Source organism: Nicotiana tabacum, chromosome 14, assembly GCF_000715075.1.
Source record: "Nicotiana tabacum cultivar K326 chromosome 14, ASM71507v2, whole genome shotgun sequence".
NCBI lineage: Eukaryota > Viridiplantae > Streptophyta > Magnoliopsida > Solanales > Solanaceae > Nicotiana > Nicotiana tabacum.
In genome coordinates, this window is record NC_134093.1 from 91,057,769 (window position 1) to 91,201,947 (window position 144,179).

The window sequence follows — 144,179 nt, forward strand, 5'->3', positions numbered from 1 at the left end:
GAAATGGTAAATGATCAATATGGACTTTGTGGTGGGACTACCTCGCACGCCTCGCAAGTTCGACTCGATTTGGGTGATTGTGGACCGACTCACGAAATCAGCACACTTCTTACCTGTTAAGGCTACCGACACATCGGAACAGTATGCTTAGTTGTACATCAAGGAAATAGTCATATTGCATGGCACTCCAGTTTCATTAAGGTTTGAGTACTCAAGTGAATCTTAGTACATTCTTTCATCCACATACAGACGAGCAGGCAGAGAGGACCATTCAAACACTCGAGGATATGTTACGTGCTTGTGTTCTTGACTTCAAGGGTAGCTAGGATGATCACTTGCCACTCATAGAATTTGCCAACAACAACAGTTACCATGCTAGCATTCAGATGGCACTGTTCGAGGCTCTATATGGTAGGAGATGTAGGTCTCTCATTGGGTGGTTCGAGATTGGGGAAGTGGATTTGATAGGACCAGACCTCGTACATCAGGTTAATATCATTAAGGAACGGTTAAAAATTGCTCAGAGTCGTCAAAAGTCTTATTCAGATAAGCGTCGTAGGGATTTGGAGTTCAAAGATGATACTTGGGTATTCTTGAAGGTTTCCCCCATGAAGAGTATAATGCGGCTTGGGAAGAAAGGGAAATTGAGTCTGAGGTATGTTGGACTGTATAGAATCATTCAAAGGATTGGCCAGGTGTCTTATAGGCTTGAACTAAATCTAGAGATGTCTGTAGTGCACCCGGCGTTTCATGTATCCATGTTGAAGAAGGTGGTAGGAGAACCGTCGCTTATTGTTCTGATTGAGACTATTGAGGTTAATGAATAATTGGCTTACAAAGATATTCCAGTTTTCATTCTTGATAGGCAAATCCGAAAGCTAAGAAATAAGGAGATTGCCTCCGTGAAAGTGCTTTGGCAAAACCAACAGGTTGAAGGGGCCACCTGGGAGGCCGGGGAAGAGATTCAGAAGAAGTACCCTCATTTGTTTGAATAACTATGTAATTCTTTCTATGAAATTGCTTTCTATGAACTATGTTTCCCTTGCACAGTTTATGTTAAGGATGTTCCTTTTGGTAATATGAGATGTATAATGTCATGGTCGATGTTGTTTTCATGTTGTGTTACATCGTTGTGTTGTATTTATGTTGTTAGGACTGGTTTCTGGGATTCTCTAACATGTGGATAGGCCCAGTTATAGGGAAACTCTGCCAATATTTCTGGACATTTGGGGAGTTAGTCAAATTTGGAACTGCTGGTGTATGAATTAAGAGCTGAGTCACTTTGGATGTCGATAGTGGATTTTGACCCACATTCAAGGAAGAATGATCCTAACCAGGGGAGGATGTAAGGAACCGTAAAAGGTTTACCTAGAACCCGGGGTTTGGTGGTGCCGAGGAAGTTAATGCATTTAAGGATTATGGAAATTCTTCAAGGCTGGCAAGCTCGCCACGGTACGGACTTTTTGGGTTGTACTATACGTCGGGGAGTTAGAGGAAACATTTTCCAGAATATAGCATTTATGCGGTCCGCTATGCGATCACAGAGTCACTTCGTTGATCGCATATCGGCCTCAAATTGCAACAAAACCATAGCAAAATTTTGAAGGATATTTTTTGGTCAACTACGCGACCGCATAATCCTTTCGCGGGCCGCACAATTTGTTGATGATTGAGCATGAAGAATTCCAGTGGGGGACTTTTGCGGTGCGTTATGTGACCGTATAACTGGTCTGCGTACCGCAGACCCGACCCTAGCAGCCCAGTTGTTTTATGGTGATTTTGCGATCCCTTATGCGAACCGCATACCTATTTTGCGGTTAACTCTGGGACCGCAGTGTTGGGTTCAAAGGGTCCCTTTTTCTATTTTTATAACCCGACCCTATTTTAAGAAATAGACTTAAGGGACCATTTTTTAAGAGGAATTTTGATATTTTAAGAGAGAGGGAAGGAACTAGAGAGTGGGGAGGAACTAGAGAGAGAAAGAGGAGCTCCAACACCTTCCACTTCAATTCCTTGCTCAAGCCTTGGGGAATTCACAAGGAAAGCTTGCAAATTGTCTACTAAAGAGGTAAGATTCTAGCCCTAGCTTCCCATTTCAAATTTGGGGAAAAGATAGGTAATGGGGAAAATGTCCAAATTGTCAACAAGTAAAGGCCAAACATCAAAGGCCCGTTGGGTTGGCACAGAACATAGAAACTACGATATGGAAATGGGAAATGGTAAATGATCAATATGGACTTTGTGGTGGGACTACCTCGCACGCCTCGCAAGTTCGACTCGATTTGGGTGATTGTGGACCGACTCACGAAATCAGCACACTTCTTACCTGTTAAGGCTACCGACACATCGGAACAGTATGCTTAGTTGTACATCAAGGAAATAGTCATATTGCATGGCACTCCAGTTTCTATTTTCTCATATCAAGGGGCACAATTCACAGCTAAGTTTTGGAAGAAATTTCAGCAAGATTTAGGTACTCAAGTTGAATCTTGTTACAGCCTTTCATCCATAGACAGATGGGAAGGCAGAGAGGATCATATAGATGCTTGAGGATATGTTGCGTGCTTGTGTTCTTGACTTCAAGGTAGCTGGTATGATCACTTGTCGCTCATTGAATTTGCCTACAACAACAGTTACCATGCTAGCATTCAGATGGCACCATTCCAGGCTCTATATGGTAGGAGATGTGGGTCTCCCATTGGGTGGTTCTAGATTAAGGTAGTGGTGTTGATAGAACCAAACCTCATGCATCAGGCTATGAAGAAGGTTAAGATCATTAAGGAACGGTTGCAAATTGCTTAGAGTCGTCAGAAGTCTTATTCGGATGTGCGTCATAGGGATTTGGAGTTCGAAGAGGTTGATTGGGTATTCTTGAAGGTTTCCCCCATGAAGGGTATAATGCGGTTTGGGAAGAAAGGAAAATTGAGTTTGAGGTATGTCGGACCGTACAGAATCATTCAGAGGATTGGTCAGGTGGCATACAGACTTGAACTACCTCCATAGATCCCTTCAGTTCACTTGGTGTTTCATGTATCCATGTTGAAGAAGGAGGTAGGAGACTTCTCGCTTATTCTTCTGGTTGAGACTATTGAGGTTAATGAAGAATTGACTTATGAAGAGATTCCAGTTGCTATTCTTGATATGCAAGTCTGAAAGCTAAGAAATAAGGAGATTGCCTCCATGAAAGTGCTATGGCGAAATCAGCAGGTTGAAGAGGCCACCTGGGAGGCCGAGGAAGAGATTAATAAGAAGTACCCTCATTTGTTTAAATAAGGCAGAATAGTGAAAGACCCCTCTGAACTTGACGCTTTTTGGCGAGTGTACACCTTAACTATTCGTGGTCCTAAATACCCCCTTCAACTTTATTTTTTGAAATTTATTAACTCCTTAATGCGCTACATGGCAAAGAAAGTAACTTCAAATGAGTTTGGGCGCGTGAAAGTGCCATTTAATTGCCACATCAGTCTATAATTACCATTTTTGTTAATTGTTATTCTATCTCAAACTATAAAAATGATGAAATGACTTCTTTTTTTAATTCCAATCCCTATATCACTATCATCATTCCTAATTCCATTCATCTTCATTATTCTCATCATATTCTCATATTCATTTTGTGGTATAACATCTTCTTCTTGCTTTAGCAAAATAATAAATTTCTCCGTAAACTTACAGTATAAATTACGCTTAATATGCCTTGTAAATACCTCAAAAACTGGGTATACTTTCGGAGAACATTACCCGGGGTAATGGTGTTAATTCCTACATGTGGGACACATTTGGACAGTGATTGAGACCCATTTGGGTTGGGTTTGCCGGTTTCTTCCACTAGAGTTATACTTAAAATTGATTTGAGTTAGATTTTTCCATCGGAGTCTTCTCCGAATTATTCCGCCAGAGTTATATTTAAAACTTATTTGAGTTAGATTTGAGTTTTTGCTGATTCTTCCACTAGAGTTGTAGTTGTATTTAAAACTGATTTGAGTTCAATTGAAAGGACCCATTTGATTCTTCCACCGGATTCTTCGTCGGATTTAAGTTGTATTGTCGCAGAAATGGCATAAAAGCCTTGATCTTTTTTTAGAGTTTTAAATTTTAAATAAATAAAAAATAATTAATTTTGCCACTGTGTACAGCCACGTCAGATGAAAATTTCATATGGATCGCGCGTGGATGCACAATGCTAAGGTCCAAAACGTAGGGAGTCAATAACTTTCAAAAAACAAAGTTGAAGGGGGTATTTAGGACCTCGAATAGTTAAGGTGTACACTCGCTAAAAAGCGTCAAGTTCAGGGGGGTCTTTAACTATACTACCTTTAAATAACTATGTAATTCTTTCTATGAAATTGCTTTCTATGAACTATGTTTCCCTTGCACAGTTTATGTTAAGGATGTTCCTTTTGGTAATATGAGATTTATGATGTCAAGGTCGATATTGTTTTCATATTCTGTTACATCGTTGTGTTGTGGTTATGTTGTTAGGACTGGTTTCTGGGATTCTCTAACGGATGGATAGGCCCAGTTATAGGGAAAACTCTGCCGAAATTTTTGGAAATTTGGAGACTTAGTCAAATTTGGAACTACAAGTGTGTGAATTAAGAGCTTAGTCGCTTTGGATGTCGATAGTGGATTTTGACCCACATTTGAGGATGAATGATCCTAAGCGGGGGAGGATGAAAGGACACATAAAATTTTACCTAAAACCCCGGGTTTCGTGTTGCCGAGGTAGGCTAATGTGTTTGAGGATTATGGAAATTCATCGCGGCTCGCAAGCTCTTCGTGGTACGGACTTTTTGGGTTGTACAATATGTCGGGGAGTTGAAGGAAAATTTTTGCAAAACATGGTATTTTTGCGGTCCACTATGCGATCGCAGAGTCACTTCGCAGACCGTAGATCGGCCGCATAATGCAACAGAACCAGAGCTAAATTTTGATGGATATTTTGCAGTCAACTATGCGACCGCATAATCATTTCGTGGGCCGCACAATTCATCACAGATTGAGCATGAAGAATTCCGGAGGGGGACTTTTGCGGTGCATTATGCGACCGCATAACTGGTCTGCGGACCGCAGACCTAACCCGAGCAGCCCAGTTTTGGAGGCTGATTTTGCGGTCCCTTATGCGGACCGCATACCTATTTGGCAGTCAACTGTGCGACCGCAGAGTTTAGTTCGGAGGGTTATTTTTTTATTTTTATAACCCGACCCTATTTTAATAAATAGACTTAAGCGACCGTTTTTGAAGGGGAATTCTGATATTTTAAGAGAGAGGGGAGGAACTAGAAAGAGAAATAGAAGCTCCAACACCTTCCACTTAAATTCCTTGCTCAAGCCTTGGGGAATTCACAAGGAAAGCTTGCAAATTGTCTACTAAAGAGGTAAGATTTTATCCCTAGCTTCCCATTTCGAATTTGGGGTAGAAGATAGGTAATGGGAAAAATAGTTTTAAGAAGAAGAGTTGGTTAATGATGCATGCATATGCCAATAGATATGGCAGGGAGGTTGTGGAACATATATGGGTGACCTATTTAAGTGGGGATAGCTTTCGGGGTGAAGGATCATCACCATAGGACCCTATAGTCCAATATGCACACCTAGTGTTTGATGAAATGCTTAAATGAGCTGAACCCATGAATATCTCCCTAATAATGGTTCATTTTTTTATGTATCTAAATATATTAAAGTTTCTAGTATTTCCACAATATTATAGTAGTTTAAGGAAAACTCAAGCGAAGTATGGGGGCAAAACTCCTCCCTCGGAATCGAATCCCGCAATGTTCTCATAAGTTTGAAGTATGATGGGCCGAACTCTTACTTCTCATGTTTCTGAGTTATTCCTTAAAAATTTGACTATTCTAAATAAGCTTGTGTTGAAATATATATGCTAAATTTCTATGCCTAATGCTCCTATCATATCGTGTACTCCTTCGGAAATGTATTCAAACGTGACCAATGTGTCAGAATATTATGATTTCAATCATGTTTCAATAGCAACTTATTATGCTAAATTGTGAAATAAAACTCAATGTGCTTAAGACTCTTATTGCTCATATGTGTACTTAAAGTCTTGATTAAAAATGTCTTGTTGTTGATAGTCCATGATGAAGTCTGAAAGTGAAAGGAGTGTGTATGAAATATGAAACACGGCCGACGTGCCGAGAACGAAATTACACTTGTGGCCACTAGCGCCAATAAAATGAAACGATGTGTGAAATATTATGATATGAGCTGTAACTCTTTTGTATAATAAATGTTTTGGGAGTATTGTTTAGTCACCGAGGAATGGTAGGTTGAAATAATCCTGAAACTACATGTGTCAGTGTTTGAGTGATTGAGAGGTAAATCCTCGTATTTATGTGTTGAGATTATCCCCCTTAAATGGGAAGACATTGATGTGTTGAGATTGTTTCCCCTAATTGGGATGAGATGATTGCTAGCGAAAAGTGATGTCGATCCACATGGCATTGTGGTGAGACGGCTTAACCGATCGGGCTGATATCAGACACCATGCCACGCCCATGGTGGTGTTGTGATTGGATGTCTTGGGGTGAGATGGCTTAGACGACCAGGCCGAGATCGGACTCCGTGCTAATAACACAGTGGTATATTGGTGCTAAAGATCTCCCAACTTAGAAATATTGGAATTTACTTGAAAACTTATCTTGCTCCTAACTTGATGTTTTGGTATTGTTTGAGGCTCTCATTGATCCCATATTTCTTCCTCATTTTACTATTACTCGTTCTATTGAGAGGGTGTTTAGTCTTACATACTAGTACTATTCCATATGTACTAACGTCCCTTTTTTCAGGGGCACTGCATCGTCAATGGATGCAGGTGGTTCCACAGCAGGCGACATTTATCAATGATAGCGGTACACCCTCTTCCCAGTTGACTTGATGAGCCCCATTTTATTTCGGGGTCGTGTATCTTTTGTTCCTCTTGTATTATATTTTGAGGTATAGTCAGGACCTTGTTGCAGGCACCATCATAGTACTCTTTTGTTTCTGTTAGAGGTTCTGTAGACAGAGTGTGGGTTATATATTGGTGTTGGGAAAGTCAAATTAAAAGATGTTGTAATTGTATCACAATTTTTCACTTCTATACTATAAATGTTTAACGTAACATTTTGGGGACTTATAAATGACGTGACTAATGGTAATGGACTGGTGTTGTTCACATGACCTTCTCATTGTTTAATTAATGAAATATATCTTCTCTCTATTCATGGGTGAGTTTGGGTAGAAAGCATTGTACAGGCTTGCTTGACTAGGGTATCTCGGTTGAGCATCGGTCGCATTCCCCGAGGTCGGGGCGTGACAAGCTTGGTATGAGAGCCTGAGGTTTCAAAGTGTCCTAGGATGTCTCGGAGCCGTGTATAGTAGAGTCCTTCTTATCGGTGTGTTGTCGAACACATCTATAATTAGGAGGCTACTTGGGCATTCAGGAATGTCACCCTTCTTTGATGATCAAGATTATGCGGTAGAGCTAATTGTATGACTGTTCCTCCTTTAACTCGTGCATTGTTCTAATTTCCAGTATATGGCGCCTAGGAAGAAGGCAAGAACTGACCAAAGAGCCAATGCCACCCCAGGAGTAGTAGTTGATCCAATACCTGATGATGCGGGTAAGCACCCGAGGGGTAGGGCTATTCCCCCAACTATCACACCGCCTGATTCTACGTTTCCCGCTCACACTGCACCAATTACTACACCTACTAAGGGTGCAATGATTCCTCATCCAACTTATATTCCTGTCCCACCTCCCTCCCCAGTGTCCGGTCCCAGTGTTTCTGATGGGGACCTTAGGGGAGCCATACATATGTTGCCTCAAATAGTGGCCTCCTAGGCCCAGAGATTGAATATTGTACCTACTTCTTCCAGCCAGTAGGGGATTCTTCTAGCTCCAGGGTGAACAGATTTCTACAGTTGGATCCTCCAGTGTTCATGGGCATTGATCCCTAGGAGGATCCTCAGAACTTAATTGATGAGATGCACAAGACTCTTCGAGTTATGCGTGTTACTGAGACGTAGGCAGTAGAGTTGGCCTCCTACCGCCTGAAAGAGGTGGCCTATTCTTGGTTTGAGATGTGAGAGGAGTCCCGTGAGGAGGGGAGCCCTCCGACGAGGTGGAGAGAGTTTGCTGATGCCTTCAATGACCATTTCTTGCCTACCGAGACTAAGGCAGCCCATGTCGCTGAGTTTGAGAGCTTGAAGCAAGGTAGCATGAGTGAGTGGGAGTACCATATGAGATTCGCGCTCTTGTCCAAGTATGTTATTTATATGTTTCCCACTATAGAGGCAAGAGTGCACCGATTTGTGCAGGGACTCAACCCCTTGGTTATTAATGAGGTCTCTACAACTACCTTGAATTCTGAATAGAGCGAGAGGGTAGCAATAGGTCCCGGTCTGCGGGAAACTTTGGTTTTTCTTCTGGTGGTGTTGGTGGTGGTATATCAGCATTTAGGGGAGGGTCATCAGGGCCATCCCAGTCCTTTGCTCAATCTTCTGTTAGTGCATAACCATTAGGGCCCAGTCAGCAGCAGTGGAGCCGTTTTAGGCCCAGTCCGGGAAACAGGGGATCCTACCAATAGGATCGGCCTAGAGGGAGATTCTAGCAGCAGGGGATGCCTCATTCCCTAGGTGTGGGAAGATGCACATGCTTCATGCACCAGCCCATATGCTACGGATACGGTATTAGGGGTCACATTCAGAGGGATTGTCGTTCATCCCTCCAGAGTGTAGGCAGGGGTACGACACAGCCAGCTAGTTCTGCAGTCACTTCATCTGCAGCACCTCCTCCAACTCGAGGCACTCCAGCACCCGCAGGGCATGGTGCAGCTAGGGGTGGTGCATAGAGTTTGGGAGGACCCATCCGGAATAGCTTTACGAGCCGTTCTCTGTATCTACTTCGGTTAGTGAATTTATTGTGGTAAGTTTATAGGGATTGTGTTGTCACAGTGCATGGTCGAGATACCATGGCCGATCTCATTGAATTGGTGATGGTTGATTTTAATGTCATAATGGGGATGGACTGGTTTTATTCATGTTTTGCCAAGCTTAATTTTTGAACCAGAACCGTTAGGTTTGAATTTCCAAATTAGCCAGTTATTGAATGGAAGGGGGATGATGTGGTGCCAAATGGTGGGTTTATTTCTTACCTTAAGGCCACAGAGATGATCCACAAGGGTGTATTTACCATTTGGTCCGGGTTACAGACACCGATGCTAAGGCACCTACACTTGAGTCTGTGCCAGTTGTGAATGAATTTCCTGAAGTCTTTCTTAACGAGCTCCTTGGGATTCCACTAGACATGGAGATTGATTTTGGGTTATGATGTCAGGAACGCAGCCTATATCTATTCCACCCTATAGAATGACACTGGCAAAATTGAAAGAACTAAAGGAGAAATTGAAGGATTTGTTAAAGAAGGGTTTTATCCGGCCGAGTGTGTCACCTTGGGGCGAACTAGTTCTCTATGTAAGAAAGAAAGATGGATCACTGAGAATGAGTATTGACTATCGGCAGCTCAACAAAGTCACGATCAAGAATAAGTATCCATTGCCAAGGATAGATGACTTGTTTAACCAATTGTAAGGTACTAAGTACTTTCCAAAATTGATTTAAGATCCGGGTATCTCTAATTGAAGATCAGGGAGCAAGATATTCCGAAAACAGCTTTCAGAACCCGGTATGGGTACTTTGAATTTTTGGTGATGTCTTTCGGGCTAACAAATGCCCCGGAAGCTTTCATGGATCTTATGAATCGAGTCTTCAAACCTTTTCTCGACTCCTTTGTGATAGTACTCTTTGACGATATTCTTGTATATTCATGAAGTCGAGAGGACCATGCCGATCATCTCAGGGTAGTTCTGCAGACTTTATATCAGCATAAGTTGTATGCGAAGTTTTCGAAGTGTGAATTTTGGCTTGAATCTGTCACATTCTTGGGTCATGTCGTCTCCAGTGAGGGAATTAAGGTTGATCATCAGAAGATCGCAGCTGTGAAGAATTGGCCTAGACCCACAACTCCAACAGAGATTCGCAGTTTCTTGGGCTTAGCTGGATATTACAGGAAATTTGTGGAGGGGTTCTCTACTCTCTCCTCTCCATTGACTAAACTAACGTAGACGGCGGTTAAATTCCAGTGTTCAGAAGCTTGTGAAAAGAGCTTCCAAGAGTTGAAGACAAGATTGACTACGGCCCCGGTGTTGACCTTACCGTAGGGTACGAATAGCTTTGTGGTATATTGTGATGCTTCGAGAATCAAACTTGGGTGTGTATTGATGCAACATGGCAAGGTGATCGCTTATGCTTCTAGGAAACTCAAGAATCATGAGAAGAACTATCCAACACAAGACTTAGAGCTTGCGGCGGTGGTCTTTGCATTGAAGATTTGGTGTCATTATTTGTATGGGGTCCATGTGGATATTTTCACGGACCATAAGAGCCTTCAATATATTTTCAAACAGAAGAAATTGAATATGAGGCAGAGAAGATGGCTTGAATTACTCATGGACTATGACATCGATATCTTATATCATCCGGGGAAGGCTAATGTTGTGGCGGATGGACTTAGTCATAAATCTATGGGTAGTTTAGCTCACTTGGAGGCATATCAAAGGCCGTTGGCCAGGGAATTTCATCAGTTGGCTAGTCTGGGAATTCGTACTGCAGACTCTAGTGAAGGAAGGGTAATTATGCAAAACAGGGTTGAATCCTTGCTTGTTGTGGAAGTCAAGGAGAAGTAGTACGACAACCCATTGTTGGTACAGTTGAAGGAGGGGATTCATAAACATAAGACCATGGATTTTTCTCTAAGCATGGATGATGGTACGCTAAGGTACCAAGGGCGATTATGTGTTCCTAATATATATGGTCTCCGGGAAAGGATCATGACTGAGGCTCCCCATTCTAGGTATTTTGTGCACCCATGCTCTACAAAGATGTGCCATGATTTTAAGGAAGATTACTGGTGGGAATTATATGAAGAGAAATGTAGCGGACTTTGTGGCAAGATGTCCAAATTGTCAACAAGTAAAGGTTGAACATCAAAGGCCTGGTGGTTTGGCACAGAACATAGAAATTCCGATATGGAAATGGGAAATGATCAATATTTACTTTGTGATGGGACTACCTCGCACGCCTCACAAGTTCAACTCGATTTGGGTGATTGTGGACCGACTCACAAAATCAGCACACTTCTTACCTGTTAAGGCTACCGACACAGTGGAACAATATGCTCCGTTGTATATCAAGGAAATAGTCAGATTGCATGGAACTCTAGTTTCTATTATCTCATATCGAGGGGCACAGTTCACAACTAAGTTTTGGAATAAATTTCAGTAAGGTTTGGTTACTCAGGTGAATCTTAGTACATCCTTTCATCCACAGACAGACGGGCAGGCAAAGTGGACCATTTAGATGCTTGAGGATATGTTGTGCGCTTGTGTTCTTAACTTCAAGGGTAGCTGGGATGATCACTTGTCGCTCATATAATTTGCCTACAACAATAGTTACCATGTTATCATTCAGATGGCACCGTTCGAGGCTCTATATGGTAAGAGATGTATGTCTCCCATTGGGTGGTTCGAGATTGGGGAAGCAGAGTTGATAGGACCAGACCTCGTGCATCAGGCTATGGAGAAGGTTAAGATCATTAAAGAACGGTTGAAAATTGCTCAGAGTCATTAGAAGTCTTATTCGGATGTGCGTCGTAGGGATTTGGAGTACAAAGAAGATGATTGGGCATTCTTAAAGGTTTCCCCCATTAAGGGTATAAGGCGGTTTGGGAAGAAAGGGAAATTGAGTCCGAGGTATGTCGGACCATACAGAATCATTCAGAGGATTGATCAGGTGGCTTACAGGCTTGAACTACCTCCAGAGATGTCTTTAGTGCACCCGGGTGTTTCATGTACCCATGTTGAATAAGGTGGTAGGAAACCCAACGCTTATTATTCCGGTTGAGACTATTGAGGTTAATGAAGAATTGACTTACGAAGAGATTCCAGTTTCCATTCTTGATAGGCATGTCTGAAAGCTGAGAAATAAGAAGATTGCCTTCGTGAAAGTGTTATGGAGAAACCAACAGGATGAAGAGGCAACCTAGGAGGTCGTGGAAGAGATTAAGAAAATGTACCCTCATTTGTTTGAATAACTATGTAATTCATTCTGTGAAATTGCTTTTTGTGAACTGTGTTTCCCTTGCACAGTTTATGTTAAGGATGTTCCTTTTGGTAATATGAGATTTATGATGTCATGGTCGATATTGTTTTCATGTTGTGTTACATCGTTGTGTTGTGGTTATGTTGTTAGAACTGGTTTCTAGGATTCTCTAACATGTGGATAGGCCCAGTTATAGGGGAAACTCTGCTGATATTTTTGGAAATTTGGGGAGTTAGTCAAATTTGGAACTGCTGGTGTATGAATTAAGAGTTAAGTCGCTTTGGAGGCCGATAGTGGATTTTGACCCTCTTTCGAGGATGAACGATCCTAACCAGGGGAGGATGTAATGCCCCGTAAAAATTTACCAAGAACCCGGGGTTTCGTCATGTCGAGGAAGGCTAATGTGTTTGAGGATTGTGAAAATTCCTCGCGGCTCGCAGAGCTCGCCGCGGTACGGACTTTTTAGGTTGTATTGTACGTCGGGGAGTTGGAGGAAAATATTTGCCGAACATGGCATTTCTGTGGTCCACTATGTGATTGTAGAGTTACTTCGCGCATCGCATATTGGCCGCAAATTGCAACAGAACCAGAGTCAAATTTTGAAGGATATTTTGCGGTCAACTATGTGACCGCATAATCATTTCATGGGCCGCACAATTCATTGCAGATAGAGCATGAAGAATTCCATAGAGGGACTTTTGAGGTGCGTTATGCGACTGCATAACTAGTAGCGGACCGCAGACCTGACCCGAGAAGCCCAGTTTTGGAGGGTGATTTTGCGGTCCTTTATGCGGATCGCATACCAGTTATGCGGTTAACTCTGCGACCACAAAGTTGAGTTCGGAGGGTACATTTTTCTATTTCTATAACCCGACCCTATCTTAATAAATAGACTTTAGGGACCGTATTTGAAGGGGAATTCTCATATTTTAAGAGATAGGGGAGGAACTAGAGAGAGAAAGAGGAGCTTCAACACCTTCCACTTCAATTCCTTTCTCAAGCCTTGGGTAATTCACAAGGAAACCTTGCAAATTGTCTACTAAAGAGGTAATATTCCAGCCCTAGTTTCCCATTTACGATTTGGGGCAGAAGATAGGTAATGGGGAAAATGGTTGAGAATAAGAGTTGGTTAATGATGCATGTGCCAATAAATATGGTAGGGAGGTTGTGGAACATATATGGGTGACTTATTGAAATGGGGATTGCTTGTGGGGTGAAGTAACATCATGTTTCAATCATGTATTCAAACGTGACCTTCGAAAATGTATTCAAACGTGACCAATGTGTCGGAATATTATGATTTCAATCATGTTTCAATTACAACTTATTATGCTAAATTGTGAAATAAAACTCAATGTGCTTAAGACTCTTATTTCTCATATGGGTACTAAAAGTCTTGATTAGAAATGCCTTGTTGTTGATAGTCCATTATGAAGTCTGAAAGTGAAAGGAGTGTGTATGAAATATGAAACACGGCAGACGTGCCTAGAACGAAATTACACTTGTGGCCACTAGTGCCAATGAAATGAAAAGATGTGTAAAAGATGATGAAATGAGATGTAACTCTTTTTTATAATAAATATTTTGGGAGTATCGTTTAGTTACTGAAGAAGGGTAGGTTGAAATAACCTATCCCTAAAACTACACGTCTCGGTATAGGAATGATTAATAGGTAAATCCACAGTATTGATGTGTTGAGATTATCCCCCTTAATTGGGATGTGATAGATGTGTTGTGATTGCTTCCCCTAATTGGGATGAGATGATTTCTAGCGAAAAGTGAGGTCAATCCACATGGCATTGTGGTGAGACGGCTTAGCCGATCGGGCTGAGATTAAATGTCATGCCATGCACATGGTGGTGTTGTGATTGGATGTCTCGGGGTGAGATGTCTTAGTCGATCGGGCCGAGATCGGACTCCGTGCTAATAACACGATGGTATATCAGTGCTAAAGATCTCCCAACTTAGAAATATTGGAATTTACTTGAAAACTTATCTTGCTCCTAACTTGATGTTTTGGTATTGTTTGAGTCTCTCATTGATCCCATATTTCTTCCTCATTTTACAATTACTCATTCTATCGAGAGGGTGTTTAGTCTTACATACTAGTACTATTCCATATGTACTAATGTCCCTTTTGCTGGGGGAGTTGCATTTTCAATGGATGCAGATGGTTCCACAAGAGGCAGCATTGATCAGTGATAGCGGTACACCCTCTTCCCAGCTGACTTAGTGAGCCCCACTTCATTTCGGGGTCGTGCATCTTTTGTTCCTCATGTATTATGTTTTGAGGTATAGCCGAGGCCTTGTTGCCGACACCATCATAGTATTCTTTTGTTTCTGTTTGAGGCTCCGTAGACAAAGTGTGGTTTGTATATTGGTGTTGGGAAATTAAAATTAAAAGATGTTGTAATTGTATCACATGTTTCCACTTCTATACTATAAATGTGTAATGTAACATTTTGGGAACTTATAAATGACGTGAATAATGGTAATGGACTGTTGCTGTTCACATGACCTTCTCATTGTTTAGTTAATGAAATATATCTTCTCATTGTTCACCCATGAAATATATTCATGGGTGAGTTTGGATAGAAGGCATTGTACATGCTTGCTTGACTGGGGTATCTCGGTTGAGCGCCGGTTGCGCTCCCCGAGGTCGGGGCGTGACACTGGATTACAACCTCACTTTGCCCACACGTTCAAATTAACTAAATAAACCTATCCTGAGACCTAGAACACCAATCGGAACACAATAATACCAAAGTCAACTCTCGATTAAACCTATGAACTTTTCAAAACCTTCAAACTACAGACTTTCGGCAAATAAAGCCAAAACCTTCTAGGAACCTCTGAACCGAAATTCGGACATAAGCCTAAGTCTAAAATAACCATATGAACCTATTGGAACCATCAAATCACCAAGCTGGGGCTGTTTACTGAAAATTCAACCTTGGTCAACTCTAGTAACGTAAGCTTCCAAAATGAGATTAAGTGTCTTATATCACTCCCAAACCTTCCTAAAACCAAACCAACTATCCCACAAGTCACAAAACAATAAACAAACTGACATGCAGCATCAAATAGGGGAATATGGCTTAATTACACAAAACAACCAGTGGGTCATTACATTTTCCCCCTTTTTAACAAACGTTTGTCCTCGAACTGGATTCAAATCACACCTAGAATGCGAAAAAGATGAGGTTATATGCTCTTCATATCATGCTCGGTCTTCTAAATCACTTTCTCAACTGGTTGACCTCTCCATTGATCCTTCACTAATGCAATATCTTTCGACCTAAACTTTCGAACCTGCTTATCCAAAATGGCCATGGGCTCTTTTTCATAAGCCAGATTCTTATCCAACTGCACTGAACTGAAATCCAACACATGTGACAGATCTTTATAAAACTTTCGAAGCATGGAAACATGAAATACCGTATGAACTCCCGGCAAGCTGGGTGGAAAAGCAAGTCTATAATCCACCTCACCAACTCTCTCCAAAATCTCAAATTGACCAATATACCGAGGGCTCAACTTTCCCTTCTTCCCAAATCTAATCATGTATTTCATAGGAAAAACTCTAAGAAGATCCTTCTCACTCTCCAAAAATGCAATATCGCAATCCTTCCTATCAGCATAAATCTTTTGCCTAGACTGCATTATACGAAGATGCTCATAAATCAACTTCACCTTCTCCAAAGCATCACGAACCAAATTTGTGCCCAATAACCTAGACTCATTGGGCTCAAACTAACCAACCGGAGACCCTCCAATATAATGCCTCATACGGAGCCATATGGATACTAGTCTGGTAGCTGTTATTGTAAGAAAACTCCTCTAAGGGTAGAAACTTATCCCATTGGCCTCTGAAATCAATAACACAGGCCCTCAGCATATCCTCCAAGATATGAATGTCCCGCTCAGATTGCCTATCCGTCTGAGGATGAAATGCGGTGCTCAACTCCACATGTGTGCCCAACTCATCCTGAACTACTCTCCAAAAGTGCGATGTAAACTGGGTGCCCTAGATCTGATACGATAGAAACAGGCACATCATGCAAGCGGACAATCTCTCTGATATAGATCTGAGTTAACTTCTCTAAAATTTAAGAATTCATGACCGGAACGAAGTACGCGAACTTGATCAGTTTATCCACAATGACCCAAACAACATCAAATCTCCTCAAAATTTATGGCAATCTAATCACAAAATCCATAGTAATTTGCTCCCATTTCCACTCGAGAATAGCTAATCTCTAAGTCAACGACGTAATTTCTTATGTTCATACTTGACCTACTGACAATTCAAACACCATGAAACATGCCCAACAATGTCTTTCTTCATCCTCCACCACCAACAGTATTATCTCAAGTCACAATACATCTTCGTAGCACCTAGGTGAATAGAAACCGCGAACTTGAGCCTCTTCAAGAATCAACTCCCTCAAACCATCCACATTAAGAACACAAATCCGTCCCTGAAGTCGCAATGCACAATGATCACCAATAGTCACCTCCTTAGCACAACCTCGAACCACTGTGTCCTTAAAGACGGGCAAATGAGGGACATTATACTGGCGAGTATTAGTGTGCTCAAATAAGGACAACTGCGCAATAACACAAGGACTCTACTTGGCTCAGAAATATCCAATCTCACCAATCAATTGGCCAATGCTTAAACATCCATAGCTAAAGGCCTCTCTCCAACTAGAATGAATGCCAAACTTCCCATACTCTCCGCCTTCCTACTCAAGGCATCTGCTACCACATTTCCCTTCCCCAAATGGTACAAGTGAGTGATATCATAATCCTTTAACAACTCCAACCACCTCCACTGCCTCAAATTCAAATTATTTTACTTGAACAAATGGTGAAGACTCCATTGATCAGTGTAAACCTTACAAGACACTCCATATAAGTAATGCTTCCAAATCTTGAGGACCTGCACAATTATTGCTAACTTTAAATCGTGAACCGGATAATTCTTCTTATAGGGCTTTAACGGGCGCGACGTATATGCAATCACCCTACTCTCGTGCATCAGCACGCAACCAAGGTCAACACGCGAAGCATTAGAATAGACAGTATATATCCCCGATCCTGAGAGTAATACCAACACTAGGGTCAGGGGTCGTGGTTGGGGGTTGTGGTCGAGATTAGGATCAGGTCAGATTGGGGTGGAGAGTTATTTTGGGGTTGGGGGTCAAGGTCAAGGTCAAAAGGGTCAGGTCAAATATCGAGGTTGGTCAAAGATGGAGGTTGAGTGTTAGAGTCAAGGTTAAGAAGGTCGAGGGTCGAAGTTGAGGATCGGGGTAGGGGTTAGAGTCGGGTTAGGCCGAGATATGAAATATGAAGGATAATAGGTTGAGGTCAGGGTCGGGTTGAGTTATGTCAAAGGTTTGGTGTCGGGGTCGATCGGGTCATGATCTAGTATTAGGTTCATGGTCGAGGTAGATTAGGGGTCGGGGTCGAGAAGATAAAGGGTCAAGTTTGGGGTTGAGGGATCAAGGATAGGGGTTGAAAGGGTCGAGGGTCAGACTCTTTGAGGATCAATGGTGGGAGTCACAGTCTAGTCAGGTCAGGAGTCGATATAGGAAGGACTGAGGGGTCGAGGTAGGGGTTGATTCGGGTTGGGTATTGGTGGTCAAGGGTGGGCTTTGACGCCGGGTCATATTGAAGGGGCAGAAGGGTCAAGGTTGCGGGCATGGGTTGAGGGAGAGGTTAGGTCAATGGTTAGGGTCGATAGGGTCAGGTGTCAAGGTCGAGGTCAGATATTGGGGTCAAGCGAGTCGAGGATTAGGTGTCGAGGTTGGGGCTGAGTTAGGTGGAGGGTTAGGCTTGTGAGGGTCAAGAGTTGGGGTCGAAGGTTAGGGGTGCTCGTTAGAGTCGAGTCAGGTAGGGGTTAGGGGTCAGGATGTGGGTCGAGGTAGAGGTCATGTCAAGGGTCATGGTCGAGAAGGTTAGTTCTCAGGGTCGGGGTCGAGCGTTGGGGTCAAGAGGGTCAAGGATCGGGTATCGGGGCTGGGGTCGAGTTAGGACGAGGGTTAGTATTGTGAAGGTCAAGGATCGGGGTAGAGGTTGCGGGCCGGGATCAGGGACCGATAGTAAAGGTTGGAGTTGGGTCAGGTTGGGGATCGGGTTCGAGTCGGGTGTGATGTGGAGGATCAGGGTCAAAAGAGTTGGGGATCTAGTGTCGGGATCGGGTCAGGTTGGTTGTCGGCATTGGAGTTGAGGGGGTCGATATTAGAATATAGGTTAAGGTCGGGTCGAATCGGGGGTTGAAGTAGTTCGAAAGGAGGATCGGTGTCGAGGGTCGAGGTAGGAGCAGTGGTCGAGGTTGAGGGTGGTGGGATGGTGTGGGGGGGTTTGGCAGTGCATGCGGTTGATGGGGTATGTGGTAGTGGGGGTCTTTGGTTGGCCAAGAGGCCGAGGTGGAGGTAAGGGTAGGGAGTCTGGGTTATAGGGGTGGTAAGGTTGGCGGGGTGAGGGGATGCGGGATTGTGGAGGGTTGAAAACATTGTTGGAGAGTTCCAAAAAATGTTTTCCCTTACTAGGAAAATCATTTTCTTCTAATTAGGGAAAAATGAGTTCTTAAGAAAAATATTTTAGAAAATATTTAAGCCAATATTTTCTTCCATACTAAACACACCAAGAGTCTTGAAAAAGTAGAACCTTTAACTAACCCTTTAATGTTCGTAGGAGGCGCCAATCAAGTTTGTCGCGCAAGTGAGTTCCAAATATATATATATATATATATATATATATATATATATATATATATATATATATATATATATATATATATAACCCTAAACCTTGGATTAGAGTAATTGGTGTACGAATGAATCTCTCAAAAAATATAGTTAGAATTTGCTACTAACTGAGGAGCAAAAGATAATGCAATCTTTTATTATAACATCAAAATTTATTCTTGACCCATTTTTATAAGAAAAATTGACAAATATAAACATTTCATGTTGGCACTTACTGACGGAACGTTCATTAATAGATATGATATTCATGTCAGGCTTGAAATGCTAATCTCATTAATCCACAGCAGGCACCGTGCCATTCGAATACTGGAAACACCTTTCTTTGTTGTTCCAAATAAAGAAAAACAATGCACAAAATGTTAAACGCGAGGAGGGAAGTGGCTAATGGTGAGCGAAAAGCTCCAAAATAAAAAAACGTAGGGCTTGAAAGGAAAAGCGAGTGGTGAAGCGCACATTTTACAGAGATTAAAAAGAAAACCACGGATATAAGAACTTAACACTATAATTATCAAATTTCAGTTAAGCTAACTATTTACTGCATCCAATACACAGTAATACTAATATTAATCCAATTCATCAAAGTTGAGATTCAAAAAATCATTCGCATCACGTCAGGATTACTTTGAGCGTTGTTGTTTGAAGCGCATAGCGTTGCCAATAAAGCAATAATCCTTCGCTTCACATTTCTTCAAACGACGAAGCAATGACTTTTAATAGCACTAGAGGCTAAATAGAAAATACAGCGTGTTCTCTAATCTTTACAAGAAAGAGAAGAAATGCACAAAGAAGGGAACCGAAATGTCACATTAATGAACAACAAACACTGTGTAGGCACAAGAATGAAGTTTTATGACACAAGTAAACAGAGCCGCTTAAATCCAAACAAATATTTTCTTTTTTCAAATTTGGTCTATGATTTTCTTTATTTCCAAATCTTGTCTATGTAACTCAAACTACTTCTGTACAGAAACATGAATAAGAGGAAAACATGTTATCTACCATACCAGCCTTGTGGCGGCCGGCATTCCCCATTATTCATCAACTTGTCCAACACCACATTCAAATCAACTGACTGTCCATTCTCTGTCAATCTCCGCACCGTTGCTCTTACTTGGTCTCTTGAAAATCCCATATTTGTCACTTTATCAACTACATCATCAATAGGAACTCTAGTGCCAGTACGAGGAGAACTAGACCCACTACCAACTACAGAAGCGGTAGGTAGTGCTTGAGGTAATATTCTTGCTGTGGGGAGTTGCGGATAACCACTTCCACCACTCTGGCCCATTGCGGTCGAAAGAAGTGGCTGCGATTTCAAAGGGGAGTCACTGCCATGCTGGACAGGGGAACCGCTATAAGGATAAGATTCACCCGGGCCAGTGGATGGACCAGAAAATCCAGAAACCTGTCTGCCATATGGGGGCTCAAATATATTAGAGTGAGCTGCGTAAAACTGCTGGGACGCAGGGGCTCCACTTGCTGGATTTGAGGGAGGTTGACTGGTATTTGGTAGTGGATAATTCTGCGATGCTATATGATGTCTCTCCTCAGGATGACGGCTCAATGGAGGTTGAGGTTGTGAGTGATTAACAGATGTATAAGGCGGATGCCCTTGAAGAGGTGGAGATGGCTGCGAGTACGGTGGTGAAGGCGAAGGCTGATACCCTTGATGTGGATGTGGTGGGATAGAGGTCTGTGGCTGCTGCGGTGCCAGCAGCTGGTACTGCTGACTAGAGTTTCCTGGTGCTCGACCAATCGGTGGGAAATAAGTTTCATTTTGAGTGCCAGAAGAAATTGGGTTCTGGGCCAACTGGTTCTGAAGCTGAACTTGAGATAGCGAATTCTGTTGCGGAGGGGATGGAGGAGCATTAGGTGGAGGAAGAGTGAAAGGCGGTTGAGCAAGCGCTAAAACAGGGGGAAATTGTTGGTGAGACAGAACAGGAGCAGATGACCTAGGTTGTGCTGAGTCCACGTGTGTAGTATTGTGGGTGTCTACTTCCTGCTCAAGCTTTGGAACTTGAAATCTTGCAAGCTGTAGTTGAGTATCCATTATATCCTGTTTATTCTTTATGACCTGTACACCATCTTGCACCTACATGAAATTTGTGTAACTAGAAGATAACATAGCTCATAATGATGATACAAAAAGAAAAAGGAAACAGGTAAAATTTTGTCTTCTTCTTTTTTAGCCCTTTTAGTAAATATTTCATTATTTTTATTCTTTTTATCGGTTAAGTTTTCAATCTACTTTGAAACAGATATAAAAGCAAGTTAATAATTCATCAAGCAATCACCAAACGAACCTTATGATAAGTTTCATTCGACATGCCATCGGAATGATTCTTCCCTTCCATAATAGGGAACACACAGAATATCCTCTCTTTCAACTTCAGCAAATAAAAAAAGTTCCAGCAAGTCCAACAGTTCTTGATAACATTGATCCATTTCCAAATTATGATATCTCCATTTTTAAATTTGAAGTGATACGCCACGGTCAGCCTAGAATATAAATAGCATAGTATTGTCTACGCAGCAGACACTAATACATAATATCAAAACTCAAGAACAAAAACCATCATACTATAGCAAATTGATAACAATTGTCAGAACATCTGTATAGCTCAAATCTAGAATTACTTTTGACACAACAACAACAACAACCCAGTATAATCCCACGAGTGGGGTCTGGGGAGGATAGTGTGTACGCAGACCTTACCCCTACCCTGGGGCAGAGAGCCTGTTTCCGATAGACGCTCGGCTCCCTCCCTCCAAGAACTCCCCACCTTGCTCTTGGGGTGACTCGAACTCACAACCTCTTGGTTGGAAGTGGAGGGTGCTCACCACGCAACCCACGAGTGGGGTCTGACACATTGCTTAATAATAGCATTCTCTCCTTGCATGGCTTTGAATTGTACCAATATTCTCCCACACCTACATGCTGAAACGCCTTAGATAGAGAGACGTAAAAGCTTAAAACCACAAGAAACTGCCCAAAACTTATTCAGCAGACATAAGAGTATATTTATGCAAAGGGTATTGCTCTCGGAGAAAGATATTAAAAAATAGATGAGCCAGTAATACAAGAGGCAAAATGCAATATTCCTAAGATTCGTGTAAAAATGGGCAAGAATCCAGAAAAAATAAATATATAAATAAAAGAAGCTCATATATAATCAACAAAGGATAAAACAATGCAGCCTACACTTACCCAGCTCATAGAGCAGTTTAGTCAAAACATATAGAAGAAGTTATATGAAAGATGATACCGCTCTGAAAATACTTTCCACCAGTTTCAGTTTTCCGTCAGTGCTCCCATGGTTGGTATCAACAGAAAGCTTGAGGTCATCAAGAGAAGTTTCAATCTGGCGATTTCGAGTTTCTACTTGTGATAGTCGAGCACTCACGCTCTCTATTGCAAGTAGAAGACTATCAGCGTACTTTTTCACTGTATGATCAATTTCAAATAACAAAGATGAATCAACAGTTTTCAGATCTTTATCCACAATGAGTTTGGCCGGTGCAAGTGAGTCAAGAGAACCATAATTCTGCATTGAATTACGTTAATTACAATACAAGATACATATCATTGACAGAACTTATGCATAGTTCCATAAACTGGCCCAATAAAGCAAGTAGATATCCAACCAGATTCAGCAGAACATAAAAGAGAAGTGAAATGAGAAAGAGATTAAAAAAGAACGATACTGCCTCATAAGGTCCTCAAGCAATTAGAGCACATACGATACCAGGAGTATCGTGGGCATGTACATGTCCTTTTCTTGCTGATGCTTTTTAATTTAAGAATCTTTATCATAGCAACAGATATTTGGATAACTACAAGTTGACCATTCTTGCTCATAAAACACGCCAAGCAAAAGATTGTTTTTATATGATATACTACTAGCTCACTTGGTGCATCATCTAGATGTGCCAGAAGCCCAGAACCCACCTTGCTTGGAAGTTGGAACTGAAGCAATTATTGTTGTTGTGACAGTAGCCCTAAAACAACAAAAAGGTCAGTGACCACATAATGGTCAAGTGGTTCACAACAAGCTAAATTAATACGGTTCAATAACCAAAACCATTCAGACAGAGCTATAACAACAAACTTCAATACCAATTCTCATAGGCAAAGTCAAAAATTTCCGCACTACAACACTAATGAACTACAAAGGACGCAACAAATAGAGAAATATCTAAGCTCCACACCAACACAACTAGAAATCAAAACTAGTCATCAACCAAAGCCCATACAAGAGAATCAAACAGAGCAAGTGTTCATTGCATTGTCAAAGACAGATTCAGGATTTTAAGCTAGTGGGTGCAGAATAATAGTGTGCCTACACTGCTACTGAAAATATAGTACATTATAAGTTAGAGTTTAAATTCTATACATTGACGATGTAAAGAATACTTGCAAAATCAGGTCTTTTATTAGGTAATTACATGTAAATCTCCTGATAAGTATTAATTGGTAATCTCGTAAAAATGACAACTAACTAGTTATCCAAGGTTAAAAATCATTGATAGTGTAAAATCACTGTCTGTGTAAAGAATGTTTTACACTATAGGATATTTATAGGAAGGCTCCTTAAAATGTGGATTTGTAATCTTATAAAATAAGGCAAGACAGGTTACTTGATACAACAGGTAAAGAGGTAAAGATGGCCAGATGGTGAAAAAATTCCTTACACTAACTATGTATATATTTCCACTCTAATTGGTAATTTGGTAAAATGATAACTAAACTACTATCACATGTTAAAATTTACTGATTTTATACTATCAGGGCATAACTTAAATCCGTATAAGAAAATAATTGTAATATTCTTAAAAATACAGAATACTACTGGAGAAGGAGCGATTACTCTGATGCTAGCAGTTTTGCTTTTAAATTCAGCAGAATTCCAAGCCCTAGCTCCAGTAGTATGACCCGAATCAATATTAGATTTTGGCGGCGATGATCCAGTTGGGCGAATCGGGTGGGATTCGTAACTCGGAACAATACTTTCCCCCTTTGTACCGCCGCTAATGTCCTGGTGAGGGTTCATGAGGTTGATGAAGTCATTGTTGCTCTGTGAATTTGTTAGATCCATGATCTGCTTGTCCATATACTGCGATGTATTCATCGATGGTGTAGTGTACATATGTAAGCTTTGCTTTGTTCTTGTGATTTTGGATTACTTGCGCTTAAAACTATAAAGTTTGTTTTATCTTCTTCTTTTTTTTGGTTCTTTTGCTCCCTTTTTTGACGCTCGGTTCACTGTTGCTTCTTAGGTGTGCCAAGCATTAGGCCTACACAGAAACCCTTAAAGGGCATCTACACAGAAACACAGAAACATGTGATGACCCAAAAGCTCGTCTTATGTTTTAGAATTCGAATCTGAGCTCTTAAGCCTTATAAATCTCATTTTTGTCCTTCTCGATTTGCGTGCGCAGTCCAGGCAGGTTTTCGGAAAGCGTTTGCGTTGAAAACTAATAAAAATAAAAAAAATTACCTAAAAAGTTGATTTTTGTTGACTTCGGTCAACATTTTTGGTAAACGGGCCTGGAACTGTGCTTTGACGGTCCCGGTAGGTCCGTATCGAATTATGGGACATGGGCGTATGCCCGAAATTGAATTCGGAGGTCCCTAGCTTGAGTTATGAATTTTTGATGAAAATTAAAAGTCTGAAAATTATTTGTTTTTAAGAATTGATTGATATTTGGCATTGTTAGTATCGGGTCCGCATTTTGGTTCCGGAGCCCGGTACAGGTTCATTATGATATTTAAGACTTGTCTGTGAAATTTGGTGAGAAACGGAGTTGATTTGACGTGATTCGGACGTCCAATTGAGAAGATATGAATTTTAAAGTGTTCTTTAGAATTTCATTTGATTTGGTGTTAAATTCGTAGTTCTAGGTATTTTTTTGGCGATTTAATCGCGCGAGCAAGTTCGTATGATGTTTTTAGACTTGTGTGCATGTTTGGTTTGGATTCCCGAGGGCTCGGGTGAGTTTCGGATAGGCCACGGGATGTTTTGAACTTATAAATTTTGCTGGTATAAATGAACCTATTGCAGGCCTCTGATCTCGCAATTGCGAGATCAGGCATCGCAAATGCGAACATAACAGGGTCCGCAATTGCGAGGCTTTCATCGCAAATGCGATCAGAAGCCTGGGCCAGCAGTTCTCGCATTTGCGAGGTTACCTTCGCAATTGTGAAGGGAATCTGGGAAGGGCAGGTTCGCAAATGTGAATATTTACTCGCATTTGCGAGGTTCAGTGGTCGCAAATGCGACACTTTCCTCGCATTTGCGAAGGCATGGGGATTGTGAAGGGCATCGCAATTGCGATTGTTCCTTCGCAATTGCGAGCTTCGCATTTGCAAAGCTCATGTCGCAATTGCGACACCTGCAGCTGAGTAAAAGGGGTTTAGACGGGATTTTTTATTTATTCTTCATATTTTCAAAACCCTAAACCTTAGGAGGCGATTTTCCAAACACCAAATCTTCCCCAAATCATAGGTAAGTGATTCCTAACTCTTTTCTTTCAATCTTTTACATCTTATAACAAGATTTCAACCTAGAATCTAGAATTTTTATGGTGAAATTATGATTTTTGGGTAGAACTTAGGAATTTCGAAATTTAAGGATTTAGACTCCAATTTGAGGTCGGATTCCAAAACTAATTGTATATCTGGACTCGTCTCGGAATGGGTGTTCGGATTTCGTAAGTTTTTCCGAGATTTGAGACGTGGGTCCCACTGTCGAATATTTTAATGAATTTCGGATTTTATCCGAAAAATTAGTAAATTCATATGGAAGTAATTTCTATGATTCGTATTGAGTATATTGAATTGTTTGTGAATAGATTTGAAGCTTTCAGAGACAAATTTAAAAGGAAAAGTTGTGGTTGAGTAATTGATTGGAATTTGCAAAGCGAGGTAAGTATCGCGGTTAACCTTGACTTGAGGGAATAGAACCCTTAAATTAATTGTTATGTGAATTGCATGTGAACGACGTATAGACGAGGTGACGAGTGTCTATACGTCGTCAAATTAATTGTTTGCCTTATTACTTGAAAAATCATAAATTATTTTAAATCATGAATTAATTATTATAATAACTATTTCTCTCCTATTCTTTGTCAAATATTAATTCTTGAATTTCTGCATTAATTGTTACATGCTATTTGAATTATGTGTCTTAATTGTTATTTGACATTTAGCATATTAAATATTAAATTGCCTATTTTCTCTCTGATTTCTATTATAATTTGCTATTTGCCTTTGTTTGTTTCGTAATTAAATCATAATTATTGTATGCTTGTTGTCTTATAATTTTACTTTAATTATTGCATTTATTGGGAAAATTCTTCTATAAGAATTGGTAAATGAATATGTTGGAGAAGCGGGTTGCACGCCGCAACGGGATTGATTATAATGAATATATTGGAGGATCGGGTTGCACGCCGCAACAGAATTAATTGTAATGAATATATTGGAGGATCGGGTTGCATGCCGCTACAGACTTATTAAAAGTCCATATTGGAGGATCGGGTTGCACGCCGCAACAGACTTATTAAAAGTCCATATTGGAGGATCGGGTTGTACGCCGCAACAGACTTATTTAAAAGTCGACATACATATTTATATATTGGAAACAGATTTATGAAAAGTCAATATTGGAGGATCGGGTTGCACGCCGCAACAGACTTGATTAAAATAAATATATTGTGAGAGCGGGTTGCACGCTGCAACAGAATTGAATGTGAATATATTGTGAGAGCGGGTTGCACGCTGCAACAGAACCGAATGTGAATATATTGTGAGAGCAGGTTGCACGCTATAACAGAATTGAATGTGAATATATTGTGAGAGTGGGTTGCACGCTGCAACATAATTGATGGAAATGATAATTGGTTATAACTGCTGAGTTGGCTTCAATCATTATAAATGAGTTACCTGATTTATTTCTATTATTGTTGTTGTTACTAATATTGCATACAGGTTAATGTAAGTGACCCGCCTTAGCCTCGTCACTACTTCATCGAGGTTAGGCTCAGCACTTACCAGTACATGGGGTCGGTTGTACTGATACTACACTCTGCACTTCTTGTGCAGATTTCAGAGTTGGTCCCAGCGGCATACCATAGACTTGCTCGGATTTCAGCTACTAGGAGGAGACTTGAGGTATAACTGCATGGCGTCCGCAGTTCTGAAGTCCCCATCTATTTTACTTTAGCTGTGTGTTTATTTCCAGACAACTTCATTTTATTCAGATATTTATTTGTATTATTCTAGAAGCTCGTGCACTTGTGATACCAATTCTGGGATGGTATTTAGACACCGCTGTTTTTATGGATTATTCACTATATTTCAAACTTTGCTTCCGCATTTGTTTCTTTGATTATTAATAATTTAAAAATTATTTAAAAATTGGTTGATATTATTCTAACGTTGGCTTGCCTAGCAAGTGAAATGTTAGGCGTCATCACGGTCCGAAGGTGGGAATTTCGGATCGTGACAGTTGGTATCAGAGCACTTGGTTACATAGGTCTCACGAGTCACGAGCAAGCTTAGTAGAGTCTGAAGGATCGATACGGAGACGTCTGTACTTATCTCTCACATACTATGAAGTTTAGGAACAATACCACCTCTTTCATTCCTTATCGTGTGGCATTGATTTTGCTTGAAACCTATATCTCACATTCCTTTGTATCTACTCGTGTATGACATTGCGCACTCGGTATCAGTTGTGCGTCGACGGTTCGTGATGCCGCAGATGAACTACGAGGGAGCTAGAGATGCTCAAATATTGCCTCAACGTGTGATTCCGACTGAAGATGCAGACGTATAAAGAGATCACCTAGTGAATAATGTGGGGGGTGCAACGTACCTTGGCATCTGGTTGATTTATACGAGTTGTGAAGGTTAATATTGTGGACCATCAGACGTGGTGAACTATGACTTCATGCCGAGTGGGGGAGTCCACTATCAATGAATGGATTGCGAGTCATTTGTTATATCAGTTTTGGCCTGAAATGTATATATGTGGTACTGAAAGGTTCTCTCAAAATTTACATGTGTTTAAGGCCTGAGATCTTATAGAGAATAAGGTTGGGACTTGCGGTATGTCCGCCTCCGTAATAATCTTATACTTCAGTACCAAAGGAGTTAAAGAAATAACATTAAATTTACAGAAGGTCTACTCAGCATGGACGTCACGGTTGCGGATTTTGGGGTGCTTCGGAGGAAGTACAGTGGTTGACGAGATTGTGGACTAAGAATTGTCTGTATGGAGCTCTAGTTTTGTGATCATTGTATATAAATAGGGATAAAGTTTACCCCAAAGAAGAATCGAAGAGTATGTTAAAAAATGGGTCAACTCAACAGTATTGAGTCAGCATAACAAAAGAAGAAATTGGCCTTGGGAGAGATAATTCTCCACAGGTGTCTGTGGCAAGCCTATGAAGAGGGCAGACCAGCCAATACAACACCGCCCACTTGGCTCGGTTCTCAGAAATACTTTTGAAAGAGTTTGTTTCCCGGACTCTCCGTAATTCATGGTGCATAGGGTTTGAACGATTGCGTCAGGTCACCATGACAGTGTCATAATGTGCCATCAGGTTCAATAAGTTAGCCCGTCATATTCCTACTTTGCTTCCTACAGCCAGAGAGCGAGTCCACAGACTCATTAAAGGACTTAATTATGATCGTAAAATTTTGTATGACTCGGGAGCTACAGACTGATACTTCATTTCCACTGGTGGTAGAAATTGCCAAGATATTAGAACGTGTTAGGGGTAAGGAAAAAAAGGAAACTAAGGAGACCAAGACGTCTCGAGGTTCTGGGGGATTTAGTGGATTCTACTCTGCGAGTATAAATCATTATGGCGGGGGCTCGGGTAGTCGGCCAGCCCAGTTCGCACATCGGATTAATCGAGGTGCTCCAGTAAGTTCTTTTAATGCACCACTGACATGAGTTTCCTACAATGGTTATCCCAGTTATCTGGCACAGACTCAATATGAGCAGCCAAAACCACAAAGTTATGAATACGGCGATACTAGGCACATCATGATAAAATTGTCCCAAACTTGGGAGAGGCATATTTCATCAAAGCACTCAGGCTACGTGCCCCATTACAGTTACTACACCACTCACACGATCAGTTAAGGGTGGAGGACAGGCGGGTAGAAGGCGTCCTAGAGGTGGAGACCCAGACGTTGTTATATTTGTTTTATGGTATGGTGGAGGTCGTTACATCAGATAGTGTCATTATAGGTACGACCTCGATTTAAAATAAAGGAATATTTTCCTTAACTTGATTCGGTTCTGAGTATCAAGACGAGTCTTCCTATTGTGCTCCACTAATGAGTGAGCTTCGTAATTCTATAATCTACTTATGTGTTTAATTATGTTGGGAGGTTTTATGGAGATAACTACACCTATCATTCCATGATGGACTCTAATAAGAGTTGTGAGCTAAATGTGGCTTTCTGGTCTTATTTCGGTATGTTTTGATGTATTTTCGGGTAATTAATTACAAATTGTGAATTATATGCCCTACCGGTGTGGGGTTCATTATGTGTTGTGATTTTGTTTAACGAAAGTTATTTAAAAGGAGAAAATGGAAAGTTTCGATTGGCAAGATGTGCATATTACTTGTGATTCAGAACTGAGGCCGAGGTCCTCGTATTTTAAAATAAATTGATATATTTAAACCGGGCTATGAGCTGCGGTGGAAGTTATATAAGGACGAGATCCTTGTGATAAAAATTCTTGTGTTTAAATTCTCCCTTGTGAAAATTAAATTTGTACTATAGTACTAATAGGGAGTCATGCCTGCTAGGCTTATTTGAAACTTTTTTGTATGAAATTCTCTGTGCATACTTGCCAAATTCGTGTTGTAATATTGAGTTGTAACCTACGAGGTAGGTGCCCGCCCAGGTGGCGTTAAATGTGACTCGTTAATTCGGGTAAATAATTATGAGGTCTTCATGCCTCGCATCTCGTTATTAGTATTGTGAAGGTTTGAAACGAGATTTTTGTTAACATGAAGTTAATTGACGATTCTGTAATTGATTATGAATAACTATTAAGACTAGATTGACCCAGAAGGGTGCCCCATTTAGATGGTCAGACGAGTATGAGTTGAGCTTTCAGAAGCTCAAGACCGCTTTGACTACGGCGCCAGTGTTGGTATTACCCACATGTTCAGGATCGTATGCGGTATATTATGACGCATCTCACATTGGGCTTGGTGCAGTATTAATGCAAGATGGCAAGGTAATTGCATATGTGTCGCGGCAGTTGAAAGTTCACGAGAAGAATTATTCTGTTCATGACTTAGAATTGGCAGGCATTGTTTATGCGCTGAAGATTTGGAGGCATTACCTCTACGGTGTCTCGTGTGAGGTATTTACTGATCATCGTAGCCTTCAGTATCTGTTCAAATAAAAAATCTTAATTTGAGGCAGAGAAGATGGTTGGAGTTTTTGAAAGACTATGATATCACCATTTTGTATCACTCCGGAAAGGCCAATGTGGTGGCTGATGCTTTGAGTAGAAAGGCTGTGAGTATGGGCAGTCTTGCGTATATTCCGGTTGGTGAGAGGCCATTAGTTGCAAATGTTCAGACTTTGGCTAATCAATTTGTGAGGTTAGATATTTCAGAACCCAGTCGGGTTCTAGCTTGCACAGTCGCTGGACTTCTTTATATGAGCGCATCAGAGAAAGGTAGTATGATGATCCTCATTTACTTGTCCTTAAGGACACGGTGCGGCACGGTGATGCCAAACAGGTTGCTGTGGGGGAAGATGGAGTTTTGCGAATGCAAGGTCGTATTTGTGTGCCTAATGTAGATGGGCTTCGTGAATTAATTCTTGAAGAAGCACACAGTTCCAGGTATTCTATTCATTCAGGTACCGCCAAAATATATCAAGATTTGCTGCAACATTATTGGTGGAGGAGAATGAAAAAGGATATAGTTGCATATGTAGCTCGGTGTCTGAATTGTCAGCAAGTTAAGTGCGAGCATCAGAGACCTGGTGGTTTACTTCAGAAGTTAGAAATTCCTGAGTGGAAGTGGGAGCGTATCACTATGGATTTTGTTGTTGGGCTCCCACGGACTCAGAGAAAATTTGACATAGTTTGGGTCATTGTGGACAGGTTGACCAAGTTAGCACATTTCATTCTAGTGGTAGTTACCTATTCTTCAGAGAGGTTAGCTGAAATTTACATTCGTGAGATTGTCCGCCTTCACGGGGTGCCCGTGTCTATTATTTCAGATCGAGGTACGCAGTTTACCTCACATTTCTGGAGGGTTGTACAGCATGAGTTAGGCACGCGGGTGGAGTTGAGTACAACATTTCATCCACAGACAGACGGACAATCAGAGCGCACTATTCAGATATTGGAAGATATGCTCCGCGCTTGTGTTATAGACTTTGGAGGTTCTTGGGATCATTTCTTGCCACTTGCGGAGTTTGCTTATAATAATAGCTACCAGTCGAGCATTCAGATGGCTCTATATGAGGCATTATACGGAAGGCGATACCGATCGCCAGTTTGTTGGTTTGAACCGGGAGAGGCTCAGTTGTTGGGTACCGATTTGGTACAGGATGCCTTGGATAAGGTCAAGATTATTCAGGATCGACTTCGCACAGCTCAGTATAGGCAAAAGAGTTATGCCGATCGTAAATTTCGTGATATTGCATTCGTGGTTGGAGAAAGAATATTGCTCTGGGTTTCACCTAGGAAAGGTGTAATGAGGTTCGGAAAGAAGGGCAAGTTGATCCCTAGGTATATCGGACCTTTTGAAATTCTTAAAGGGGTGGTGAAGTAGCCTACAGGCTTGCATTACCACCTAGTTTATCAGCGGTTTATCCGGTGTTCCATGTGTCTATGCTCCGGAAATATCATGGTGATCCATCCCATGTGTTAAATTTCAGCTTTGTCCAGTTGGACAAGGATTTGACTTACGAGGAGGAGCAGGTGGCAATTCTATGCCGGCAAGTTCGCTAGTTGAGATCAAAGAGTTACCCTTCAGTTCGAGTGCAATGGAGAGGTCAGCCTATTGAGACGGCTACTTGGGAGTCCGAGTCCGATATGCAGAGTAGATATCCCCACCTTTTTACCATCCCATGTACTTTTCTATGTCCGTTCGAGGATAAACGATTGTTTTAGAGGTGGAGAATGTGATGACCCAAAAGGTCATCTTATATTTTAGAACTCGAATCTGAGCTCTTAAGCCTTACAAATCTTATTTTTACCCTCCTCGATTTACGTGCGTAGTCCGGGCAGGTTTCCGGAAAGTGTTAACGTTGAAAACTAATGAAAATAAGAATTTTTTCCTTAAAAGTTAATTTTTGTTCACTTCGGTCAACATGTTTTGGTAAACGGGCCTGGATCCGTGCTTTGATGGTCTCGGTAGGTCCGTATCGAATTATGGGACATGGGCGTATGCCCGAAATTGAATTCGGAGGTCCCTAGCTTGAGTTATGAATTTTTGATAAAAATTAAAAGTCTGGAAATTATTTATTTTTAAGAATTGATTGATATTTGGCATTGTTAGTATCGGGTCCGTATTTTGGTTTCGGAGCCCGGTACAGGTTCATTATGATATTTAAGACTTGTCTGTGAAATTTGGTGAGAAACGGAGTTGATTTGACGTGATTCAGACGTCCAATTGAGAAGATATGAATTTTAAAGTGTTCTTTAGAATTTTATTTGATTTGGTGTTAAATTCGTAGTTTTAGATATTGTTTTGGCGATTTGATCTCGCGAGCAAGTTCGTATGATATTTTTAGACTTATGTGCATGTTTGGTTTGGAGCCCCGAGGGCTCGGGTGAGCTTCGGATAGGCCACGGGATGTTTTGAACTTATAAATTTTGCTGGTATAAATGAACCTATTGCAGGCCTCTGATCTCGCAATTGCGAGATCAGGCATCGCAAATGCGAACATAACAGGGTCCGCAATTGCGAGGCTTTCATCACAAATGTGATCAGAAGCCTGGGCCAGCAGTTCTCGCATTTGCGAGGTTACCTTCGCAATTGCAAAGGGAGTCTGGGAAGGGTAGGTTCGCAAATGCAAACATTTACTCGCATTTGCGCGGTTCAGTGGTCGCAAATATGATACTTTCCTCGCATTTGCGAAGGCAGCGGGATTGTGAAGGGCATCGCAATTACGATTGTTCCTTCGCAATTGCGAGCTTCGCATTTGCAAAGCTCAGGTAGCAATTGCGACACCTGCAGCTGAGTAAAAGGGGATTAGACGGGATTTTTCATTTATTCTTCATATTTTCAAAACCTTAAACCTTAAGAGGCGATTTTCCAAATACCAAATCTTTCCCAAATCATAGGTAAGTGATTCCTAACTCTTTTATTTCAATCTTTTACATCTTATAACAAGATTTCAACCTAAAATCTAGAATTTTTATGGTGAAATTAGGATTTTTGGGTAGAACTTAGGAATTTCGAAATTTGAGGATTTAGACCTCAATTTGAGGTCGGATTCCAAAACTAATTGTATATCCGGACTCATCTCGGAATGGGTGTTCAAATTTCGTAAGTTTTTCCGAGATTTGAGACTTGGGTCCCACTGCCGAATATTTTAATAAATTTTGGATTTTATCCGAAAAATTAGTAAATTCATATGGAAGTAATTCCTATAATTCGTATTGAGTATATTGAATTGTTTGTGAATAGATTTGAAGCTTTCAGAGATAAATTTAAAAGGAAAAGTTGTGGTTGAGTAATTGATTGGAATTTACAAAGCGAGGTAAGTGTCGCGGTTAACCTTGACTTGAGGGAATATAGCCTTTAAATTAATTGTAATGTGAATTGCAATTGAACGACGTATAAGCGAGGTGACGAATGTCTATACGTTGTCAAATTAATTGTTTGCCTTATTACTTGAAAAATTATAAATTATTTTAAATCATGAATTAATTATTATAATAATTATTTCTCTCCTATTCTTTGTCAAATATTAATACTTGAAATTCTTGCATTAATTGTTACATGCTATTTGAATTATGTGTCTTAATTGTTATTTGACATTTAGCATATTAAATATTAAATTACCTATTTTCTCTTTGATTTCTATAATAATTTACTATTTGCCTTTGTATGTTTCGTAATTAAATCATAACTATTGTATGCTTGTTGTCTTATAATTTTATATTAATTGTTGTATTTATTGGGGAAATTCTTCTATAAGAATTGGTAAATGAATATGTTGGAGGAGCGGGTTGCACGCCGCAACAGGATTGATTATAATGAATATATTAGAGTATCGGGTTGCACGCCGCAATAGAATTAATTATAGTGAATATATTGGAGGATCGGGTTAGACGTCGCAACAGACTTATTAAAAGTCCATATTGGAGGATCGGGTTGCACGCCGTAACAGACTTATTAAAACTCCATATTGGAGGATCGGGTTGCACGTCGCAACAGACTTATTAAAAGTCCATATTGGATGATCGGGTTGCATGCCGCAACAGACTTATTTAAAAGTCGACATATATATATATATATATATATATATATATATATATATATATATATATATATATATATATATATATGTATGTTATATTGTGAGAGCGGGTTGCACGCTGCAACAGAACTGAATATGAATATATTGTGAGAGCGGGTTGCACGCTGCAACAGAACCGAATGTGAATATATTGTGAGAGCGGGTTTCACTACTTCGTCGAGGTTAGGATCAGCACTTACCAGTACATGTGGTCGGTTGTACTGATACTACACTCTGCACTTCTTGTGCAGATTTCAGAGTTAGTCCCAGCGGCGTGCCATAGACTTGCTCGGATTTAAGCTACTCGGAGACGACGTGAGGTATAACTGTATGGCGTCCGCAGTTCTGAAGTCCCCGTCTATTTTACTTTAGCTGTGTGTTTATTTCCAGACAGCTTCATTTTATTCAGACCTTTATTTGTATTATTTTAGAAGCTCGTGCACTTGTGATACCAATTCTAGGATGGTATTTAGATACAATTATTTTTATGGATTATTCACTATATTTCAAATTTTGCTTCCGCATTTGTTTCTTTGATTATTAATAATTTAAAAATTATTTAAAAATTAGTTAATATTATTCTAACGTTGGCTTGCCTAGTAAGTGAAATGTTAGGCGCCATCACGGTCCGAAGGTGGGAATTTCGGGTCGTGACAAAACCATTCCCTCATTTTTTTTCCCCTAAAAGAGAATATTCTTTTTTATATTTTCTCTCTCTTCTATATTATATTATTGTTTTTTATTTCAATTTTATTTTTTAATTTCCATTAAACAAATTCCATCTTTTATTTTCATTAATTTGTAGTTTCCATTAAAACAATTTCATAAAATTTTAAATAATATAATTTGTAAGCAATTATTATAGATTAACTAATAATTCAAATAAAAGTGAAATCATTGCAATACAAGATTAATTAAATACATATTACATAACGATAAAATTCATTCGAAATACTACATAAATATTCAACTTCAACCTCTAGTATTCTCCCATAAATAATTTATTAATGCATTACGAAGTGCAAAATGAGCATCTTTGTCCTTAATTCTTCTATGTCGAGCTAAAAATTCTTGAAATCGTTGATTTTTATCTACTTCCATTTCTACTGTTGGAGGTGGACCTTCCAAATCATCTTGAATTGATGCAATAAGATTACGCTCATTCTCGATTATCATGTTGTGCAATATAATACATGTAGTCATTATATCATGTAGCACTTCTTTTTGCCAAAAACGTGACGGTCCTGCAACAATTGCAAAACGTTGTTGCAAAACTCCGAATGCACGTTCAACATCTTTTCGACATGATTCTTGTTTCATCGCAAAATATTTCTTCTTTGCCGAATGTGGCTCACGAATAATTTGTATAAGGGTTGACCATTTTGGATATATACCGTCAGCTAAATAATAACCCATATTATATTCTTGTCCTTGAATAACATAATGGGCGGGAGGAGCAGTACCTGCAGCAAGATCAGAAAATAAATGTGATGACTCTAAAATATTAATGTCATTATTGGTGCCGGGCATACTAAAATATGCATGCCATATCAAAAGGTCATGATCAGCCACAACTTCAAGAATAATTGTTGGGGATCTACTACGACCTGCATATTGTCTAGCCCATGCTGTTGGACAATTTTTCCATTTCAATGCATGCAGTCTAGACTGCCTAGCATTCCTGGAAAGCCACGTTGTTCACCGATGTGCAGAAGCCTTGCAACATCGTTAGGTGTTGGTGATCTCAAATACTGCTCGCCAAAAACCTCTATGACAGCTCGGCAAAATCTCTTCAGGCTCTCAATTGCAGTCGACTCTCCAATTTTCACATATTCATCAGTGGCATCCGCTGGCAAACCGTATGCCAGCATTCTAAACATGACTGTAATTTTTTGTAGAGTAGATAATCCAAATCTACCCATGACATCGGCGCGTTGTACAAAGTACATATCATGAATTTAACTTCATCAACTATTCGGAGGAACAAATTACGGGACATCTGATATCTACGACGAAACTGGCAATCATTATAGTGTGGATTTTTTGAAAAATAATCCAGAAATAAATTATTATCAGCACCTTCACGATCTCGATTGATTACCACATGACCAGGAACAGAGCCAACTCTGATAGCATCATTATTTTGATCGTGCAAACACTGCAATACATAATTGTTCATCTGGAGAGAAAAATCGATGATGGTTATATGAAGATAGTCGAATCACAAAATAATCAAATTGTTGAGGCAATGAATAGTGCAACTGAGAGACAAAAAGAAACAAATGACATTGAAAGAGAAAAAGTAAGACTAAAAGAATTGAAATATGATCCTAAAATTATGTCCATGGATGTTGATTCTATTTTGGATCCAGTTCGTCGTGAATATTTCCGGCAAGAACAACAACAAATAATGTATAAAAGAAGTCAACAACCACAACAGTCACAACCACAATAATCATCTGCTACATTCACTCAGTACTATAATAATTTTTGTGTACCTGAAAACGACATGTCTCGCTACTAAATTATTATGCTATTTAACGTAGTTTCAATTTTAATGTATTTTAATTTAATGTATTTTCAATTTTAATGTATTTCTAATTTTAATGTATTTTCAATTTTAATGTATTTCAATTTTAGCAACACCAAATATTTTATATTTGCACCTTTTATTTTTTTTATGATGGTTATATCTTTTTCATACAATTATAACTCATAATAAAATTAACTACCAAATTTACATAAAAAAATAGATGCACGATAATTAATTTTTCAAAATTATATGTCAAAGTTAAGATGAAAAATTAATTAGGTAAATATATTATATAAACATAATTAAGTATATATAAAAAGATAAATTAAAAGACTAATTAATAAAAATAATAATATTTTAATGGGAAATAGTAAATGGGGAGATGAATAGTGTGTCCCCAAATTTGGGGAGACGTTATTTACTCCCCATTTTGGGGATAAAAACGGGGGAGGGTTGGAGTGAAATTTTCCCATTTTGGGGACAAGGTTGGAGTTTCTCTAAGAAATGAAAACTTCAGTTCTTTTTCATTTTAGCATTTACGAATCAGAGTTATTGAATACTTCCTCCATTTTAAATTAGACAAGATAAGATACTTTCTTTTTTAGTCTGTTCCAAAATAAATGACACATTTTTAAATTTGAAAATAATTCAACTTTAAACTCTTTATTTTACCAATTTTACTCTTAATGAGAAGCTTTTATAATCGCACAAATGTCATGGCCCCACAAAGTTTTTACCCCTTAAACTTTTAAGACCACAAGTTTCAAAAGTCTTATTATTTTTTCTTAAATTCCGTGCCGAGTCAAACTAACTCATCTAAATTAAAATGGAGGGAGTATCTCTGAAGATCAAAGGTACTACTTTGAACTTATCCCGACTATTAGGGACCATTATTATTATTTTTTAGTTATTCATACCCTTATTGTTAGCAAATTATCTTATTTTTTTCTATTGATTTTGACAAAACTCCATATCGAATGGACAGAAAATACTTCGAGAAAAATATCCTTAAAGTTACTCTATTAGTCAAAATTAAAAAAAGTATAAAAATTAAAGTCATTGGATTATATTCTAGTCATTTTAAGTAACATGATAAATGTGGTGTATAATTAGTCCGAAAATAATTATGTTCTAGTCATTTAAGTAACATGATAATTGTTGTGTATAGTTAGTTAGATTTTCTCCAAGAATCTTATTTCCATAATCCAGTTATATCATTCTATTTAAACATGACAGATTAACATCACCATCAAATCAATTTCTCAGATAGAAAACAAGAAGAAGTTTGAAATACAAATTACACAAGAAATGGAAAAAACAGCAAACATGAAGCTGGGCTTGGGAATTGCAATCATATTGATGATGTGTTTTGCTGCAGAAGGGGAAACTGATGTACAAAGATGCATTCATTAATGCCAGGCAAAGTGTGGCAATGATCAAGAATGTTTCAATGACTGTATAAATCACTGTGTTGTACCTGTGAATGGGCAATATCAAATTTACTATTGTAAGATTGGCTGTGCTTTGGGTAAGTGTTCTAAATTTGATGTAAATGACAAGCAAAGAGAGACTTGTTTGGAGGAGTGTTCCAACAAGGATTGTTATTTCAAAAATTAGTCATCTATATATTGTTGGAAATATGCGCTAAAAGAACATAGTTTATCCTCATTTATATTGTTTTAGCATTTATTTTTATTATATCAATCAAATGAGTAAACTGATTAACTGCTTTTTGACTGAGACATCAAGAACATTACCACAGAAGAGTGATATTGACTCAAATATTTGATAGATGTTGAATTGATATATCTATTGTTGCTTAACAGAGATAGCAGTTCTATGTTGGTAAAAATACAGTTGCATTTGAAAAAATAAAATTTTAAAAATATAAAAAGTCTTCAAGTTTACATTTTAAATATTAGAAACTGAAAAGTAATATTGTGGAGTGTATAAAAATATTTACACAATAATTTAGAAGTGTATAAGTACATATAAGTATGTGTGAATACTTAAAACGGAAAAGGGCCAAAACTGCTCCTGAAGTATCGAAATTGATACAAAAATGGCCTTCGTCCACCTATTTGAATAAAAATGCCCCTACCGTTATTTTTTTGGCTCAACATTACCCTTATTACTAACAGAAAATTCTGGGGAAAAAAATATATTTAATTAATATCCACGTGTCACCGTTCCATTGGCCTAACTTAAACTTCAACAAAAATATAACTAAACTCACCCTTAACCCGTCCGAATATTGACCCGCTCCGATTTCTCTCTCTCTCTCTCTCTCTCTCTCTCTCTCTCTCTCTCTCTCTCTCTCTCTCTCTCTCTCTATATATATATATATATATATATATATATATATATATATATATATATATATATATATATATATATATATATCCCGCCTTGTTGCTACTTGGGCGGAATTCCGCCGGAAATAGAAACGTACACAGTAGCCTATCTCATTTGCAAATTATGAATAGAAAATTCTTTTTTTACTAGACTTAACACAATAATCTAATCGAAAAAATTGAATTCATGATAACAATCAAAATAAGAAAATAAATACTGAAGAAATTATCTAAAAAAAATTGTTAACTATTATTAGTACATCATATGAACCCAATGTGTATGAAATGTGATAATTGCACAATACCCGTTACACGGAGTAGAAAAGCTTAGATATTAATTGAATAAATAGTGAAATAAATAAAAATAGAAATACACATCACTTAAACAATGAAAAAATTGAAAAACAAATCCTCAAATTTTCACAAAGGAATGACAAAAAATAGTGAAGTAACCCCCCACAAATTTCAAATAAAGAAAATTATAAAATAAAGAATACCCCTTGCATAAACAAAAAGAATCTAAACTTTTTGCATTAAGAAGAATATGACAATTCCTTCCATCTTCCATAAAAATAATTCTAATAGAGAACTCAATTTTGAGTTTGCCTCATGAATAATAGTAGACATACACTCGTAAGTAAATGCTCACTAAAATGAAATAGCGAAGAGAGAGAGAGAGAGAGAGAGAGAGAGAGAGAGAGAGAGAGAGAGAGAGAGTTATGTTTTAAAATTGGGGCGGGTCAATATCTGGGCGGGTTATGGGTTGGGGTTTATGTTAGACCAATGGGACGGTGACACGTGAATATTATTTATTTATTTTTAATGAATTTTCTGTTGGTAATAAGGGTAATGTTGAGCCAAAAAAATAACAGTATGGATATTTTTATTCAAATAGGTGGACGGAGGACAATTTTGTATCAATTCCAATACTTCAGGAGTAATTCTGGCCCTTTTCCGTACTTAAAAATATCAATTTTGGAGGTTGACAAAGTTGAAGGAGTTCAGGGCTTAAGCAACGTTTCTTTATGCTGCATAAGAGAAGTTTTGTGAAGGAAAAAGGAATTGATCGACAGGATTCTTGCCCAAGGTTATCACTATAGCGCTAAGTTTTGTCATTGCAGCCATGAGCCGAAACAAGAAGCTTCAGTTTTCAGGCCTCGTTGTGAGGCCTACTATGTCATCATGCCATAGAGGTGTCATTTACCCTAATTAACTAGCATATATGAAAGACCCAAGATCCTTATGGATTTACTAGGAAAGTCCTTTGAAATCTTCTAACCTTGTAAAAAATTCTAGAGAAAGCCCTTATCTTGTAAATATAAAAGACTTATGCAATAATTGCTATTTACACAATAGCCCCTTGGAGACTAGTATATAAAAGGGGTCATTCATTTGTAACTCACCAAGCAAAACAATCAAGTTCTCTACGATACAAAAGCTTCTTTACCAGAATTCTCTTGTCTTTTTTATCTAGCATTCTCTTAGCAATTTGAGTGTAGTATTTTAGGCGGACTTGGCATAGCAAGATCGTGAGCAAGTTGTGCAAGAACGTGAGTGAGTTGTTAAATATCGCATGTGCGCTTAGTTCAAGACTAAGGACATGATAACGTCGTATCATAGCAAGGTTGCAACTAACGGAATGGCGAACACCGAAGAAATTAACGTTGTCAACACACAAACGTCATCCAAAATACTGTTGGCAAGAAGGACCGTAACAAAAAGAAGAATGCCATCAACAAGAGTCAGAAGGTGTCGCTCGAGGTTATGTCAAATGAAGGGCTTTCATCACAAGAACCATCTCCCATTGAGGCGAGCGAGGATGAAGTAGAGGTCCAACCCAATGATGTCTCGCTCGGTAAAGAGTGGGTTATGAAGGTGAATACAGGGATGGATGCCATGAAAATCTTTGGCTAATGCTTGGGGAAGGTAGAAGGCACCCCTAGCATTCTTGAGGGGCACACTCTTGAGAAGATTGCGAGTATTTGAAATGACTTGGAGGGATGTACATAGACTGAGATGGAGCTAAGGCAAACCATCACTGCCTTGGAGTCTAGATTTATGAAGGCGTTGAGTACTATCAATGACATGAAGACAAAGATAGAGTTACTCGAGGAGCATGTTGCGCTGGCATGACCGAGGCAACTAGCAATATTGTTATGACGATGGAGGCCAAGATCGAGGCTCCAAAACCCTTGGTGTTCAAAGATGTTCGTGATGCACAAAAAGTGGAGAACTTCCTATGGAACTTGGAGAAATACTTCAGGCACGCCAAAGTGAGGGATGACGAGGCCAAGATCAACATTGTTGTATTGTACCTCTCAGAGACTACCTAGACGACTTAGTCATCTACAACAACACCTTGGAGAGAACATGAAGCACTTAAGAAACGTTTTTCAAGTATTACGGGAGAATGAGTTATACATCACGAGGGAGAAGTGTGAGTTTGCACAATATAAGGTGCACTTATTGGGCCATGTCATTAGCAATGGTGAGCTACGCATGGACTAGGCTAAGGTACAGGCTATCTAGAAGTGGGAAACACCTACCAAGGTAACTGAGTTGAGATCCTTCCTAGGTATTATTAACTACTACCGTCGGTTCATCAATGGCTACTTATCCAAGGACACACCATTGACTAAGTTACTAAATAAAATCAAGCCATGGGTTTGGACGGAGCACTGTCAAAAGGCGTTTGAAGGCCTTAAGGCAGCTGTAATAGAGGAGCCAGTATTTGCATTACCTGACTTTTCCAAGACGTTTAAGGTGCATACAGATGCCTAAGATTTTGCCATTGGGGTGCTTTGATGCAGGATAGGCATCCGATACCGTTCGAGAGCCACAAGTAGAACAAGACGGAGCAACATTACACGATGCATGAAAAGGAGATGGCTATCATTGTGCAATACCTTTGTACCTGGAGACATTATTTGCTCGAGTCGAGATTCGTGGTCAAGATCGACAATATGGCTACTAGATCCTTTCATACGCAGAAGAAAGTCACACCAAAATAATCTATGTGGCAATATTTCTTGGCCGAGTTTAGTGACGTGTTGGAGTATAAGCCGGGCAAAAGGTAACGTTGTATCCGATGCCTTGAGAAGGAAAGCCGAGATTTCTTCCATCACTTCAGCAAGCTAGGACATTGGTGAGGCTATAAAAGAAGGCATGCAACCTTATCCAGCAGCCAAATAGCTTATGGAGTTATCCACCCAGTGCATGACGAGACATTTTTGGGTAGAAGACAGCCTATTGCTTATCATGGGTCGGCGGGTCTACATGCCTAAGTTTGTAGATACTAGACGGTGGATCATAAGGGAGAGTCATGACACAATATCGGCTGATCATCCAGGCCAATATCGCACTAGGGCCTTGGTTGAGTCAGTTTACTATTGGCCGCATGCGAGATGACATAAAGTGTTATAAGCAAACTTGTTGGTATGCCAACATGACAAGGTTCAGAAACAACAACCCAGAGCAATTTGGGAGCCACTACCAGTTGTGGAGCATCCATGAGAGAACATGACTATAGACGTTATCACTTGTCTACCAACGTCCGACAGTTATTGCACTATTTTGGGGGTCGTGGATAGATTTTCTAAGTATGCCACTTTCATGCCCGCCTCACCACGTTGCACAACCAAGGATACTGCTAAGCTATTCTTTATGAACATGGTAAATTATTGGGGCTTACCAAGGTATATCCTCAGTGATAGGACCCTCTCTTTACGAGAAACGTTTGGAGGGAGTTGTTCGATATACTTGGCATAGAGCTGCACTTCTCCACTAGTTTCCACTTGCAAACGGATGGACAAATGAAATGGGTCAATGCCTTATAGGAGTTTTACTTGAGGCATTATGTTAGTGCACATCAGAATGATTGAGAAAGACTCTTGTACATAGCCCAATTCTCTTATAACTTGCATCGGAGTGAGTCCACGGGGTAGACACCATTTGATCTAGCCATAGGCCAATAGACAGACTCTACCTTTACTACCTATAGCGTTCGAGGGGAAGATTTTGGGGGCTCATCATATGGCTAAAGGATGGTAAGAGCAGCTTGACACTGCTAAGTCCTACTTGGACAAGGCAACTAAGAAAATGAAGAAGTTTGCAGACCGCAAGCGACATCTCACAGACTCTAGAGTTGGGGACATGGTCATGGTGAAGTTTAACACGAGATAACACTATGGGCCATGCATCAAAATTTGATTCGCAAGTAAGAGGTGACATTTACGATCATAGCGAAAGTGGCAATATCTTATACAAGCTTGATATTCCACCACATCTTAAGATCTACCTTGTGTTCAATGCCGGCATGCTTAAGCCATACCATGAAGATAAGGATGATCCTCGTATAGGCCAATTAAGTCACATGCCTATTACTATTACTGCCTCACATGATCGAGATATTGAGGCTATCATTGATTACTAATCCAGGCAAAAACAAGGGCAAAAAGTCGTTGCCATGTTCCTCATCCATTAAAAGGGGCAATCACTGGAGGAGGCCACGTGTAAACGATATGAAGACATGTGGAAATTCAAAGATAAGATCCGAGAGTTTATGCAGTAGCATTGGGCCACGGTCATTGCAATCTTAAGTAGGAGAGAGTATGATAACCCGCTATCTCATCATGCAACATAAGAGCCATTTGGCATATATTCATGCCACTTGGAGGCATACATAGGAGGAAGGCTAGCACTTGTGGGAAGATTCTAGAAAAATATAGATATTTCCCTTGGAGGACCCTAGATTCTTATGGATTTATCAGGAAAGTCCTTGTAATCTTCTAGCCTTGTAGAGAATTCTAGAAAAAACTCTTATCTTGTAAATATTAAGGACTTGTGCAGCAATTAATATTTAATGACTAGCCCCTTGGATACTAATATATAAAAGAGTCGTTTATCTGTAACTCACCAAGCAAAACAATCAAGTTCTCTAAAATACAAAAGCTTCTTTGGCAAACTTCCCTTGTCTTTCTTATCTAATATTTCCTTAGCGATCTTGAGTGTAGTATTTTAGACTGACTTGGCATAGCAAAATTATGAGCAAGTTGTGCAAGAACGTGAGAGAGTTGTCAAGTATCGCACGTGCACTTAGTACGAGACTAAGGATGTCATATGGTGTTGCAACCGTGAGTCCTAGGGCTGCAACCATCTGCTTGTTTTACAAATAGTCCCTTTGTATGGAAATGTTATCTTTCCACATATTTGGCTAAGATTGGAGAGCTATGGAGGAAAACCTGATCAAGAATTTCTATCCACCAACCAAGGTGAGTTCCCACGATATTCTTAATGTTACTTAAGGTTCATTGTATTATTAACACTAAGACACTATTGAATTTGCTAGTTTCTTCAAAATCTTTCACGAAGTCAAAAAGGAAACCTTTAAGGTACTTATTCAAAGGTAATTTTTATCACTTCTAACTTATTTATTGAATATAAATGTGTGTTTAAATGTTATTGATGAGTAGTGGAAGTGATAAGAATAAATATATATATTGCCACTAAAGATCCTGTTAAAGAAAATGGTGAATGATGGTTGGTAGTAATGAATATACTGATGTTGTTTGTTGGATGGAGGGTTACTAATGGTGGATAACGATAACCATATGGATATTAATAATTCATTATTAACATGAGAGATGGTTGATAGGCCAAAAAATTATCATTTATGGAGGTTGGTAACACTAGAGCACCTTAGGTGTTTGATAAAATATTTAACTAAGAATTTGACCTGGGATGGATGAATTGGGATTTTAACAACCTTAAGCCTGAGTGATAAGTAGCCGAATGAATTGAATAATTAGATTATGAGCTGTTAATGACATGTATATATTATAATATATAGTTTTACTACATTAAGATGTATTGGAGCATATGTCGGACGTTCTGAGGACGTTAGAGCGTCGGAGAGCAATTTGGAGCGAATCGAGATAAGTTTATTAAACTTACTATTCTTGAAGGATTTTCTCAAAAAGTATGTTTCGAGTTAATACATAAAATAATTTGTAAATATGTGTTCGTACTTGTGGGGACAAGAGGATGCGGATGTCACCATGTGATCAAAATTTTGTAACATATGAAGTGTCATATTATTTTATAAGAATATCTTTTTAAAATTTATTGACAAAATGACACTTGAGGCAAATGGTATAATGTCACAACCCAACCTTAGGGGGTGAGGCCGGCACCATCCCGTGCCTTACTGGTCCGAGCGAACCACATGTGAATTCATACTCTGAACATATAGAAGATTGGGCCAACAAGGGCGTGGCATATCTAATCCATAAATAGAATGATAATCACTCGTATAAGGCCTATAAGGCCAAACAATGACCATCAAAAAGGCCATCTGATCATATAGCCTGAGAGGGTGGGGGAGGGGGAGGGGGAGCAGCCCAAAACATTTATACATACATAAGGCTGACAAGTCCACTATATGGGTCAACTGACCAACAGAGAGGCCGGCAAGGCCCTTCATGATAACAAGACATACAACCCAAATCTACAAGCCTCTAAGATCATCATATAGGACAAGAAGATCGGGATAGGTCCCCGTCATACCAAAATACATAGATCGCATAGCATATTGACACACTACAACAACTCTAGGAAGAATGGAGTTTTTCACACCACTGCTTAGCTGGATATACTACTAGGGAGGCCCATCAACCTGTCTACTTGGACCTGTTGATAAGTTAGAATTTTACCAACTTATCTCTTCTTTAATCTTAGATTTTTACTATATTTGCTTGATAAAATAGTGTATTCAATGGCATTTAATTCTATTTTATAGGTTTATGTGATTTAGAAGTGATCGGTAAAGAAACCAAGTGAAAACAAATCACTGCAAAATGGCCTCAGATATCGCAAATGCGAGCTTCTGTTCGCAAATGTGAAGCCTTAGTTATTTCAGCAGAAGTCGCAATTGCGATTATAGTATTGCAAATGCGAAGTCAACCAGACAAGTCAACCTTCGCAAATGCGAAAGTAAGTGCACAGTGCCTAGTTCGCAAATGTGAACTTCCAGATCGCAAATGTGATAGTCAACAGTATAGTCAAGGTTCGCAATTGCGAGCCTTCCTTCGCAAATGCGAATATCGCGCTTAAGTTCTGGACACTTATGTAATTTCACTTTTTTTGCTCCCAAAACCTTTAATACACGATCTAGCTCATTTGGGCATACATCTTTGGCTTATTTTCAGTTTTTGGACTTAGAGAAACAAGCGTTGGAGCTAGGATTCTTACACACATACTTGGGTCTTGAAGATTTGAAGCTTTTGGTTGAGAACGTCTTACCCATATTTACTCATTTCTTCATTTCCCTGCTTTGTTTTGAATATCTTAGTGTGTAGTAGTTTTTCAAACACTTGAATTTTGTTTATGGGATTATTCATATTTAAAGTGTGGATTAAATATCTTGTTGTGCTTATGTATTGAATGATTTTCATTAGATATTAAAGTGAGTTATTGTTTTTTTAATTATTCTTGTTTGTAAATATTTTCAAAGGCATTAGCTAACCCTAGGACTCGCCCATTAACTTCGGATCAATTTTGAAAAAGATAATTTGGGATTGGAAAAGATTAATTAACAAGAACTTGAGGCGTTAACCCTCATTTTATAGATTTTACCTAGGGATAGGATTGAACTGCTTGTAGCCAAATCGGATGTACTTAATTCTCTTAATTGTTTTAGGGATAATTCAATTAGGGAGTCATGTTAGCCTTTGAAAGAAGCTAATAAAGAATTATTATCCGAGGCTAACTAATATAAACTCGCTCATATTTATAAAATACCGAAATACATTGGATCGTTACTTGAGTGTAATTACTCGTGTATCTATGCTTGTAGCCATTGATCATTATACTCGTTTTCTAGATTAGTTTACATTTTCGCATTAAGACATAAATATTTTCTCAAAACCCTTTTAAGTGTTCGGCTTAGCATAATAAGCGATAATTCTCTTATATTGCATAATCGCGTACATATTGTTCTTCGTGAAATTCGACCCTAACTTATATTTGGGTATATTATATTGCATGCAACTGTGTCTATTTAATTTTTAGTTGTGAATTTGGACGTCATCAAAATTGACGCCATTGACGGGGAACAATTTGGCTCATTTAGGTTGTTTGAGAAATAAGTGTACGTGCTTTGGTCTAAACTTGTGAATATTTATGTAATTATTTTCTTATTTTTTTTATTTTCTTGTTTGTCTTCTTGTGTATTTTCGTAGTTTTGAATGATGGTATCACATAATAAAAATTTATCGGATGGTAGTTGTTCATACTTTGATGACACTTATCCTTATTGTGAAGGACCACACTCATAGCAAAATTATTTAAATTCTCACAATGGTGGATTGTGTGCACAATATCAAACCCATGAGTGGATTATTTGGGATAAGTGTGGTGGTCAAAATGGCCATTGGGCTAATTATTCTTATTTGTCTGCCCCTTCCCCAAACCCCCGCTATGATGATTCTACTTCTGGTGATAACAATTATAGGAATATGGAAGTGGAAGAAATTGAGCATAGTCAAAATGGAGAGTTCAAGCTCATGATAGGATGTGTACTTGAAGGAGGAAACAAAGAGAAAAAAGCCTTGGAGGAGCTTTTGGAAAATAGTCTCCAAAATGATTTGGCGCTTAAAAGGTAAACTCGCAAATGGGAGAAATACTTGAAGCTTTATAGGTCCAAAAATCCTCGGAAGTGAATGATAACCAAGAACCTTCCTTAGAGGTTGACGCCGAAAATTCTTCTTTGGCACTTGATCATAATCAAGAAGAACTCTCAAATGCTCAAAATGAGAAGTTAATGCTCATGTTGGAGGCCATTCTTGAAAATGAGGAAAAGCAAAACTTGGCACTTGAGGACTTGAAACAAGCACTAAATCAAAATGATAATACTATCCGCACCTTGGAAGATTAAATAAAAATATTGGTTGAGGCTCATTATGCCCACCAACTTGAGAGTGTGAAAAGAGCTCAAGAAAAGTCCAACTTCGAGGAAGAAATTGAGCTTTATTTTGAGGAATCAATAATTGAACTTTCGCCAACCGACTCCATGCTTGTTGGTGATGCCAAAAAAAATATGGAATTAGAGTCAACCGATGTAGTTGAAAATATGGTTGAAATTGACTCTAGTTCGGGGGATAAAAAGGATGTCAAACCCCGGAAAGAGTTACAATTTGAAGGTTTGATATCACATTCCAAGCATTTTTTAACTTTGGAATTTCATGTGATATGGGAATTAAGTCGTGTGAATCCATATGGGAGTGGAAATAAGAAAGACAAGAGCCCATACTTCTTGCAATTTGAAAGTTTAAAAATGCAAACTGACATTCCTCAAAAGAAAGCCAAGAAATACAACATGAAGAATTTAAAGTTTGGCTTTATCATATACTTACCATCCCCCGCCGCTCGTGGTCACAAACTTGATTCCAAGTTGGGTGCCCAATTCATATCCTCAAAGTGGAGAGAAAAGTTATAAAGTTGACTTACATCATGCCACGACATTAAATGGGGCGCTTAGTGGGAGGCAACCCATCGTTTTCAACTTTTTAGTTATTTTTAACATTTTCATTTTGTTTTTTAATTTTTCTTTTTAGAATAGTTTATTTTATTATTTTTTATCAATCTAATAAGTTGCAGGAAGTTTGGAAGTGTTTGAGACAACAAGTGGGGATATTTAGCAATGAGGAAATAGCAGGTCCATGCTCAGATATCGCATTTGCTAATATATGTTCGCATTTGCGAACGCCTGATTTGTCGCAAAATTGAAGAATTTGTCGCAATTGTGACCTCTGTTGATTTTTTTCTTCTCACAATTACGAGCAAGGGGTAGCAATTGCGACATTAGGGGTCTTAAACGGGAAATTGCTTCTTTCTGGGCAAAAGTCAAGAAAAACTTGGGTGCTCTCAACTAACGAAATATTTTCTCCTTCTCTCCATACTTTCAAATCCCATCAATTTTAACCCTTATATTTAAGACTCAAGGTATTAACGCTTAATATTTGTACTCTTTATGATTTGTAACATCCTCTTCTTCTTCTTCTTCTTCTCTCCTTTTACTCTCAAAAACTAGGTTTCAAAGTGGCCCTTTTCTTCTTTACGGAATTGTTTGAAAATAGCTCAAATGTTTTGTAATTTCTAGGTGAGGATTGGTTGAGAGTGTGAGCTTCTTTCTTTGCTTGAAAAATGGGGAAGTATGAATACCCATAAATTTGTTAAAATAGGAGTGATTTTGTGTGCTTACTATGTGTTCGATGAAAGGCTCGAATGAGATTCTAGGCCGAATCATTGAAATTTCTTCAATTCGTGGTTGTGTGTGAAGTTTATTACATGAAATTGTGCCTAAAAACGGATAGGGTTCTCTGAAAACATGCCTTTGATCAAAACATTTGGGGCTGAAATATTCTGGGTTTGAAGGGCTTCTGGGGACGATGGCACCGCAATTGCGATAGCTTCTTCGAATTTGCAATGCTTCGCATTTGCGAAGGGGGTACCGCAATTGCAAAAATCATTAGACCTAGAAATTTTTGCATTTGCAATGATTGTTTCGCAATTCCAATTTCTGAAGGTGTCTGCTACCTTCGCAATTGCGTTGAAATTGTAGCAATTAGAGGCTTGACTTTCCTAACTTGAAAAATCTGAAATTTATTCTAAGGCTCGGTTTCGACTGTACCAATCATTTCTTTAGCATATTTGACTCATTTTGCAATGTATTTCATAGCCATACCTTATTTTCACTCCAATACTTTGATTACAGGTACCATAAGCTAAAAATGAGCTCTAAATTCGCGCATGACAATCCTTTGGAAGATGAGAACAACTATGACCAACACTGGTTCTTGTTATTGCAATGCCAGGAACGGTACTATGTCGAGTTTATTACGAAGAATTTGCTCTTGGAAAGTTGTATATTGCTGAAAATGGTCCCTGAATGTCTTCCCGTGTTCCATCAGAGGCTTGTTGACATTACATGCACCTGTTTTGCCCCTCAACCTTGCAAAGCAAATGAGCAATGGGTGATGGTGTAACGACTCGGCCGGTCGTTTTGAGTATTATAGCTTCTTTGCCCTATTTATTGCTTATTATACGTTTGTTAGTAGTTATGTGACTTGTCGGGGTGGTTGGTTGGGTTCCGAGAATGTTTCGGAGTGAAATGGGGACACTTAGTCCCAAGGTTGAAGGCTTAAGTTGAAAAAGTTGATCGGAGTTTGAATTTTGTGTATACGACTCTAGAATGGAGTTTTGATGGTCCCGAAAGCTTCGTATAGTGACTTTGAACTTAGGCATATGTCCGGATGTTGATTTGGAGGTATGTAGGTTGCTTTGGCTTAAATTAGCGAAAGTTGGAAAGTTGAAGGTTTGGAAGGTTGAAAAGTTTGATTGAGAGTTGACTTTATTGTTATCGGGTTCGGATTTTGGTTTGGGAGTTAGAATAGGTCTGTTGTGTCATTTATGACTTGTGTGCAAACTTTGAGGTCAATTGGAGTTGGTTTGGTATGATTCAGCATTAGTTTTAGAAACTAGAAGTTCATAAGTTCATTAGGCTTGAATTGGGGTGCGATTCGTGATTTCGATATTGTTTGATGTGATTTGAGTCTTCGACTAAGTTCGTATAGTATTTTAGGATCTATTGGTATGTTTGGATGGGGTCCCGGGGGCCTCAGGTGTGATTCGGATCATGTTTGACTCATTTTGGACTTGTTGAACTGCGGAATGTTTTGTATCTGGGTTCCTTGTACGCGATCGCGAAGGGAGGTCCGCGATTGCGAAGGGTTGTTTGGTGGATGGTGGAAGTTATTCATCGCATTAGCGATATTTGGTACTCGTTCGTGAATCATTGAGGTCTTAGGTCATCGCAATCGCATTAAGGTTCACACGTTCCTGTAGTTGAGTGGTCAACTGGAGAGTCAGACTTTAAGCCTATGCGATCGCGTAGTTATTCCTATGTTCGCGAAGGGTCAGGTTGGTTTAGAATCGTGTTCACGACAGTGTTTTCGCTTTCGTGTAGACCATTATTGTCACGACCCAAAACCCACTATAGGTCTTGATGGCGCCCAACGTCGCCGTTAGGCAAGCCAACAGTGAACTACCAACTTAATTATGCATTTTATTATTTTCAAAATCGTGAATTTTATTAGATAAAGAAATCAACGCATTAAAATCGTGAAAACTTACAATTTAAATAGAATAGATAATAAAAGTGTATAAATGCTAAGCAAAACCACAAACAACTTCTACAATATCCTAAGACCTGGTGTCACAAGTGTATGAGCATCTACTAAGGAGTGTAATGATAATACAATATCTGCCTGGAATATAAAATAGACTGAATAAAGTAAATAAATAAGATGGAGACTATGTGGGTTGCGGTGCGTAGCATAGAAAGCAGCTTACCATAAAGTCCCCTCAGCAGTTGCACCTACGCGCCAAGATGGCCGCCAAATGAACCTGTCAGATCCTGCACATTTAGTGCATAAGTGTAGCATAAGTACGTAAATCAATGCGTACTCAGTAAATATCTAGCCTAACCCCAGAGAAGTAGCGACGAGGTGTCGATATCGACACTTACTAATGCTCCAATAAATCAATACGATAACTCATAACAGATATGAAGCATAACAATAGAAGTGAGATAAAAACTGTAACTAACATAATCCTCCAAAAATTTCTTTTAACGATATAAATCTCTCAAATCTTATGTGTCATCTCAACAGATCTTAAATATCAAGTACAATCTCAAATGGATAAGGAATACCATATAAAATTTCACGCCTCAATAGAAGGGGATCTCGTGAATATCTGGACTACTAGCGATATAACGCACGATGATGTCGAGGTCGTACAACCCAATCCAGAGTGGTGTGTACACTGTCGAGGGTTGACCGACGCGAACCAAAGATGCATCTCAATATACTACCGAGGCATTTGGCCCGATCCATAAGAAAGGAAGAAACTTATTGAATTACGAGTCACGTACTTAAAACACAGGTGCTTGAGCATAAAGTAAACATGACATTTACCGTTTATCAAATATCTCGCCAAACAACTCAAGGCGATAAAACTCGGCCTACTATATTCCCAAATAAATTTCAATTATAAATTCACTTAATTAAGCTAGCAAAATGAGTTCAAATAATTCAAATATTACATGATAAGTCCTAAGTCTACCCGGACATAAATATGTTTTTAGCTACGTACGGACTTTCATCACCTCGTGTGTACGTAGCACCCACAACTAGTAGCACATAACAATTTTAATACCTAAGGGGAAGATTCCTCCTCACAAAGTTAGAAAGGAGACTTACCTCGTAACAAAACTCCATAACCGGCTCCAACGCCTCTCTAACACCTCAAACCAATGCCCATCGATCCGAAACTAGTCAAATAACGTACAAACCAATAAAAATATACTCTCATACTCATAATTAATCAATATATAATAAATTTTAACTCCGCTCAAAAAGTCAACCAAGCCAACCCTCAGGCTCACATGCCCGGATTCTGAAAATTTTCAAAGATAAACATTACCAATAATACCACAAACTCAAATATATAATTTATTCCTAATTTCATGTCAAATTTCGTGGTCAAAATTTAAAAATACCATTTCTAGGTTTTCTTCCAAATATTCCATAATTTCTATCAAATTTCCATGTTAAAATCCATATATAACCCACGTATTTAACTCGAAACAAGTAGGAATAACTTACCTTATGATATCTGGCGAAAACCATCTTCAAGAATCACCCCAAATCGCCCCAGATGAGCTCCAATAACTTAAAATTGATGAAATGAACTCAAAATCCCAAAATTAGATGTTTAATACACCTGACATGCCTCCTTCTTATCCATGTGATAGTGATTAACAAAAGTTCCTGCATCGTTTCCTTCATTGCGATCGCGGCCAAAACCTCGTGATCGTGATGTACAAAACATTTTTCCTCTTCACAGACACCCTTCGGTATAATAGCCATAACCTTTTGTACAAAATTCCAAATGACAAACGGTTTGATTTTCGAAAAACTAGATTCAAAGGGCTACAACTTTTATATTTTTGTATCATCCTCAAATTCCTTATAGATTGTAAAATATAAGCTCCTGAAGTCATATTACTAACAACAGAAATTCCTTCTACGCGATCGCGATTCACAATGTCTGGAACATCACTTTGCTCTTCGCGATCGCGGTCGTTTCTTTGCGATCGCGATGAAGGATGCATCAGATCTCATAAACAATAGCTCAAACATGGCGAAATGACCCGTAGCCCATCCGAAACACACCCGACCCCCCGGGTCCCGTCCAATCATACCAACCATTCCCAAAACATGATGCAAACTTGCTCGAGGCCTCAAATCACACCAAAAAATATCCAAACTACGAATCAGCGATCAAACCCTTCTTTCAACTTTCAAACTTTCAAACTTCACTGAACGCATCCGAATTACACTTAAACATTCCGGAATGACACCAAACTTTACGTGCAAGTCATAAATCATGATACAAACCTATTCCAAGGCTCGGAATCCCAAACGGACATCAATAACATCAAAGTTCACTTCAAATCCATCTTAGGAAATTCTAAAACCTTTAAAATACCAACTTTCCACAATAAGCGTTGAAATGCTTTCAGACCACCTGATACTCAACCTGAACATATGCCCAAGTCCAAAATCATCATACAAACCTATTGGAACCTTCAAATTCCGATTCCGAGGTTGTTTATTCAAAAGTCAAACCTTGGTCAACTCTTCCAACTTAAAACTTCTGAATTGAGAATTTTCCATCCAAATCAACTTCGAACTTCCCGAAATTCGATTCTGACTACGTGTACAAGTCATAAAACATGAAGTGAAGCTAATCAAGGCCTCAAACCGCAGAACGATGCTCTAGAGCTCAAAACAGTCGGTTGGGTCGTTACATTCTCCCCCACTTAAACATACGTTCGTCCTCGAACGTGCCAAGAACCGCTCCGGAATTTCCCAAAACCAATGTTTAACACCTCGTGCACCTACCCGTGCCACCACAAACCATGTGAATACATTAGCTCAAGCCAGACTAAAGATCCTTCCTGCTACCTTAGCCCACAAGCCTTAGAACCAAATTCCAACATCCGGAATTCTCTACGAGACCTGATTCTAACATATGAACACCATATCAATCTCAACCTGATGTACGAAATATGATCATGCACCCATGCTGAAACCACACAATGCACCGCATAATTTATATGCCCATAATAACATCCTCCAACCATAAAAGCCGCAGATTTACTAACCTGATACCCGTAGTATACCTTATATGCGCATAAGCCCTGATCCAACCCTCGCGATACTGCAACGATGAAAATGACGCATAGAAGCTCTTAACCACCTGCCAAATCAATAAATCATGGAGTCCTCTGCTCAATAAGAACTTTTGCCTCTTTCTGAACTGAATAGTGACATCTTCCTTCTAATATACCTTATATAAATTTGATTGCACTGATTTCAGGTCCAATAACCTCGTCTCACCCAGTACAAGCTGCCCGGGCAATAAGCCACCTCAAACACCGTCAAAAATCTCATATGACGCCATCAATGTGCCAACAAGCTACAAACTCGAATGTGACCCATAAGGAAGAACGAACTCTGGCAAGAACCATCCAGCACGCGTACCAAATAAAACGGCCAAACAGATGTTATAAACCTATCTTAGAGATGAGAAACAAGGCACACAAAATAAGTATAAGGATCCATACTCAACATCTCACTGTTGCGGCGTGCAACCCGATCCACACATGACACCATTGCGGTGTGCAACCTGATCCAAACATGACACCGTTGCGGCGTGCAGCCCGATCCAAAAATGACATTGTTGTGGCGCGCAGCCCGATCCAAATATGACACTATTGCGGGGTGCAACATGATCCAAACAACATACCCGTGGCGGCATGCGAGTTGATCCACACATAACAATAAATAAGGAAATACTTATCAAGCCATAATGCTCATACCTACGAAATACCCGAATATCGGCCACAAGCACGCCAAGTGCATAAATACAACCCTGGGATGACAGATAGTGCCATGCGCTACAAAAACTCAGGCACGACTAAGATGCAATAAATGACCTGTATCTAGAGAGCCGTCTTGCGCATATAATCACAACACATGTGCGAATAATCAAGACGTTTCACAACCCACATGGCATAATATTTATTACATAGAATAGCTGATAAAAGGAATAACATCCAACACCCGAAGACTCCTTCATAAGCAATGTTATATGAATGAACACATCTGACCTGATGTAGAGCATGCATTCACATTAGATCTACTAACGGACCTGAAGCCAATTCCAATCATCCCACACTGTGCCAATAACCTTTCACGGATCCACGATGACCCTATTCATGACACATATGAGCAGTCATCAAATCCAGAACAAACTCCCACAGTCCACAACCCAAGAAATAGAGCGCCTATCAGTCATAACCTCTCCCATTGGTGATAATACCAAAATCTTCATACCTGATTTCAATCGAATGACTAGCATGCCACACTTATACGATCTTCCCGTGGGATATACTCCCACAACCTTCCACACCAGGTAGTAAAATCTAAACATTAATGGCCATCGACCATGCTATTTCTATAATACTAGCCAAGCATCCGCATTTCAATACCCAACACTCCTACCACAAAACAGACCATCCTCAGGCTGCCCGAAAATAGTGTCAGCATACTCTGAACATCTAAAATCCTCCCCCGCTCCTCCGAACTCGTGACATTCTTATCAACACCAAATTGTAACCTTGATCCTCAACTTCCAAATTTCCATACTGCTCATTGCACCTATCATGTCGCTACGCGAGAGTACAAGAATTTCATCATAACTCCTGAACCACCAATTGAATAAACACTTCATCATCTAGAACCCTTTCACTCAACACATTTCAGAGGAACAATTGCAACACGCAACCAAATTCCCATAACCCCAGAAAATGCAAGCCTCAAGTCGTCGTCTAAACTGCCATAACTCTTATGGGATTCATTTACACATAACAAGGCCATCATAATCAAATACCTCCAAATCAATCAAATTACGGTGGTTGTCAAGACCGCACGTACAACCACGAATCACCTATATAGCCTTACCACCCCGAAGGAATCGATCATTTCCACAACCATACTGATTCAAACCACTACTAACTGACACAACTTCTTCTAATTTAATCTTGACTTGCCTTCGTAATAATAGTTCTACTCAAACACATAACAGATCTCAAATAACACTCATCCTGAGTGACCCAAATCACGAGACCACATCAACTCAATACCCATCATACATCCTATACCCTCCTTATGCACTCAATAGTATCTCCAACGGATACACCCATTCTGAAAGACCTCCTGTGAATCCAAAGTTGTTTCCTCCATCTTTTTAACATCGCACTACAGACCTGGTGACATTCATAGAAATACTCCAAGCCTCTTTCACACCTCGCTGCAAAACTAATTCCATAGTCACACGACAAACTCAAAAATACTTAGGCACCACACTTTACTTCTTGAACCCACTAGAACAATTGTTGAGAGTCACTCACTTTGACCTGGTCCCGAATATATAGCTAGCAACCAATGCTCTGGTAGCATACGAATACCAGAAGAAGCAATCGAATGACTCTCTTTCCTTAATCATAACTAATCCACCAACGTACCAATAACTCGATGCTGCTAAGGCACACAACCACGTCACCCAATCGTAAACGGTGGGCTCCCCCACTTAGCTTCAAGCCACAATTACATAAATTCATAATTTACAATGACTCCTCCTCTTTGGTTACCATAATTTCGCACCGTCACTCCACCAAATTCCTCACAATCTCTTGTTAAACTTTCATGACATAACTCAAATTACCATCTCCAAACACACACTCGACCTCCTGACCGTTACACCATCTTATTCAAGCGATCCCAGCTCACATCGTAGTACATACTTCATGTTGGACAAAAAATAAAGTTCTTCAGAGGACCTTTACTAGGAATCACGCAACTCCTAACTTCTCACAGGAGATAGCCCACTTGAGTGACCCCATATTGACATCTTCCAACGACATTTCCATGATTACAACCATTACAAAATTAGTTAATCCTCTTGAACCCACGCTCGCCCACCAGTCGAAAGCGCCCGCTCTTTGCTATAAACATCAAATGAAGGTCTAGCGATGCATCCAAAACTCGACGTCATATTACATCGCAAGCAAACTCTTTCCATCATATTTAAACTTCCGAAGCACAAAGCCGTCATCTCGAACGAAATACACAGATTTAGACACTTGTTTAACATGGCCATAATCGCTCCAAGCTTTCTGGAATCATGTGGCCATCCTACCACGAAATCCATACGATAGGCTAACATTCTCACTCTGAGTTAACTATCTTTCGAAGCGAACTACTCGACCTCTAGAAATTCAACATCCGCGAGACACCTACCACTATGTCCTTACTCATCTTTCGCTACCCAAATACTGCCTCAAATCATAATATATCTCTGTAGCACCCAAACTGATAAATTTCCACCAATTCTGAGCCTCCATAAAGATCATCCCTCACGAACCATTCAACACCAGAAGCACCGATCCGACCCACGAATCCGCCACACATCACCATCTTTGATAACCGCCTCTTAGGTACCATTCCACAACACTTTGCCCCGAAAGAAAACCAAAGAAGGCCATCACCGACGAGCCTCAATGCATTCAAACAAGGACGATGACACCACAATATTAACAAGAGTTCCACTAAATTAGGAAATATCCAATCTCGAGACACTATCAACCAGTGCATGAACATCTATAGTCTAATTGCCTCTCTTCCGCTGGAATCAAATGTCGAATATCCCGATCTTGAACCGATTAATCCTCCTCCCAAATCATTCATTGTCGCGACACATAAGTAAGCATCCTACAATTCACACTGTCACTACGCGATAACAATACATGAACATCATAATACACTGTGCATAGCCTCAATACCATAGGCAACATCAATACTAGGCTGAAATGACAGAACACTCCTTCACAAGGCGACAATAATAGTCCGCCTGCATACTCAGGGAAAAACATCATGCACCGCATCTGTAGCATTTTCACAACTCGTCGGTGCCCAATTAATAAAAAGTGCCTAACATCGCGTACGAATTAGTAGGAAATAAACCGAAGGCATATGGTTAAACGAAATCATATTGCACGATGAGGAATCAAGGAAGGGAAGTTCTCCTAACATCCATGTAGCCTCTCAAAGATAAGTACAGACGTCTTGATACCGATCCGCAAGACTTTACTAGACTTGCTCATGACTCTTGAGACCTAATTGAACCTAGTGCTCTGATACCAAGCTATCACGACCCAAAACCCACTATAAGTCGTGATGGCGCCCAACGTCGCCGTTAGGCAAGCCAAGAGTGAACTACTAACTTAATTATGCATTTTATTATTTTCGAAAATCGTGAATTTTATTAGATAAAGAAGTCAACGCATTAAAATCATGAAAACTTACAATTTAAATAAAATAGATAATAAAAGTGTGTAAATTCTAAGCAAAACCACAAACAACTTCTAGAACATCCCAAGACCCGGTGTCACAAGTGCATGAGCGTCTACTAAAGAGTGCAATAATAATACAACATCTGTCTGGAATATAAAATAGATAGAATAAAGTAAATAAATAATATGGAGACTCTGTGGACTGCGTTGCGTAGCATAGAAAGTAGCTCACCATAAAGTCCCCTCGGCAGTTGCGCCTACGCGCCAATATAGTCACCAAATGAACCTGTTAAATCCTGCACACTTAGTGCAGAAGTGTAGTATGAGTACGTAAATCAACGCGTACCCAGTAAGTATCTAGCCTAACCCTAAAGAAGTAGTGACGAGGGGTTGACATCGACACTTACTAGTGGTCCAATAAATCAATACGATAGCTCATAACTGATATGAAGCATAACAATAGTAGTGAAATAAAAACTGTAACTACCATAATCCTCCAAAAATTTCTTTTAACGATATAATTCTCTCAAATATCATGTGTTATCTCAACAGATCTGAAATATCAAGTGCAACTCAAACGAATAAGGAATACCATATAAAATTCCAGGCCTCAATAGAATAGGGATCTCGTGAATGGGGGACTGCTAGCGGTATAACGCACGATTATGCCGAGGTCGTACGACCCGATCCAGAGAGGTGTATACACTGCCGAGGGTCGACCGACGTAAACCAGAGATGCATCTCAATATACTGCCGAGGCGTTCCACCCGATCCACAAGAAAGGATGAAACGTATCAAATTACGAATCGCGTACTTACAACACAGGTGCAGGAGCATAAAGTAAACATGATTTTTACCGTTTATCAAATATCTCACCAAACAACTCAAGGTGAGAAAGCTCGGCCTAATATATTCCCAAATCAATTTCAATTATAAATTCACTTAATTAAGCTAGCAAAATGAGTTCAAATAATTTAAATATTACATGATAAAGTCCTAAGTCTACCCAGACATAAATATGCTTTTAGCTACGTACAAACCCCTGTCACCTCGTGTGTACGCAACACCCCACAACTAGTAGCACATAACAATTTTAATACATACGGGACAGATTCCCCCTCACAAAGTTAGACATGAGATTTACCTCGCAACGAAGTTCCATAACCGGCTCCAACGCCTCTCTAACACCTCAAACCAATTCCCATCGATCCGAAGTTAGTCAAACAACGTACAAACTAATAAAAATATACTCCCATACGCATAATTAATCAATTTATAATAATTTTAAACTCCGCTCAAAAAGTCAACCAAGTCAACCCTCGGGACCGCATGCCCGGATTCTGAAAATAGTTGAAGATAAATATTACCCATAATACCACGAACTCAAATATATAATTTATTCCTAATTGCATGTCCAATTTCGTGGTCAAAATCTAAAAATACCATTTCTAGGTTTTTTCCCAAAAGTTCCATAATTCCTATCAAATCTCCATGTTAAATCCATATATTTAACTCAAAACAAGTAGGAATAACTTACCTTATGATATATGGCAAAAATGATTTTCAAGAATCACTCCAATTTGCCCCACATGAGCTCCAAGAACTTAAAATTGATAAAATGAGCTCAAAATCTCGAAATTAGATGTTTAATGCACCTGCCAGGCCTCCTTCTTCGCGATCGCAGTCATTATCCATGCGATCACGATTAACAAAAGTTCCGGCATTGTTTCCTTCATCACGATCGCAGCCAAAATCTCCCGATCGCGATGTACAAATTTTGTTTCTTCTTCACAGACACCCATCGGTATAATGGCCATAAATTTTTGTACAAAATTCCAAATGACAAACAGTTTGATTTTTGGAAAACTAGATTCAAAGGGCTACAACTCTCATTTTTTATCATCCCCAAATTTCTTATAGATTGCAATATATAGGCTCCCGAAGTCAAGCTACTGATAGTAGAAATTCCTTATATGTGATCGCGACCTTCCTTCCACGATCGCGATTCACAAGGCCCGAAACAACACTTTGCTCTTCGCGATCATGACCGTTTCTTTGCTGTCGCGATGAAGGATGCACCAAATATCATAAACAACAACTCAAACATGGCGAAATGACCGTAGCCCATTCGAAACACACCCGAGGCCTCTCGGATCCGGTTCAAATATACCAACCATTCCAAAACATGATGCAAACATGCTCGAGACCTCAAATCACACAAAAAATATCCAAACTACGAATCGACGATCAATACCATTCTTTCAACTTTCAAACATTCAAACTTCGCCGAACGCATCTGAATTACACTTAAACATTTTGGAATGATGCCAAACTTTACGTGTAAGTCACAAATCACGAAACGATCCTATTTCAAGTCTCAGAATCCCAAACAGACATCAATAACATCAAAGTTCGCTTCAAATCAATCATAGGAAATTCTAAAACCTTCGAAATACCGACTTTCCACAATAAGCGTCGAAATGCTTCCAGACCACCCGATACGCAACTCGAACATATGCCCAAGTCCGAAATCATCATACGAACCTATTGAAACCTCCAAATTACAATTCCGGGGTCATTTTCTCAAAAGTCAAACCTTGGTCAACTATTCCGACTTAAAGCTTCCGAATTGAGAATTTTTAATCCGAATCAACTCCGAACTTCCTCGAAATTTATTTCCGACTACGCGTAAAAGTCATAAAACATTAAGTGAAGTTACCCAAGGCCTCAAACAGCCGAACGACATGCTAGATCTCAAAAATACCGGCCGGGTCGTTACAATTATTTAGGTCACTGAACTTTTGTTCTTCACGATCGCGAGGGACTTTTTGCGATCGCGAAGAGGAACAACTAGGCAACATATATTAAAATCCCAAATCGAGGGTTAGAGTATTATTTTTATATTTTAAGTTGTAGAGCTCGATTTTGGGCGATTTTGGAGGGGATTTTCACATCTTGGATCGGGGTAAGTGTTTTGACATGGATTTTTTTGTTGTATCATGATTCCATCCTTGTTTTAGCATTTAATTAGTGATTTAAAGTGAAGAAATATGGGATTTGGTGGAAACATTTCAAAAATGAAAAATGAAGGTTTGAAGGTCGATTTGAGGTCGGAATTGGATGATTTTGGTATGGTTGGACTCGTAACCAAATAGATATCCAAAATTAGTGAATTTTGTCGGGTTCCGAGGTGCGAGCCCGGGGTTGACTTTTTTATTTTGATAAAGATTGAAACTTTATTGTTTGAAGTTATTTCCTATGACATTATTTGTTGATATTAAGTTGTTTGTGACTAGATTCGAGTCGCTTGGAGGCAGATACACGTGGGAAGGGCTTGTTGGAGTTGTGATTTGCGCGGTTTGAGGTATGCAACACATCTGAACTTGGATTTGAGGGTATTTAACCTTAAGGACCGTGTTATATGAAAGATATTGAGGTGACGTACATGCTTGGTGACAGGCGTGGGTGTGTGCACCGATTTGTTCATGGTTTGGAGAGGCCTTTAGGCTAATACCGGGCTTGTTTTGTTGTCATATCATGTTATCCCCGTGTCCCCTCTACTTGTTTGATTATTTGACTTGTGAATCATGCTAGACATCATGTCTAGGCTATGTGCTAACTGTTTGAGACTTGATAGGATTATTCTTGTTGTTCATGAGTTATATACCTTATTTGCACACATGTTCTCAGTCATGATACTATATTCGTGTATGATGACTCTGTCTCAGTACTTCTCATTTGATTCCTCACATATTGCTGATATCGCTTAAGGGTAAAATTGCTTAATTGAATTTGAGATGTATTCATCTGAGACTTGAACGGTTAATGACTGAGTTTGGGCCTTAGATCCGTTTGGTATTGATTATGAGGTGACACATACGCCAGGCCCATATTGGATTGAGTGTTATTGTTTTGTGGCGACGCGTGCACGAGCCTCATTATTGGGCTAAGTGATTATTGTTGATGGTCAATTTTGACCCTCCCATTTAAAATTAATTTAGTTATACTTTATAATTTACAATGAATGTTTTGAAAGTAGTTTTCTATCAATAATACCTATTTTTGCAAATTAAATTAAGTATTAGTTTGAAATTAATCACCTAGTGTTAGTATTATATATTTACAAATATATATACTATTTTAGTACTATTAAAATAATTTTAAAACACACCATTTATGATTAATTTAACGAATTACTTCTTAAAATTTTTGATTAATTAGATTACTATGTTAATAATTCAAAACTAGTGTTGTAATTTAGAAAATAAAGTATTTTATAAATAACTAATTACAATAATTAATAGTATATTTGATATTTGTAATTTTACTACATTTCATTGGAAATTAATTAAGTTTATTCAAAGTAATCTCAAAAGGGTTAAAAGATTAAAAGGGCTACATTTGCAATTGAACAATTAAACACAAATTGGCTATTCTTTAAATCAAAACCAGCCCAATACCCAAGCCTAATCCCATTTGACCCAATCCAAGTCCACTCCCTTCTTTCCACTTTGGCAATCCGCCCTAATCCATGAGAACCAATCAGAGCACGCCACGTCACATGTCTCTATCACTCACAAAAGAAACACAACCAATCTAGGTCGTCCATCCAACAGATCAACGACCCTCATTTTATCTCCGTTTTTCCTTTAATTTTAAACATCCATCCGATTTAATCTCAGCCGTTGAAACCAGGAGATCCAACGCCCCCCGCATTTTCTCTTTAAAATCTCTTAAACCCTGAATTATCAGGGTTGTTGATCTACATCAGATCCAGCTGCCCAGATCCAATCTCCTAACCTTAACCCTCAGAGACAGCCTAAATTACCCAAACCCTAAAATCATTTCTCCCCTGCCCAGCCGCCCTTCTTTCCTCTTTCTCTCTCACTTCTCTCAACTCGCCATGATCAAATCAGTCACAGACCTTGCAAAAATTTGTGCAAGGTCACAAATCGAACAGAAAATTATCCTCTTTGCCTTATCTATCCACGATTCTCGCCGACTCTTCCCTGTGTCATCATCCAAAATTCAAATACCCAAATTTGAATCCTAAATACAACGATGCAATATCAACTCTTCAGATTTCGCTTGTGTTACGTTGAATCAAAGCATGTATAGAGCTTCTTCAAAGATCTCATGATGAGTGTTCTATAACTAGAGGTCAAACGCAGTGACCTATGGGTCTCCGAGCTTTGTGCGTTGATTTCTGCTTCCAACGGTCAACCTTCTCTCGCTTAGGTAAATCCCTCACTGATTTCACCTTTGTTGCTTAGATTTTCACTCGATTTTACTGGCATCATCTGGTCACACTCCACTACCAAGTTTGAATCTTGCTGAAACCCTAAGCCATTAAATGGCACTATAAATAGAGCCTTGATTGCTCTTACCTATCATCACCAACCAAACCTAACAATAGTCTAAAAATCTCATACGAACTAAGAAGCCATGTTTCTTTTCTAATTGATCTCTATTTTCATTTGTTTTCGAGTTCTTCCACGGTTAAAAGCTTGAAGGTTTGGTTTTCATATGGATAAGATTAAATCTTGTTTGGCCTGCTGCCCTAGAAAAGTTTAGTGTGCCTGTAGACATGTAATTTTTGACTCTCCCTTGAATTTTGTAACTTTTAGTGCATAGATATTAGTTTTAGGTCTAATAGTACTATTTTCACTATTTTTTTTTTTAACTTTTTGCTTTATATTATCTTAAAATTGAAAACTACAGAAATATTTTTCCTTATTTTAGCTTATTGGTATTTTTTCTAGTTAGTTTCATTTTATTTTCCAAAAAGATAAGAAGAAAATCTTTACAAAAATACATCTAATTTAGTTTAATATAATATTGAAGGTGTAGATTTTAGTTAATTATGCTTCTTTTAAAACTTATTTGAATTGTTAGAAGTAGCAATCAGATTATCTTCCTTTATATATCCAACTAATTAGTTTTGTTACTTAATATTATTTACCAAAAGAAAGAACAAACAAAAAAGAGAAAGAAAGAAACTAAAAGAAAGAAGAAGAACGAAATGTAAGAGCAGAAGCAAGAAAAGTAGGTCACATTTTCCCTTATTTTTGCCCCCATACCCACGTGCCCTCTCTCTTATCTTTACTTTTCTTTTACCAATGCTTTGTTGCCACATCATCCCATTCACGTGAACAGATTTTTAGATCCCGTTTGGACATAAAATTTTTTTTTCTTTTTTCCAAAAAATAATTCACTTTTTTTTCCGAAATCAGCGTTTGTTCATAAAATTTTTAATTTTCGCTTGAAAATGTATTTTAAAATTTTCGAAATTTTGAAAAACTCCTAAAAGCTATTTTTCAAAATTTTCATTCAGATTACTTACAAAACTTCAAAAACAACCCAAAATTATATTCATGTCCAATCAAAACTCTAATTTTCAAATATCATTTTCACTTGAATTTTTTTTTCACTTTTTTTTGGAATTTTACAATTTTTATGTCCAAACGCCCACTTAGTCTGTTTGGCCAAACTAGAGAAATCAACTTATTTTGAGAATTTTTTTTTAAATTGCTTTTGAAAAAACTACTTTGGGAGAGAAGCAATTTGTGTTTGGCTAATCACTCTCAAAAGCGCTTTTGAGCAATAATTTTTATTGCTCAAAAGCGCTTTTGAGAATGTGCTTTTAAGTATCAAATTACGAATAAGGACGTGAATAGATTTACTTAATAGTTAATATTATAAGTAGATAAATAATCTTAAAAATTTATTTTTACAGGCAATAATTAAATCTTTTTATTTTATTTAAGTAAAATATAAAAATAAAATTTAAAAGTACTTATTTCTTTTAATACAAGTTAAATATATTAAAAATCATTCAATAAATATAAAAATATTCACTCATAAAGTCACTATATATATATATATTAGAAAGTTATACTAAAAATAATAAGAAATATACATTAATATCCTAAATATTAGGTTTAACTGTTATTTTGGTATATACTATTTTTGTTAAGGGTATTTTTAATAAGCAAAAAAGTCAAAAGTACTTTTACTTTTGAAAAGAAACTATTTTTTTTGCTTCACAAAAATTACTTCTAATTCTTCCTAAAAACACTTTTTCACCCAAAAAACTTGGTCAAACACTTAAGTTAATTATTTTTTTTTTTTTTACTTTTGAAATTAAAAAAACACTTTTGGCCCTTGGCCAACAGGCTATTTGTTTTCATTCTTATTCACATCCCATTTTCATAGGCACAAATATACACAGAAGGAAAGGAGATAGTCCAAAAAAAAAACGCAAGAAAGGGAGAGAGAACAAAGTGACGGAAACAAACAGAGGGTAGAGGAACAGAGTAGAAAAGAATTGAGGGCATGAACAGACATTAGAGGGGATTTTCGGAAAGAGAGGAGGCAGCGAAAAGTTCTAGGATTTTTGCTTTTGGTTTTCGATCTTCTTCTTCTTCTTCTTCTTCTTCTGATTTTCCTAGTTCTTTCATATATATATATAAAATTGCAAGTTTCTTCAGTTTCTCTTTTTACTTCAAAATCAGAAAACACAAAAGAGATTTCAGTCTCTCTTTTCTTAGATTTTTGGATATCAAAATATGGAGTTCGATTGAGTTCGAGGTGAGTTCGATTTCTCCGGCGCCGTTCGAGCGTTGTTGCTGGTTCCCGGTTCTTGGAACAAGTTCCTGTTGTTCGTTCAGTTGAACTTCAGAGCCGAAATCCCTGTACTTGCTGGTTTTCCTATATAGTGAAGGAATTTCGCACATCTCAGGTCCATTCTTCCTCTTTACTCTATTAATGGTGTGATTAAATTATGATAAGAGCCATAATAAATTAACTTAGGGGTCAGTATTCAACTTCAAGTTACAGCTTGTTTGGATGGTTGTTACCCATTGTTTTATAATGTATTGTGTTTTGTATTGTATCGTTTTATAAATACAACATTTGGATAGATTGTATTATTTGCGGTTGTTAATAACATTTTACAGTTTGGTTTGACTGTGTCGTACTATACTGTAACTGATAAGTTTACTAAAATACCCTCAATTGTTTAAATATTAAATTTATCAAGAATTATGCATAAAAATAATTTAAGAAAACTCTTTTCTACTAATTTATCACCAAATATGTCGTATAAATAGATTAAGCAATTAAATTCATGCAAATTCTAACAAAATTAGCAATTTTACGTTGGATTTGGAAGCGGTAGAAGTTATGGAAAAACAAAAGGGGACGAAGACAAAGTAGGTTATACGTGGGAGATTTGGAGTTAAAATAAAGAAGAAAAAAAAAGAAGGGTAAAATAGAATTGTGGAGTAATAAGTTAGGGCATAACTGGAAAGAAAAAGAGTAAACAATCCCACCACACCAAATCGGTTATTTCACAAAATGGGACTTTTCATTGTTCCGGAACAATGGATTTAACAATACAATACAACCAATTTTAATGAAACAATCAAAACAAATATTGTTTTGAGATAACAATACAATGCGATACAATGAGTAACAACCATCCTAACAAGATGTTAGGCTTCGGTCTTCCGCGATAGAAAGAGGTTTATTTATTTTTCTCGAGTTTTTAAATATATTTTTACTCCTTATTAAATTCATATCTTTTGAAACCCCTAGAACATGAGATCAACCAATTTAAAAATTCGGCATCACCAAATAACACTATAAAGGGCATGTACCAATCATCTATTTTTATTTGGCAAATAAACTTTACAATGAGAGGAAAGTGAAAATCTAAATTCCAAGAGAAGTCGAGGTGGGCAGCAAACCGCATGGGACTGTAAAACCCTCTCTCTCAAAAAAGAAAAAAAAGAAGAAAGCAGAGGCAGAAAATATACAAAAGAGATCTTTTACAGTCCGGCCATTATTCGCCAATATATTTCATATTTGCCGAATTGAGGACATTAATTCGAAACCCTAAGATAGCCAATTCTTTTTCAGGTTCTATTCTTCTACTTTTGCTTAGTATATTTTTTGAAGTAATTTTCTTTTAATCTTCGGTATAGAATTAATTGTTAAGTGTGTAATTATATTTTGCTTCGATTCAGTTAGGGGTTTGCGCTGAAATTGGTAAATTTAGTTTTTTAGAGGACAAAAGAGTTAGTAATTTGAGTTTTGTCTTTATTTGATTATTCATTTTGTCATTTGATACTTACGACTCGAGTGGGTAGTGGTGGAGCTTTCTTTCAGCATGATTCCAACTGAGGGAATAAAGAAATGGTTGTTTGTGCTCATTTACTTAATTTGGTAAATGACCTTTAATTGTCGATTGTGGTAGTTCTGGATGGATTTGTAAGTTATGCCTTAATCTGGCTTGGTGGTATGTTGGGTTCCTAAGTTGTTTGGATGTTTCGATAGCATAAAAATGGAACCAATCTTATCCCTTTTGTTTTAATTATGGAGAAACTGAGTTTTTGGCTCAAATTTGGCTGAGGTGATACAATGGTGCTTTTCTTTGTTATCGTTATAGGTATAAACTTCAAGTGCTGAGTGACTTTAGTAATAAAAGGATACAGTAACTTATAGCTCTGATACATTTAACATTCATCTATATTTAGTTGGCAAACAAACTTTTCAAGAGAATAATGTTTAGTGGCAGACCTACGATTTTATGGTCGTTGGTGCTCACTTTCTTTGACATAAAGTTGCTACTAATTATATAGTATATTTGTTTATTTTCATGGATATTTGAATGTGACAGTGAAAAAAGTTAATGAATAAACTAGTCACAATAATGATAAGATTAAAATTATCACTGCAAAAGGACTTCTAGTCACAAGTCACAATAAGAAAAATACGATTAATAATATTATTAATAAAATAGACTTCTCGTCACTAAGTCACAACTGTAATTGACGAGAAAGAGAGCTTGGTGCATTTTGGGGTAAGTGTTCAAGAAGGGTTTTGAATCTTTTGGAAACGTTTTGGAGCTTCGTGTAAAATGGACTGGTTTCATTTAGACTTTAAGTGCCGAGTGACTTTAGTATTAGATGTAAAAAATGATCTCGTAATTTTTTTTTGTTTTTTGTTAAATAACAATGATCCAGAAACTATAGCTCTGATAGATAGGATTACTCAAAGTCTTAAACTTAATCAATCAACGACGTATTAATCCCAATAAGTTAGGGTTGGATATATGAATCATATTTTTTTAATATTTGGAGATTCATCATATTAGAGAAGAATATTATCCACAATGAGAGAGAAACTTTTCTTCTAATTTCACTACCTTAGGGTATTTTGACCATTCTAGCCTTTACCGGCTTCCATTCGCTTGTTGTTCAGTTTCCTGAATGAAGGTGAGAGCTTGTTATGATTAGCAATGTCCTTTCCAAGTCTTTGAATGCTTTCACTTGTTAATAGTACCATTGACCGAAGACATGTTGCCACCTGGGGCAGAGCTAGTAAGAGAAGGAAGGGGGCAATTGAATCCCCTTCATCGAAATATTATACTGGCAAAATAGGGAAAATTTTTGGGTTATTTATAAACTATTGGATCCCTTTGAAAATAAGAAAAAATTCTAGTGCTTTGGTAAATGGGGTTTAATGTTGCACTAAGTCACAAGTTTAATCTCAGCCAACTATGAGATTCTAGTATTTTTTGAATCCCCTTATATAAATTCCTGGCTACGCTACTGGTTGCCACGAGAGAGGCTATAGCCCTTGGTTTGGTAGCTCCAATCGGACAACATTTGTGCACTTGCCAACAAGATTGGGCTCAATCAAAAATAACACAGTCTTGAAATTGTTCAAATTTATCTAATGCACCGATGCAAAATAGAACACCATATTCATTCGACAATTCTAGTGATGGACTCTAAATGATCATTGCAATGCCTATGTCATAATGGTTGTATGCACCAATGTTAATTTCATGTGGAAATTGTCAAAAATAATTAAAAAGATTGGCTCATGGGTTGGAATTTTCAGCGTAACTCGTAAACCTTCCACGGATGTAGGCTCTTTCACCTAATTCAAAGCATTATTTATGTGAAATACTTGAAAAGTAAAAGAATGGATGTATCTTCGCATGTCTGTGTGTTCTAGTAAAAAAACAGTTATTGCCGTTTGTCGGTATTTGTATTGAAATATGCTGAATGGCTCTCTTACTTCTTTCCCTTTTTTAAGGGGAGCCATGAGCAACAAAAATTTCATTTCTCATGCGTTTCTCCTAAGTGAAGAAGTAGAAGTGTGAAAATGAAAATTATATAAAAAAGAAAGTGTGAAAATTGGCATAATAAAATTTATACTTTGAAAAGGAAGGTCTTTTGTGAACAACACAACATCTCTGTACACTTTCATGTCAAAGCATATTCTTTATTTATGTATCGGTTCCTCTAGCATTCTGAAGCTTCGTTTGTGACTCGACTTGTTGTTTATCTTTTTTTTTATTGATTTTATTTTTTGATTGTAGTGTGTTAGAAAGAGACTAATCAAGATGGGCTACAAGTTTCTTTTTCATTTAGATTTGTCTAAATTTCTTACTATGTATGACTTGCCTAATTTTTTTTTTTTTTTTTGGAATAAGGTAAAATAATTTTTTTGATAATGGGGAGAGAAATCTCTCATAACCAAAAGTAGAGAATCTACAAAGAAAGTTTATATGGTTTTCGACACAAATTGGGATCTCATGGATACAACAAAATTAAATGAGGTTATTTCTCAAATGTACAAAACCATTTTCTATCCCTTCAAAAGCTATCATATTTCGCTCTTTCCATACAACCCACATACTGCTAGAATAGCACACGTCTTTCATCTTCTCGTCTGTCTTCTAAATGTCCAATTGAGCAGTGTCTCCTTCCCGGTGCATGGCATCACTCATTGCAACGCGAACCATCTAAAGATCTCCCACCATAAACAAGACACTACCTGACAATGTATAAAGAGGTGATCCACATTTTTGTCCGATCTCTTACATATAAAACACCCGCTAACGTATGTAATTCTCCTCTTCCTCAAGTTTTTAGTTGTCAGAAGTACTCCCTTGCTGCCAAGCAACTGAAGAATTACACGGTATTTGGCATCCTGAGATTCTTAATCGATGGATGTGGAAATGTTGATTCCTTTATGATCAACAATTTATTTTTAATGAATTAAGTAATTATCATTATTAAAAAGGCATCCAAAAGATGTAGAATACAAGGTAGCAAAAAGTTAGCTCCAGAACAATGTCTAAGTAAGTTAGCTCAGGGAGCTAACAAATCCAAAATATTATCAACGTTATTTATAGGGGAATGAAAATGCCAACTAAACAATCTAACTAAGATTTGGCCTTAAGAGTGTAAGTTGGATTTCAGATCCCATCAAAGCATCTGCTATTCCTTTCAGCCCAGACACAACAAACAATTACTGTTGGGGTCATCCTCCAGATCCTTTTGATGGTTTTATCAACTCTCGGAAAATGCCAACTTTTAAATGCTTACTTGATGGTTTGAGGCATGACCCAATGTAAACCAAAAATACAATGGAAGAAGTTCCAGAGACCAGTTGTGAGTAGGTAGTATAGAAATAGGTGGCTGGCATTCTTTGAACTTTGGTGGGACAAAAAGCATCTGTTTACTAAGGTTATGCCTCTTTTGTGAGGTTGTCCTATGTTAGGCATGCTCTATTGAGTGTTATCCAAGAAAAGCATGAGACTTTTAGAGGTAGTCTAATCTTCCACGTATTCTTCCATGGCCAATCCTCAAGGATGCCATTCTGAGAGAACAAATGATGATAATCAGCTTTGACTGTGTACCTCCTTTCTTTAGAGATTCGCCATAGGATTCTGTCAGGTTGGTGTGGATTAAAGCTATAGTCTTCCAATGCTGCAAGGAGTGTGAGTAGGTCATTGATTTTCCAATCTTGAAGATTCCTTCTGATTGTGGGATTCAAGCTATTGTTTTCTCTGTATTGGGCAATAAAAGCATCATTGTTATGTGCAAGCTGATATAACCTTGGGTAGGATTCCTATAGGGTTGTGTTGCCAATCCATTTGTCTTTCCAGAACTTAATATGTAGACCATTTCCAACTCTGAAGGATGTGTTTTGGAAAAATTCGTTGTTGTGACTGCTGATGTATTTCCAAACTCCAACCCCATATGGTAATGTGCTTTCCTTGGTACACCAGTGGCCTTGGGGCACCAAATTTAGTATCTATAATCGTCTTCCAGTATCCTGCCTCTTATATGATCAACAATTTATTTTAATAAGGCTTTACCGAAAACAACCCACTACTACCTGCCTCTTACCTCCAAGGATCCTTGTTGTTATGCAAAAAACTATTTATAAAGCAATTCAACCATACGTTCAAAGTTTGCAACCTCCCAATCCTGAAGGTTCCTTCTAACCATAAGTCCTAGTGAAACTCCCTTTCATAACCTCTAACCCTGTTGGGATCTTTTCTCCTCTTGGTTGGAAATGCTGCAAGTGTCGAGAAATAAGAATTTCAATGCTATCTCCATACCACCTATGCCTCGAGAAACTGACCTTGGTCCGTTCCTCTATCATGTAAGTGATAATTTGGCTAAACTCTTGCCGATCCCTTCCACAATCCCATATTTTTCCGCTATCACTCCCTCCAAAGAGCGTGCTACTCTATCCCGAATCTCCATAACCATTTCTCTAATAATGCCTCATTAAAAATTCAGATATCCTTATCATCCACTTGTTCTATGCGAATAGTTGTCTTTGTCTCAGTTTTCCTTTTTCATGCTGCTATGAGCATGATTTGGCTAAAGTAGAGTGATTATTTGACAGCACGTAATTATTTGTGTATCAATACATTTGCATTTTGGTAATAGTTAGTGAGTGAAATTTAAAGTCTTTCTTGGTTGGTGAAGAAAAGTGAAAAAGCTTCATGAACATTCAAGTCTTTATTGGCATTCTCTCCCCTCCGCTTCCAGAAAAAGGAGAATATTTGATGTGTGTTGATTCCAACTTGTGAGGTCTACATTTCGTAGTATCTATGCATTCTGATAGTTTCTTGAAACTATTCACCTGCGTGATGGGTGCCTTAAAAAGCTCAATCTCATATGTTTTATGCCATGTTAAATCAATTCTTCCGGTATGCTATCTCATCTCACCATTAAAGTTCTGAGACATCCGTGTAGGCTTTGTGGGTTTGAAGCCTAACAAGTTCTTATTGCAGGAAATATTTTAGCTTGGTCACGAAGTTGTCATGCTTAGGTTGAGGAATGTATAAATCAACTGCAGACACATTTCACGAGGCCAGAAAAGATTTTCTCTTTTCTGGCGACATCCTATAATCAGTTTCTTTCCTCCGGCGTCATCTTTTAGAAATTTTCTCTTTCCTCTTTTACTAGGTTTTATTTGTAAGGTTTCTATTAATATGGAAGTAGAAAGGATTTATTTTGCATTGGATTACAAATCTTATGATATCACCAGAATCATATCGAGGGCTGAAGTCTAGTTAGAATGGATAGGAAGGAGTCGTAACTTGATGCGGAGAACTATGTTCAGGAAAACCATGGAGTGGCGGTGCTTTGTTTTACATGAAGCATCAAGAGTTGCTGACAACTATGTCAAAAGATGGAAACTAAAGGAAGAACAATCAAATTTGATAAAAAGAAATAAGGTACTTTATTCCATTATATACATGGATCGGATTGAAAAACCAGACCCAATCTCTCTTGGAATCCATATGCCAATAAAGAATTAATTGTACTAATCCACGCTCTCCCATCAATCAGTACTAGTTGAAGTAATGAAAAAATTCCCTATTTGCTTGATGAGAAATGCGAAAAACTTTGGAAGATTTATAAGCATCATATCAGTATAAGGAGAAAGTAGATAAGTAATTATTATTCCAGAGATTACATTCAAGTGCAGTGTGGAAGGACATTGCATTTAAGATTCGAAACTTCATTAATAAAAACAAAACAACTTTTATTGCAAATGCTCCCAGAAAGGTAGCTCCCAGTATTCCCTTTGCAGAGTCTGTCAGAACCAATAAATGGCAAATGAAAGATTCCAATGCAGCCACGATTAAAACCAACAACAATAGAATCATATTATCTGGAGGAGGGGAGTCTTTTGAAAATGTGCTACTGGGAAGAGGTGTGGTGGGGAATTTCAAGAAAGACTTGGAGGAGAAGCCAACACTAGCCGATATTAGAAGATGGTCTGTCTCTGTTAGTACCGGGAAGAACACTTTTAGAGTTAATGTTTATGAGATAGGAGGGTGTCACTTTCTCTTTGAATTTCTAACAAAATACATGGCAGAACACACCCTAAAAGGGGAGCGGTGGTGGAAGCGTGCAAAATTTCATCTAGACTGGTGCAGCTGGTTGTTGCTCAGACAACAACAGAAGGAAACATGGGTTAGAGCTATGGATCTTTTGTTGCACTTCTGGACAGAAAAAGTCTTCAAAGCCATTGGAGACCACTGTGGAGGATGGCTAGAAACAAAGGAAGAAACTTCGCTGAAGGATCACCTAAAGTGTGCAAGAATTAAAGTTAGAGGAGATGGTGGTTCAGTTCCGAAGGAGGTGATGATTGAAGACAGTGGTTTAGTTTTCATCACACCCATTTGGTGCGAATAGCCGACCAGGGTTTTTTCGGTGAAGAAGGTGATGCAGTGATGGTGAATGTCCAATGGGTAAGAGAGCCCTACAATAAATAGGTTAGAAGGGATAGCTGCCATATAGTGGGGAGAGAGCCGGGGGAAAGATCTCAAGTCCGAGTGAAAGGCTATCCCACAATCCTTCATGAAAACCCTCTTTAAAGCTTATATCCCATTATTTAAGGAACAATAACCATATTCCACGTTAGATTCATCGTTGGACCTTGTTATCGTGCCGAAAAAGACATTATAGCATTCTGGGCCTTCCACGATTGTTGATCTATCTCGGATCGGAAGACGTTCTTCGAGACAGGACAAACAGTACAACAAGGATCATCTAAGGATCTTGTCTGGACGGAGATGTGTCTTTCCTAAGCAAGACGGTAAAAAAATAATTTTTATAACACTTTGGAACAAGGCAAAGGACTACATGAAGGTGAAGATACACTCAGATGGCAGAAGCATAGTATTGGAATTTACTCAGTCAGCTCAGCATATAGAGATTTGAACCAGGAGTGCTCTCAACTTAGTTTACGTCCTTGGAAGCACATATGGAAAGTAAATGTGCCTTATAAAGTAGCATGCTTTTCTTGGTTGGTGGTTAAGGAAGCTGTACTTGCTCAGGGAAACTAAGAAAGAGGGGTATACCAACTGTATCTAGGTGTTATTTGTGTGGACAAGATGCTAAGACAATTAGCCATCTGTTTCTACATTGTAAAGTGACCAGCCAACTATGAGATTTGTTTATCAACCTCAGAGTCAGAGGTACTAGATGGGTAATGCCAGGGAGAACTTCTAAACTCTTACTAAGTTTGAACTCAGGGGCAAACTTTGCCACATACAAAGACAGATGAAAGTTTTTTCTAGCAACTATTTGGTGGACAATTTGGAAAGAAAGGAATTCGAGATGTTTTCGAGAGAAGTATCAATGCTTCTTTTATTACTATTGTGCCAAAGAAAGAAGGTGCATCTTGTATCAGAGACTACATGCCTATTAGTCTCATGGGGAGCATTTACAAGATTATTTCTAAAGTGTTTTCCAAAAGACTTAAGAAGGTTCTTGACGTGACTGTTTCGTCCTCCCAGAATGCGTTTGTGTAAGGTAGGTAGATCCTGGATGCTGCTTTAGTGGCAAATGAACTTGTAGACTCCAGAAGGAAAAATAGAGAACCCGGCTTACTATGCAAGTTGGACCTTGCGAAGGCTTTCGACCATGTAAATTGGGAGTTCCTGGACTTCCTTATGATGCGGATGGGGTTTGGGGCAAGATGGAGGGGATGGATCAAGTTCTGCATTTCCTCCGTCAGATTCTCTGTCTCGGTTAATGATAGCCCGTGTGGTTTCTTTGGCAGCTCCAGGGGTCTCAGGAAAGGCGACCCCCTATCCCCCATGCTATTCATTCTAGTGATGGATGCTCTGAGTAAAATGATGGATTGTGCGGCGGGCGGAGGCTTCTTGAGAGGATTCTCAGCTCCGATCGGGGTGCTCAGTGCCCTAAGAGTCTCTCATTTGCTTTTTGCGGATGACACCCTGGTTTTCTGTGATGCCGATATGGATCAGTTGACCTATCTGAAGCAGGTCCTGCAGTGGTTTCAGATAGTATCAGGACTCAAAATCAACCTCGGCAAGTGAGATTTTCCCGGTGGGTGAGGTTGCTAATATTGATGCTTTGTCTTATGTTCTCAGATGTAAGGTGGGCTCCCTTCCCACTACTTACCTGGGCCTCCCATTGGGCGCTTCGCATAAGGATACTATGGTTTGGAATCCGGTGATCGAAAGGGTTGAAAAAAGATTAGCAGGCTGGCAGAAACGGTATTTGTCAAAAGGCGGTAAGGAAGTGCTTATTAAAAGCACTTTATCGAGTATGCCCACCTATTACTTGTCCCTGTTGCAAGCTCCGGTGAGCATCACAAAAAAACTAGAGCGGCTTCAAAGGAATTATCTATGGGATGCGGCGGATGGAACTAGAAAGTTTCATCTAGTGAATTGGCAGACAGTCACTTCCCCAAAGAAGTGGGGTGGACTTGGAATAAAAGATCTTAGAGTATTCAACATAGCTTTATTGGGGAAGTGGTTGTGGAGATTCGGGATAGAAGAACATGCCCTATGGAGGGAGGTTATAGTAGAAAAGTATGATTCCACGGGAGGGGGTTGGAGGATCAAGGCAATCACAACACCTTTCGGGTGTGGCATGTGGAGGAGCATTATGAAGAATTGGGAAGCATTCAGTGGCAACATCACTTACAGGGTGGGAGATGGAAGGAGAATCAGCTTCTGGAATCATAAGTGGTGTGGAAAGGATACTCTGAGGGTCTACTTCCCCCACGTCTTCAGAGTTTCAAACCAGAAGGAATTGATGGTCCAACAGATTCGTAAGGAGCATGAAGGGGGTAGTATGTGACCTCTCATTTAGAAGGAACATGCAAGATTGGGAGATTGTGGAGCTCCAAGACTTGTTGACACTGCTATATGGGCAAGACAGGTCCCAGCCATCTTGTGATTCTTGGAGATGGGGTTTGCGTGGCGATGGTTTGTTCGTCGTAAAGTCCTTTTACCAGCGTATGTTGGGGAGAGAGGAGGCCACTTTTCCATACTCCTCGATCTGGATTTCTAGGGCGCCCACGAAGGTGTGCTTTTTTGCATGGCTAGCGGCGAGGGGAGTTATTTTGACTGCTGAAAATCTTCGAAAGAGAGGAATTACACTTGTTAGTTGGTGCTACATATGTAAAAGCTCAGGGGAAGAAGTTGATCATCTTTTGTTGCATTGCCCTGTGTCCTCGGCTTTGTGGAGGGCAATCCTGAATCTCTTTGGTGTTCAATGGGTGATGCCAAGCACTGTAAAGGAAATGTTATATAGCTGGGCCGGTTTCCGTAGAAGAAGAAAGCAAAAGGCGTGGAAGTTCGCCCCGTTAGCTCTCATGTGGATAGTTTGGGGGGAGAGAAATAGGAGAGCTTTTGAGGGGATTGAGTTTCCTTTTTCACATCTTAAGAATAGCCTTTTATCTTTGATCGTTTTTTGATGCACTCATTTAGCCCCTACTTGTATAGAAGATTGGGCGTCTTTTGTAGAGAATCATGTTCTGATGTAAATTCTCTATTTTTTGGTATACCTTGTGTATATGGGAGTTCTCTCCCTTTTGATTAATACAATTTACCTTGTCAAAAAAAAATTAAGATGAAGTGTATCCTTCTTTTTTGTTTTTGGTGTAAATCAGAATACATAGATGATCCCGTTTCAGTTATAAGATGTTTTAAGCTCCTTGTTAGAACAACAAGGATTGTATTTTTTTTTTTTTTTTTTTTTTTTATGTAACACTCCTATTTTGGTTTCCAGCACATGTGTTGTGCTGATGATTTTTCTATGAATATACCGGATATGTTACCTTTTCAAAAAAAAAAAAAAATCAACTGCATTTTTATTGCCAAAGTGCTGTCTCTTACAACTGTTTATTTTAGACCTACCACTTTTGTTGTGTATGTGAGAAAATGTCAATGACCTTAATAGAACTGTCAAGTTCAGATTTTCATGCTTGCGTAAAGTAATATTAATAGTCTTCCGCATTGTTGTCCCCCCTTTCAGGTACTGGTCACTTTTAATTGATGTGGGCCATTGAAATAATTTGATTTATCTTATTTATCTGGGCATACAAATTTTGATCATAAACAAGGTTGAGTGTTTACTCATGGAGCTTAAAGTTTCATCTTCAAAGCCAACACTTTTACCTTCTGATTGCAACAGTGATCCTGAAGAGAAAGAAATCAGTGAAGAGGATGATGATGATCGCAATCATAAGCATCGTAGGAGAGAACTACATTCTCAATCTGATGAGACTGATGCCGTTGAACCAGTTTTCAGTAGACCATTCAGAAAACGAAAGCCTTTTGAGAATGGACATCCTTATGGTGGAGGAGATTCTCAGTTTAGTGAAACCAGGTTCCCAAGAAGACGAGGAATGGGTTCATTTTCCAGGGCCCCTTTGGACTCATACCAAAGAATGAGGCTGAACCAATCACTGTCTGGTGAAGCTAGTAATGGTAGGGGTCGAGGGAGAGAACATAGTGCTTGGGCCCAACGTGATTCAAGGTTTGGCTCGGCTGATATTGCATCTCACCTGTTTCCACAGGGCCCTGTTACTCCTGGTCTCTTTACTGGAAGAGGGGTGCAAAACGTTTCTAATGCACAGAGTTCATCTTGGAGTGCATTTGGAATGGTTCTAGGAATGTCTAATGGCGGCCTTGATACAATTCATTCCCTCGGTTTCCAGGGAACACTCAGGCCACCCTTGAATCCTACTGTGGGTATGGGTCTTCCAAGGCAGCGATGTAGAGACTTTGAGGAGCGTGGATTTTGCCTAAGAGGAGATATGTGCCCGATGGAGCATGGAGTAAATCGTATTGTTGTTGAAGATGTTCAGGTGTGTGGACTTTCAGCTGACAAATAGTTATTACTGTCTGTTTCATTATATGTTATGGGAGGGAATGGTTTTCTTTAATATTTTATGTTTAGGGTGTTTCTATCTCTGGTCTTAATCGAAATGCTGAGTGTTTGCTTACTTGATTTTTTCATCTCTTTCAATTAAGCTTTTGTAAGTTGAGTCAGGACTCCCTTATTAGATCATTCTTCTTTATAAAAACACATTATGTTTCGTCTATACAAGTAAGCGATGAATTATTTTGGCAAAGGAATCCCCCGTTCATTTACTGTCAACACTTTATTCTTATACTTTGCAATTTCTTAGCCTGGGCACTTTGGTTTTATGTTATTGTTTTCCAAATTGCAGAGCCTTTCTCAGTTTAATCTTCCAGTGTCACTTCCTAATGCACACATGCTAGGACCAGCTACTGCACAAGGATCTTTACCTGTGATAGGCCCTTATGGATCATTGGTTAGTGGCAAAGCTTTACATAACAAAAGTACCAAACCTCCTGTGATTGATGATGGATTGGGTTTGACTGATGCTTTTGTTGATGGTTCTATGGCCGGGGGAGCTGATTTTTATGATCCTGATCAGCCTTTATGGTCAAATGATCGTTCTGAAACTTCAGCAGTACTCCAGGATTTAAATCCATCTAAAATTGATGATACTGGGCCTTTGTTAGATGCAGACTCCTCTGATCATGATCAAGTTGGGCAGTGTGATGCCTTTGAACTTGAGCATCCACTTAAAGGTGCTACGGCAGCTTCAGGATCTCAGAGTGTGTGGGAAAGAATCAGAAGGTCAAAAAATAAGTCGAATGTGAAAGAGATCACTGATTTTACAGGCGATGCTTCAAGTTATGATGAAACGGGAAAAGATTTGGAATTATCCTGCAGCAATCAAGGAAACTCCCATCCAGGGAAGCAAAAAATGACAGAATCATCTTTCAAGCCCCAAAGTAGTTCTGGACATAATATGAGAAAACCTTCTCAAAAGGCACTTCGTACTCTGTTTGTGAGAGGCATTCCACAGAAAGACAACAAACCAGATGCTCTTCTTTCACATTTTCAAAAATTTGGGGAGGTCATTGACATCCACATCCCACAGAGTGGTGAACGAGCTTTTATTCAATTTTCTAAGAGAGAAGAAGCTGAGGCTGCTTTAAGGGCACCTGATGCTGTGATGGGCAACCGTTTTATAAAGCTTTTCTGGGCAAACAGGGATAGAATTATGGATCATGGTTTAAATGGTGGCATTAATTTACCTTTGACTCCTCGTGGAGTAACATCCAGTGTGGTTCAACCCCACCTATCTGTTCCTTATAAAGGAAAAGACAATATCCAGTCCTTGGCCTCAAAAGCTGCTGAACAGGTTCCTGCTGTTCTGTTACCTTCTTCTGGTCTACCTAAGCCTGTGGCTCATAATGTTCCCAAAGCTGCACCAGTGGTGCAAAAAAAGGTGGAGAGTTTAGAACTTTTGAAGGAAGAATTGCGCAAGAAGCAGGAGCTGCTTGATCAGAAGCGGAATGAGTTCCGACGTCAGTTGGTTAAACTGGAGAAGCAGGTGATTGTCTGTTATTTTTTCAAAATTGTCCAAAGAAAATGTTCTTTAAGCTGATATTCAGTATCTACTGAGATTAAGTGATTTTATTTTTTATTTTCTCTCACCAACTTGAAATATTCCATTACATTCATTTTCGAAACCTGCTTTTAAACAAACCGACTTTTCGGAGCATTCCTGCAAGTTGTTATCTGATATGCTTCCTAGTTGTTAACTGTAGAAGTACTTTTATATAACTTTTATGTTAACTGTAAAAGTTCTTATTCTTGTTTCCACAACTTATATCAAGATTGACTATAGCAATTAATTTGTCCTCGGAGTAAGCAGATCTCATGTTTATTGCAGTTTGTTCTTTATTTTTCCTCTCCGTATATTGACGATATAATCTCATTGATCTTTAATAAACTAATGTTAGGGTCCTCTCTTCCACCATTATGTGGTTACGTCTATGCAGGCTGTAGGTGTGAAAGCTGAAGCAGTCTCAGACCAGGATCTGAAGAAACAGGAGGGAGAACCAGTATCTTATTCTGCAAAAGTGGAAAGTTCAAGCTCAGCGGAACTTAATAATGATGTATCTTCAACACAAGCTGAAGCAATCTCTGATTGTAGCAGATCAACAGAGAATGCGGAGCGCTCTTGTTCTATATCATCTTCTACTGTGGCCACACAGGAACCTTCCAGCTTGAAGCAGTCAATTCGTCCACTGGCACCACATGGTGCACCTTTTGTATTCAATAGATACAAAATAGACAATCGTCCCACTGCCTTCAAAGTCCTTCCACCTTTGCCATGTGGTCTTGCAAATGTAATCTCTTTCAGTCCTCTCTCAGATAGTTGAAATTTGCCAGTATTTGCAAATAATTATGTGCATATTTTCTACTTCCATCTTCTTATGCCTCTTATGTGCCTTAACTTTTCTTCCAAGGCAGAGCTGTTAGTGTGTTAGAGCATGCCTATATTATTACCATCTTCTCCTCACATGGATAGGTTGTCGAAAGTTTATGTCCGCACATTGAAAATTTTCTTTTATTTTCTTATACAATGCACTCATAGTTTCCATGGTCAAGGTAGGAGATATTTGCATGTGTTTCTATCTGTTCTCATATTTGCAAATCTTTATTTTTCTGTAAAGTTCCTTCTTCCCAGTTTAGGTGCCACATATTTCTTCTGGATGTGTGAGAAAGGATCTGAGGACACTTTATAGTACTTATCATTAGTGTTATATCTCCCTTGGTTAGCTACAATAGTCCAGGTTGATCTGTAGATTCTTTTCCCTCCTTGCTCTTATCATTGTATGATAAAATTAAGAATGGTTTTCCTTTTCTAGGTTGCTGTCTTGAAGGAACATTTCTCTGCTTTTGGTGACGTTACCTCTGTTGAGCTGGAAGATTTGGAGCCTCAAGATAGTAGTAATGGCTCAGAGACGTTAAGCATATCTGCTAGGATATGTTTTCCAACGCGCCGGTCTGCTGAGAGGGCATTTTTGAATGGCAAAATCTGGCAAGGCCAAGCTTTGCAGTTTATGTGGTTGCAGTCTAGTAATTCTACCAAGGATAGTGGTGTCAGAAATGATGCTGCTCCTGCTTTGAAGCAGCCTTCAGATGCTAGTGCTCAACCCATCTCAAAAGATTCGACTGGTTCAGAGGAAGGAAACACTGCAGGGACTGATGCACCTGAAAAAGGTTACATGGAGCGCGAGAAGCAGCCTGCAGATGCTAATGTTCAGCCCATCCCAGAAGATCCTTTGACTGGTTTACAGGAAGGAAATGCTGCAGGGATTGATGAACCTGAAAAAGGTTATATAGAACATGTGACTGTGAATGAAGTTCCCAACTCCAGTTCAGCCTCTACTTCTGTTGATCGGTCATGATTGTGGCACAATTGCAGAGTTGTACAGTGACGTAAAATTTTGAATCACTTCTATGTAATTTCAGGAGTAGTAGCAATTTACACATTCTAGTTTCAATTTTGCTTTATCTCAATTATCTGGAAATGTAAAGAGGAATTTTTCTGATTATTTTTTTTTTACCACCAAATGGCAGTCATGAAGGGTATCTATATTGAATTCTGATGGTCATTCGATGCTTATAAGTATATCCTGGATTGAGGACTATAATTCTAAAACTTTTTACGCAGATGAGACATCTTTTGGCTGTATGGTCTTTTCTCTCTTCTATAGCTTTTGTACTTGTATCTCGATTCGCGAGTGGTTTTTTCTGCTCAGTTTTCATTGCAACCATATTTTGACGTTGACTGCTTGAGTGTTAAGTGTTGTTCTCTCTTTATATAATTTTGGGTAATCTTTACTTTATGACCTAGTTCTTAGGTTTGAGTTAGTCCAATGTCCATTTCCTTAACATGATATCATAGTCATACCTAGGGGTGTCAATGGGCGGGTCGGATGTTGGCGGGTTGAAAAAGGGTAATGAAAAAACGAATAAATTATTCGGCCCGATTCATATTTAATACGGATAAAAAAATGTGTTAACCGACGGTTAATATGGATATCTGTATTATCTAGGGCTGGCAAGTGGGCTGGTCTCGGGCCAAGTGGACCGGTCCAAACGGTCCTGGTCCCTGTCCCAAATTAAACGGGTCAAACGGGTCCGGGCCTTAACGGGCTTTTTGTAGGGACCGGCCCGAGACCGGGACCGTTTGGTCCCGGGCCACGGGCTAAACGGGCTAAGTGGGCCCACATATTTTAAAAAAATAAAAAATAAATAGATATTAGAGACAAAAGGATGTTAAAAAAAATATCTAAGACAATGCTTTGTAAATTTTATTATAGAATTGTGACCTAAATTTTAATATTCAATATTTAATATCGAATATATATAGTATATAAGATGTATATATAGTATATCGATATAAGATGTATATATATATAAGCTATATTCGATAAGCTATATATACATCTTATATACTATAAGCTATATATACATCTTATATATATCGATATAAGATGTATATATAGTATATATATATATATATATATATATAAGTAATAAGCTATATTCGATAAGCTATATATACATCTTATATACTATATATAAGATGTATATATAGTATATTCGATATACTATATATACATCTTATATATAATATACATTGATAAGTTTTTCCTTTTACGTGTTGCTATCTTAATACTGAGATCACCCTTCTTTAGTTAGATGGCATCAGGTCTTTTGTGTTAAACTATGAAGAAAGAAGCATGAAACAGTTGATCCTCGTGGGAAGATTAGGATGTGGTTAGGACTGATATTTTCTACCAAGAATAGTACATAAGCCGACATCACACTTCAATAGATCCTACGTGAATGTTGTATACTATCTTTCTTTTAAATAGTACATAAGCCATGGATAATAGGACGAGTCATTTGTAAATCGTGATTAAGCATGTTTGTAGTACATGCAAACTGCTACATTTAATTGCTAATCAATCAATCATTTAACGATGCATTTATTCAGTGGCAGCTCAATCCATTTTGTGGCCAAGCTTTACTAAAAGATCTTAAGCAGTTAAATCTAATTAACAAAATATATATACTTTTATTTGAAGTTATTCTTCTAGCTTTTCGATATACAAAGCAATACTAAAAAGGATTAAATTCAAGTTCAAGAAAACCAATATGGAATCTCACTATTATACTACAAACTCTTCTAGTGTTTGAATTCATTAAGATTACAATAACAAGTATTCTAATTCCATATGATTTATGAATAAATCAAACATGATAAGAGAAATAGTTGATTCACAAAAATTGAATTGAAATTGTAAAGTCAACTCATTATAAGCAGAAAAATGAATGAATATTACGTGAAGGAGGGGTGATTGGAAAATGTATACGGTCGAAATAGATTTCAACCTTGGCATGTCCGGTATGGTTCGAAGGGTGATGTATCGAACCTCGAACCCCGGGAGGCCGGTCCGTGTCGAGATCGGTATCATAATCAAACTCGAACAAGAATCGAACCATGACGCAGGTAGACCTATCATGCTGATAATCCGAAGACCAACCAACATTGACCTGGAATCAATTCGAGGGCTCGAACCAGGATCGGGCTCGAACCAAGATCACAAGTTCGAGCCGAAATCAAGCTCGAACCAAAATCGAGGATTCTAAGCGAGATCGAGCTCGCAGACAAAAACCGTTGCAATCCCACTAGAGGGAATCTTGGCAGAAATTATGGAAAAGCTGATTTATCATGGGTCTCCCACTGAATGTTTATTTTATTATGCTTGGAGCTGAATCCCTCCACTATAAAAGGGCTTGGTTATCATTTCTGCAGGACAGATTTTTGCCGAGACATATATTGTAATGAAAGTATTATATTCCTCTACAGTAAAAAATGGCTCTTCCAGTTTCTTAGATTGGTTCTATTTGTCGAATCCTAAGGTTCATTGTTCTTGATTGCCTTGTCCAGATTGCATTCTCTCCAATCTACATTCACATTTTATTTATCCTTGCATTTCGTATTAAGTTGCGCCACATATCTTCGGAACTGCGTAAAAATTCAACTCTATCCATTTTTCGGGTAAATAGTTTAGCGCCCACCGTGGGGCCGAGGATAGCAGTGGTCGTTTGATACAAATCTAAAAAAGAACACGCCATTGTGCTTCGCACTTATTTCCGAAAACATCTTCAATTTAGGGCCAGCTACGAATAGCCATCGATCGAATGGCTTCACCGATTGATTATGAAGCCGGCCTTCAAGATGAAACCAACAACTTGGCATCACCCGAGGCTCGAATCGAAGTACCCAAAATTCGAGCCGAAATACCATTGGATGTCAATTCACAAATAGCTTTGGAAGCGAACCAGAGTTCCGAATCGGAAATAAGCATTCATGGCGGTACTTGATCCGTAGCCCAAGACACCCAAAACCCAGGGGAAATCGGGGCCATCTTACGCATGATTTTCGAGATGTTGCAAGCCCAACAAGTAGTGATAGCTCAGCTACAGAGCCAAACTCGTGCACAAAGAAGGCCGATTTTCAATCCGCTAACAGAGCCTGCCATAGTGAAATCTAACGAGCAAGAATCGGGGACTACTCCCGGAATCACTAAATTGCTTGAGGAATTCACAAAACGAATCGAAGCCAATGACAAGAGGGTGGAAACATACAATGCCAGGGTCGACCAAATCCCGGGGGCTCCACCAATGATAAAGGGGCTTGATTCGAAAAAATTCATACAAAAGCCTTTTCCGTCGAGTGCGGCACCGAAGCCAATCCCCAAAAAATTTTGTATGCCCGAAATTCCCAAATATAACGGTACAACCGATCCAAACGAACATGTCACCTCTTACACTTATGCCATAAAAGGCAACGATTTGAAAGACGATGAGATCGAATCCGTGCTGTTGAAAAATTTCGGGGAGACCCTCTCGAAAGGAGCTATGATTTGGTACCACAATTTACCGCTGAATTCCATCGATTCTTTTGCCATGTTAGCAGATTCATTCGTAAAATCACATGCTGGTGCCATAAAGGTTGCAACGAGAAAATCAGACCTCTTCAAAGTAAAGCAAAGGCAAGGAGAAATGCTGAGGGAATTCGTATCCCGATTTCAAATGGAACGCATGGAATTACCCCCGGTCACAGACGACTGGGTCGTACAAGATTTCACCCAAGGGTTGAACGAGCTAAGTTCGACAACATCACATCGGCTGAAACAAAATTTGATCGAGTATCCAGCGGTAACTTGGGCAGATGTGCACAACCGATATCAATCGAAAATTAGGGTCGAGGATGATCAGTCGGGGGCCATGTACGGACCCGTTCATCAGAACAAGACAGTTATTAATCAAAAGTATATCGACAGAGAACAAAGGTCAAACAGAGACCGATCGATCCAGGTAGCTCGGCCAACATCATCCGATTGAAGGTAGTGGAGTAGCTCGGCCTACAGGATCAGATCGTACCCGCAACTTTGGTCCTAAACGGGTTCAATATGGCATGCGAAACCACCAAAGGTGAGATAGTCCTACCAATAAACATGGCCGGAACCATCCAGGAAACAAAGTTTCATGTGATCGAAGGCGATATGAGATATAACGCCCTTTTCGAAAGGCCATGGATCCACAACATGAGAGTCGTGCCTTCGACCCTATACCAGGCCCTCAAATTCCCGACGTCGGGAGGTGTCAAAACGGTGTACGGAGAACAACCTGCCGTGAAAGAAATGTTTGCCGTCGACGAAGCTAAACCAGTGTCCTCACTTTCGCCGATAAAAGGATCGGGCCCAGAAGGAGAACGGGACACCAAATAGCAATCACAGACATCGGCTTCAACCCAGCCAGACGACCAGAAAATCGAAGAGGATGGAGATCAAAGGGTCTCTCGATCATTCGTGATTCCCGATGACTCCGACGCCACAAAATCGATGATGGAGGAACTAGAGCAAGTCATATTAATTGAGCACTGGCCCGAGCGAAAGGTATACTTGGGAACAGGGTTGAGCCCTGGACTCAGGAAGAAAACTCGTTCAATTTCTTATCAATAACATCGATTGTTTTGCCTGGTCCCATTTAGATATAACAGGGATCCCGCCGGACATGACGACGCATCAGCTAAGTTTGGACCCCAGGTTCAGACCGGTGAAGCAAAAGAGAAGATCCAAGTCCGATAGAAAGCACGCATTCATAAAGGACGAGGTAACCAAGCTTCTCAAAGTAGGGTCCATTCGGGAGGTGAAATATCCCGAATGGTTAGCCAATGTAGTTGTAGTCCCTAAAAAAGGGGACAAACTTAGAATGTGCGTGGACTATAAGGATTTGAACAAAGCATGCCCCAAAGATTTCTTTCCGTTGCCCAATATCGATCGCATGATCGATGCCACGGCCGGCCACGAGATCCTCACTTTTCTCGATGCCTATTCCGGGTATAATCAAATACAGATGAACCTGGAGGACCAGGAAAAAACCTCATTTGTCACCAAATATGGAACGTATTGTTATAATGTGATGCCCGGGCTAAAAAACACAGGGGCTACTTACCAACGCCTAGTGAATAAAATGTTCGAAGAACAAATAGGAAAATCAATGGAAGTTTATATTGATGACATGTTAGTCAAGTCCCTACGCACAGAGGACCATTTAATTCATTTGCAGGAAACGTTCGAGATTTTAAGGAAATACAAAATGAAGCTCAACCCCGAGAAATGTGCTTGCGGGGTCGGTTCGGGCAAGTTCGTCGGCTTCATGGTATCACATCGGGGAATAAAGATTAACTCCGATAAAATCAAGGCCATCGAAGACATCGTCGTTGTAGACAGCGTGAAGACCGTACAAAGGCTAACGGGTCGGATCGCCACCTTAAGCCGGTTCATCTCAAGATCATCTGATCGAAGTCATAAATTTTTCTCTCTACTAAAAAAGAAGAACGATTTTTCTTGGACCCCGGAGTGCCAACAAGCATTAGAGGAACTAAAGCGATATCTATCAAGCGCGCCACTGCTTCACACTCCAAAAACAGACGAGAAACTTTGTTTGTACTTGGAAGTATCGAAAGTCGCCGTAAGCGGTGTCCTAGTTCGAGAAGATCAAGGTACGCAATTCCCCGTTTATTATACGAGTCGAACCTTAGGGGAGGCGGAAACTAGATATCCGCTCCTAGAAAAGTTGGCGCTTGCACTGATAAGCGCCTCAAGGAAGTTAAGGCCGTACTTTCAATGTCATCCCATATGTGTATTGTCCACTTACCCGCTTCGTAATATTTTGCACAAACCCGAGTTATCAGGCCGACTGGCCAAATGGGCCGTCGAACTCAGTGGGTACGATATCAAATATCAACCCCGCACGACCATCAAGTCTCAAGTTTTAGCAGACTTCGTGGCCGATTTCACACCAGCCCTCATACCCGAAGTCGAAAAAGATCTATTGAAATCAGGTACATCATCGGGGGTATGGATCCTTTTTACGGACGGGTCTTCGAACGTAAAAGGGTCCGGGCTGGGCATAGTTTTGAAACCACCCACAGGTAGCATTATTAGGCAATCTATTAAAACTATCAGGTTTACTAACAATGAGGCCGAGTATGAAGCCATGATTGCAGGTCTCGAGCTAGCTAGAAACTTGAGAGCAGAAGTCATCGAAGCCAACTGCGACTCCTTGCTGGTGGTGAGTCAAGTAAACAAAACCTTCGAAGTTCGAGAAGGTAGAATGCAGAGGTATTTAGATAAACTGCTTATTACTTTGCGCCATTTCAAACAATGGACTTTACAGCATGTACGACGGGAACAAAATACGAGGTTGACGCGCTCGCGAATTTGGGGTAGTCGGTCGAGGTAGATGATACAGGCTCGGGGAATGTTGTTCAACTTTCGAGATCGGTAATCGAAGAAGGTCACGCCGAAATAAATTCTACAAGCTTAACCTGGAATTGGAGAAATAAGTATATTGAATATTTGAAAAGCGGAAAACTCCCTTCGGACCCTAAAGATTCCAAAACCCTACAGACCAAAGCTGCTCGATTCACTCTGGAGCCGACACATTAGTCCAAAAAATAATCAGAGCAGGGTATTATTGGATCGATATGGGCAAAGATACGAAGGAATTTATTCGTAAATATGACAAATGTCAAAGGTTCGCACCAATGATCCACCAGCCCGGAGAGCAACTCCACTCGGTCTTATCCCCGTGGCCATTCATGAAATGGGGAATGGATATCATCGGCCCTCTGCCATCGACCCCAGGTAAAGCCAAATTCATTTTGTTTATGACTGACTATTTTTCTAAATGGGTTGAAGTGCAGGCGTTCGAGAAAATAAGAGAGAATGAAGTTATAGACTTTATTTGGGATCATATCATATGCCGGTTCGGGATTTCCGCCGAAATAGTATGTGACAATGGAAAACAATTCGTTGGCGGCAAAGTAACAAGATTTCTCGAAGACCACAAGATAAGAAGGATACTGTCGATGCCATACCACCCCAGTGGGAATGGGCAGGCCGAATCAACAAATAAAACTGTCATTCAAAACTTAAAGAAGAGGTTGAACGTAACTAAAGGGAGATGGAGAGAAATCTTGCCTGAAGTCCTTTGGGCATATCGGACAACGTCAAAATCCAGTACGGGGGCGACCCCGTTCTCCTTAGTATATGGATCCGAAGCATTGATACCAGTCGAGGTTGGTGAACCCAGTGCCAGATTTTGATTCGCGATGGAAGAATCAAATAATGAGGCTATGAATACAAGCCTCGAACTATCGGACGAAAGGCGAGAAGCTGCCCTCGTCCGAATGGCCGCCCAAAAGCAGCGAATCGAAAGATATTATAATCGAAGAACCAAGCTCCGCCATTTCAAGCCCGGGGACTTAGTGTTGAGAAAAATTACCATCAATACCCGAAATCCGAATGAAGGGAAGCTAGGACCGAATTGGGAAGGACCATATAAGGTACTCGAGGACATCGGAAAGGGGTCATACAGGATCAGCGTTATAAACGGCAAACAGTTATCAAGCAGCTGGAATGTATCACATCTAAAACGGTACTACTGTTAAGGTACAACCTTTTCCATATTCGTTTATATCTCGAAACTGACCCCTGTAGAAGTCCGAACAAGGGACAGATCTCTCGCCAGAAAGCACGCGTTGCACTCATTTTCCCTTAGAACGGTTTTATCCCAAATGGATTTTTCGGCAAGGTTTTTAATGAGGCAACCATTGGTCGTGCAGCATTTATAACAATATCCAAGGACTCTCAAGAAAGTTATTTCACAGCAACAGGGTTCCAATAGGAAAACTGTAAAGAGCCAAATGGTCGAAGCGAACCATGCTCATATAGATTGGCCCGAACCCAGGCGTGTAATAATGTGCGAAGAAAGTTCTCTTTTTTATCGGCATCTTATATCCAATAAAAATTCCTCTATTTTGAGATTTATTGTGCAATCAGAATTAAGATACAATTCGACCATTAAGCCTACGGGCTACACTACTTCGAGTTCGAATCATTCACTCGACCAAGCCTACGGGATATCTTTTATTTCGAGTTCGAGCAAACACTCACTCGACCATTAAGCCTACGGGCTACACTACTTCGAGTTCGAATCATTCACTCGACCAAGCCTACGGGCTGTCTTTTATTTCGAGTTCGAGCAAACACTCACTCGACCATTAAGCCTACGGGCTACATTAATTCGAGTTCGAATCATTCACTCGACCAAGCCTACGGGCTATTTTTTATTTCGAGTTCGAGTAAACACTCACTCGACCATTAAGCCTACGGGCTACATTAATTCGAGTTCGAATCATTCACTCGACTAAGCCTACGAGCTACACTACTTCGAGTTCGAATCATTCACTCGACCAAGTCTACAGGCTATCTTTTATTTCGAGTTCGAGTAAACACTCACTCGACCATTAAGCCTACGGGCTACATTAATTCGAGTTCGAATCATTCACTCGACCAAGCCTACGGGCTATTTTTTTATTTCGAGTTCGAGCAAACACTCACTCGACCATTAAGCTTACGGGCTACATTAATTCGAGTTCGAATCATTCACTCGACTAAGCCTACGGGCTACATTTTCGAGTCCGAGAAAATACTCGCTCGACCATCACGCCCGCGGGCCATATTTCTTCAAGATCAAATCATTGACAACTAATAAGCCTAAAGGGCTACATTGCCCCAAGTTTGAAAAAACGCTCGCTCACAGATACTACGAGGTCCAAATTTGATTAAGTTGTTTAAAACATTGTGGAGACATTCATAAGGCGAATAAAGTCCTCGCAAGATGGGAAACAAAAATAGAAGCAAGTCGGCGAAAGGGGAGATATGCCTATACACAAATTTATCTGCATGGGTGATTACAATGTAAAAACTAAGAACTAAATTTCTCGATCGGGAGCGGTCTCTTCTTTATCAGGTGTTCCCCCCCATTTTCGAATCCGCTCTTGCTCCCATCGTCGTCGTCATCACCATCAGAAACCAGAGCTTCAGCATCAGCTTCGAGTTCTTTTGCCCTTTTTATCTCTTCCGCGAGAGCGAAGCCGCGAGCATGAATCTCCTCGAGAGTTTCCCTTCTGGATCGGCACTTAGCAAGTTCGGCTACCCAATGCGCTCGACTATCGGCAGATTCGGCTGCCTCTCTTGCCTGGACTTGGTCAGCTTCAGCATCAGCCCAATAGACGGCCACGAGCACGTCCGCATCGGCCTTTGCCTTTTCAACATCGGATTCGGCCTTGGCGAGAACAGAGGCCAACCGAGCCTCAAGCTCCTCAATTCTTCTTGCTTGAACCAGGCCTTTTTCCTTTATTTTCTAAAGTTGGGTTTCAGACGACGATAACTGGGCTCGAGCAGTCTCTTTTTCTGCAGCAAAGCAGTCCATACCTTCTTTCCACCGCAAGGACTCCATCCTTATCACGTCGACCTCCTCGCGAAGCTTCCCGATCATCTCAATTTTTTGCTGCAGCTGTGAGACTGAAATGTTAGCTATCATTCCGGTATCAAGCCCATAGGTTTTCAAAAGCATCATTACCCGCTCAAACAAATCATTCTGATCTCGATAAGCCTTGGCCAGCTCAGCTCGGAGGTCTTTTATTTCCTCCTCTCTCTGCCCTAAGGAAAGTCTAAGGGAGTTCCTCTCGTTAGTAGCACGGTGTAGGTCGGCTGCGTATCGAAGCAACTCATTCTGGGAACAAGAACATTGTTCTCGATGGACTGCCGCAGCCTACAAAGAAACAAGAAGTGAAGTTAACGAAAAACGAACATAGAGGCAGTACCAACAAAAAAATTCTTTTTTAAAGGCTCACCTGATTCAAAGCCTGCCGTAATCCGTGAAAAAGATCTGATTCATCACCAACACCAGCAACGTCCTCGATACCGGTAAACGGGTCATGAAATGGATCTTCTTCATCATGAGGCCTGTCTAGATCGAGGGCTCCCAGAGCTTGAGCTTCCCGAATCACCCCTACGGAAAAAGCGGGAAAGGTAGGCGAATCCTCGATCACTGCTGCCCCAAATGACTCGCTTGGAGCGTTCCCCTCGGCTCGCAGGGTTTCGAGGGGCTCTTCGACTGTAACCCCTGCCGGTTGACTCCGATGAGAGGCGTCTTCGACCTCCGATAGTTCGGGGACTCTACCTGAATCTTTCTCCGGCATATCTTCAGTTCGAGGCGGAGCCCAATAGGGCATCATCGATCCAACCGGCGATGAGGCATCGGTGGCTCTCTTCGTTCGGACTGCCAGCGCGGACTCATTGTCCTTTTCTTCTTCTTCTTCTTCTTCTTCTTCTTCTTCTTCTTATTTTTCTTCTTCTTATTCTTCTTCTTCTTCTTCTTCTTCTTCTTCTTCTTCTTCTTCTTCTTCATCCCTTAGATGCAAAATGGATTCCACAGTCAAAGGAATGACATTCTTGTTCGGCTTACGAGCCGCCCTCTTCTTCGGTTTTGGATATTCAAGAACCGAGGCTCTCTTCCTTTTATTTTCCTTCACCGACTTTGGGACAGAGGTCGAAACATCCTCCTCAAGACCGCATTTTTACCCAAACCTGCATATGGGAAACCTTATAAAAAATATTTTGAGAAACGCCTCATTCGGATCGTCAGAGTCCGAGAAATGAGCTTACGGTGATTTTTGGCCTCCCACCGACCCTTTGACAAATCATGCCATGAGCGCTCGGCGTATGTGGAGGTCGAAACAAGAGCCCGTACCCAGTTCTTGAGATCGGGAACCGCTCCGGGCATCCAGGGAACCGCTACATCACAAAAGGAGGAATGTCGATAAGAGAATAAATGGAAGAACAAAATAGAAGCAACAGCAAGATCACACTTACGTTTCATATTCCACTCCTCGGGAAAGGGCATCTTTTCAGTCGGGATCAGGTCCGAAGTCCTTATTCGAATGAACCTGCCCATCCAACCCCGGTCCCTGTCCTCGTCAATACTCGAGAACAGAGCCTTGGTAGCCCGACGCTAGAGTTTTATTAACCCTCCTCAAAAACGTCGGGGACGGTACAACCGAATAAGATGATCGAGGGTGAACGACATCCCCTTGATTTTGCTCACAAAATATCAGATCAGGATAATGATCCGCCACAAAGAAGGATGGACCTGGCCTAAGGTTACCTGATATTGTCGACAGAAGTCAATAATGACGGAATCGAGGGGACCCAAAGTGAAAGGGTAAGTATATACGTTCAAAAACCCTTTCACGTAAGAAGTGATATCTTCGTCAGGGTTAGGTATTATTGCTTCCTTTTCACCCCAATTGCTATCCTTCTTTAACATATCGAGGTGCTTCTCGATTATCGAACACATGTACCTCGATACCGGCTCACACCAGCCAGGGACCGACGAACCTTTATCAACCTTAAAATCTGAAGTAAGGACGCACGCCCCGGGAATACACTCCTCAGGCCGTGGTTCTGCCGGTGCCCCATCGGCGACACACTCTGAAGATGAAGCCTTCTCTTTCTGAGGAATGGTTTGCGATGTTTTCACCATTTTTGTATTCAAAAGTAAGGAATAGAAGAAAGTGATAGAGATTTGGTAGAATTGAAGATGGGTTTTTTCGGAAAGAAATCACAGCTTTACTGGTAAGTTGGAGAGCACGAAGAAGAACTTGGGAAATTTTGGAAGATAGAAGATGTAAAAATGGTAAAAGATAAAAGTAAGGGTTATTTATAGGTTCAAACGATGGCGGTTCAGTATCAGCAGTGGCCGACCACCACCTGACATGCATTAAATGCCTTGAAAGACTAAACCGACGGGACAGCTACCAGATGGAAACGACAAGATATAATCTGATCGAGCTGTTGGAAATCATATCGTTTCTCGCCATATTCTTTCTGAGAAACGAGGGGACTATCTGTATACGGTCGAAATAGATTTCAGCCTTGGCATGTCCCGTATGGTTCGAAGGGTGATGTATCAAAGTAAGATCCCGAAGAGGGGACGAACTAACCTCGAACCCGGGGAGGCCGGTCCGTGTCGAGATCGGTATCATAATCAAACTCGAACAAGAATCGAACCATGACGCAGGTAAACCTATCGTGCTGATAATCCGAGGACCAACCAACATTGACCTCGAATCAATTCGAGGGCTCGAACCAGGATGTGATGACCCAAAATATCATCTTTAAATTTAATAATTAATTTTGTATTCTAAGACCTCTGTCACGACCCCAAATTCCCTCCGTAGGATGTCGTGATGGCACCTAGTCTCTAAGACTAGGTAAGCCTATCAATGCGGAATAATAATAAATATCTGAAATAAATAAACTACAATTCAAACAATTTCAACTCCCAAAACCCGGTAGAAATAAGTCACAAGTTTCTAAGAATTTATTCTCAATGTCTCTATATGTCAAGGTCTAAATAAAATATAAGGAAGCAACATAAAATGATAGAAGGGGACTCCGGAGTCTGCGGACGCTGGCAGATATACCTCGAAGTCTCTGTGCGCAAGTAACTCACTGACGTCTAGGCTGGTAAAATGTACCTGGATCTGCACAAAAAGATGTGCAGAAGCATAGTATGAGTACACCACAGCGGTACCCAGTAAGTGCCAAGCCTAACCTCAGTAGAGTAGTGACGAGGTAAGGTGAGGCCCTACTGGAATATAATAATGGCATGGTAAAATATTTATCAATGTAGTAAAATAAAATGACATTGGAAATGAATCAAATAGTATGTCACATTTAATGACATCAAATAATTACAAATAATATCTCGTGGAATCAAAACAGAATTTCCTTCAACTTTATGAAAATCACAACAATTAATCGAAAGCAACTATGGCCATAAATCAATATCAACAAGGGCACTCACGAGGTACCGCCTCGTAGTCCCAAATCATAAATAAATTCACAATATCTCATTTCCTTATATCACCGCGGGAGCCTTCACAATTTATTTTAAAAAAAAATATTTTTCCCGAAATAGCATCCCGCGTTTTAGCCACCCTTATCATACCGCATGACTTCTAGTAGTTCCCCTACTAGCCACGCGTATCAAGCCACCCTTATCTCACCGCATGCGTTTCAACACCCAGACCTTATACCACCGCATGCGTATCAATATCACAATATATCACAATTTGCACCTCAAGTGCCCAATATTTCAATTTTTCCAAAAATAAATCGACAACAATATTTTTCAATAATAAAGAGCTCACGGCTCATGCCAAAATAATCCAACAATAATATTTTTCCACAATAAAGAGCTCACTGCTCCATCACAATGAGTACAAAAATATTCAGGAGTAAATAATTCAGGAAAATAATATTTCAAAATCTTTAATACGTTGCTTCAATATCAAGTTTAAAAATGTCAAATACTTCATATTAATAATATTTAATCTAAAGAAAATCAACCTTCAAATAATGCATAGAATTAAAGAAACCAAGTTTCAACTAAACAGGTCAAACAATTAGTAGGAAAAGGTCAAATAAATTTGAAGTATATATCTCATATCATTGATGAAGAATATAACAAGATAAAATAATTTAATAAATGCGCAATAGTGATCTACACAATTTAAAAATATAATCTTTCACATATAGCCCGTGTACACACTCGTCACCTCGTGTACACGACTTTCAACACATTTCAATAATCATATTCATATTAATTCTAGGGAAAATTTCCCCCACACAAAGTTAGACAAGTCACTTACCTCGACTTGCTCCAATTTAACTAAGTATTATGCTTTTTCCTCGAATTTCTGACTCCAATCGACTTGTATCTAGTCATAATTAATTCGATACAGTCAACAAAAATTATAGTAATCAATTTCATAAGAAAATATTACGTTTTCATTAAAATCCAAAATTAGCTCAAAATTTGCCCGTGGGGCCCACATCTCGGAATCCGGCGAAACTTATAAAATCCGATAACCCATTCAATTACGAGTCCACCCATACCAATTTTATCAAAATCCGATAACAACTCGACCTCCAAATCTTTAATTTTCATTTCTATGAGATTTTCTAAAATTTTACAAATTTCAATCTCAAAATACTAATTAAATGGTGAAAACAATGATATATTCGTGTATATTGACCAAATCCGAGTTAGAATCACTTACCCCAATGTTTTTCCTTGAAAATATATCAAATATCGCTTCTGCTCAAGCTCCAAGTTGTTAAAAAGGGCAAAATGGACGAAGCCTCCCTGTTTTTATAACTTACAGATATGTCCAGGGTAACCTCGATCATGGGGTCTGATCATGGAGTTCGATCATGGAGTCCGATCATGGGGAGTCCGATCATGGGGAGTCCGATCATGGAGTCCGATCATGGGTTGCCTCGATCATGGGCTGCTTCGATTTGTAAGGGACCTCGATTTGTTAGGGACCTCGATTTTGTAAGGGACCTCGATTATTATGGACCTCGATTTGTAAGGGACCTCGATTTGTAAGAGACCTCGATTTGTAAGAGACCTCGATTTGTAAGGGACCTCGATTTGTAAGAGACCTCGATTTGTAAGAGACCTCGATTTGTTATGGACCTCGATTTTGTCAGGGACCTCGATTTGTAAGGGACCTCGATTTGTCATGGACCTCGATTTGTAAGGGACCTCGATTTCTTAGGGACCTCGATTTGTAAGGGACCTCGATTTCTTAGGGACCTCGATTTGTCATGGACCTTGATTTGTTATGGACCTCGATTTGTTATGGACCTCGATTTGTCAGGGACCTCGATTTTGTCAGGGACCTCGATTTTGACAGGGACCTCGATTTTGACAGCAGTCCGATTTTTGACAGCATTTCTAGCAGAAAAATTGCAGCAGCTAAGTCCCACTTTTGATTCGTTAACCATCCGAAACTCACCCGAGGCCCTCGGGACCTCAACCCAAAACACCAACAAATCCTAAAACATCATACGAACTTATTTGAAACCTCAAATCACATCAAACAATCCTAAAATCACGAATCATGCTCCAATTCAATCTTAATGAAACTTAGAATTTCTAACTTCTACATTCGATGTCGAAACCTATCAAATCAAGTCCGAATGACTTCAAATTTTGCACACAAGTCATAAATAACATAACGGAGCTGTGAAAATTTTCAGAACTGAATTCCGAGCCCGATGTAAAAAAAGTCAACTCCCCGGTCAAACTTCCAAACTTTAAATTCCTATTTTAGCCACTTCAAACCTAATTTTACTACGGACTTCCAAATAAAATTTCGATCACGCTCCTAAGTCCAAAATCACCCTACGGAGCTATTGGAATCATCAAAATTTTATTCCGGGGTCATTTGCATATAATTCGACATCCGTTCACTATTTAAACTTAAACTGTAAATTTTTCATCAAAATTCCATATATCGGGCTAGGGACCTCAGAATTTAATTCCGGGCATACGCCTAAGTCCCAAATAACGATACGGACCTACTGGAACTATCAAAATACTTATCCGAGTCCGTTTGCTCAAAATATTGACCAAAGTCAATTTAGTTGAGTTTTAAAGCTCTAATCACATTTTAATCCATTTTTCACCTGAAAACTTTCCGGAAAATCTTATGTACTGTGCACGCAAGTCGAGGAAGGATAAAATAGAGCTTTTCGAGGCCTTTGAACATAGAATTAATTATTAAATTTAAAGATGACATTTTGGGTCATCGCATTCTCCACCTCTAAAACAAACGTTCGTCCTCGAACGGAGTTAGAAAAAGTACCTAAGCTGGTGAATAAATGTGGATAACAGTTGCGCATATCAGGCTCAGTCTCCCAAGTCGCCTCTTTGACCGGATGACCCGTCCACTAAACCTTCACGGAAGCAATGTTCTTTGACCTCAGCGTGTTCGAACCAGGATCGTGTTCGAACCAGGATCGGGCTCGAACCAAGATCACAAGTTCGAGCCTAAATCAAGCTCGAACCAAAATCGAGAATTCTAAGCGAGATCGAGCTCGCAGTCAAAAACTGTTGCAATCCCACTAGAGGAAATCTTGGCAGAAATTATGAAAAAGCTGACTTATCATGGGTCTCCCACTGAATGTTTATTTTATTATGCTTGGAGCTGAATCCCTCCACTATAAAAGGGCTTGGTTATCATTTCTGTAGGACAGAGTTTTGCTGAGACATATATTGTAATGAAAGTATTATATTCCTCTACAGTAAAGAATGGCTCTTCCAGTTTCTTAGATTGGTTCTATTTGTCGAATCCTAAGGTTCACTGTTCTTGATTGCCTTGTCCAAATTGCATTCTCTCCAATCTACATTTATATTTTATTTATCCTTGCATTTCGTATTAAGTTGCGCCACATATCTTCGGAAACGCGTAAAAATTTAACTCTAGCTATTTTTCGGGTAAACAGGAAACTAACAAATAAAAGATTATGTAATAGTATTCGGTTCCAAGTTTGTGTAGGTCAACGTATGGCTAAAAACAATTAAATTCAAATTCAAGAAAATTAATATGGAATTTCACTATTATATTACTACTATGTATAATTATATTTGTAAATTTTGGGGCCTTTAAAATCCTGGGGCCTAAAGCCACCACTTCACTGGCCTTACCCTCTAGCCGGCTCTACATTTATTCTAAACTTGTACTCGTTAAATATTCAATTTATCGTTGTTACACTAGTTTTAAATTGATGGTGATATGCGTTTAACTCTCCCTAAGCTTAAACCAAGGGCATGGAAAGCAAAACTAGCATGGGAGTATAACAAACTTAGTAGGCGTTTGGACATAAGAATTGTAAAATTCTTTTCAAGTGAAAATATTATTTAAAATTTAGAGTTGTATTTGGTCATAAATTTCAGTTTGGGTTGTTTTTGAAATTTTGTGAGTGATTTGAGTGAAAATTTTGAAAAACAATTTTTTGCAGTTTTTCAAATTTTTGAAAATTTCCAAAATGCATCTTCAAGTTAATATTGGAAATTTTATGAACAAACGCTGATTTCGAAAAAAAATAAATTTTTTTGAAAAAATCTTCCATCAAATTTTATGTCCAAACGGGCCCTTAGTAATCGGCCCCGACTCAAAAAGTTGTCAATTTTTTAATACCATAATTTATTTTTGGACTTAAAAATCGAAAAAACTTGAAATTTTAAGTGGAAAACGCAACCCTCCTTCCCCAACATGATATTTTGAAGTGTACTTGTGTAATACTCATGTATTCTTTAGAGGTATATGTTTATCGTAAGCTACGCAATTATGTGAAAGGAATTTTCGTGAGGTTGACACACTAGCTATCTATTAGGAGTGCGTTTTGCATTTATATGATTTGTCCATAAAACAATATCAAAATTACAACAATGTTATAATTATTGACAAGACGTCTCTAATTAAAATTATTGGTATATCTTCTGCTGTCCTATTTCTATTCTAATTCTATTGTTAAATACAGAAAGAGAATTAGACGGTTAAACCTTGATGTAATTGTCACACACCTCTATAACCTGACATTAGAAGATATGTAAGCCATATTTTGTAGTAGATACTTAGTCAAGTATCATCACCATCAATTTTGACATTAAAAAAAATCAATTATCGTACACCCAAAGAACATAATGTTTAATTTAAACTTTAATTATCTACTTTTGACATCGGAAAAAATATATAGAGAATATCTCACAAAAATTATACTTATTCAGGTTGAATATTAATTTTTTAATCATCAAAGATTGTGTTAGGAGGATAGACTTCATCCTTAACCAAAGTATTCATCCTTAACGAAAGTTCTCGAATGTTTCCCACAGTGCCGGCTTTAGGAAAAAGCCACTAAAGCGATTGCTTTAGGCCCCTAGAATTGAAGGGCCTCAAAATTTTCAAATTATATACTACTATTATATATTATAAAATTATTAATAAAAGATACTAAATTTTATACTTCTTTGTTTGGAATTAATGTGATAGAGGTTATTCAAGTAAATAATTCGAATTTTATAATGAATATGCCATATATGAAAATAAACAACTTGATAACGACTTCGATAATTAAAGAATGAAATCTCTTGTAATATCTTTTAGAGTTGATTATCTTATAAAGAGTGGATTAATACCTTTGTCACTTTGGAATAGACTTGAACTATTTAAATTCATGAAATTATACTAATATCTATTTAGTGGTACAAAATTGAGATTATTAGATTATGAGAATTTATAAAAAAATATTATCTTAACCGTCAATATATGTTTCTCATAAAAATATTATCTAAGCCTTAATGAGTAGAATTACAAAATATTTGCAATGGCGAGAGCTAGCAGGTAAATGAATGAATGATCAAGATAAGTACAAGATGGTTGGTATACCACAAAAAAGAAAAAGAAAAAAAATAATATAATAAATTTTATTAAATAAATTTAAGGCCTCTTATTGAAGTTTGGCTTTAGGCCACCAATATCGTTGAGCCGCCCTGGTTTCTCACCTTATCAACCTTACTTTTCCTTTACCGGAAAACAAAAAAAAGGCAGTATTAATTTTTTCTAGTTTTCACAAGTGCTTCCCCTTCACTGGTAAACAAAAAAATAAGAGTTGTTATGAAAATAGTTATATTGTGGATGTCCATTTATTACTCCGCTATAGATAATCTTCCTGAAGAAGATTATCCATTTAGTACTCTGTTGAAATTTATCTACAAGCAGCTGATGCAGCCAGGTTGCAAGTAGCTCAATGAAATGATTTGCAGCAGCTTCTTATTAAACAGGCAGGTTGCAAGCAGCTCATGCAGACATCTTACAAGCAGCTAAAGAAAAGTCTTGCAGCTCCTTCCTGAAAAGCCTCGCAGCTGCTTCCTTTCTTCTATAAATAGAGGAGTTTTCAGTTCATTATGTACATAAGTTTGAAGTTTAAATAATATATCAGTTTCTCTCTATACTTGTCTTTACTTTACTGTCTTTATTTTATAACACGTTATCAACACGAGACTCTTCCATCTCGAGAGAATATTTTGAAAGTATCAGAGGTACGAACTTTCTTTTTCTAAATAATGTCAAATCTTTCTAAACTTGAATTTGTAGCCCTGGATATATCGGGCAAAAGCTACATGTCTTGGGTGCTTGATTTCGAAATTCATCTTGATGCGATGGGTCCGGCAGACACCATCAAAGATAAAAATCAGGCATCAAACCAAGACCGTGCCAAAGCAATGATATTCCTAAGCCATCACCTTCATGAGGGTCTGAAAATGGAATATCTTACTGTTAAAGATCCAATCATACTGTGAAATAATTTGAAAGATAGATATGACCACCTGAAGATGGTCGTTCTTCCACATGCACGTTATGATTGGACTCATCTAAGGCTACAAGATTTTAAATCTATCAGTAACTTTCACCACTTTTCATGCCTCGAATATGCTCCTGCAGCAGCAATATCGAGAGATGGGATTCAAAAAGTATTCTGAACTTATCTCACATCTTCTTGTAGCCGAGCAACATAATGGGCTATTAATGAAAAACCATGAAAGCCGACCTACTGGTTCTTGTCCATTCCCTGAAGTGAATGAGACGAACTTCCTCCAAGCTAAGCGTGAAAGATGGCGTGGCCCCAGTCGTGGTCATGGCCATGGTAGGGGAGGAAACTCTAATCGTGGTAATAACAATGCACCAAAGAACCCTCCTCACCACCAGCAGTGGAAAATAAAGGAACAAAAGCATGAAGCGGCGCAAGCAACAAAGCTAGAAAATGCATGTTATAAATGTGGAGGAAAAGGGCACTGGTCACGTACATTTCGTACGCCAAAGCACCTGGTTGAGCTGTATCAAGCCTCCCTGAAGAAGATAGGGAAAAATGCTGAAGCAAATTTTATTTCTGAAGATAATTTAGACTTCATGCATTTGGATGTAGCTGATTATTTTGCACTCCCAGAAGGAAAAACAAGTCATGTGATCGGTAGTGAATCTGTAGAAATGTAAATATTTTAATTTTTGTTGTTTGTAGTAGATAGTATGGTTATGTAATTGTTGTACATAAATAAAAATTATGCTTTGATAATAATGTTTACTATCATATTTATTTTATTTATATCATTTTGAAGAATATGGATAATTCTCAAATTATATTTGGATCAAAGACCAATCATGAAGATATTTGTGTAATTGATAGTTGAATAACTCATGCCATATTCAAAGATCAGAAATACTTTTCTTATTTGCATAAGGAAAAAGCAAATGTTTTTACAATTTCTGGTAATATAAGTTTGATTGAAGGCTCCGGAAGAGCTATTATATTTCTGTCTAAGGGAACAAAACTTATTATAGACAATGCATTATTCTCCTCCAAGTCCCGAAAAAATTTATTGAGTTTTATAGATATCCGCCGAAATGGGTATCATGTTGAGATAATAGATTAAATGAACATGGAATATCTTTGTATTACAAAGAATATTTCTGGCCAGAAATACATTGTAGAAAAGTTACCAACTTTATCTTCTGGCTTATATTATTCAAAGATTAGTACAGTTGAAGCACACTCTATCGTAAACCGGAAGTTTACTGATTCAAATATTTTTGTGCTTTGGCATGGTCGTTTGGGTCATCCTGGATCAATAATGATGAGATGAATTACTAAAAATTCGAGTGGGCATCCATTAAAGAACCTGAAGATTCTTACAAATAATGAATTTTCTTGTGATGCTTGTTATCAAGGCAAAATGATCACTAGACCATCACCAATGAAGGTTGGCATTGAATCCCCTGTCTTTTTAGAACGTATACATCAGGATATATGTGGACCTATTCACCCACCAAGTGGGTTATTTAGATATTTTATGGTCCTAATAGATGCATCTTCAAGATGGTCTCATGTGTACCTACTATCATCTCACAACCCGGCGTTTGCAAAGCCATTAGCCCAAATAATTCGATTAAGGGTACAATTCCCAGATTATCCTATAAAGCCTATTCGCCTTGATAATGCTGGAGAATTCTCATCTCAAGCTTTTGATGATTATTGTCTATCAGTTGGGATAAAAGTTAAATATCCTATAGCTTATGTTCATACTCAAAATGGCCCTGCAAAGTCATTTATTAAACGCCTACAATTGATAGCAAGACCGCTACTTATGAAAACATAATTGCCCACTAATGTTTGGGGCCATGCTATCTTGCACGCAGCATCACTTATCCGTCTCAGACCAACACATTATAATAAATATTCTCCGTCACAATTAGTTTTTGGTCATGAACCAAATATTGCCCATCTACGATTTTTTGGATGTGCTGTATATGTGCCAGTAGCACCACCACATCGTAATAAGATGGGCCCCAAAGAAGGTTAGGAATATATATTGGGTTTGAATCACCCTCTATTATTCGCTATCTTGAACCATTTACGAGAGATTTATTTACTGCTCGATTTGCATATTGTCGATTTGATGAAATAAATTTTCCACAATTAGGGAGAGAGAAAAAGAAAATCAAAAGAGAAATTATGTGAAAAGTTTCATCATTATCTCGCTTTGATCCACGTACCCCTATATGTAATCAGGAGGTCTAGAAGATCATCAATTTACAGAATATAGCAAATCAAATGCCAGACGCATTTACTGATTTGAAAAGGATAACTAAGTCGCATATCCCTGTAGAGAATGTGCCTATCCGAATTGATGTCCCAGCAGGACCATCTACTAGCATGAGAGCTAATGAACCTAAAGCATGCCTGAAGCGTGGTAGGCCTTGGGTTTTAAGATTTGAAACCCTAGAAATTATAAAATTGAAAAATGATCAAAATGATATTATGAAGGGATCTCCTGAAGAGACCCAAGATCTGATTAGTTCTGAGATTCCTGAAGAAATCAATGAACCCGAGACTCAAGTGAGTGAGGAACTTTTAATAAGTTCTACTGGTGATGGGATTAATTTAAATCGATCTGAAATAGTGGTGCATAATATTTTTGCATATAGTGTTGCACTTAACATTATGCAAGATAGTGAGAATCTTGAACCCCGATCTGTCGAAGAATGTCGACAAAGATCTGATTGGTCAAAATGGTAAGAGTCAATTCAATCGGGATTGAAGTCACTTGCTAAAAGAGAGGTCTTTGGACCAGTAGTCCAAACACCTGCTGGTATAAAGCCAGTTGGTCATAAATGGGTTTTTGTGCGAAAAAGGAATGATAAAAATGAAGTTGAAAAATACAAGACTCGCCTTGTTGCACAAGGATTCTCACAACGACCTGGAGTCGATTATGAAGAAACATATTCACCCGTTATGGATGCCATAACATTTCGATATCTCATCAGTTTAGCCTTACGTGAAAGGCTTGAAATACATCTAATGGATGTGGTTACAGCTTATCTGTACGGGTCACTTGATAATAAAATTTACATGAAAATCCCTGAAAGATTTAAAATGCCTGAAGCATATTCAAAATCTCGGGAAATGTACTCAATCAGATTACACTAATTTTTGTACGGTTTAAAATAATCTAGGCGCATGTGGTATAATCGCCTCAGTGAATATTTGCTGAAAGAGGGTTATATAAATGATGTTATTTGTCCATGTATTTTTATAAAGAAAATGGCTTCAGAATTTGTTATACTTGCTATTTATATTGATGACATAAATCTTGTTGGAACTCCAGAAGAGCTCCAAAAGGCAATTGAATATCTTAAGAAAGAATTTGAGATGAAAGATCTTGGAAAGACAAAACTTTGTCTTGGTCTGCAAATTGAACATTTAGCAGATGAGATCTTTATCCATCAATCTGCCTATATAGAAAGGGTATTAAAATGCTTTTACATGGACAAAGCGCACCCATTGAGTACACCAATGGTTGTTCGATCACTTGAAGTGAATAAAGATTTGTTCCGACCTCCAGAAGAGGATGAAGAACTCCTTGGTCCCGAAGTACTCTATCTCAGTGCAATTGGTGCACTAATGTATCTTGCTAATGCTACAAGGCATGACATAGCATTTTCTGTTAATTTACTAGTAAGATATAGTTCTTCTCCTACTCGGAGACATTGGAACGAGATTAAGCATATATTGCGATATTTAAAGGGAACTCTTGATATGGGTTTGTTTTATGCTAACAAAGATAGTGCAGATCTTGTTGGTTATGCAGATGCAAGTTATTTATCTGATCCCCATAAATCTAGATCTCAAACCGGATACGTGTTTACATATGGAGGTACTATCATATCATGGCGCTCCACAAAGCAATCTATTGTTGCTACTTCTTCAAATCATGCTGAAATAATAACTATTCATGAAGCAAGTATGGAATGCATACGGTTGAGATCAATAATTCATTTTATTCGAGAAAAATATGATTTGGAATGTGAGAAAAGACCCACAATTTTATACGAAGACAATGCTGCATGCATAGCCCAATTGAAGGGATGATTTATAAAAGGAGATATAACGAAGCACATTTCACCAAAATTATTCTACACACACGATCTTCAGAAAAATGGTGATATTGATGTGCAACAAATCCATTTAAGTGACAATCCGACAGATTTATTCACTAAATCTTTACCAACTTCAACTTTTGAGAGGATTGTATACAAGATTGGAATGCGGAGACTCAAATATTTGAAACAAGGTTTTCATCAGGGGGAGTAAAATACGCGATGTACTCTTTTTTCCTTACTAAATTTTTTCCCACAGGGTTTTCCTTATAAGGTTTTTAATGAGGCATCGAGCAATGCGTATTACTAAATATGTGTACTCTTTTTCCTTCACTAGGATTTTTTCCCACATGGTTTTTTCCTAGTAAGGTTTTAAAGAGGCATAATACCTTTTAATGAACATCCAAGTGGGAGTGTTATGAAAATAATTATATTGTGGATGTTCATTTATTACTCCGCTATAGATAATCTTCCTGAAGAAGATTATCCAATTAGTGCTCTGTTGAAATTTATCTACAAGCAGCTGATGCATGCAGGTTGCAAGGAGCTCAATGAAATGATTTGCAGCAGCTTCTTATTAAACAGGCAGGTTGCAAGTAGCTCAATGAAATGATTTGCAGCAACTTCTTATTAAACAGGCAGGTTGCAAGCAGCTCATGCAGACATCTTACAAGCGTCTAAAGAAAAGCCTTGCAGCTGCTTCCTGAAAAGTCTAGCAACTGCTTCCTTTCTTTTATAAATAGAGGAGCTTTTAGTTCATTATGTATATAAGTTTGAAGTTGAATAATATATTAGTTTTTCTATATACTTGTCTTTACTTTACTGTATTTATTTTATAACAAGAGTATTAATTTTCTATAATTTTCACAAAAAAACAAGAGTATTAGTGTTATGTTATTTGTCAGAGGAAATTAATATACATACACTTTTACTTCTAGAAACTAGTCAAACAACCAGATGACTGTTGACTGCAGCGTATATTGAAAAACAAAAACAAAAAATTGAAGTGCTCGACTATATTAACCCTATCAGCATAAAACTATTACAATAATTTTTCTGAGAAATTTCTTTCTCTCGCTCTGATTAAAGTTTCTCATATAAGAAGATGACGGCACTATCGGAGCTCAACGATGACATTGTTCGTAGCATGACCGTAGCATCAGTCTTCTCAGATTTTGTGAGTAATCCCATCGAATTTTCAATATGGAACTGCCCTTGAATTCTAACGTTGTGATTTCTGGTGAACTCTTACGGTTTAATCGCCCGAGAATTAAGTTAATCAATTAATCCAAGCTAGCTGGTGTGTGTTCTGTATATTCAGCTCTATTCGTGTTCTTTACTATTGCCCTGAGAGTTTTACTGAACGATTGACAAGCATTCTGTTACAAAATAACGGCCTATTTTTTAAAATCAAAGACCTGACACTTGTGAATTTTTAACACACTTCTCTGGCGTGGTAGCATGTGAACTTACTCGACTTTGGGGGAAGGATATTCAATTTCCTTTTACCTAATAATACCGGAACAATGTTAAACAGAAGTAGAAGGGCTGAATCAGGAAAGAGCAAGTAGCAAACACACTGGCAAATATAGAATTTTAATGTTGAAAAATCAACAAACTGGCTTTTATTTTTTGGTGAATATCGCGGATTATGGGCTATCTTGTTTGCACCTTGAGTAATCTACCAGGCAACTGTCCAACCAACAAGCAGGAATTTCATCAAGGGGTCTAAAAAGATGCTCTCTTATATCTAGAGGAGGAATCACTGATTTATAAATACACAAAAAGAATTTTCACCAATATACACTATATAATTTTTCGGCAAAGGGAATTCAGTTGAACCCCTTTAGTAAGTGTACTGCTACTAGGGCTGCAGCAGATGAGTTCATGGCTAATATTATAGTGGGAGATTCGATCCTGGGATTTCTAGGTTGTTACTCCCATCCCTCAACTACATGGCGATCCCCTTGGGAACTAGTATCAAAGAACTGATTTTTATTGAAGTAGAACACTTCGGCTTGAGATGGATATATGATCTAAAGAATTTCGCGTTTAACAACTTTGACAACTTTACATAGTGGACTTCGAGTTTGAGTTGATAGAAAGATCATGATCAGGGCACTATTTTCAATATATTGTAAATCTAGTGGTGTCTAATGACTGATTGTTATATCGCATCCTACAATTTTTATCCCCTATACAAACTCAAGGCTAGATGTCTAATGAGTCCCTTTTGTTGGTATAAACTTGAAAATGTGAATAGTCTAGATAAATTCATGGATTTTATTAGCTCCTTCAACTTCTACTAATAATCACAGGTTCATTATACCAGTGTTGTCAAAGGCTTCTTTAAAGCGCGCTTAAGCTTTGAAGCTCTGAAAAATTCAGTTAGGGCGCTTCGCGTTGCCTAAGCTGCACTTAAGCGTAGGCAAGGCACTAAGGCGTGCGCGTCATCGCCCATGAGTTCTGTCCTGAATCGAGGGTACTAAACAACAAATATAATCTGCAAATAAGTGTATTAGTTGCTGAGGGAAACATTATAAATGAGTTGTTTCTTTTTTGTTGAGTTACATATATAATTTTATTTTTGTTTGTCATTGCACCTTTTTTTTAAAAACTAAAGTCCACACTTAGTTGCGCTAAAGCCCCAATATACCTGGAGCGCTTTTTAGCGCTTTTCGCCTTTGACAATACGCATTATACAGGAGATTCAGCTGATGTAACTTTGGCATCCTCTGGATGCATTTTAGTCAATTTTCTCATACTTGATAAAAGAAGTATCATACATCATATAATATTGAATTCGTAAAGATTTAAGTATGTCCTCAAAGGCTCAAAGCAATATCAATTTGCCGTTTGTTTTTGTACCTATTAAGGAATTTTCTCTTTTGCAGAAAAGTTGAATTTTTTATGATAACAAATATATCAAATTATAATAATGCTCACTCTCGTTTAGACTTTGGCATAACCTATTTCGCTGAGAATCTAACAGCCTAAACGTCCCTGATGGTTAAAGTAGTTCTAGCATTTTCATGAACTCTGAAAAATGACTTAGTAGAAAGGATTTAAGAAAGAGAGGAAAAGATGCATTAACACTAGCAGCTAAAGCAAGGATGAGAATATTGGAAATTGGTTACCTTGTTCATGTGTCTACCAGCTCCCTCTCCTGGATGCATTTATTTAGCTGCAGTATAAATAGAAAATAACTATATCCATGATGCTTAATACTTTTAATATGCAGTCAAAGCAGGGGCGGATGCAGGCTTTAAGATATGATTTTAGCTGAACTCATTAGCTTTGGCCCAAACTCTATATATGTGTTAAGAAATTCACTAAATATGTACAAATATTAAATTCACAACCGAGTTACTAGCACTTGATGTCGCTATCATAGAATTCATAACCTACAAAGGTCAAATCCTGGATCCGCACCTGGGTCAACAAACCCTTTATCCTGATTAGGATAGAGGAGGTTAACAAAGAATAACTATAAGCAAGCCAAGGGACAGATCCATACTTTTCACCCTACACATTCATGCTCTTTATGCAACATCACACTTTCAATCTTTCATGACCTTTCTTTTTCTGGCCCTTATACTGGCTTGTAGCTTTACTTGAAATTCTGCAATGTACGAGATGTGCTTATAGATAATGTTAATACTTGTTTACAAAAGGTTCTTAAATCGAATCAGTAGTGATCTATATAGTTTGACAAATTGTTGTTTCAATCTATTAATTTTTAGTTTTTAGATCTCTGGCAACTTTGCTTTTACCTTGACATATCTCTTTCTTTTAGGGCGGGCAGATAAACTCACTTGATTTTCATCGGAAAGAAGATTTGCTGATAACTGCAAGTGAGGATGACTCAATTCGACTTTTTGACATTGCCAATGGGAAGTAAGTCCTTGAAACAAGCTTGCAAGAAAAGGTCTTCCTGTAATTTTCTTTTGTATCATCCACTTACAGTGCTGCGTCAGGTTATGAATCATGCCAAATTAGTGGATTAAACATCATGAATTATTCATCAGTATGGTATTTATAGTGTCGTCTGAAATTGGATTTGGGTTTATAGAACAAGACTAGAATAGGAAAAATCATAGCAACGATTCTTGAATATATGGTCGTTCTTGTTCAGAGCATAATCAGGGTACAAAACCTTAGTGTGTCTTTGTCTCCTTTATTTAAAGACCTGTTGCTTCTCCATCAGAGCATTGCCCATTTTGTGGACTTATCAGGTTCTGTCAACACCATATTGTTCCTGCTTGCAAATTCTGGCCAATGACTTCAGTCTTCACGTTCTTAAGTATTAAATTTTGTGTAGTTTTGGACTAAAATTTTGAAGTTAATGAATCTTTGCAATATCTAACGGGCATATGGACAGATTGCGCGACCTTCATCTGGCATCAAGAGTTTAGAGTTCATATAGTTGTCTTTGTTTGTGGTTATGTATTTTCAAAAAGCCACATGCATTCTTAAACTTAGCAATTGTTTATCAAAAATTCTTAAACTTAGCAATCCTTCAAGCAGTATAAGATGTTACATAAGGAGATCCTCTTCTTCTGGAAAGTGACTTATCACACCAACTCATACTTATTCTCTTCATTTACGCGGGATTAAAAAATGTGAAGAACTTCAGTAGAAGTGCATTGGAAAGACTTAGGTTCACAGGAAGATTGCATTAGGCTGCAGCAGCCATTCCATAGAAAAGGCTGAGGTTTAGAGACAAAAAAAGGGCTGAAAATTTTCGGTCATCCTAGAATTGCCCCACTGGTTGATTGGTGCGGGAAACTGAGACGTTCACTTCCAAAAGTGGCCATTATATCAAAAGAAGAGTGCAAGGACTTGACCGTGGTAGTTAAGGCCTATAGGAGACTATTTCAGAAAGTTAAGGGACTCCTGTCTTTAGGGCTCTTGAGCATGAAAAGCAACTTTAACATGATTGTTTGAGCTATGTTAAGAAGCTTTAGTGTGCCTCAAATTTTGGGCTATCTATTGGTGTCCTCCTCTGGGCTGTGGTTGTGGCTGATTTATTTTGACTGTTGATTATGTATTAAGGGAATGTGGATAAATTAGTTATTCAAATTCATTTCTAATTATCTTCAAAAAAAAATTTATCTTCATTATCTATCATTCATATGAAAGTCTGTCAACGATAGAATCTAGTGTTCGTACTAGTTCCGCACTTGACAAAACATATTAGGTTGGGGAACATATTTTTGGGGAGCATATTCTATTACCTTGTGCTTATTTCTCCATTTTGAAATGTTGAATGAATATTTATACAACTTAGGCCTCGAACTGATTCAAATCGTGATTCTGTTTGGTCCTTCAGCAAGTTTTAGCTTTTGCATAATGCAGCTAATGTCTCTATGAGCTATCTTACTAGACCAGAATATATAGTTCCTGTAAGTTCTTTTTGCCCTTCAGGTTGCTGAAGACTACATATCATAAGAAGCATGGAGCTGATCGAATATGCTTTACCCACCACCCTCACTCTGTTATATGCTCTTCAATACACAACTTGGATTTGCATGGAGGTGATTCTCTTTGGATCAACTTTTGATTTTGCATTACATGAAAGGATATTCTTACATTTTTGCTTCCTGTCTGCTGCCAGAATCTTTGCGGTACCTATCCATGTATGATAATCGATGCCTTCGTTACTTTAAGGGACATAAAGAGAGGTAGGGTGCTTTTTCCTTGGTATTTATCTCTGGAATGATTAAAAAATTGTGCATTTTCGGTAGAAAAGTTGGGGACTGACAATGGACTGCCCTGGTTGTTTTATAAATGCTTACAACAACAACTACGGCTTTGTCGCAAACAAGTTTTATAAATTCTTACTGTGTAAAAACATCTGGAATGGTTGAAAATGTGCCTAACATGCTTGATTTACTGATTTATCTTTACGCGTTTGCTCAAACAATTTATTTTGGCTTGAATAAGATGTTATGGAGATTTATACATTTTCTCTCACAATAGAAATAAAAAATGTTATAATGTAGAAGAGAAATAAATAAAGGGTGAGGACAAGATGCCCTATAAAACAGGCAAAACATAATGGACTTTTAATGGGGTGACATTTTAGGTTTATTTTATGTACAGTAACACTCATCAGTTGACAGTATATTTTTCCTGTTGTCTCCCTTCCTACCCCTTGATTTTGACATATTTATTATCTTCATATCTTAATTCCGACTTGGATGCAGGGTTGTGTCACTGTGTATGTCTCCAGTTAATGACAGCTTCATGTCTGGTTCTCTTGACCATAGTGTCAGAATCTGGGATCTTCGTGTAAATGCCTGCCAGGTTGGTATCACATTTTTTACTAAATAAGCTTGGTCTTCAATTATCAAAGAAATATTAGACTATCTTAGTGACTTTAGTTAGCCTATAATACTTTGAGGAAGTGAATCCTTTTTTATGGGAATAATGGTGGTGTGACTAATGTGCTAGGTACCTTGACTAATCCGCTGGGTACCTGTTACTTTTTGTCTGCGTAGGTACCGGGTAACTCTGCCCGTCAAGGCTTAGATAGATGGAAAGAAATTACCTAATGTTTTCTTTGCCTCTTTTGCGACTTGAACTCTGGTCACCCATGGTCCGTTCCAGATTCATTGACTATTAGGCGACACCCTTTAAGGAAGTCCAATTGGGTTAGTAACATAGGAGAAAAGGTGTTATTTGGCACACATTCATTGTGAAATGCCCTCCCTTATCTAGTGAGGCCAAATGTACATTGTACTGAGTGATGGGATTTAGCAATGTTCGGTACTATTCCAATCCAATGAACAAAACAAAGAAAAACTGAAACTAATTAAATGAACTTCCCGACTAGTTGAAGAATTAGAACAATTATTTCTAGAACTGAGAACCACAAACATTTATCTTTTAAGGTTTATTTTCTCTGGCTGCACTTGGCAGTTGTAAGTTGTAACTGTGATTCCCATTTATGATCTCTGCAGCCGTCTCCTAAAACTGTTATATCATGTTAGGCACAACTTAAAAGTATTATTTGGTGTCATGTCTTCATACAAGAACGAGATTTTTAATGAAGGATAATTTGTTCTTTAGGAACAGACATTAGTGCATAACTGCATTTTATCCGAATGTTATTTTAGATTACTCAGGCTAGGTAGTCATCGAACTGAAAGAAGTGTATTTATTGAAAACCAATTGTGCAAGTCACAAAATCAGTTACATATATTGTAAAATTATTATCATTATTAAAAAGATACTAGATTTATGTTTTTTTTGGGAATGTGATAAGAGGTTATTTCGATAAATACTTGAATTTTATAATAAATATGCAATATGTAAAAAAGAACAATTTGATGACGTTATTGACAATTAAAAAAATAAAAATGAAGTCTCTTGTAGTAGTATCTTTTAGAGTTGATATTTGTTATAAAGAGTGGATCAAGCCACTTTTTAAATTCATTAGACTTGAACTACTCTGAATGTATGATTATATTTTAACATGTACTTAGCAAAGTGAGATAATTAGATGATGAGAACTTATAAAAAATTATCTTAACCATGGATGTTAATGTTGTCGAAGCTTCGGTGAGTAGAGTTATCTCGATGGTAGAAGCTAGCAGGTAGCCCAGTGCCTTGGCAAGATAAGTACAAGATGGTCTAAACACAATCTTTACAAAACAAAAAGGAAAAAAATTAAGATTTGGCTTTAGACCACCAATATCGTTGAACCGTCTCTGAATCAGTTCTTATTCCTCAATACTCTTCAAGCTTGAACTTATATGTTAATTAATGATCTCGGATGTTAATTCTCCAGCGATTATAACATAACATTTCGATAGCCTACCACTAATAGACGCGTACTCCCAAGTTCACCGTGAACCTTTCAATGGTTTGACATTGTGGCAGAAATAGCCTCAGATTACACCCATTTGCTTGCATGCATGACTGATATGAAGATACTATCTATTCACTTGTTATAATAAAGCACACAGAAGATATTTTGTATGTATGTGTCCTAGCAAACATATATAATCTATGCTTTAGTCCTACTTACTCTCAAGCAGGGTGGGTGCTAATCTGCTGATATGTATTAGCATTTGTGAGCTCTCACAAATATTAGTTCATTAGTGTAGAAAAGACCAGCAGTTGGTACTACTAGCTAGTCAAACTTCTACCGCATGAAACACATGTTTGTGATATACGCTCACTCTTGTAGTTTTCAGGGGATTTTGCGTCTAAGAGGTAGGCCTGCAGTTGCTTATGACCAACAAGGCCTTGTCTTTGCAGTGGCAATGGAAGGGGGTGCCGTCAAATTGTTTGATTCAAGGTCGTACGACAAGGTTTGTGCCTCTAAAGTTCAGCTCGCTTAAGATTACAGATAATGAATTTGGTCATATCTTATGATATGTAGGGACCCTTTGATACCTTCCTAGTTGGTGGGGACACAGCTGAGGTTTGTGACATAAAATTCAGCAATGATGGAAAATCAATGCTCTTAACAACTACTAGTAACAGCATCTATGTCCTTGACGCCTATGGAGGAGAGAAGGTTACTTTTCCATCAGAATTCTTTCCTCTGTCTGCTCTAGATTCTCTTTTTTTGTTCCTTGTATTTTCCATGATGTTTTACGAACTTATCCAACACTAAAAGACTCAACCATTTTACTGGCGCAGCGGTGTGGGTTTAATCTGGATCCCTCTCCGACAGCAATGGAGGCAACCTTTACACCAGATGGCCAATATGTTGTTTCAGGTATTAGATTAAATTCTTTGAGCTTATTATTGGCTGTAGAAGAATTCTCCTATATTATTGTTGGGACTTAGATATTAGACTTAGTGGGTTGGTGATAGGATACCGTAAGTTTACCCTGAGCATGCCGAGGTCTTGATCTCAAGCAAATCAAATGCTTATTTGAAAGTGAACGTGATAAAAAAATTTAGCTGTCTGTATTACTTGGAGATTTTCGATAAGATAGTAAGCTGTATATCGGTGCTTTCCTTGTAACGCAGCTGGAAAAGCTTTTATTTATTTGAAAACATATTATTAATTTGTGGGAGACAATTTATATGTTCAAGTAAACTGTTAAGCCCTGATTTGTCTGGGAGTCTGTGTAGTTGATGGGATGTTGATTGAAATTGTTGAAATTTTTAACACCAGAGTGTAGTCGAAGCTAAAATTTCCGAGACCTTTTTTCTCTTGGTTTCCAAAGTTTTCGGAAATGAAAGTGCCATTTTGTGATAATATACCAATTTTGTGTGATATTGCCTTTTATTATTGAGATAATATGTCAATATTGTGCGTTATAAGTATCTAACATAATAATTTCAAGACTTATCGAGAGCGATGTTATGTGCACAAAGGAAGTTTGTTATGTTTTTCAACAACTTTTGTGATAAGAAATAGATGCACTGTCCGCAAGGGAGTGACAGAGTGGTTGAGGTGTAGGAGTAACAAATTGGATTTCTCATGTTCTAAACCTTGCTACAACGATCATTATAAACCCACTTTGCTCCAGCCTCAGTGTGTAGGTTTACCTGGCGTTTATGCTTGTGGACTGTAGCAGGCTGCCAGATGAATTAGTTGAGTGCGTGCAAGCTGTCCGGGACATAACTGTCGTCAAAAAATCTAATGCACTCTAGGAATATCACAGTAGCATTAAATACTTCCAGAATGCCTGCCCAATCTTTATACCTTTTTGGTCCTATGTTGCTGGAATCTTTCAGCCTGACCTTGGGAAACAAACTCATGTTAGTTGCAAGTTGTGCATAGGTTTCATTTGGACGCACTACACAAATGTTAATCATCTTGATCTTGATGAACTTGTTTTCAGTTGCTACCTTTCAGTGATTAAGGATCATTACTGCTCAAATAAAAAATAGACAAGAGTAAGAGAGAAAGAGTATACCTATAATCTTAGAGCTTGACCAGTAGGATTCTTGTCATTAAGTTGTGAACCAGTAGCCATGTATAAGCACAATAACTTGACGGTCATCAGTATTTCACTCTTTCGGGTCCCTTTCAGAAAAAAAGTTAAATCAAAAAAGAACATTCTTGCACGGAGGCTAGTACGTATTGCAGTCTGCAGACATTGTTTGAGAAAACATTGAGGGAAAAGAAATTTTGGCATTAGGCATTCTGGTGCAAACAATCTTTGGGTATTGGTGATCTCTTTGGGAACAGCGTAGCGACGGGTAATTCAGAATCATAATAGGTCCAGTCTAGGGGATAAATCAATAGGAAATGTTATTTGCTTTGTAAGAATAAGAATTCACTTCAATGAAATGAAAGAGTTTCACGGAAATTGTCATGTATCTGCATTGTATGCACTTTAATATCTTTTTATCTGTGCCTCCGCTTTGATGAGAATTGTTCTTTTGATTCTGCTGTCGAAGCTTGTTTCTTATTTTTCATCCTTTTCGTAATAACAATTGCACACTGTCAAATGCAAGCTTGAGGTATTCTACTCTATGATCTTATTTTTGATACTAGAACTAAGATGCTTTGTGTTCATGTTGAAGGTTCAGGAGACGGAAACTTGCATGCGTGGAACATCAACACACTAAATAAGGTAACCCCCCCCCTCTCCCCCTCATCTGTGTGTGTGTGTTAGGCCTGTAACAGCTGTTATTTGTGGGATAAAATTGACATATAGCTACTTTTCTGCCCTGTAATTGAAAAATACCACTCTCATGGAGTTTTAAATTCCACGGATGAACATAAATTCCATGACACTGGATATTTTTCAATTACAAGGCTGTAAAGTGGCTGGCCCGCACTGTTACTTATTTGATTCTGTATCATTGATACATCTGTTTGAGTGGCCTGCCTTCTTGTGTCCCTTATTACTCATGGGAAAACTTACCTACTGTCTGTGTCTACACCAGACCGATTAACACAGGACATGTATCTTTCATATGCACCTTTATCACTGACCATAGTTGATCAATGTTTAATATCACCTCAATTTATTTCTTAACGATGGTAAACTAAAAACACGGGGTGTAAATAAGATTTTTACATTACTCATCAGTACAGTTAGTGGATTCTTTTATCTTCCTAAGGGATAAAAGGTTGCCTGTTTTGATAGGTTTCTAGCTGGGATAGCCACATAGGCGTCCCGTCCTGCTTGAAATGGGCGCCAAGAAGAGTAATGTTTGTTGCTGCATCATCAGTTCTTACCTTTTGGATCCCTAATCATGGAGGTGCTGGTGATGCCGCTGGAGCCCAGACAGAACAAGTTACTCTTCAATGACGTTTTCTAGTGTTAAAATCTTTTGTTGTATACTTTTCATATATCGTTACATGTGTATTTGTATACCCTTGAGCTGCTTAAATCGAAACTTGGTCAGCTGATCCCCTCTTGGGAGTTTGTTATCATTCTTGGTTCTTCTTAGCGCTTTCTATATCCCAAGGTTTGATATTAGGGTCTTTGAGTGACCATCTCGATATTTTATTGGTCCTTTTAACCTTTTCCTTCTCAAACTATACTATATGTGTAAGGATCTTAAAATGGAGGTAGCATGTGTCTTTTTTGTTTTCTTTTTGGAAAACAATGGAGTTTGGGGCTGCGTGGTTATTTTACATGAACTCCTGTTCTAAAAAAGGCACTTTCTATAGCAACATATTTTATAGTATAAATTTCATGTCGGGTTTAAGAATGCAACAAGCTCTGAAATTGTTATGATATGTTTAGAACGAGAAAGTGCAAAAGTAGCCGTTTTTAGGTTCCTATTTTAAAATAACCGAAATTCACAAAGTTTTTAAAAGGCCAAATACATTGGCAGTCCCTCCTTACTTTTCACCTGCGCACTCTATCTTAAGTCCACTCCATTTGAACACTTTAACCATATAAATTAAAATTCTCCAGTGATGAACAAGACAAATGAATAAGCCAAGGACACGTGAAACAAAATAAAAAAAAAGAACCAACCCCCCACCCCTTCGTCATCTTCTCAATGATCCCCCTCCTTCCGTCATCTTCCCGACGACCCCCCCTCCCCCTATTTTGTCTTCGCAAAACTCTCCACCTCCTTCGTTTTCTTCCCCAGATCTGATGTGAGAAACCAAAAAATATTTTTAGATCTGAGACTTGAGGACTGAGGTCTGTCAAAGCTTTGCCGGAGTTGCATTACATACTACAAAATTAAACTGAAATACCAAAAACAGAAAAAAGAATTAGGACAGTGGAAAAGAGAGCAGAGAAAGTTCCTCATTTCAACAATCCCAGCACACTAGCGCGCGCGAGCAGAGAGAGAGAGAGCGCTAGTAGTATCAGTAACATTCTAGCCTATATTCCAAAATTTTCAGATCCAAGAGGAACTTTTTCGGCCAAAACACACTTTCGGATTGTTGTAACCTCAGTGAGTTGCAAATCTTGAAAATTTCTTCTAAAGGCCAAAAACGTTTGTAACCATAAGTAACCTTTATAAGTTGCAGATTTCTTTTTCCATTATTCATTTTTTCTCCTCTCAGCTCGCCGAAAAATTCTCTGCCACATTCGTCGGATTACAATAGGTCAGGAGGAATAAGACAAGGGGGTGAATGGAGAAGGTGACTATATCGATGGAGATAGAATGTTGAAAAATTAAAAGAAATATTTCGGCAAAAACTATTCATTTTCCGGAAAGAAAGATGAGGAGTTTATTTTTTGGACCATTTCACGCGCCTGGAAAATGTAAGGAACACTTGACTTGCTATGTCCGTTTTTTGTGTTTAAATGTCACATATGAGATATGGTTGAAATGTTCAAATGAAACGGACTTAAGATAGAGTGTGTAAGTAAAAAGTGAGGACAACTTTAAGGGGTTGCCGATGCATTTGGCCTTCTTAAAATTTAATGTGTGAGAATTAATTCAGACATGACTTCTTGCAGATCTCAAATTATCGGGTATGTAGTTTGAGTAGAAATGGCGTGGGGTAGCCACTTTTTAATGTGGTATTTAGTTTTTATCCAGCATTTTTAATGTTGAGCAAAAATAGCCACTACTCTATTAAAATTAATACAAAAAGATGATTTTACCCTTTCTTCATGAGGGCTGTGTAAATATTAAGAAAATTTTGTCCTTAATATTTACGCAACACTCATGAAGTTAAGGACATGATGTCCTAAAGTTTAACAATAGAAGGTGCAAATACATGACACTTTATCCTTAATATTTACACAACACTCATGAAGTTAAGGACAACATGTCCTTAATATTTACACAACGCAAGTTAAGGACACTATGTCCTTAACATTTACACTGCACTCATAAAGTTAAGGACACCATGTCCTTAATATTTACACAACACATATGAAGCTAAGGACAAGATGTCCTAAAGTTTAAAATAGAAGGTGCTAATAAAGGACACTTTGTCCTTAATATTTACACATCACTCATGCAGTTAAGGACATCATGTCTAGTTCAGGTGTATTTTTGTCCGGACGGGTAAAAGTTATTTATTTTTTGATATTTGGTTATTTGGAAGAAAATATTTCTTAAAAATAAATAATTTAGGCAACACTATAGGAGACGAATTTGGTGCAGGGGGAAGAGCGAAGCAGTGGAAGTCCCGGGAAGGAGTGGTTGGTGGGATGGGGGCGGGGGTTTTGATGAGGGGAATATTGCGGGGACAAGGTGTTGAAGGGTGGGGGAAGGGTGTCATGGCAGGGGTAGGTCAGGGGTGATTGGAATGCAGGGTGATAGGCCGGCCCCCCATGCCGAGATGGCAAGGGTGTGAATAAAGAGGTTGGTTGGAAGGAAGTGGTTTGCCGGGGTGAGGAGAGATGGGGGTTAGAGGGTGTCAGGGGTGTTAGGGTGAGGTCGGGGTGCAGGGTGGCAGGTTAGTATGAGAGTCGGGATGATGATGGTGTGAATTAGAGGGTAAAGGAAAGGTTCAAAGAGTGTTTTAGGAATTGTTCTCTTCCCTTTGTAGAGAAGTCATTTTCATCTAATTAAGTCATAGTAGAAATATTTTAAACCAATCAAACATGAAAAAATTAAAAAATATTTTTCATATATATTTACTTCATTTCCAAACACACCCTTTACAATTGAAGATTAATTTGAACTACACTCAAACTACGGGGGAAGTGCACAGTTGACCACTAATTAGAATTGTATTTACTCTTAAGCCAATGTTTAAAATATATTTTACTTTTTAATCAGTGCTTTAATAAACTTTTCTTCATACCAAACATACCCTAAGTTTCAATCCTTTAAATATGAAGGTTTAAGTTTCAAACTTTTAGATATAAAGCTGATTATCACTTGATTAAAGCTTCATATGTTCAGATATAGAAAAAGAAACAAGTAACGATATGAGTAGTAAAATTTGAGAATAACTGATTAAATTCCAAATAAGTTTTTAAAAATATTCCTTAAATATGTATACCATAGAGTAGTATGAACCAAGTAAATCTATAATGCAATTTCTTTAAGGTCATGAAATGATACTTTTTTGTAGTCTAAATTCAAATTAGTTACCATTAAATTACTTTCTAATGGGTTTTCCCTAAAGAGCTATCAGTTTTGAATAGTTTTTGTAGAGAAGCAGTATGACTAACTATACAGTGACAAATTTAAGGGAGGTTGCATTACTTGGCTATTTAGGCGGTAGATGATGATGCTGCAGTTGCTTTTGAAAGGTATTGAAATAAGTTAAAACTTCTAGTGCCAATAAGTTACCTCCATTGAGCTACAGTAACTTGCAGGAGATTTAAGCGATTGAGCGTTGCCATTCTTCGCAAGTAAATGGCGATGATGTTGTCTAAGTGATGCTATAATTTCCCGTCCTATACTACTGGTGCTTGTTGGCTGCCACCAAATAAAATAACGATCAATATTCGGGTTATAGCCTCTGGAAGTATGTCAAGGTAAAAAGCCATTAGTAGAAATGAAACAAATAGACATCCTCTTGACTCTTCAACCAAGTTGACATAGAGGTAATTTCATTGTAATGATTTTCACTTGTGTAAAAATTTTTCTCATGTAAAGCATTTTCAAGATTAGCACAACAACCTACACAATTGAGTTGGAGAAACAATACTCTTTATAAAGCAATTTTATGTGGAAACAAGCAATTATACTAAAGGCATTCTAACATATATGTTCTGTTTGTGAACTGCCTTAGGAATCCACCTTTACCAGGTAATTCAATTTTCCCATTCATTGTCAGAATAACGTGTATTCTAGAGCTTTATTGTTTAAAACTTATCAAGTGCATAAGCTATATATACCGTGCATTACCACTAAGCCTCATATGAAGATATAATAATGGATAAAAATTCAGTACTGAAATAAGAATTTCTTAAGGAACCGGATAACAGTGTAAACTTTTGATGTTCTACCAACAAGAAACTTAGAAAGAAAAAATTAGTAATCAAAAGCATAAAAGATCCAATAGTGGTCAAGATGGCATTGTGAAGTACTTAAAAGAGGGCTGAAATATAGAAAATACCAGCAGTGGTGCGAATGACAAAAAAGAAAGTTCAGAAAGTAAAAAGGATTGTATTGACAGTACAAAGATAGGTGAATATAGTACCGACCTATAAGAAATCCGAATATTTATTGGTAGCATACTAATCATCACTCAAGAAAATCTGAATATATCACAATATCCAAACACTGGAGAACATAGGTAAAATAGTATTCATTTAAATACAGAGTAATGGTAAACACAACTTCGATCCTTTTTAATGGGAAAATACAGAGGTAGAGTTTTATTTCAATCGATGTCTAAAACAATTACAAATGCTAACTCTAGTTCTTTACTTCTCCATGATCGAATGGTAGTATCCAGTTTAGTTGGTGTGTAAAATAAATGCGAATGCTTAATTCGATAGTAATGCCTAGAAATTTTAATTTCAAATTAAAAACGTAGCAGCAAATATTGATTCGTTCTAACATATAAAAAAAACCATTAAGTGCCAAATTTACCTTGCTGTAACGTATTAAAATTAATTGGTCAGATGAATTTCAAGGATTAGCTTTCTGCACTAAGCCACTCGACTAATTGAACGATTCACATCTGCAGGCCGGGAAAGAATAAAACTTAATGGGGAAAACGTTAATCACATGCACGCAAATAATATACATATCGAAGAGAAAAGTATAGAGTAAGTCGTGGCAAATCAAAATGAAAGTGAAATAGCTTACATTAAAGAAACTCTAAAAATCATTAAGGAGCAAGGAAGTACTTCACACGATTTTGGTCTTTTAAGTTATCCTCATTGTCTTCAGCCTTAGCCATTAGTTTCAACCCTTCTTTTTCAGACAAACTCTCAGGAACTTGCAGTACATCCCTTCGCCATTGTACACCAGGGAAACTAAAGAAATTACAGAAAATTACAAAAAGGGATAGTAAAAAGAACAGTCAGAGAATCAAAATCAAAATAAAATCCAAGCAACCTGATTGGAAGCAGTTCGAGAGCGATTGATATATAAGAAGAAAATCATTGTTGTACGGCCTATTTGGTAAACCTGTGTATAGAAATTTAACTCAGGACATGCGGAAGAAACCAAAAGGACTAAATAAAAAAAAAATCAAATCATTGTCCAATTGAAAATTAGGGACTAAAAAAGTACATGGCAACCATTACTCGATTAGATACTATTAAACTTCCTTTTTTCCCCCAACAAAAATCCTTTCTTCCATATAAGAATCAGAGATAAATTACAATAATTTGTACAGTAAGGAACAAAATCTGAAAATCAAAATCAAGAAGGATCAAAGTTCTAGATTTCGAAGTGATAAAAGATTTATATTGGTACCGGTAATACTTTTCTCTTTCTTCTTTGTTTAGGAGCGGGATTTTGAAGTGTTTGAATTAGTCATCTGCTGATTTATCCTTTTTTACACGAAATCCCTTACTCAAAATGCAACCAAAGAATGAAATCAGAGAGTACAATAGGCAGGATGGTGCATAAGAAATCTAATAAAATAGGATTCATTGAATAGTTTTGTCAAACACCTAGAGAACAAAATCTACAAATACCTAATATATTCTCAACGACCGAAATAAATCATCAATACAAGAAGTGTAAGATGAGAAAAAGAATACACAACAAAAAATAATAATAGACAGAGCAGAGGAGTGAGAAGAATACCCACCAGAAAATAACAATGGACAGAGCGACGGAGTGAAAGAGCAGAGGTATGAAGAGAAGAGGTGTTTGCAGGAGTGTTGGATTTGGTAAGAGAAATCAGACGGTGACTCCTCGTGTTGGGCTGAAAATTAAACTTTTTTATCCTTGGATGGCGAGACATGTTGATCATGAGCTGCCTGCTTATCCTCACTCATAGTATAGGAAATAAAACTAGATAAGAGTGCACGTGCTATGCACGAGGCACATATGCATTCTCGACGTTAATGTTTGTGTTATTTGCAGGCGCATCACATATATTTTAAGGTATTTCAACATTGTAAATGAGAGTAATATACCATCTTTATATGTAATGCAAAAGCTATCAATTGTAAATAAAAAATCTTTATAACTCCTTTAAAAGGGTAAAGAGACAGTAATTGCACATAATATACGGTACCGCCAAATTCACAAATATAGAAACAATTTAGCATAAATATCCAGGTACACATGGTGGTTCTTCGTCGACACCTACTTCTTTGTAAAAGCCCGCCTCTCCCCTCTCCTTTACCAAAAGAACATTAAATGAAGCTATATCTTTCTGTACATCATTTGCAGCATAACTCGTAGCAATTTCCTCCGAAAAAATGAGAAACCATGAGAATTTACTCTTATATGTAAACCAAATGGCACCTCTCATAGATTTTTTGTCCATCTTGTATAAATTTTCTACCATAATGATATATCTTCTACCGCATAAATCAAGAAATTTAAAGATTGATTAATCACTTTGCTTATAGGTCATGCTATTATTTGTCACAATCAAATTCCCATCATAGGTCGTGATGGCGCCCAACAATACCGTTAGGCAAACCAACGATAAACCACCAACACAATCATCCGATCATAGTACTTTTAAAATCAAGAATTTCATTAATAAAATAAAATTAAGTTTAGAAATCATGGTAAATACTTCCATTACTACTAAGTCACGAAGTATGGACAAAAAATAAAGCGTGATGTTTTAAATACAAGGTACAACCATGAACAATTACTAAAAATTTCTAAAATCTAGTGTCACAAGTGCATGAGCATCTAGTAGAATATACAAAATCACTATAACTGCTGTCTGAAATAAAATAGACAGAAATAAATAAACATAGTAGGAAGGAGACTCCGGGTGTTGCGGGTCGACGCATGGGAAGCAGCTCACTGCTAAGTCCCCAGCTAAAGCCGCTATGCACCCGAGTGACCACTTGAAGTACCTATCTCAGTACCTACATAATTAGTGCACAAGTGTAGTATGAGTACGTAATTCAACGCGTACCCAATAATTATCTAGTCTAAACTCGAAGAAGTAGTGACGATGGATCGACATCGACATCGACACTTACTAGTGATCCAATAATAATGTACATAAAATAGACATGTATGAAACACAACAAGTTGCAACAAAACATGTAAATATAAATAATATAATTCTCAAGTAAGAATAATTATGAAATCATCAAATACCATAAATTGCCTCGAAGGAGCAATGAAATCACTAAAAATGTCATAACCGGCCTCGAAGGCACGAACTCAACTGATATTAATATCAAATCAAATCTCAAGTATTACGCACGAGTCTGCTGAGGTGAACGACCCAATCCCATAGGAATAGTGATACACAGTACTGCCGAGGCGAAAGGCCCGATCCCATAATAATAGTGATACACAGTAACAAAGCGAACAACGTGATCCCATAATGATATTTCATAACACTACTGAAGTGAATGGCCCGATCCCATAGGACTAGAGAAACTTTCCCATCCGCGAAGATACGTGCGTGTCAAGAAGACACGGAACTCTAGATCACATAAACACAACACGAGGATATAGGAATGCAAAAGAAAATATAATTGCTACCAACCATCAAATATCCCGCAAAAATTCAAAGTAAGGAGGCTCGGTCAATACAAAAATTCTAGTCATGGTGTAGATCTAAATCTACTCGGACATAAATATAAATCTAGCTTACGCATGGACACTTGTCACCTCGTATGTACGTAGCACCCATAACCCGTAGCATACAATAAATAAGATACCTATGTGGATATTTTTCTTTTACAAGATTAGGTAAGAGATTTACCTTGCTTCCAATTCTACTACTCGGCTTCCACACCTCACTAATCACCTCAAATCGACACCGAACAACTCAAAACTAGTCAAAGGACATACAAACCAATGAATATATGCTCAAAAACTCATAATTCAACTATTAGAGTCAATTTCTAATCCCACTTAGAAAGTCAACAAAAGTCAACTACGACCCATATGCCCGGATTTCGAAAATTTTCGAAGATAAATATTACCCATGATATTACGAACTCAAATATATATCTTATACCCAATTCCATAATTAATTTTGTGGTCAAATTATATTTTTACTATATTCTAGGTTTTTCAACAAAATCCCAAAATTTTGCTAATTTCTATATTTAAATCCATCCCTATTATGTATATTTAACTCACAATAGGTATTAATTACTTACCTTTTGATACTTGATGAAAATGCCCTTTCAAAAAAATCCCAAATCACTCAAGCCAAGAGAAAATCGAGTGAAATGAGCCTATGTCCCGTATTAAAAATCGTATTATGCCCAGGCATTCTTCATCATGATCGTGAAAGAAGCCTCGCGATCGCGAAGGCCAAATTGCCATGCCTAGGTCTGCCTTAATCACGTTTGTAATGGCCCACTTGCGTTTGTAAAGAGAACTGGCCTCCCAACCCTCCGCGTTCGCGATCCTCTCTGCCGCGGTCCTCTCTGCCGCGTTCCTGAAGGTCCAGCCAGCCTTCCCACTCCCCTCTATTTCTTCTTCACATTCGCTAAGGCAGCTTCGCATGCACGAAGGGGATCCATTTCCTCCATCGTGTTCGCGCGAATTTCTTCGTGTTTATGAAGAACAAACCAATGCCCCTCCAAAATCCTTCTTCGCGATCGTAGAACACCCTTCGCGATCGCGAAGCACACCAACACCAGCAAAATTTTCCAACTTCTACATTGCTCCGGGTGGTCTGAAACTCACCCGAACCACCGGGACCCCGTCCAATTATACCATCAACTCCATAAATATAATTCAGACCTACTCAAAGTCTCAGAACAGATAAAATAATATTGAATTTAATAATCGCACCTCAAAACCAAATTAATCAATTTCTAAACTTCAAACTTCTTCCAACTAACCGTGAACACGACGAATCATACTTAGACAACTCGGAATGACACCAAATTTCATACACAAGTCTAATATGAAAATATGAACCTACTTCCAGGCGCTGAATTCCAAAGAGGATCCGATAATACCAAAGTCTACTTCAAGTCAAACTTAAAAAATTCTAAAACCTTTAAAATGCCAACTTCCAACAACAAGCACCGAAATGCTCCTAGTCCACTAGAAACTCGATCCAAACATACGGCCAAGTCCAAAATCACCATACGAACCTGTTAGAAAATTCAAATACCGATTTTGAGGTCATTTAATTAAAGTGTTGACTTAATTCAAACTTGGACACCTTAGGCGACTATTATGGAACTAAGTATTCTAAATTCAACCCGAACCCTTTCAAAACCAAACCAACCGCCTCCACAAGTCATAAACAGGAAAAGCACATATGGGAAGTCTTAAATAGAGGAATGGGGATCTACAAAGCAAAATGATTGGTCTGGTCATTACATTCTCCACCTTTTGAATAAACATTTGTCCTCGATCGGGTTTAGAATCATACCTGAAGTGCCGAATATGTGTGGATATCTACTCCACATGTCCTTCTAGGTCTCCCATGTCGCTTCCTCAACTGATTGACCCCTCCATTGAACCTTCACCACTGCAATCTTCTTGGACCTCAATTTGCGAACCTGCCTATCAACAATGGCAACTGGCTCCTCCTCGTAACTCAATGTAACGAGCCGACCGGTCGTTTTGAGATTTAGTATTCCATTCAGTGGTTCGAGGTCTTGAGTGGCTTCATATTGTGTGTTATGACATACGTGCATAGTCGGATTCAATTTTTGGAAGTTTCGGGATTGATTTGGATAAGTGATTCTCATTTTAGGAGCTTCAATTGGAAATGTTGACCAAAATTTGACTTTTATGGAAATGACACCGGAATGGTATTTTGATGACTCCGGTAGATTTGTATCGTGATTTTGGACTTGGCGTTTTTCCGTAATCGAATTCGGAGGTCCCTAAGATTATTTGGCTTGTTTTGTCGAAAGTTGGCAATTTAAAGGTTTAGAATTTTGTTAAGTTTGACCGTAGGTTGACTTTATAGATATCTTGATTGGATTTCTGTTTAGGGACTTGGAATAGGTTCGTTTTGTTATTTGGAACTTGTTTGTAAAGTTTGGCGTCATTTTGAGTTGATTTGATAGGAATCGGACGCACGATTGTGTTTTTAGAAGTTCTTGAGTTTCATGTAAATTTCATGTGTTTTGGAGGTTCGATTCACGGGTTCAGATGTTATTTTGATGGTTTAATCGCGTGAGTGAGTTTATATTATGTTTTCAGACTTGTGTCGATGCTTGGACGCGTTTTCGGAGTGTTTGGAAGAATTCTAGCTTTGCTGGTTTTTGCATAGATGTCTCAGGTCTCGCAAATGCGAGAATATGTTCGCATTTGTGATACCGCATTTACGAGGTGGGATATCGCATTTGCGATATAAGCTAGAGTCTGTCAGGTTCGAATTTGCAAAAAATATGTTCGCTTTTGCGATGGGGCTTGGGCTAGGCTGAGTCGCATTTGCGGTCATTTTGATCGCTTTTGCAATATGTTCCTTGTTTGTATTTGTGAACTCTTTGTCGCATTTATGACGTCAGCAGGACTGTGATGGTGTCGCTTTTGCGATCATTCTCCGCATTTGTGAACCCAGGTCGCATTTGCGACACCTGCAACTTAACATAAAAGGTGGGAGTCAGGATTTTAGCCTCATTTCTCATATCTTTGAACCCTAGACTTGGTAGGAGGCGATTTTGAGGAGTTAGTTTCATGTACAATCATTGGGTAAGTGATTTTGACCAATTTCAAACTATTTTACATGATTATATATTAGTTTTAACATTATAATTATGAGAATCAAAGAGGAATTTCGGGAAATTTTGCCTATGTTTTGAAAAATGAAATTTTGGGGTTTGAGAGTCGAATTGGACTCAGATTTTGAAACAAAATACATATATAGACTCGTGGGATTATGCGTAGTCAAGATCTACTCTTGGACTCAGATTTTGACCAGGCGGGCCTGGGGTTGACTTTTGTTGAATTTTAGGGAATTGTACAAAGATCATAGCTTTACTTATTGGAATTGATTTCTCTTGCATTATTTGATGTTATTAAGTCGATTTTGATTAGGTTTGGGATGAGTGGAGGTGAATTGTAAAGGAAAAGCTATTTTTGAGTGTTGATTTGGCCTAGTTGAGGTAAGTATCTTGCCTAACTTTGTGTAGGGGAACTACCCCGTAAGGATTGATTTGATTGTGTTATTTGTATTATGTGAAAGACATGTACACGAGATGACGAGTATGTACATGGGCTATATATGGTATTTTGACTGGTGTGGACTTCTAGACTTCTTCTATGCATTTAATTGAATTTATCATAACATGTTATGTCTTTCATTGTTGAGCTTACTCTTTCGTTTCATTGTGTTGTTATAATTTTTGCGTTCATTTACTTGCCACGCTCTCGTGTTATTTTTCATGTTGTTGCACTTCAATGTTTTTGAGCCGTGGTCTATGTGATTGTGGTATTAGAATTGTTGTTATGGAAATGTTGTGGCATAAGGGCACATGAGGTGCTAGTTGTTATATTGTGTTGTTATGCTTTTGGCACATATGGGATTATTGAGAGGATTGCCAGGATGTTTGCACGTGAGTTGTCCGTGTTATTGTTACTATTGATATTTGCACATGCGGTGTGACAAGGCGGGCTATATATGATGGGTTTGTGTATGTGGCGAGACGATGCGGGATAATTATTGATACGGGTATGGCGAGACAAGGCGGGCATTTACTTTACAGTTGCGCACGCGGCGAGATAAGGTGGGCTATGTCGGGGATGATTTGTGATGGCCTAGGGGCATTGTTATTCATGATAATTGTGCGGTGGTGTAACCTTCTTGTGTGTGTCATGCATATTACGAGCTTTGTTGTGTTGTTTCCAACGTGCTACTCGGTGTCTCTGATTTTACCTGTTGACTTGAGATGTGATAGTACACTTGCACAAGCATACACTGTAGCAGGTCACCTATATCAGTCCAGGTGTATGAACCTTGATGTTTATTGATCATTTACATGTATTATTGTATACCCGCCTTATGTGCATGGATTGGACTATTGGCACATGAGTTGTCTTTGCGAATATGAGGTATTATTACTATTGGCACGTGACTTATCCATATGGATGTGAGGTGTTATTACTATTGGTACATGAATTGTCCGTATAGATCTGAGGTACTAATGGTTTTGGCACATGAGTTGTCCATACAACACATGAGTTGTCCATGCGGTTGATGGGTAATGTGGGCACGAGATGCCAAGTGATTATGATTCGTGATTTGGGACCCGAGATTGTGATTTTGAGGTGTGGTACCTCGGGGTGATTCTTAAGTAAACCTTGTATAAAAATGGTTGATTATAGGTTGTTACTTGTTTTCCTTACTTGGTTTTACTGGTACTTCAATTGTGTTCTGATTAATTTACTGTGTTAGTACCTGTTTACTCCTTGTTGCTATTTGTTGCTTTTACTTTCCATTTGCTAGTATTATATTGTTATTCTTTCCATGCTTGGCATTATAAAGATATTTGTTCCTCTGTTAGTTTTATATCAACACTTGTACATGTTATTATGTCTAGTAGGTGTCTCGACTGTACCTCATCACTATTCTATCGAGGTTAATCTTGAAACTTACTAGGTGCCATTGTGTTGTACTCATGCTACGCTTCTGCATATGTTTTGTGTAGATCAAGGTACCTCTGAGCGTGCCGGTAATTAGCTAGATGTTGGAGTTTTGCTATAGAGACTTTAAGGTACACCTGCCGCTATGCTCGTAGGTCTAGGAGTCACCTTCTGGAGTTTTACATTGTTACTGTTTACTTCCATTCCAAACAGTGATGTAGTTGATATTCTTAGTTACTCTTAGAAAGGCTTATGAATTCGTACTACCAGTTTTGGGAATATTGTAATTGTTATTCAATATTGAGGTTATTATGAGACTTATTAGCTTTATTTAATGTTCTTAATTGTTATTTCTGTCAGATTCTCTTGTATGTTAGGCTTACCTAGTCTTAGAGACTTGGTGCCATTAGGACTATCTCCGGTAGGATTTTGGGGTTGTGACAAGCTGGTATTAGAGCTATAGGTTTATAGGTGCTACGATTCATAAGCAAGTTTAGTAGAGTCTTGCAGATTGGTATGGAGACGTCTGTACTTATTTTCGAGAGGCTATAGAACTATTAGGAAACTTCACTTCTTTCATTCCTATCGTGCGAGTATGTTGATTTCGGAATTTAAGCCCTTGTCATTCTATTCTCTCACAGATGGTGAGGATACGAGACACAGTTACTGATGGCACTGAACTTAGAGCCGGTGTTGCTAGGGGCTGGGACAGAGGAAGAGGCAGAGGCCGGGGAGGAGCACGTGCTACAACTTAACACCTGTAGAGCAGTAACTGAGGAGCCACTAGTAGCTCTGGTTGGAGGATAGGCACCGGAGGCGCCTGTTGTTACCTCTGGACTTCAAGAGACTTTAGCACAGTTCCTGTGCATGTTTGGTACATTGGTTAAGCAGAATTGATTTTGGCTGCACCAACTACTTCACAGACCAGGGGAGGGGCTCAGACTCCTCTCACCCGTACTCTAGAGCAACTGACTCACATTGGTCAGGTTCCAGGTGTTATGCTGGTATTCATTTTGGTTCAGCTGAGGTCAGGCCAGAGGCATCAGAGGAGGAGCAGAATAGGCTTGAGAGGTTCAAGAATGATGCACAGGGTTTTCTAGAGAAGTGTCACCATATTCTCTGCACCATGGGTATTGTGGAGGTGAGTAGAGTTGCCTTTACTACTTTTCATCTATCAGGAGCAACGTATAGGTAGTGGCAGGCTTACGAGGAGGGTAGAACAGCTGATGCAGCCCCACTCACTTGGGCTTAGTTTTTAGAGATATTTTTGAGAGAGTTTGTTCCCCAAACCCTCGGGGATGCGTGGCGCACAGAGATCGAGCAGATGCGCCAGGGCACTATGATAGTGTTAGAGTATACCATCAGATTCGGCGAGTTGTCCTGACATGCACCTACCTTGGTTCTTACAGTTAGAGAGCGAGTCCAGATATTTATAGAGGGGATCAGTTATGGTCTTAGATTCAGCATGGATCGAGAGTTCGATAGAAATGCCGTTTCAGTAGGTTGTAGAGATTGCTCAGAGGTTGGAGGGTATGCAGGGCCGAGAGAGGGAGTACAAGACCTCGTGGACTAGGAGGATCTACTTATCCCTATTTTGGAGGTAGGGTGTGTCATGGTAGAGGTTTTGTGGGTTAGCCAGTTTAGTTTGCACTTCAGGCTTCACGTGGTTCTTCAGATATCCCGGGGTCCCAGAATACCCATTTTGGATAGCTTCCATAGCCATGTCAGCCGAGAGGCTACTTTGAGTGTGGGCATACCAGCCACATGGTGAGAGATTGTCCCAGACTCTGGATGGGTGTTCCATCGCAGGGTGTTCAAGATATGAGTTCCGCCCCAGTTGCTGTTATGCCTGCACCACTAGCTAGGGGTGTAGGTCAGGCGGGTAAAGGTCGTTCTAGAGGGGAGGTCAGGCCCATTATTATGCTTTTCCTGGTTGGATTGAGGCGATTACATCAGATGATGTCATTACAGGTATGGTTTTAGTTGGTTATAGAGATGCATTAATATTATTTCAATATGGTCCCATTTATTGGTAAGATTCATCCTACCTTGCTTCAAACATGGTTGTGTTTTGTGATACTTGTACTCTATTCATGTGTTCACGCCAGATGGGGGATTCTATTGTGATAGCATGTGCCTATCATTCTGATTTGGTCACTTTTGTGGTTCATGAGGCTTGGGTTGACTTTTTGTTAGTTAAATACGGTAGGTTTTGATGTGATTTCTTGACAGTTTGGTCTGACTTGTGATTTAGGTGCTCTACAGGTATGGAAGTCTGTTACATGTTATGGTTTGGGTTCTACTTGAATGGGTTAGTAGAGTTTTTTAGTGGTTGAGATGTTTATCTTACTTGTGATTCCGAGTGGAGGATGGGGACCTGGTGTTCTCTGTGGATAGGTGTGTTTGTACCGAGCTATATGACGCGGTGAGGTTATGTTAAGGTAAGATTCGTTATGTTTGTTTCATATGTCTTACTTCTTCCTTGTGGATTGGATCCGTAGTATGGTATCAATGGGGAGTTGTACCTGTTGGACTTGTTTGATAGTTCTCGCACATGTTTCTCTTCCATATTTAGTTGTATTCGAGTTATGCTTGTGGGGTTTGGATTGCGATGTATGTGCCAGGTGGCGTTTGATGTGGCTTGTTGATCGGGTAAGCAGTTATGAGTTTCACATGTTCTTGCATCATTGTCAATGTTGTGAAGGTTTGGAACAAGATTCTAGTCGATATGAGGCTAATTGTCGGTACCGGGGTTTAGTAATAGGCAGCTATTGTGGTCCGAGATGTTGCTATGAGTATATGGGTGGTGTGGTTGTTTCTTATGTATGTATGCATGAGATGTTACAGTTATTTGAGGATTATACAGTGTGTTTATGTGAGAATCGGGTCCTTGACGGGTGTTGAAATTTGGTTGTAAGGCTTTTCGGCATGAGTGGAAGGAATAATCTTTGGTTGAGATGATGTTGTCGGGCTTATGTGGATTGGGGTGACATAGGATCACCCGTGGGGTATGTGCATGGTGAGTTATACCGTAATTTGATGGCTTGGGAAAGACTTTTGGTACATTCAAGGACGAACATTTATTTAAGAGGGGGAGAATGTAACGACCCGACCGGTCGTTTTGAGCTTTAGCATTACGTTCAGTGGTTCGAGGTCTTGAGTGGCTTCATATTTTGTGTTATGACTTACATGCATGGTCGGATTCGATTTTCGGAAGTTTCAGGATTGATTTGGATGTGTGATTATCATTTTAGGAGCTTAAATTGAAAATGTTAACCGAAGTTTGACTTTGTGAAAACGACCCCAGAACAGTATTTTGATGACTCCGGTAAGTTTGTATCGTGATTTTGGACTTGGGCATATGCCCGAAATCGAATGCGGAGGTCCCTAGATTGATTTGGAATGTTTTGCCAAATATTGGCAATTTAAAGGTTTAGAATTTTTATAAGTTTGACCATAGGTTGACTTCAAAAATATCATGATTAGATTTCTATTTCGGAACTTGGAATAGGTCCGTTTTGTTATTTGGAACTTATTTGCAAAGTTTGGCGTCATTCCGAGTTGATTTGATAGGAATCAGACGCGCAGTTGTGTTTTTAGAAGTTCTTGAGTTTCATGTAAATTTCATGCGTTTTGGAGGTCTGATTCATGGTTTCGGATATTATTTTGATGGTTTGATCGCGCGAGCAAGTTTGAATTATGTTTTTAGACTTGTCTTGATATTTGGTGTGGATCCCCGATGGCTCAGGTGAGTTTCAGACACGTTTTAGAGTGTTTGGAAGAATTCTAGCTTTGCTGGTTTTTGCACAGATGCCTCAGGTCTCGCAAATGCGAGACTTTGTTCGCATTTGCGATATCTCATTTGCAAGGTGGGACATCGTATTTGCGATATAAGCTAGAGTCTGTCAGGTTCACATTTGCGAACAAAATGTTTGCTTTTGCGATGGGGCTTGGGCTAGGCTGAGTCGCATTTGCAGTCATTTTGGCCGCTTTTAGGATATGTTTCCTATTCGCATTTGCGACATCAGCAGGACTGTGACGGATGTCGCTTTTGCGATCATTCTCCGTATTTGCGGGGTTTGCATTTGCGACACCTGCGACTGAACATAAAAGCTGGGAGTCGGGATTTTAGCCTCATTTCTTATATCTTTGAACCCTAGACTCGATAGGAGGTGATTTTGAGGAGGAATTTTCATCTACAATCATTGGCTAAGTGATTTTAACCAGTTTGCAACTATTTTACATGATTATATATGAAATTTAACAACAAATTATGAGAATCAAAGAGGAATTTTGGAAACTTTTGCCTATGTTTTGATAAATGCAATTTTGGGATTTGAGAGTCGAATTGGACCCGAATTTTAAAACAAAATACATATATAGACTCGTGAGGTTATGGGTAGTCAAAATCTACCTTTGGACTCGGATTTTGACCTGGCGGGTCCAGGGTTGACTTTTGGGGAATTGTAGAAAGATCATAGCTTTACTTATTCGAATTGATTTCTCTTGAATTATTTGATGTTATTAAGTTGATTTTTGTTAGATTTGGGCCGAGCGGAGGTGAATTGTAAAGGAAAATCTATTTTTGAGTGTTGATTTGGCCTAGTTGAAGTAAGTATCTTGCCTAACTTTGTGTGATGGAACTACCCGTAGGGATTGGTTTGATTGTGTTACTTGTATTAAGTGGAAGACGTGTACACGAGGTGATGAGTGTGTACATGGGCTATTTATGGTATTTTTACCGGTACAGACTTCTAGACTTCTTCCATGCATTTAATTAAATTTGTCATAACATGTTATGTCTTTCATTATTGAGCTTACTCTTCCGTTTCATTGTGTTATTGTAATTCTTGCATTGATTTGCTTGCCGCACTCTCGTGTTATTGTTGTTAGAATTGTACTCACTGTTGTTGAGCCGTGGGCTATGTGTTGTTATGGTATTGTAATTGTTGTTATGAAAATGTTGTGACATATGGGCACATGAGGTGCGAGTTGTTATGCTTTTGGAACATGTGGGATTATTGAGAGGATTGCCGTAGTATTTGCATGTGAGTTGTCCGTGCTATTGTTACTATTGATATTTTCACATTCGACGTAACAAGGAAGGCTATATATGTTGGGTTTGCGCTTGTGGCGAGACAAGGTGGGATAATTATTGATGCACATATGGCGAGAAAAGACGGGCAACTACTTTACTGTTGCGCACGCGGCGAGTCAATGTGGGCTATGTCGGGGATGATTTGTGATGGTCTGGGGGAATTGTTATTGATTATAATTATGCAGTGGTGTAACCTTCTTGTGTGTTTAATGCATATTACGAGCTTTGTTGTATTGTTTCCAACGTACTTCTCGGTGTCTCTGATTTTACCTGTTGACTTGAGCTGTGATAGTACACTTGCACAAGCGTACACTGTAGCATGTCACCTATATCAGTCCATGTGTATGAACCATGAGGTTTATTTATCATTTACATGTATTATTGTATACCTACCCTCTATGCGTGGATTTGACTATTGGCGTGAGTTATTGTTACTATTGGCACGTGAGTTATCCGTGTAGATCTGAGGTACTAATAGTTTAGGAACGTGTGTTGTCCGTGCAACACGTGAGTTGTCCGTACGGTTGTGATGGGTAATGTGGGCTCGAGATGCCAAGTGATTATGATTCGTGCTTTGGGACCCGGGATTGTGATTTTGAGGCGCGGTACCTAGGGGTGATTCTTGTGTAAACCTTGTGTAAGAACGGTTGATTATTGGTTGCTACTTATTTTCCTTATTTGGTTCTACTGGTACTTTAACTGTGTTTTGATTACTTTACAGCGTTAGTAACTGTTTACTCCTTGTTGCTATTTGTTGCTTCTACTTTTCATTTGCTAGTGTTATATTGTTATTCTTTTCATGCTTTGCTTTATATTGATATTCATTCCTCTGTTAGTTTTATATCAACACTTGTACAGGTTATTATGTATAGTAGGTGTCTCAACTATCCCTCGTCACTACTCCACCGAGGTTAGTCTTTATACTTTTTTGGTACCGCTGTGGTGTACTCATGCTACGCTTCTACACATCGTTTATGCAGATCCAGGTACCTCTGAGCATGCCGGCCATTAGCTAGCTGTTGGAGTTTTGCTACGGAGATTTCAAGGTACACCTACCACTATGCTCGCAGGCCTAGGAGTCACCTTCTGGAGTTTTACATTGTTACTGTTTACTTCCATTCCAAACAGTGATGTATTTGATATTCTTAGTTACTCTTAGAAAGGCTTATGACTTCGTACTAGCGATTTTGGGAATATTGTAATTGTTATTTAGTATTGAGGTTATTACGAGACTTAACAGCTTTATTTAATATTCTTAGTTGTTATTTCTGTTAGATTCTCTCGTATGTTAGGCTTACCTAATCTTAGAGACTAGGTGCTATCAAGACTACCTCCGGTGGGATTTTGAGGTCGTGACACTCAAGCTCCCATCCATCATAATTGTGCTATAATCCAACACATGAGACCTATCAGCATGGTACCTCCGGAGCATAGACACGTGAAATACATGATGAACTCTTGATAGGCTAGGAGGCAAAGTAAACCGGTATGCAACCTCACCAACTTGCTCCAAAACCTCTAATGGACTGATGAGTCTCAGACTTAGCTTGCCTCTCCTCCTGAATCTTATGATGCCCTTCATCAACGAGACTTTTCAAAATACCTTCTCACCCACCATAAATGACAAATCATGTGCTTTCTGATCCGTGCAACTCTTCTGCCTCGACTGTGCTGTGCGAAGTCGCTCCTGAATTAAATTTACCTTGTCCAAGGCATCCCTTACCAAATCAGTACCATATAACCTAGCCACACCGGGATCGAACCAACTGATGGGGGAACGACATCGTAGACCATACAAGGCCTCAAATGGAGCCATCTCGATGTTGGACTAATAGTTGTTGTTATAAGCAAACTCAGCCAACAGTAATAATCGATCCCATTTCCCTCCAAAGTCAATCACACATGCTCTGAGCATATACTCCAAAATATGAACGGTCCCCTCCGACTACCCGTCAGTCTACAGATGAAAGGTCGTGCTGAGCTCTACCCGGGTACCCAACTCACTCTGTACTGCTCTCCAAAAATGCAAAGTGAACTGAGGTGCCTCAATCTGAAATAGTGGAAATAGGCACGCTATGCAACTGTTGATCTTCTAGATATAAATCTGGGCCAACCTTTCTAAAGTATATGTAGTCATCACCGAAATAAAGTGTGTAGACTTGGTTAGTCTGTCGACAATGATCCAAATAACATCAAATTTCCTCAACGTCCGTGGCAACCCATGTACGAAATCCATAGTGATGCGCTCCCATTTCCACTTCGGTATAACCATCCGCTGAAGTAGGCCACCTGGCCTCTAGTGCTCATATTTAACCTGATGGCAATTTAGACATCTCACCACATACTCAACTATGTCCTTCTTCATCCGCCGCCACCAGTAATGCTGCCTTAGGTCACGATACATCTTCGTGGTACCTGGATGAATGGAATAGCGCGAACTGTGTGCCTCCTCAAGAATTGTCTCCCTCAGACCATCTACATTAGGAGCACATAAGCGAACCGGGAGTCGCTGAACACCATCATACCCGATAGTAACCTCCTTGGAATCACCTCGTAATACCGTCTCTCTGAGAACCTGCAAGTGCGGATCATCATACTGATGAGCCTTAATTCGCTCGAATAAAGAATACTGAGCCACAACATATGCAAAATTCGACTGGGTTCTAAAATATCCAACTTTACGAGCCGGTTAGCTAAGGACTGAATTTCCAAGGCCAATGGCCTCTCTTATGCTAAAATAAATGCCAAACTACCCATGCTCTCAGCATTTTTGCTCAAGGCATCTGCGACCACATTTGCCTTGCCCGCATGATAAAGGATGGTAATATCATAGTCCTTTAGTAATTCAAGCCACTTGCGCTGCCTCAGATTAAGATCCCTCTACTTAAACAGATGCTGCAAACAACGGTGATCGGTGTAAACCTCACACGACACTCCATAAAGATAATGCTTCCAGTTCTTGAGAGCATGAACTATTACAGCCAACTCCAAATCGTGCATCAGGTAATTCTTCTCGTGGGGCTTCAACTAATGTGAAGCATATGTAATAACTCACCCCTCATGCATCAATACATAATCCAACCCGACACGTGAAGAGTCGCAATATACAGTGTACATCCCTAAACCAGAAGGCAAAACCAACACTGGTGTTGTTGTCAATGCAGTCTTGAGCTTCTGAAAGTTCGCCTTGCAATCATCAGACTATTTGAACGGAACACCCTATGGATCAATCTAGTAAAATGAGGTGAAATAGACGAGAAACCCTCCACAAACCGACGATAATAACCTGCTAGCCCCAAGAAACTCCTGATCTCGATCGTTGTGGTAGGACGAGGCCAACTATGGACTTCCCCGATCTTCTTGGGATCCACCTTAATACCCTCACCAGACACTACATGCCCCAAGAAAGCCACTGAATCTAACCAGAACCCACAACTGGAGAACTTAGCATATAGCTTTTATTCCCTTAAAGTCGGAAGCACTATCCACAAATGCTGCTCATGCTCCTCCATGCTACGCGAGTAGATCAATATGTCATCAATGAAGACAATGACAAATGAATTAAGATATGTCCTGAATACCCGATTCATCAAATTCATAAATGCTAGCGGAGCTTTAGTCAAGCCGTAGGACATCACTAAAAACTCGTTGTACCCATATCTAGACCGAAAAATCGTCTTTGAAATATCTGAAGCACGAATCCTCGGTTGATGATAACTAGATCTCAAGTCAATCTTCAAAAACACCCCATCACCCTGAAGCTGATCAAATAAATCATCAATGCGCGGCAATGAATACTTATTCTTGATGAGGACCTTACTCCGCTGGCGGTAATCAATGCACATCCACATACTCCCTTCCTTCTTCTTCACAAATAATATCGGTGCACCATAATATGACATACTCGGCCTGATGAATTCCTTCTCGAGCAACTCCTAAAGCTGCTCCTTCAGCTCTCTCAACTCCGCTAGAGCCATACAATTAGGCGATATATAGATAAGTTGGGAGCCCGGTGACAATTAAATGCCGAAATCGATATCACAATCCAGTGGCATGCTTAGTAAATCAGCAAGAAATACATCAGAAAACTCCCGCACCACAGGCATTGAATCTAATGTGGGAGTCTCCACAACAGTATCTCGAACAAAAGCTAGATAGGCCAAACAACCCTTCTCGACCATATGTCAAGCCTTCAAGAAAGAAATAACCCGACTGGATGTACCAATAGATGAACCTCTCTACTCCAGCCTAGGCAACTTTGGCATCGCCAAGGTAACAGTCATGGCGTGGAAATCGAGAATGGCATGGTATGGATACAACCAGTCCATGCCCAGGATATCCTCAAAGTCAATCATATAGAGAAATAGAAGATCTGCTCTGGTTTCATAACCATAGAAAGTTACTACACAGGTCGGGTAGTCCACAATAACAGAATCACCCACTAGCGTGGACACATATACATGAACACCCAAGGACTCACGAGATACATCCAAATAAGAAGAAAAGAGAGAAGAGACATAGGAATAGGTAGACCCTAGATCAAACAGTCCATAAACATAATCTAGACCTACTTGAAGTCTCAAAACACCTAAAATAATATTGAAACCAAGAATCTCATCCCAAAACAAAATTAATCAACTTCTAAACTTCAAACTTTTTCCAACTAACTCCGAACGCGACGAACCATACTTAGAAACTTCAATATGTGCAGCTCAATAAAAGTATAATACAGAAAAAATATTTCGGAAAGACAATTACCGAAATAAAGGATATCAGCCGTAAAGGTGCACAATCGGGATAGGGTAATAAACAAATTCTCCCAATTAGACATGTTGAAACAATTAAAACTTGCACCAACCCCGCTCCCAAAGAGATATGCACCATATAATGTGTGTACTCAAACACTCATACTTGACTGTAAACATGTGCTCAACATGAACTGATTCCATATTAATTGCAAAATAACATATTCAAGAGAGCCTTTCAAGAATCCACTACATCAATGTATGCTGACAACCTTCTTTTTACATCAATCCGTTACATTACCGACAACTCAATAAAATAAGAGATATCAACTCAACATAGGTAAAACCATCTTGACAACCAAATCATAAAATAATAACAAGGCATATATTACCATGTTAAATGCAACGGAAAATCATGTAATAATGCATGACAAACATAAAGCGTTCACACGCATAATCAAGAATGTCACCCTCGTACCATTACATAAACATCATCAAGAAAATCACCCTTAAGCCATCACATAACATCATCAATAATACCACTCTTATTTTGCCGCATGTACAATATCAAGAAATTCCATCCTTATTTCATAACATGGGCATGTCACCACCCTTATTTCACCACATGGGCAAGCCCGATAAACACCACCCTTATTTCGCCCTATGCGCCCGTCCAGCCATTTCTGAAATGGGAACAAGGAAACATTATAATGAATTTTATAACTATTCTATATGACAACATATGTCATAATAACTCATAGAAGAGAAATTAAGTTTAAGGGTCATATTCTCCTTTATAAATTTTCGACCCTTTCAGGACCACTTAAGTAACAGCCACAGGAATGACTTAAGACTTGGATTAAGCCCTTCACTTAGGATCAATTGCATTTATTATTTATTAACCTTGTGGAAGACCGACACATTGCCTAAGTTCTTCATTCTGCAACATCATCTCCTTTTATATAGGAATGAAATTAAAACGTAACAGTTGGCAATGTTAACATCTTAACTAGTGCGTATTCCTTCTTACGGAAATTTTTTTACTTTTTGGAATCAAATACCAAGATCATAACAATCAAATCATCTTTGATACTTGGGAGGAAACAACTTATTGTTAATTTTGTGGTTAAAGTGGAAAGATTAAATTGGGTAGGACTAAGGACCTACTACCACTGCTTCCGCTAAAACAGAAAAAACCAAAGACAGTGGTGAATATCGCAGGCAAAGCGGCTGACTCCGTCGTATCTTTAAAATAACAAATCACTTCATTCAACTATGTATTTAAACTAGAATATATACACCATACATTGCTGTGATACCATTGTCAGATAAAATGAGGGGCGAGAATAACGAGTTGTGTACCTTGTTGACGCAGCGAAAACCGTTGAACTCACCACCGTAAGAATTACCCCAAATCAACCTTTGAATCACTAGGAAACAAACTGTATTCCCACCAACTAAATATCTCTTTATCTATGTGTGTATTTTGGAGAAGAAAGAAATTTAGAAATTCCTTCAAGAAAGAGAAGAAGTACGTTACTTCTTGGGCAGATTCAGAGAGTAGTTTTTTTGGATTTTTTATCACACTCTATACATTAATTACCCCACTACTAATAGTGGTTGTATTGATTTAATCTGCCAGGGTAACTTCCTTATCCCCTTTCTAGACGGGCCGGGTCAGTCCACATGGGCGACCCACAACTCAAACCCAAATTACCAACAAAATCTTTACGCAAATAGCTGACCTGTTGCATAAATAAGCGTGATCTTCAATTGATCATAGTTATACACATTATATACAGAATATACATATACTATATATTCGCATGTTATCTTTGGTTTAAACTGTCACATGGGCAGCTATTTAGGTTAATTCTTTTTCAATTACTTATGTACTCATTCTAACGAGTAAAAAAGATGGCCAATACCTAATAATCACAATGCACATGAACACCCTAGTTGTAGATCACTATTGCCTCTTCAAAACGTGAACAGGAATAAAAGTGAAACATATCATAACACATAAAAAAAGGTCTACATACATACATCAAGAAAAAGAACAGTAAACTGAACCAAAAGTTAAAGCATGCGTGATAAAAAAAAGCAGCTCGATCTACTAATTAGCTCTCGCTATGCGCAGGGTCCGAGGCTGCAAGGGTTTATTGTACTCAATCTTACCCTGCATTTCTGCATGACGTTGTTTTTACGGCTCGAACCCGTGACCTCCTGATCATTAGAAACAACTTTATCAGTTACGCCAAAACTCCCCATGTCAAGTATGCGTGATACTGATGTTTAAAATCTCTATGTTTCATCTGCTGGACTTTCAAGTGAAAGCAGCTTTAACCATTCAAACGTTCGATGACGTGTCCCGATTTGTTTCTTTTTGTTCTCCTTCATCTCTGTAACTTCCTTATAATTATCTTCAATATTATGGTCATTCATTTCCTCTTTCAAATTCATAGTGGTGCTGACTCTGTTTATTGTAACAACTTTAGAAGGAACTATTTCAACTGAATTCACTGAACATTTGCAGCTTCCAAGAAATGCCCTTTTCCTCTGCTTCTTTTTCTTGCTTAATATAATCCTCCTTCTATTGTCATTGCTCGAACTGCTACTGCTACTACTCGTGCTATTTTGACTTAAGAAATCCTTGTTGCATCGAATCTTAAGATCCTGTAATGCAATTTCTGGCGTTTTCACCAACCCAACACGAAAATGACTCCATATTTTCGGCTTTGGGTTAGACCTACTGATGTTTCTGTGTGTGATCTTTGAAAATTGAACCTGGGTTGTCGGTCTTCGTTGAGAATGAAACTGGTTTTGAATCCGAGGAACATTGGACTCTGTTCTGAAAAAGTACGAATTAGTCAGTGATGGAATAAAAAATTCTAACAAGAAAATTCAAAACAAAATAAATAAATAACTTTTGAATCACATTTGTCAGTATACGGGAATGCCACGTCGCATTCCAGATTATCCAAATGCTTACGTTGGATAAAATGCCCTTAGCAGTTTTTGTTCTTATATATCTGTAATTGGGATTTGTTATTTGTTCAGGATCGTAACAATTACTTGACGTAGTGGAAAGAACAAAAGATGTGCTCCAAGTCGTTGAACAGAATCCAGAAGATTCCATTATGCCAAAGACTAAGGGAATTCAATTATTATCGATAGATACTCCCTCTGATCATTTATAAATGTCATTTTGGCCAAAACAAATGTCGCTTTAAGAAACCAAGAACACATTACTTTTTTCTAAATCTACCCCTTCTCCAAAAAAATCAGTACTATATAATTTTCTTAAGAGTCTCCAACAATTATTACTCATTTCGAGGATAGATTAAAAGATTAACTTAATCAAATAATTCTTAAACGACATTTATGAAATTGTTACCTTATTTGCTGAGAATAACTTGTCGAGGAAGAGGATTCAATTGAACCTGGTTCATAATTACATGTAGTTCCGCCCTTGAAAAATTTATTGTTATGGCTATCATTTGGCAAACATTGTAGAGGCAACATTTGGCCTTGGAAGAAAACTTCATCTGCGGTGCACATTTCAGAATATTCTTTCAACAAAGAACCGCCAAACGAGCAGAAATCAAACTCTTCTTGTGTTAAGCTTCCTCTAGGAAATTTTTCATCTGTTTGGTTCTCTTCATTTTTAGGCAGATTATCGCGTAGCGATAATGCTTCTTCTTCCTCTTGAACAAGAACTCTCTCATCCTTGTCAGTACAACTAGAGTTCAGCCACATTTTGTAAGTAAATATAAATTATGGAAATGAAGGAATTAAGTACGAAATAGAAGGTACTATAATTAGTAAATGTACAAAAAGAGCAGAAACAACACAAGTTTTCTTGTTTGCAAGTGAAGATTACTGTTGACAATTGGGGTTGCAAAAATAGCCTTTTTATCAGAGCGTGGTCCTCTTTAAGTCTTTAATACTTGGGCACATTGCATGGATTTGGATGGAATATTTAAATTTGAATGGATCTTTTTAAAAATTTTGAATGGAATTGAGCTACTACACATATTTGGTATGGTGTTGTCGTTTTCCAAAGAAGATGACTACCATAAATCTCAAATTCTTAACCGACACTAGTTTTATATGTCACAATGGCACACAACCACCTCGATCCACTTATGCTCTAATCGGCAAATTGTAAGGTTTGATGGGGAAAACAAATATATAAGAGGAATATTGTTGGGCAAGTTTTAAGAGTTTAAATTTTATATATTGACATTAAAAAGAACTTTTGAGCTTTTGAATGTTAAATCACATGTTATAACAAGAAATTTATCATATTTCGCGGTTTATCGGGTGATGTTTGTTATAACCAATTACGTGTACCTCTTATTGCATGTAATTAACTTGATTAGATAGAAATATTCAATATCACCTAACCAAATACCCCTTCACCATTCATAAAGCAACTTTGAAAATATCAAATTTCGCATTTAAATTCCGTGATCCGATATACTCCCTCTGTTTACTTTTACTTGTCTAATATTCTAAAAATATATTTTTACTTTTACTTATCACTTTTAGCATACCAAGAGAAGACAATTTCTTTTTTTCCTGTTACATCCACAGTATTAATTATTCATTTCAAATTATTTTCTCAAATTCATTAAAAATATGTATTAATTAATATGTGTATCATGATAAATTGTGCACTTCATTT

General features: G+C 38.6%; 5 protein-coding genes, 2 long non-coding RNA genes and 1 pseudogene across 11 annotated transcripts; 2 read left to right on the top strand and 6 right to left on the bottom strand.

Annotated features, from left to right (window-relative positions):
- Positions 1-19,715: 19,715 nt before the first annotated feature.
- On the bottom strand, positions 19,716-24,223 carry LOC142161656 (uncharacterized). Of its 3 annotated transcripts, XM_075229742.1 has the most exons (4): positions 23,807-24,223; positions 22,888-22,937; positions 21,242-22,483; positions 19,716-21,030 (listed from the first exon to the last, which is right to left on the bottom strand). In XM_075229742.1, exons 3-4 carry the CDS (start codon positions 21,290-21,292, stop codon positions 19,930-19,932), a joined length of 1,152 nt encoding a protein of 383 aa, XP_075085843.1. In that variant the 5' UTR covers positions 21,293-22,483; positions 22,888-22,937; positions 23,807-24,223; the 3' UTR covers positions 19,716-19,929. The 3 variants fall into 3 exon arrangements, with proteins under 3 accessions (XP_075085843.1, XP_075085842.1, XP_075085844.1); XM_075229741.1 differs by having other exon boundaries at positions 21,242-22,937; XM_075229743.1 differs by lacking the exon at positions 22,888-22,937 and having other exon boundaries at positions 23,807-24,183.
- Positions 22,187-24,049, bottom strand: LOC107818562 (uncharacterized). Its single transcript, XM_016644596.2, has 2 exons — positions 23,807-24,049; positions 22,187-22,483 (listed from the first exon to the last, which is right to left on the bottom strand). Exons 1-2 carry the CDS (start codon positions 24,047-24,049, stop codon positions 22,187-22,189), a joined length of 540 nt encoding a protein of 179 aa, XP_016500082.2.
- Positions 24,199-36,643, bottom strand: LOC107825061 (uncharacterized; annotated as a pseudogene).
- Positions 36,644-66,097: 29,454 nt separating this feature from the next.
- Positions 66,098-82,502, top strand: LOC107786331 (zinc finger CCCH domain-containing protein 41). 3 transcript variants are annotated; one of them, XM_016607790.2, is made up of 5 exons: positions 66,098-66,632; positions 78,019-78,853; positions 79,220-80,419; positions 80,871-81,221; positions 81,744-82,502. In XM_016607790.2, the coding sequence occupies exons 2-5, from the start codon at positions 78,122-78,124 to the stop codon at positions 82,284-82,286; spliced, it is 2,826 nt and encodes a 941-aa protein (XP_016463276.2). In that variant the 5' UTR covers positions 66,098-66,632; positions 78,019-78,121; the 3' UTR covers positions 82,287-82,502. The 3 variants fall into 3 exon arrangements, with proteins under 3 accessions (XP_016463276.2, XP_075085845.1, XP_075085846.1); XM_075229744.1 differs by having other exon boundaries at positions 78,178-78,853; XM_075229745.1 differs by lacking the exon at positions 66,098-66,632 and adding an exon at positions 72,705-73,451 and having other exon boundaries at positions 78,178-78,853.
- On the bottom strand, positions 66,105-67,812 carry LOC142168765 (uncharacterized). Its single transcript, XR_012698773.1, has 2 exons — positions 67,359-67,812; positions 66,105-66,717 (listed from the first exon to the last, which is right to left on the bottom strand). It is a non-coding gene; the product is annotated as an uncharacterized LOC142168765 (long non-coding RNA).
- Positions 82,503-106,684: 24,182 nt separating the features above from the next.
- On the top strand, positions 106,685-117,026 carry LOC107818263 (protein ANTHESIS POMOTING FACTOR 1). The gene is made up of 10 exons (XM_016644250.2): positions 106,685-106,844; positions 109,464-109,564; positions 111,095-111,204; positions 111,285-111,351; positions 111,877-111,976; positions 113,872-113,988; positions 114,060-114,197; positions 114,323-114,401; positions 116,168-116,217; positions 116,737-117,026. Exons 1-10 carry the CDS (start codon positions 106,773-106,775, stop codon positions 116,899-116,901), a joined length of 999 nt encoding a protein of 332 aa, XP_016499736.1. The 5' UTR covers positions 106,685-106,772; the 3' UTR covers positions 116,902-117,026.
- A 744-nt stretch (positions 117,027-117,770) lies between these two features.
- Positions 117,771-122,882, bottom strand: LOC107818264 (uncharacterized). The gene is made up of 5 exons (XR_001655373.2): positions 122,742-122,882; positions 121,787-121,956; positions 121,568-121,658; positions 120,317-120,445; positions 117,771-117,797 (listed from the first exon to the last, which is right to left on the bottom strand). It is a non-coding gene; the product is annotated as an uncharacterized LOC107818264 (long non-coding RNA).
- An 18,601-nt stretch (positions 122,883-141,483) lies between these two features.
- On the bottom strand, positions 141,484-143,398 carry LOC107818262 (uncharacterized). Its single transcript, XM_016644249.2, has 2 exons — positions 142,887-143,398; positions 141,484-142,340 (listed from the first exon to the last, which is right to left on the bottom strand). The coding sequence occupies exons 1-2, from the start codon at positions 143,246-143,248 to the stop codon at positions 141,794-141,796; spliced, it is 909 nt and encodes a 302-aa protein (XP_016499735.1). The 5' UTR covers positions 143,249-143,398; the 3' UTR covers positions 141,484-141,793.
- Between the last annotated feature and the right edge of the window lie 781 nt (positions 143,399-144,179).

Coding starts and splice junctions, on each gene's coding strand:
- LOC142161656 (XM_075229742.1), bottom strand. CDS start 21,292: ATGGAAGGGAAGAATCATTCCGATGGCATGTCGAATGAAACTTATCAT. Junction 21,031..21,241: donor CGAATGAAACTTATCATAAG/GTTCGTTTGGTG, acceptor AATTTCATGTAG/GTGCAAGATGGTGTACAGGT.
- LOC107818562 (XM_016644596.2), bottom strand. CDS start 24,049: ATGGACAAGCAGATCATGGATCTAACAAATTCACAGAGCAACAATGAC. Junction 22,484..23,806: donor GCAAAACTGCTAGCATCAGA/GTAATCGCTCCT, acceptor AATTCAATGCAG/AATTATGGTTCTCTTGACTC.
- LOC107786331 (XM_016607790.2), top strand. CDS start 78,122: ATGGAGCTTAAAGTTTCATCTTCAAAGCCAACACTTTTACCTTCTGAT. Junction 78,854..79,219: donor TTGTTGTTGAAGATGTTCAG/GTGTGTGGACTT, acceptor TCCAAATTGCAG/AGCCTTTCTCAGTTTAATCT. Junction 80,420..80,870: donor TGGTTAAACTGGAGAAGCAG/GTGATTGTCTGT, acceptor ACGTCTATGCAG/GCTGTAGGTGTGAAAGCTGA.
- LOC107818263 (XM_016644250.2), top strand. CDS start 106,773: ATGACGGCACTATCGGAGCTCAACGATGACATTGTTCGTAGCATGACC. Junction 113,989..114,059: donor ATTCAAGGTCGTACGACAAG/GTTTGTGCCTCT, acceptor TATGATATGTAG/GGACCCTTTGATACCTTCCT. Junction 114,402..116,167: donor TGGCCAATATGTTGTTTCAG/GTATTAGATTAA, acceptor TTCATGTTGAAG/GTTCAGGAGACGGAAACTTG.
- LOC107818262 (XM_016644249.2), bottom strand. CDS start 143,248: ATGTGGCTGAACTCTAGTTGTACTGACAAGGATGAGAGAGTTCTTGTT. Junction 142,341..142,886: donor AGTTATTCTCAGCAAATAAG/GTAACAATTTCA, acceptor GTACTTTTTCAG/AACAGAGTCCAATGTTCCTC.